This window comes from Panicum virgatum, chromosome 9K (genome assembly GCF_016808335.1).
Source record: "Panicum virgatum strain AP13 chromosome 9K, P.virgatum_v5, whole genome shotgun sequence".
NCBI lineage: Eukaryota > Viridiplantae > Streptophyta > Magnoliopsida > Poales > Poaceae > Panicum > Panicum virgatum.
This window is the reverse complement of record NC_053144.1, coordinates 56,533,271-56,650,687: the sequence shown is the minus strand read 5'-3', so window position 1 is coordinate 56,650,687 and position 117,417 is coordinate 56,533,271. Positions and strand designations below refer to the sequence as shown.

Genomic DNA, 117,417 nt, shown 5'->3' with positions numbered 1-117,417 from the left:
TGAGGCGTCGACCATGCATCATGCGTGCCACTCAAGCTTCTTGGGTGAGTCGCCGGCGGTTGACAACAATCTGGTCAGGGGAGGGGACGCTTTCCGCGCGCGCCGGTCTCTAGGTTTGAACAGTTCTTGACCAACCGTGGACTATCGACTAAGTATGTGCAGCTGCATGGTGCTGCCGGCGCGGGAAGCCATGTGCCAGCAAAACCAGCAGCGAACCGGGCGCGAAGCATCCGTGGCCATGAATTGCTATCGCGATGTGGAGTGGAGGGAGACCGGGAGATGGAATGGAATCTGTCGCGGCAGTTTGGCCGCTTCAGACTGAGGCCGATTCAGACTGAGGACAGGGAGATCGAAGATGTGTGGGCAGTGCAGCAGGCAGCAGCAGGCCCGGGGTCAGCCGGCCTCGTTGTCGTTGGGCTGGGCGCGTGGCTCGTGCTCGTGCGCGTACTGATTTGTGGCTCCGGGTGTCCTCTGCCTTCGTGGGCACCAAGCTACTTGTGGTAGCTTGTGGCCGTGTGCTAGTGATCTTTCGGGGAAATTCACTGGCACGCTGCTCGATCGCTGCTGCCTTTCTCATCAAGGCACACGTGCATCAGAGAAAAAAAAAGTGCGCAGCTCTATGTGTGAAAACTGAAGCTCTCTAGAAAAAACAAGGCCGGGAAAGAAAATACTTACGTTCCTTGTCTCGTGTGGCTATTGAATCAGGCGCGGCTCTCGAGCCCTGTAATGATCTTTGTCGTTCGGACAGATCATGAAATGTTTTTCTAACAGTTACTGGCTGTAGCAACCTGCCTTGAGCCCTTGACCGGCTGACTGACCAGGCTTCATGTAGTATCCCATCTCTTTCAGCTTCCCTCATTCGTTCACCACCGCCAACCAGCTCATCGGCAGTATTGTATATACTGTGCGCCATGGTGGTTGGCTGGGGTTATTTCCGCGCGTGGTGATATTTTTAATCACCGTTGTAAGTGTAACTGAAACGACTGTTTCATCTTTGAAGGTATCGGGTTGAACGGGCAGGGTTCAAAGGCGGTGCCCGACCCCAGGCCGTGCGCTCTGCTCCGGTCTCAGGTGATATTTATTTTTGTTTAGTATAAAGAACGTGGGTGGTTAACCAATGTAATGAAGAAAATAATTGAGTTGCTCGTCAAGAATAAAATCGTTTCATCGTAGCTCATCAGTTGGTAAGATTTCTCGTGGTGGAATATGCCCACTTGGGTTCGGGTCCTCAACTTGAAACTGGTGCACGTATTTACTGAATCTATTTATAAAAAAAATAACCGGCGCTACTCTTTTGGTGGCTCTCGATAGCGATCTTTGAGTGAGAAAGTCAAGCCGTCGCAACTCGTATTATTAGCAGTTGATTATTAAGGTGTCACGTCATCGTGGCCTAACAAACCCCCTCGGCCCACAGGTTGATGGATTAGGATCGGAATGGACAAAATTAAATACGCTCAGATTTTGGAAGGGTTGCATACTTGCATGCGTCACTATATCAGGAACAAGAGCAGGTTCCATTGTATCTATACAACGGATACGATTTGAACCGATCTGATCACTTGAAGCACGGAACCGCCGCGCCACGGCGGCGGTGAGTTTTCCTCTCATAAGTCCATGCAAAGATCTCAACAGCGCTGCGCGGTATATAGCTCGACGGGAGACGGTACAGGAAGTTCTGCACACGAGGGTTCACATCGTGCAAGTGGAACGGGACACGGGATCGGAGGCTACTGTGTCCTGATGACTCCTGATCGAGCTCGATCATATCCGTGCCGGGGCATTTGCTTTTCGTTGCGCGGGACAGGGACTGCGCCTTGACTAACAGTTGAAAGTGCCGCGCTATGATCAGACCGATCGCTACCGGCAGTTCGTCGCTAGCTAGCTCAAGTATCAGGCCGGCCCGGCCGGCTGTTCGTGTCAATTCGAAGTAACCATTTCCTCATCTGCTGTGACGTATAGATCAATCCCCCCCAAGTGGCCTTGGTGTCTCTGTCCCTAGCTGTCTCCAGCCACTTTATTACACCGGCCACGGCCCCGGCCCCGGCCCGTTCCAACCGTGGCTTCCTGCCTGTTACGAACGTCTGCTCCATATCATGCTGCGTGCCGTTGGCTCTGAATGATAGCCTTATCGGAATGATGAAAGACAGTGACGTCATCGGTTGCGCAACGGTGTTAATTACCTCAGCCTGCTCGCTGTGCCTGCCGGCCTGCACGTACGCCAGCGATCTACGTGCGGTAGCGGTAGCGGTAGCGGCACTGTGTTGTGTTACGCGTCCGATCCGTCCAAACGTGTCGCTGACACGAGACTTTTTATTGCCTCGACGTGGCGTATTTGTATCGTGGAGAGCTCTGTGCATGTTGGAAGTTGGAATTTCCGTCTTCACGTTCTCTGCAGAATCATGAACGTTTGAATTGGCATGCTGTCGCACCATGGATTCAAATTAAGCAGGAGAGACGGTCGTCTTGAGCGGGCAATTTTTGACCTCGCGTGTGCATGCATGCAACAGCTGGACAGCAGCACCAGAAACCACCTCGCAAGTACCTGCTTAAATAACAAGCTAAGTGATACAGTTTTTCGCAAAAGAAAGAAAAAACTATCAAGTGATAGTATGTGGCACTGGAGACGCAATCTTGGACCAGAAAATTATTTGTCAATTGCTCTTACCCTAAGCTAGCTATTTGGGTATGAATCATATTAATTAGGGTGGACCTTGACACCTGGTATATCAGCTTGTGCACACAGCTAACCATAATAAATCATCCTTGCTCTATACATCTTTTTTGTTCATTTTCTAGGAAATACCTTGTAATCAATTGCTCAATATTGACTTCAGTTAACTACTGCTCTATTTTTTTAATCTTATTAATTGTTCTTCTTCCTTCTTCGCATTGCAATGCCATGATGTGTGCAAGACATGTTTTTATTTAAATCTTCCAAACGGCCTGAGGTGGCGCCTCTTGAATCTTGATGATTGATCAGGTATATGCAGTTGTGGACCATCTATCGGAGTTTCGGAGCATGTCGTCATTCGGTGCATCTGCTCGATTGCCCAGCCGGCTGACATTTTCGATTCCAAATCGAACTCCTTTGTTAGTCGTCTTTTGTATACTGATACGAGTTCTTTGCCTTATTATTTATACTGATGCGTTGAATCTGAGATCATGTCGTTAATGTAGCTGGGAGGTGATCGATCGACGTGCCTTCGTGAAGTGAAGACATTATTAGCCTGCAGGTGTACCATATACATGTGTTAGACTGTCAGTGCACGTTATAAGGTAGCACATGGTGTTTGACCTAGTTAAGTTAGCATATATAATGGGGGGAGATAGGACCGAGTAAATCGATCGTACCATACTCCAAGTGAAACAGATGGCATGCATAGATTTATCTAGTACTACATGTCATCATTAATTATTTTAGGGGTTGTTTGGTTCCAGAGACTTTTTTTAAGTCCCTGGAACTTTTTAGTATTTAAAAGTATTAAATAAATATTAATTATAAAACTAATTGCAGAACCCTGGGGCTAAACTGCGAGACGAATCTAATGAGGTATCTTAATCTATGATTAGTGAATGGTTACTGTAGCATCACTGTAGCAGATTATGAATTAATTAGGCTCATTAGATTCGTCTCGTGAAAAAGCACTCAGCTGTCAAAAAACATTTATAAACAGATTTTATTTAATACTATAAAATAGTAAGATTCTTTTTGATGTGATAGGGACTTTTGAAAAAAGTCCTGCAGCCAAACAACACCTTAGTATATCATGCGACGGATGACCAAAGAGCATGGTAGTAAAACTGCCACATGTGCATCTGGAACATATATACATAGTCTCTGCCTAAAGATGGTGCACCACACCACGATTGAGAATTGAGCTGTTGAATATTTATGTACATCTTCAACAAACAAACAAACAAACAAGACCATGAATTAAGAGCTAGTGTGTGAACATACAGTGATGCTGGTCAGAGAGCTAGCTAGCGCATGTAATTTATGCTTAGTGCATGCACCTCGAACAGTATACGGTCGTCTCAGGCCCTCAGCATGACAGCAGCCGCCAAGTCAGCCAATGCAACCAGGACCAGCCCGCGCTCTCATATTGCCTCATCTCATTTCGTCAAGGTGCGCTTTAGATCGACAGGCACAGCCGCACAGCGCGAGAAATCCGTCCGCGCGCGGCACTTGGGATTAATTCCAGACTGATCGAGGAAAAAATCGCACCGCACGTGCGCGCGCGCGTTCAAATTTCAAACACCCGCCCCAATTATTGTTTCCATTATGTGAACATGCGCTGATGCGCGCACAGACACGCAGCGACACGCGTACGTCGTCGATCGCTAGCTAGCTTCGGGCGGGAGAGATCATCGACGTCGCCTTCCCTCCTCCAACGGGAACCTCTCCCCCGCCCGCGCGACGTGGATCGGTCGGGGAGTCGTGCGTGGACCGCAAGACCGGCGACTCTTGTTGGGCTCGTACGCGACATGGCTTGGCTTACCCAGCTTTCCTTCGTTCCCCGAATCCCCCAGCTCCCACCGCGCCTGGAAATTAAAAAAAAAAGGGCGCATCCACGCATGTCCACATCTCTCCTGCGCCAGCCCCTTTCTTCCAGGAACCTTCTCCCCTCTCTCTCCCATCCATCCAGGTCGTCGTCGATCTCACCAACTCTCACGATCCAAGCTAAGCGAGAGCACCAAGCAAGAAACCGTCGCGCCGGTGACCGTACCTCCACCGCACAGAAAACAAAAAACGATCAGATCAAACCCCCATGTGCCCCAATTCGCTCCCTCTCCCAAGGAAAAAAGGAAAACCGCTGCAGATTCCGGGAACCCGCTGCGCGGACCAATCCGATTATCCACACCCCCGGGGGAGCACTGATCTCCTCATCAGGAACAAAACCTATCACCTCCCCTAAACGATCTTTGCGGCGCCAAGCGGGTGCCGCAGCCTATATAAAGCGCGGGCAAGCCTCCCCCACCTCATCTCACTCCAGAGTCCAGACTTCCAGAGCCAGCCAGCCGCTTAATTTGATTTGCACAACCAGCGGCTTAATTTGATTAAGCGATCGATCTCGGTTGGAGTTCTTGGAGCGCGCGTCGTGGGCCCACGTACGTTCAACGGGTAGCTGCTCGGAGAGATCATCATACATCATGGACGGCAAGCTTGGCGTGCACCACCACAGCGGCATCTCCAAGCCGCCGGTGCACCACCACCACGGCGGCAAGAGGGGCGCCGGGAGGCGCGGCGGCGGCGGCGGCGGAGGGGGGAGTAAGCAGGGGATCAAGGTGGTGTACATCTCCAGCCCCGTGAAGCTCACCGCCAGCGCCGAGGAGTTCCGTGCCGTCGTGCAGGAGCTCACCGGCCGCGACTCCAACGTCGCCGACCGCGACCTCGCCGGCGCCTACTACGCGGGCGCGCCGTCGTCGTCGTCCTCCTCCTCCTCCTCGTCCTACGCATCGTTCGGGCGCGTGTCCCCGACGGGGGCCGGCGCGGCAGGCGGCGCCGCACGCGCTCTGTCGCCGACGATGGCCACGGGGGCGAGCGTCGGCGCGGGACGGGCGGCCGAGTACGGCGCCGCGATGGCCGCGCCGCCGCCGTTCCAGGGCATGTACGATCAAACTGCCGGGAGCTTGCTTTACGGCCTGGACTACTGGTAGGGACGAACGGGATTTAATTTATTACTCCCCCTTTGCGATCGATTCCCCAAGCAATCCCCATGCCATACCCTATGAACATATCTCGAGCACGCGCCCGTATATATAGCGTGTATTTCCATTAGCAGGCTTCAGCGTGCGTGCGTGCATGCTTCTTGTTCTTGGGTTGCATCGATTGATCGATCGATCATCTTGTACTGGGTATATATATGAGCACTATGTCAATAGCAGCTAGATGTATCTATACGTATTTTGCCTTTTCAAATTGGATTTTAATTTCTTTGCTCTCCAATATAATCTGGCCTCATGGACCAATGGGTTTAATTGCGTGCTGCCGAGTGCCATAGTACCATGCCGTCCATGCATGAGCCCATGGCATGCATCAGCATTTTATATATTTCTTATTTTCTCAGACCATTAAAATCATGATCTAGTAGTGCATCTGTGTCGTCGAAAGGGGTAGCTAGCTTGCTAGTACAGAAATTAGCAGCGACAGCGAAGCAATTTATCTTGTGGTACAGTAATCTAGCTATAACAAATGGAGTCGTCATCGACGACCGTGGTGAAACGTACGGAGTTCGATCAGACAGCCATGGCGGTGGCCTACTGTACTGGCGTGTCCGCGTGTGTGACGCGGAGGGGGCGAAGACGAAGGCATCCTGCATCCACTTGCACTCCACCCGGATGCTTAATTCTCGCTACGTGATACTAGAACAAGGCTAAAATTAGCCGATATTGGTCCGGTGGATGAGTTTTTTTTTAAAAAAACAAAAGGGTACACGTTGTACAAGATGTTGTTATTGCCGAGAAAATCGCAAATGTTAGGAGTCACACGTGTGACTGATAGTCAAAGTATCACATAAGGTCCAATAATTTTTCTTTATTCCGAAACAATTTTTTTATTGCTCGAACAATTTTTATTGTTTCAATAAAAAATTGTTCTAGAAAAAAATGTTTTAGCAAGTTTGCCGGTTTGTTGGGCCAATTTTATTTCCAAAACATAGAATCACGAAGAGGTGGGAGTGGCGTGACAGGTCTACTCGGCGCCTGACTCAAGGAGCAGCCAAATTAGGCCCGTGCTAACAAAAATCAGAGGAACGCGATGGATGATTATTTTGTTTTGTTCTTATTACTAGCAAAATGTACGTGCGACACGCACATATATCCAATATATATATATTATTGAACATCATATAGAGTTTTTATTCAGTTAGACAATGCTACATTCCATTGGCCAAAATTGAAAGGAACCTCAATTTCCATTAAAAACTCGTAACTTAGAAAATAATGTTCTCATTGTTTCGGTGCTCTCAAGTCACTAAAGCAGGAATCCATATCCATGTGCTTACAATCTATCTTACTGATGTTACTCCCGATTTTGAATTTCGATAGAAATCAAATGTGAAAGCGGAGACGATCCCTCACCTTGGTATGCGCTGCCTCCTCCTTCCCAAGTTGAAAACTCTACAGCATCAATGTGTGACAAAAAAGGTTTATTATGTTACAATATACCTGCTCGTTGAAATAACATGAACTTCAGAAAAAGAAAACATAATTCATCACTAACTTCTTCTCAACTTTGCTTCAGTTGATGAAAGACAGATTTGTTAATTACAAGCTGGAGTCTGATGTTTGCAATACCAGCTTGAGTTTATATTGCCTGAGATCAAGGCATATATCCCATAATAACTACCTACATTTGATAGCAAATATACTACAACCATCACTGAAAAGAAAGAAAAATCAGATTAGCTATATATTGATTGAGAAAGCAGTAATAACACTAAAATGGACCGGTTAATTATCTGTTGTAACTTCCTCTAAAATAATAATTTTCTCTTAATAACCACCCAATATCCCCAAGTAAAAGTCTAGATGCACCAGTGTGCACAGACACGAACCTGGATCATTGTAGCACGATACAGAGTCGCCCCCTCCAGTTCGGCAAGCTCCTCTTCGCTGAACCAAAGGGAGCTCCCGAAAGTGCTTGGAAGGATATCCAAATACCTACAGATGCAGTGACCCAGCTAGCACTTCAACCACGGCCCGTGCTAACAAAATAGGCCTAATAAGTCAGCTCTGGCCTCTGGGTGCAGAGAATGCGGCCCATGTTTCGTCGGACTTGCTCCGATAGAACCAGGCCCGGCTTGTACTACCACCAATCCAATTATTAGGTGCAGGCAAAATAGCCTGTAGACCAGTGGTTACAAGAGCTTCGGTACCATCTCAGGTCCTGAGTTCGATTCTCTATGGGAGCGAATATTTTGGAATTTAATGACGTTGTGCATTCAGTGGTAGGCGACGTTCCGGTCAACTGCGAGGCGCCTGTGGTGACGTTAATCTCGAGAATTTGCTGACTCAGTCTTCGAAAATGCCCATAAGAATGGGTTCGCGTACGTGTGTTCAAAAAAAAATTATGAGGCGCAGAAGCTGATCTAACTATGGTGGTTCGGGACTTTGGGTGCACCACCATGCATGGTCAGATCTTGTGCCTGCTGGGTGGGATGCTCTATTCCTGCTTCATTAGCAAACAAAAAGGGGCGCATAATTATAGTTGCATACGTCATGCATGCCCCAACTTTGATTGCAATGTTTCTCTTTCCGAGTTATATATATTACTGTGACCCCTCCACGATTATTTATCAAGTATACAATCAGAGGGATGGCACTCACCCACTATACTTATTCTGCCCGCCTTAAGCACTGATGGTGACTTAACTACTTGTTTAATCTTTTTCTGGCTGCTCCTGGATTCTGAAACACTTAGCTGGTGGCGCTTAACGGAGAAGTAATCATTGTTAGTTGATTTTTTTCTTAAAATGCTCAAAGACAACAGAAATGCTACATACGGAAAAGTACCAAACATAGAGCTAGGCCCTGTTTAGTTACAGCGCAAATTTTTTTTACGTTGGAATCTTACTAATTTGAAGTACTAAATGAAGTATATTTACAAAATTTTTTGCACAGATGGGTTGTAAATCGCGAGACGAATCTAATGATACTAATTAATCCATGATTAATCAATAATTAGCGGATGGTTACTGTAGTATCACTGTTGCAAATCATGGTTTAAGTAGGCTCATTAGATTCGTCTCGCGATTTACAACCCATCTATGCAAAAAGTTTTATAAATAGACTTTATTTAGTACTCCATATATGTATCGAAATATTCGATGTGACGGTTTTTTTACGTTTACGGGATTTATGGGGTGAGAACAGGGCCCTAATCCGATGGAATTCGGCAGCCATGTTTATTATAACAATACGTGGGCCCACGAGCACATGGCTGCGAATCTGCCATTGGTGCTAATAATTCGAAGACTTGGGGAAAATTAGGTGGGCAAGATGTGGGTTGCACGTCATACGTAGTGGCGTTTATATGCTAAGGCACAGCGCCCTGTACAGTTGTTGAGCTCGATCGAATGGCATCTATCGGGCATAGAACAGCATTACAGTAACTAGTAACTAGGTATAAATACAGAAACAACCTTTGCTGCATTGGCGCTGCTGCAAGTAAACTACATATGCCAGAAAAGAAATGGTGCAACGGATTCAAAAATTTGCCGTGGTGGATATATAATTACTAGTAGCAACGAAAGCGCTGGTGATTTTCTTGACCACTAGCAAACAAAAAAGTGTATAAGCCATTGCAAATGATTTAAGGCGTGCTGATGACTTCGGTTTTAGTTTTGTTTTATTGCCTTTTTATCTCCAAATTTTCTCACCTCGGTCACTTGACTATCTTTGCTACAGTTTTTTTTTTTTTTGTAATGGAGCTAAGAAGTGCAAGATGACGTTTTAGACAATAGAAACGACAGAAGGTAGAATTTCTTTTCGGAGGGTACAAAATTAATTATCACTCCAGTCCAACTTGATTCCTTCTCGAACACGAGGATTGTCAACATAACACGTCAGGTTGACAGCTAAACTAAAGCCAGCCCGAAGAGACTGACGATGAGACACAAGAGATTGCAACCACCGATGCCGGGTTTCGGGCCCCAAGACCCAGATTCCCCTACCCCCAACGTGCGAGCCGTGACCCGGCCCCAGTCCACGTCACCCGCAGATATCAGCAACACCCGCGCGCGCCTTGCTCCCCAACGCCAGATCCTCCTGCACCGCGAGCAACTGCATAGTATGGGACCCACGAGGCAGTGGTTGCTAGCCCACGCTGCCCACGAGCACCGGGTGTACGTGTGGCGCCACGCTTCCGGGCAAGGGCAGGGGCACGCGCTTAATTACCAGCAAAGTGAAGGCCGTATTAATAAGAGCCCCGCAACCCCCTGCTCTTCTCTTCTTCTTCCTCCCTTCCCAGGGTACCAGGGACCCCCGCCCTGGTGGCATCTCCGTAATTTCGCCGCCTCTTCGCCGCCGCGGGGGGCGGGAGGAGGAGGCATGGGCAACGCCAGCGGCCGCGAGGAGGACGTCGCGGCCGTGGACGGCGACGGCGCCGACGTGGAGGACGGCGGCGGGGACTCGTCGGTCCGCTCGTCGGAGCGCGGCTTCCCGCCGTACGGCAGCGGGGGAGCAAACCACGTGCGGCGCGCGTGCTCGGTGGGCGTCGTCGGTGGCGGAGGCGGCGCTGGATCGCCGCCCGGGAGCCCCGGCCGCTCGCTCTCTCCGCGGATGTTCGTGCCCCAGGTCAGATCACGAGATCCCGCACCGCTGTCTCGGTTTGCTTGCTTGTTAGTTCGATTCATAGTTTGCTTTCCGATGCTTGTCTCGCTCGGGATGTGGTGGGGGGCGTTGTGGAGGTGCCCCCCTGATTTGGTTCGTTCAGATAGGGTCCAATGCGAGGAGCGGGCACGATCTGGTGGTGACTGGCATGTCTGGAATTCTGGATGTCACTCAAATTGGCTTCTGATGGATACCAAGTTACCAACCATTATGTGGATGAACTTTTTGATCTCTGAACCTATTTAGCTGCTGTGCGCGTGCATTTTCGTCAAGTTATTAGCACGATTTGGGTATGTAGTTTCCCACCTCGTAGTTTAACTAGTAGTTTCCCCTCGCAATGCACCTAAACATTTTTTTCAGCACCTACCATGAAGGCCAACTTTGTTTGGTTGTTCGTTAGCAGTGGATTTTGTTAAAACTTTTCCTTGATGATACTTAGTTAGACTGTCAGCAGTCTGTTGCTGAACAAGGAGCTTCCAGTGGACGCAAGTTGTTGATTCATTGTAGACTGTAGTAACAGAGTGATTGTTTCTAGAGTTCGCACTAGATTGTCTAAGTATCTATTAGATGGTTTAATGGTGATGTTAGAATTTAGTGTTGAGACTGGTGTTCCATGGAGCTCTGTACAACTAGTTTATTCTGCGAGCCTTTTATTCATTATATATGTCCATCAGCAATTAATTATTGCTCATGCAACATGAAGTCAGCTCTCTTGGCACATATTGACATTGATATATACCTATGATCAATGATTTAAGTATACATTAAACCTAGTTTCAGATGAGTACAGTCAATGGAATTTTTGTTCTAGTCTGGTAATCTCCAAATTTATTTTGATAGTTTAGCACGATCATGTCTTGAATTGCCAAATTCAAGTTCATAACTCCTAACTGAAAACTCAATAATGATCTGTTCAAATAGGACCTAGCCTCCTACTGCTTTCATACTATTACTGCTAAAGTTGGATTGATATTACAGTCACTGTGCTTCTCTGTTATTGTTAGAGGTCATACATTTGTTATTTCCTAAGAGATTTATGAGATCCATGCCCTTTCCGAAGCAATATTTATGTTTCATTTCCTGGGAGTTTGCTCATATTTTAATGATATTTATGTGTCTACTGGTATGCTGATATCTACTATAATGCAGCGTCACATCAAATTCTGCTCATACTTTCCCAGTTGTTTTAGTTGAATAAGTTAGCCTGAAAACACAGAGCAAGATAATTTCAGTTACCAGTCTCTGCATTTGTTGCTCATTTACGATACTCCTCATTTACGATATTCTGCCCACTGACTTATGAGCACTCGTTGGCATGCTTCATAAGTAGGAATAACACAATGTGTTGATTCCTTTTCGTCTTGATTTTTTTGAATGGTGCTGTCTGAAGTCGGAACCACATGAAGCACTGGTGGTGTATGGTTAGATACACGGAAAATAAACCATGTGAGGTTTAACTAGTTAGGGCCTCAAAGATAACTATCAATCTTATCCTGGAATGCTCACGTTAATTGTTAAAATATGATTCAAACTTCTATGAAGAAAAGAAAATGGCATTAAGCATAGGGCTTGAGAACTGCACAGTATGGTGTTTCTCCTTTGCTTGCATAAGGTATTTCAATTGCAGATTTCAAAAGCATCCTCTTTTTTATTTTTCGTGGCACAAAACTGTGTAGATAGTTACAAGAAACAGGAAAGATCAATTACATGTGGAGGGGGTGCAACTTGTGGCATTATGCATATAGGGCTTCAGAGGAAAACTAAAACGCATCCATATGAATATACATGGCAATTTATTGCTAATTGCTCCCAAAACTGTTCCAATTAATAATGGTAAAGAGCTAGCAGCATTTGTTAGGAGGCTTCAGAATAGGTCAGCATTGTTTTTCCTTTCATAATGCATTCCAAGTAAGTCCGTCTAGGTCATACTCCCTTTTTAGTGTACAGTCTGAAGTCTGAACCACAAAGATCGCAGAGCTGACACAGGAGGGGGAAATAACTACATAGACTGTAAGCAGTGAGTATAAAGTTTGGTAAAGTTTAACCTTCCATCCCCGTGATTTGCTATGTGTCTATGTGACCCTGTTTGAGGCCAGTTACATTTTCTTAGCCTTGTGACCTGTTGGATATAGGGTATGTTTATTTGCTTATCAGAAGTGTGGTTAATCTTTTGTGGTGGCTGACTGGCTATTGCCACAACTGGGGCAAACAAAATGTCTAAAATACAAGTGCTATGTCACCACGAAATTGCGGTGAATTTCTACAGCAACCAAATTTGCATAACTTAAGTATTACGCTTGTAAAAAACTTAAAAAACACACAAATCTGGCTACAGGACAGTTAATTGATTTTGTGTTGTCTTAACTATTTTGAGGGAACTGATTATTCTTTATTGGTTTTTATTTATTGGCATGCACGTTCTCAATGATAAAAGGATAGAAGCTGGACGTTTGGATATTGCAGGATGAAAATCAAATTGTTTTTTATGATACTCCTTTCAAGTTACTAATAGAGGAAAAAGGCCATCAATACAGTGATAAAATATAATGGTAAAATGTGGAGGTTTTTTATGGCCTAGGATTTGGTTCAACAACTTTCTTGTCCACCATCTTTAGTATGTACCAACCTCCTTTGTCCCCATCCCAATAGGTCCATTTTATAGACTTGTCTTAACATATATTGTGTAACCAGTCTAAGTGGGCAAAGTAGGGGCATTATCAGTATATTGATTAGGCCTGGTACTCCTGTATGGCAGACCCCTGTGCCTCCACTGCAAAGAGCTACTGATGTAACCCCAGTATTCAACCAGATATTGATGAACGAAGAAGAAGAAGAATACGATGGTCCCCCTCCAAAGGAAATTCCTGCTTTAATTGTGTGGACCCTTGGAGGGAAGAATGTATATGTTGAAGGATCATGGGATAACTGGAAATCAAGGTACAGCAATCCCTTTAACTAGGACTGTAACTTCTGAGATTGTTGTTTGTATGCATTAATCAATTTAATCAGAATTGTAATTTTAGATTCTGGCAAACTTGACCTGAGATTGTTCATATATAAATGTTGCAGAAAAGCCATGCAAAAATCTGGGAAAGATCACTCTCTTCTGCTGGTACTCCCATCTGGAGTTTACCGATACAGATTTGTTGTAGATGGAGAAAGGAGATGTCTTCCTGACCTTCCCTGTGAAACTGATGCAATGGGCAACGCGGTTAACCTTCTTGATGTTAATGTGAGTATTCTTTCAACACGTTCTTGATGTTAACCTGAGCACTTTCAGGAAAAAAAAGGAGGTACTGGGTGAAATTTTCAACACCAAGCATGGCATTGCTGTCAACAATATGCTTTTTGTTTGCCTTATCTCACAGAAGAAAGAAGAATGTAATTTTGGTCTTAGTTTTAACTCAAGCTATGCATTCCAAATAAATGTTCTATCATAAAAAAATCTTGAAGACACTATTCTTTTAGTGCTTGAACTGTGATATTCTATACGGTTTTCTGAAAGGAGTTCCACTTGGAACTTCAGTGTACTAATTTTGATGTTTAGTAGGTTTTTATATTCACCTTAATTCGTAGTAGGTTAAAAGGTTGACTGAGTCGAGAACTTCGAACATCTATATATGTGCCTATTAATGCGGTATACGAGTTTCTCGTGGCATCTTCTATTTTGAATTGTCCCTTATTATTTCTTCATTAACACACTTATCGTGCATGCAGGATTTTGTTCCTGAAAGTGTCGAGAGCGTGACAGAATTTGAGCCGCCTCCATCTCCAGACTCCAGCTATAGTTTCCAGGCACCTGAGGACAAGGACTTTGCTAAGGAGCCTCCTGCTCTACCATCCCAGCTCCATCTTGGTGTTCTTAACTCACAGAACTCAGAAGAAAGTTGCGCACGGCCGCAGCACATAGTCCTCAACCACCTCTTCATCGAGAAGGGCTGGGGTGCCCACCCGCTGGTGGCGCTCGGTCTAACCCACAGGTTCGAGTCCAAATATGTAACTGTCGTCCTGTATAAGCCCATCGAACGATAGCAAAAGTAGCCCGCACATGAAGAGTGGAAGTTAATGCTTGACAACTCACTGCGAGAGCAGCGATGAACAACGCAGAGGGTACATGCTTGTAAAAGCGGTTGAGGTTGAGGAGTATTTTTTCCGTGCCTTTGACAGCTTGCAGAACCTCCGGTTGATGTTGTACATGCTGCACTATCATGATGTTGGCCTCCTGGTTTGTTTATCCTGTCACAGGGAGCCAAGGCACCATTAGTTCCTACTACATGTCCGCCTGTTGTCATTGTTCCCTCGCCCCCCAGGGATGAAATGTGAGTATAGGTGTCACTGAAAACCGTGGAAATCCACAGAAGTTAGGTGCCAGAGATAGATCATGTGATTCCTAGATTTTTGTGTTGTTTTTGACTGGTGAAAGACGATATCGTTGTGTAATAAGATCAGAGCAGTTTACAAATGGGATACGTTGTGTTTTGTCTGGACTAGTTCTTTTGGGCCCGGAGCCAAAAATTACAGTAATTTTGTACCGGACTGAGATTTGCCCAATCATTTGCTGCAGAAGTTGAACCTGAAACAGTCGACCACGGTAAAAACGCCCGAAAAGGGTAGCGCACGGGCGTGAAGCGTCAAATCTCTCCTCGCATCACCTCGGTGTGCATTGATGCCCGCGCTCATGCCTGCCTGCCTGGCTGCGCGAGTTGAGACAAGCAGTTGGGTGAGAAAAGGGGAGGAGTAGTGCTCGCCTGCCCGGGGCATCCACGTGAGGTGATGGTGTACGGCCGGCGCGCCAATTAGCTGGCTCCGGCGGCTCCGCTACACGGAGAGCAGAGCGGTACTCCAGTTTACTGGTGCGGATCATTTTTGCCTTTGCGGTTGCAGCGGCGCTGCGCGCGCGATAGCCTGGGCGCCTGACTGAGCCGGAGCCAGTCCGTGGCTGGCCGCACGCCCTTCAATGATGCCTGTCTCGCGCACGCCGGGGCGGGCAGGCGACGCCGCCGTCTCTCTCATCTCTCATGGGCCATGGCCACTCCCTGACTGCCTGCCCTCCTCGCCTCCATCTCTTTCGCAATGATTCGGTCCAGTGTGGCGCAATCAACAACACTCTGCTACTCGATCCGTCGGCCGGGCCCCTAGCTCCCTGCCACTCCACCATTCTCTCCCTGTGCGCGCGCGTGTGGCTTGTCGATCGGCCGCCGGGCCCTACGCCGACGCCAATGCCAACGGAACCGGTCGTCGTATCCGTGGCGCCGAAACGGCGAAACTCCGCGCGTCCTCCTCCTCCGTCGGAAAGCTTGCCGCGCCATCGCTTCAACGAATGGCTGCTGGAAACTGATCGGGACCGAAGAAAGAAATTTCCTGATCCGAGCGAGACCGAGAAGCGAACGGAGGGCAGCCCGGCCTCGACGTGCGCGAGACCCTCGGCGCGAGCACGGATCGTGGAAACCCGTAGAGCCAACCGGGTTTCTACGCCGCAATTATCGTTACGGTACTGTTCCCCTCGCTCGCTTTGCTGGTGGAATGGAACCGCGGTCCGTACGTGCTCCAAGTCGTAACGCATTTAGCTATGCCACGGTCACGGCCACCGCAGAGCTAGCAAACTTTGCTATTACTACTGCTTGACCAAGCGGATTGATAACATGACGAGGAAGGAAGGGAATGGAACGGGACGGGGCGGGGAATCATCAGGCCGCTGCCCCCGGCACGTCGTTTCGCTGACCCCGGCCGTCCCCGCCGAGAGCTAGCGGACAGCGCGGGCACGGCGCCCGCAGTCGCGCCCGTGCCGCGCCCTGCCGTGACAAGCGAGACGGCAGCGAGCGAGCAACGGGGAAACATGCATCTGCAGGCTGTCGCCACACGACCGTTCCGCTGACCGGGCCGTCCCCGCCGAGCGCTAGCGGACAGCGGCAACTTCCCCCGCGGGCGCCAAGCCGCCAACGTTCCCTCGCACGCCGCGCGCGCATCCGTCTCGTCGTCCCACCCACCGCCGCCGCGGCGCAAGACGATGCGGGTAGGTGGGCGGGCGAGCGCGGGGGGAGGAGCTACTACTAGCTTGTGCGCGGCGAAGGCCGAAGGGACACGCACAGTGCCCCTGCACCGCAGCCCCGGCCGGAGGACTAGACGACGGCACGGCGACCAGCGCCTGGCGTGGCTGGCTGCGGCTCTGGCCGCTGCTGCGTTCTCGCGTGCGTGGGCGCGTAGCGCGCGGGGAAGGTGCCGCCACGTGGGGTGTCTCCTGCGGCGCAGCGCCTAGGATCCGACCTCGGAGTGATGGATGGATGGATGCGAGCCCGGCCCTTTTCTTTTCGTTCTGCATGGCTCCTTTTGCTTTCGCCCGCTGGATGGACACTCTCCCCCCTCTTGGGCCCTCAGCCCTCTTTTAAATGTGGCGCTGCCGCGCTCTGCATGCCGGCCAGTAGTTGCTGGTGGTGGCTACTGGCTACTGACTGCTGCGCTTTGTTTCTCTCCGGCCATCACAGCACATGATCAAAGATAACTTATCACCATCTTTAGCAACAGCACCGCCGCAACGGCAGCGGCTCTGGATTAGGGATGATGCTCAGTACATTAATCCGGAAAAGGGGCTGAAGTAGCATGGAAGCTATGAATCTGTTTGTTCTTGTCATTCCCGAGATGTTACTACTATCTGGAAGCAGACGGGGGTGCATGGTCGCAGATCAGGTGTAGTAAACTTGAAGCGAAAGCAAACGGAAGAAAAGATCATGCAGATCGCGCGCAGGGCTGTGCGCGCGCGCGTGCCGTTCTGGTGCGCTGGAAACTCGATCAGGATACGATCCATCGGCTGATCGGCCGATCTTTACCACGTGCCTGTGCGCAGCGAGCACCTGCCCAGACCCAGATGCTTCCCAAACAACAGCATCACTGGGACCAGGCAAGCAATTAATCCGAGCTCGCCACAGACATGATTGCGACCATTATTCCTTAATCTCCACACTGGTCTCCCTGTACTTCAGTGCATGGCCGCTTTAATTAACAACACCTCAATCTCTTGCTTGGCCTAGCGCAGCAGGCAGCAGCCCGGCAGCTGGTACTGCTGGCTGGCCACCGCACGCGGCTAGCGGCCACCGCGGCGCGCGCAGCGGGGGCGTGCGGTTCGACTCGGATACTACCCTCCCCACCACCACAGCTTTTTGTCGCCGCTGTAAGCGAAGCTCGCACGAGCTCAATCCCTGAACTGCCCTCGCGGCTGTTGCCGGAGTGGCCGGGGGAAACAGGGGTGGCGCGGTCATTGCGCGCTCCACGCGCGGACTCGGCTCCAATTATATTGCCCACGGCACGCGCCCCACACGCCGTGTCCCGCTGCTGCCGCTTGACTGAACAAACGGCTCAGCGGACGCAGAGGGCTATGCAGCCGCAGGCCGAGCCCGCCCAGCGGCGGGCGTCGCCGTCCACCTGCTCCTCCACCGCGACGAGGCGGAGCATTGGGTGTATGGCCGGCCTCCTCCGCCTCATCTCGCCGTACCACCGCAGCCACCACCGGAAGCGCCTCACCGCCAAGAACAATGCAGCGCAGGCCTCGGCGCCAACGCAGCCGCCCTCGCCGACCAAGAAGAAGGTGACCCCGCCGTCGCCAGAGTCTTCTCCGGTGAAGCCGGCGCAGCAGCCGAGGCAACAGCCTCCGGCCGCCGTCCGGCGGCGGCGGTCCTGCGACGCGCTGCGGAGCCCGACGATCGCGCCGGAGCACCGGCGCTCCAGCTGCGACAGCCCCCGGCCGCCGCCGCCGGCCATCGTGGCGCGCCTCATGGGCCTGGAGGAGTCCGCGCCGCCATCGCCCGCCGCCGCCGCCGCGGCGGCACTGCGGCCCGTCGTCCCTGCCCGCCCGCCTCCTCCGCCCCCGCCGCCGGAGACGGCCGCGGAGAAGCGGCGGAAGCTGCTGGGCGCGCTGGAGAAGTGCGACGAGGACCTCAAGACGCTGCGGCGGATCATCGCGGCCGTCCGCGCCGCCGAGATGCGCGCGGCCGCCGCGTCCGACGTCGCCCCGGCGGCGGGGACGCCGCCTCCAGGCAAGGGCCCCGCCAAGTGGATGTTCAGCCGTGACGAGCAGTCGCCGTCCCCGTCCCCGTCGCCGCCGACGCCGCAGCAGCCCAAGCTGCCGGGCGTGGAGCAGCAGCACCCCAGCCCGGACTCGGTACTGGACGCCATCAGCTCCCCGAGATTCCCATGCAGGAAGCGACCGTCTCCGTGCACGAATCTCGATGCGGGTGGCAAGGCCGGTGGCGGTAACGGCGCCGTGGCCCCCGCCGTCGGATCGAAGATCGTGAAACCCTCCCGCACCCTTGTCTTCACCGGTACGTACGCCACACCTGTCACGATACACACTTGTGTCCTCCTCCTCATTCCTCAAAGAGCACACGTACAACAGCGACGTCTACGTGTGTCATGTCAAATTCTTGACCACCATTCCTTTTTCCCGTGTCAGGCGACTACTGCAAGACCAAATCAGGCGATGGGTTGTTGCAGCTGCGCGCCGTCCATTCCCCGGTGCCGCTTGTGGCGGGCATGCCGAGGTCGGCCGGCGCGGAGAGCTGGCGGCACCACCGGCGGCGGTGGGAGCTGGAGGCCGCGGCGGCGGGGCGGGTGATCAGCCGCGCGATGGCGGACAGCGCACGGGAGGCGATGTGGGGGCCGCAGGGCGGCGACGAGGGGCGGCGGGAGCGCGCCATGGTCGCGGCCGCGCTAGAGCGCGCCATCGTGCAGGACCTGGTGGCCGACCTCCTGAGCGAGCTGCTCGCGCAGCCCGGCCGCGGGCACGGCGCCGCCGGGTGCAGGAAGAGGCTGTGCTTCTAATGTTCGGTTGCCGGCCGGGACTCTCGCGTTGGGGGTTTGTCGCGTGCGTCGCCATGTGCTTCTTGAATTTGTTGGCAGGTCAAGGTCCTGGGGTGTGACGTTACGTTGTGGGGTGTGAGTTGCTCGTAGCGCGAGAGGAATTAACTGCCGCTCCCGCGCCATGGATGGCAACCGCGGAACCGCCTCAGCTCGCCTGGCTAGCTAGCTAGCTGAGCTACCCCCACCTGAGATCGGTGAATGCCGATCGTGGTAGTATTAAAAAGAGCGGATTCGCCGCGGCGTCAGTTGTTGGTGGAGTGATGAATGGAATTAAAGCGAGTGATGGCAAGCAGCTGCCCAAGTACACACACCTGCAGGCAGTAGGTTCACTGGGATCAGTAATAAGTTGAGCTCTGATCTGATCATCAGTTCATCACATCTGAAGACCGGCAATGCCGAGTAATTGACGCCGACACCACCACCTCTTATGGATGCAAGCGGGGCGGATCGCGGCTGCCCGCCCCGCGTCCGCAGGCGCCGCAAGCTCTGACGCGGGCACTTGCGGCAGCCCGCATAGTGCCGCAAAGTATTTGCGGGCTTTGCGGCGGCCCGCGCATGTAGCCGCGACAGCGAGAAGCCATCCGCGCAAGCTGACAGAGCGTTTCGTGCGTGTTTTCTGCTGATGTTTTTTCTCCAAAATCCAAATATGTGTAACAACTATATGCTCCAGATTTTGCAACACCACACAACAAAATCCAAATATGTAGGATTGGATGATGACATCGATGATAGTGTCTCAAATGACATCGATGATAGTGTCTCAAAAGATTAAAATGGATTATACATTACGTAAGGCTTCCATTTCATAACAAGAAGTCAAGACCATTGTTCAGACAACACAGTAATCTATTAGCCCTGCACTTGGGTCCATCACATTTTCTCCTCATTTTTTTTCTCTAAATGGCTTAGCAATCCTGCTGCTGCAGCTTCTTCGATTGCAGTCTAAGAAACTACTAAAATGTCAAAAGGAACATAAAATCGTAGCCAGGTTAAAACAGAGCAGGCGATTCACTGCCAATCTTATCACTAGAATGGCATCATCTTGGAGCAGCACGAACAATCATTGCAGGTAGAACCTGCAAACATCTACCTACATTCTCAAAAAAGAACACATCATTAGTGAATTGAAGGAAAAGGTGGTTGTGCTTAATAGTAGGATCAGGCAGATAGAAATGCAAGTAAAGGATCTAGGCCATCAAAATATGCGGGTAAAGATTTTCCTAGTTTCCACTTGCTCCGGCAGCAATCTTGCTTGCAGCCAAAACAATACTAGTATAGATTTACATTCCAAACCACATATTTAAACAATCCAAAATTATGGGAAAATCTGAAAGAAAATAGAAAAGAACATGGCGGGGATATTTTCCGTCCTAGTCATAGTGTGTATTTGTGTAGAACAATAAATGATAAATCATAAAAAAATAACTACAAAAACATAGCTAGTCTTTAGCTACTGCTAAATCAACAATCCTCCTAGCTTTGTAGGGCTCTTTGTTTCATCACTGCCGCCCGGCCTGCTTGGCTGCTTCCCAGCCATCAGCTAGTAACTACTAACTAGTAAGTAAAATAAACAACACATGATTGACAAATTAGAGATGGTTACGACAGGATGAATCTCTAAAAAGAAAACTGGTGATCACAAGATGAAGCTGGCTGAACAAAATACATGAAAGCAAGGTAAAGATAGTGGCAACTCACTCGTTTAAACAGACAGCTAGGTAAAGCAAGCTTGATGAAGCCTTACTCGAAGAGATAAAGCATTAAGGGCAATTCAGTTATGGATAACATGGCTATGACAAAATCAGAAATCTGGTACAAAGAAGTTTGTAATACCATACAAAATAAGAAGTTATTCTTAATAAAAGGGCAATAAAGGGAACTGGATCGTCCAGTCACTCTTTCATCTTGGACAAAAGGCAATGCAAGGTGCAAAAATCTCAAGAATACATGATAACTCGAGGCGATTTTTAATATCTCTAACACTTATATCTTCCCCGTGAGAAGTTTATGCCTTTGATGAGTAACATCGATTGTCCCTTCTGATATACCACACAATCGTATACATGAAGATAAGTTCAAGCAGTTCCTAACGTTTCAATGTCAGAATTCCGGCGACCATTGCACATGCAGATGTACACTATTATTCTGAGAGCTATTGGTCATTCTGAGAGCTGACCTGTTATTCTCGGAGAGGACCTTGTTTGTAGCTGCAGCTCTCGTTTGTGTCGCTGGGGCCTTCCTTCCAGTTGTCCGGCATGATAATCTTCCCGGGGTTCTTCTCCCCTACATCTCAAATACCAACAAATTCAGTAGGCGAAACATCTTCACCAAATTTCAGGAAGATCTTACACTTAGGCGCACACCGTCGCAGCTGCCCTTGCCGTTGATTCAATGCTGTTCTTGCGATTGGGGTTTGAAGACTCGACGGCGACGAGAGGGGGATGAGACAAGAAGCCTCCAGATCCGCTGGCAACAAGAGTGGTGGATCCGCTAGCGACCGGCGGCGGTGCAGCGAATGGCGACTGCGGCGGCGCGGAAGTGGATGGCGGCGGCGCATGCGAGGAGTCAAGCAGATGGGGACGACGCACAGCCTCCTCGCCCTTTCGTTTTGCGGGCTCCGCGGCGCCGTTGGTCCCTGCTAGCAGGCCGCATAGCACCGCTTCACCCATGCGGGCTGAATTGAGGCGATTTGCGGGCTCGCGGCGCGGGTTTGTCCAGCGGGTTTGTGGCGAAACCCGCCCCGCTTGCATCCCTACCACCTCTACGAGCAGTAGTCTCTCCCCAGGAAGTGTAGCAGCAGTACAGTCTAGATTTTGGGATCTTCGATCTGGTTGACTATATAAGCGAATTTCTCTGAACCATGTCTCGTTTTTGCTTGAATTTTGCTCGAATTTCGGTTACTTGGCGAATGGTGGTCTGGAATTTGGAGGAGGACAGAACGCGAGTGTGAGACGATGGGCAAATGTTGCAGCCGGGTAGGAACGAGGAATGCGTGGAAGTTAGTGCGCACGCAGCGCAGGGCTAGGACGTCAGGTCAGGCCAGGCCAGGCCAGCTGATTGAAAATCCTCTGTGCCTGCACCCTGTAGCGTAGTAGGCTACAGGCTACGCGGGCTAGCCTGCTGCTGCGCAGGCCTGGCTTTCGCAATAACTTTGCGCGCTGCCCTCCGATTCAGGGACCGCCACAAAAACAGATGCTCGCAGGCAGCCGCACGCGCGCGTACGTACGTGCCACTACTCCTCGGCTACTCCCTACTACGACCCAGAGCCAGAGGAATCATGGCCCCGTTTAGATCCCAAAAACTCCCACAAAAACCAAACTTTCCATCACATCGAAATATTAAATATAGCAAATGATCCATGTATAAAATACTAAATGTAGGTAAATAAAAAACTAATTGTATAGTTTTGATGTACGTTGCGAGACGAATCTTTTGAGGATAGGACAATATATATCACAAACAAACGAAAAGTGCTACAGTGTGTTACAGTGTTTTCCCAATGCTACAGTGTTCTTTTAAGGGGAACTAAACACAGCCCATATGTATCGGCCGTGGCCAGACCAGACACAGAGACATTGTCTCGTCATCCAACCGAGAGGCGAGAGCTGCCAAGTGACGCCACTGTGCGAGCGCGTGCTAATGTGCGCAACTGTTCGACTGCTCGTTCGGTTCTGTATGCATGCTCGCGGTCAAATGATTGTTGCAAGGCACGCACAGCATGCATGGTCACAGTCTTACAGAGAAACATGGTCGCGATCGATAGGACCAAGGAACAGATAATTGTTCACGCAAAGATCAGCGAGGTGCATGGCCCGGCCGGGGCCAAACAACCATGACTCCATCTCCATGTGTGCAACTGCAAGCAAGGGTCTTCTGTTTCTTGTTCTCTCTTTGATCGACAGGGCGCTTGCATGTGGCTCCGCGACGGCAACCGCTCGCCATGTCAGAAATGCAGTTTCTCGATAAGCTCTATTTCGTGCAAATAAACTACTCCTAAACTCGCGAGTAGGCTATTACAAATCATCCTTGCCAAAAACTGTGGTTTTTGTGTACTTTTGAGCTTGGATTAGCGAAACGCGGTTCAGTGGAAAGCTAGTACTCTAGAATTCTCTACTCCCAACTCTCAAAGTCAGAAATGAACCACTGCACCCATCCTGTTCTTATTGAATGGAGTGCCTGCAGCTCACACAAGAAGGCCAGTGGTCATGTAGAACTACTTTCGTCAGCAGCAGGCTAGCAGCCACTAGCCGGTCTCGACTTTCGATCGCCACGATCCAACGGTTGAATAAAAAGAAGAGGCCAGCCATATTGCCACTATGAGCTAACCAAAGGCCCATGACACCACAGACACGTACGGTCTCTTTTGCAGCACCTGCCGATCTCGGTTATTATCTTCCTTCTAGGGTAGGGTCCTGGTCTTAGATCCTGAAGAGACGTTTGTTGATTGAAAGAAGTCATAGAGAATCAAAGAAATGGAAAAGTAAAAGGGAGGAGACATGCCGCGTCCAGCCCGGTTCAGGACTCCTCCCGAGCTAGATCCGGGCCCAGACGGAACGCAGATGAAAGACGGACGGGCAGGAGCAGGGCCCACGTCCACTTTCACAAAGGAAAGCTAGCTTCATACTACTACTAGTTAATACTAGCCATTTTTCACTGCCACAATGCCACCACTGGCCATAGGCGCCCGGAGCACCTGGACCAGCAGGTTGCACCGTGACCAGATCCCAAGCTTCCTTCATGGTGCGCCCCGAGAAGCAAATCCAAATCATCGCATGCCTTTTGCAAAGCTTAAAGCAAGCAGGCAAGCTAGCTGATCATGATGATGGCACTGACCGGCGACCGCCATGGATGACTGCTGGCATTCTGTTCCCCAAATGATCAAAGCGGAAGCTTGAAGGCCCTCGGGACGAAAAAAAAACGTTACGAGATACTAAAGACTTTCTACTCCGTGGGCCTTAATTCTTCTAGCCTGCACACTAGTTGGGCTGTAGATCTTGGGCCGCAGACCCACGGCCTATCGAATCAATTGACGCCGCAGGCTCAGGCCCACCGGCCGGCGGCGCGTCCTTAATTAAATGGAACTAGTCAGGAGCTATGCGCGCACATCGTCAAACCTATATATTTTTCGAAAGATTTTTCCTTACTCATTCGTGCGTATCTTTATATCCGTCTGATTCGATGCCCAGCCATCTCCAACCTTCTACCATCCGTCGCCGCCGCCTCCGATTATTGCTGCCGGCCGGCCGCCGCTCTGCTTTGCATGCTGCTCCAGCGCCCCCGCATATGCGCTGCTGCTTTGCTCCTGCTCACGCATGCTGCTTTCTGCTCCCTCCGCCCCAACGCACGCGTGCTGCTCGCTGCTCTCTCCGCCCCTGATGCGCGCCGCCACAGCCTATTGCTCGGCGCTCCCGCTCCCCGAAGCCGCCTGCTGCTCCCACGGCCCCGCGAGTGTCGCCGCCTGCTGCTCCCCACGCCTCGCGGCGCACCACTGCTCCGCCCAATTCCGCGCGCCCCACCACCGTCGCCGGAGGAGAAGATAGAAGAACTTATTTTCAAAAAATGTTGAACCAGATTTTGGAGAATGTTGGATCCATTTTATTTAAATGTTGAAACAAGTTCTGTAAAATGTTGATGTTTTTTTTGAAATATGTTGAATCTACTATTTTCAAATGTTGAACTATTTTTTTAAGAATGTTGAATCTAATTTTTTAAAATATTGTATCTAGATCTCTAATTTAGGTCTAATGGGCTCTAAAGTTATATTGCTTAACTATCTTGCACAAGTTATATAAGTTATATAAGAGCTCCCGCGCGCACATCCCCTCGCCCTCGCGTCCCGCGGAACCGGCGGCCCGGGCTAAGCCCTCGCGCAATCACCCTCGCGCTTGCGTCCCTTCTTCCGGAAGACGGCTGGGCGATTCGGCTACGTGTTGGCGACGTCTTTCGCTGAATCCAATGCTGGGATGGCCGCGCAAAAGGTACATTCACCGCCTCCTCTCGTCGGCGGCAGAGGGGAGCACCGAAATCCCACTTCTATACTCTTCAAAAGCTGCGCTGATGGACTGGAATTTTGTTTGCTCTTGGTGGATTCAGAAGTTAATTGTGTTGATTTATGGAAAATCGGTGTAGATTTGGTTAGAAGTTAGACGTCTCCGAACACGATCGTTTGATTGATCGATATATTGTGTTCGAATATATTTTGCTTGTTCAGAAATTTGCTTACTGAATCTGGCATGATGTATATATAGGATTGTACATTTAAAGAAGTACTAGTTAGCAGCACCGATCCTTTTTCAGTTTCAGTGCTTTTGGCTTCCATGGTATTCCTTTATGCTGCTGACCTTGTTTCAGCGTGGAAAATTAAATGCACTGCCCTTGTTTTTGAATAGGATCTGCAACTGCTCATAAAGTATGCTGGAACCCCTGTTAAATGTGTTTCAAATTCTGATACATGTTTCCATTGCCTTGGGTTGGCTTGTTGGTGTCGATGCGTTTGTTGCTTCGGTTTCAATACAAATGATCTAGTGGAGAAAAGAGATAGGTCTAACCTTAAAAAAGTATAATTGTAAGTCAGGTCCTTTTATATTGCACTGGTAAAAGTTTTGAGGAAACATTCTCTGTGCCATGACAGACTTACACATGTAACATCTTGTTCATGAATACTGTTTAGTGCAACATAAGGTATAGTCTATTCATTACAAACCTTTTGCTGCATGTGAAGGAAATGAACACACCCATGCCATAAATGAGCTACGAAATAAGTTTTTTAGGCTACTTATTTTGGATAGCCTTAGCAGAGTTATCACATGGTGTCTTGCTTATTTTCCGGGTTAGCTTTATCAAAGTTGTGTTGGGCTTGTGGCTTATATAATGGCCAAGTGCCTTCAGCATTGACACAGAACCTGTTTCCACGATTATTTGATTAGTGGGTTTGTGATGTTTTGTGATGTAGATTTACTGGTATCGACCCGCCACATTCTCTCTCTCTCTCTCTCCTCTCTCTCTCAAAAATGCTTCATTGTTGGAAAGATGCAGATAATTAAGAGAGGTGGTGGCGATCTCATAACGTTGAAAGAGAGTAAGATGACAGGCAACAATGGTGGAGAGACAATTGAGTCACTGATTGCAGGTCTCCTTCTTTCACATATTTGGATATGTATATATTGTTTAAAGATCGTAGTTGAGCTTTTCAAAGTTGTGTGGTATCATGGTCTATTTTTTTTCTAACTAGGTTATGTGGGAGAGCTTAGCCAAGAAGTTGCATCAAATTTGTCTAAAAGTGTTGTCTCAATTGCGGTGTCCGATGGTGATTATATATATGCTGTTATACTAATTCTCCTTATATATACTTGCACATCACAAGCTATAAATGATTTAAATTATGATATTGTGTAGGAAACACCGTGTTATTTACATGCTCAGGCATAGCTATAGAACAAGAGGGCTATGTTACAAGGTTTCTGACTTCAGCAAATTTAGCTAGTGCTTTAAATGGTAAAACGAAGGACCATGATAACTTGAAGGTTGGTGCTGCTAATCATCCTTCACCAATTTTGTTCACTTAAGACAAATTATGATCATTGTGCACTGTTTTCTTGCTTCATCAACATAGGTTGAAGTGCGTCATGAAGGCAATGTTGTCATAGGTTTTTTGGGAAAATGCGATTTTGATCTTGGCATTGCTGTTGTCAACATCACAACCTTCCTTAATGTTCAAGTTGTACTTCTCAACCATCTGATGGTATTTCTGCCCTATAGTAAGGTAGTAGCTGTTGGGCGTGGCATATCTGGCAAATTAATGGCCACAAGTGGGATGCTGACCCCTGATGCAAGTGGATCTGAAGATAGTGAAGATCTTATGCTATCCACTTGTAAAATCTCTGAGGTAAACTTGCACTGTGATAGGAGCCCTCATTTTAATGTGTTTATTTTCCAATATGCAGTAGGTATATCTTGGAGGCAATAAAATTGATATTTTTCTATGTAACTCTTGCTGAACATCTTTTTTTTTTGTTCAAATGCACCCGTGTTACCTGTAACTCCTTTATTTTTCCCTGCTAGGCTTGGAAAGGTGGGCCACTTTTTGATCTTAAAGGAAGCTTTGTTGGCATGAACCTTTTCTCCTCAAAGGAAAGAACCTTGTTCCTGCCAACCAGTATAATCTTTGGACGTTTGGTGCATTTTCAGTTATCCCTGAGAAGGAGTAAATTTCTTGCACAGTTAAAGAACTTGAAGGCTGTCAGGTATATTTTATATATTTCCAACTTCTTATCTATGTTTGCCCTGTGCTGGTTCCCCCTTTGAGCATATTAGGTAAGATATTTTACATGCAAAACAACTTAAAGATGTTCATGGCTTTTGCAACAATCCGAATTTTTAGCTGTTGTTGCTTTTGTTGCTTTTTTTTGGCATTTGCAGTTGCTCTGTATTTTCCGATGTTTTACCCAGATTCCACCTTTAGCAAGATAGTTTGTTTCCTATTAGCCATGTGTCGCAAGCTCGCAGCAGCCCTAGTCATAATTTATTGCTTCATTGTTAATCTGAAAGAGAGGATATGACATTTTTGTCCAGACTAACAATTAATAGAGAGTTGCATGTGATCTGATGGAGAGAAGGATGTAATTTACAAGAATTATACTGCACAGATTATAAGGCATAAGCTGCTCATTTCTTTCAGTTGCATCAAGTTTTCTGAGGAAACACTCTTTGCATGGTGGCAGACACTAAACATGCAGCAAGTTGTTTGGCTCTTAAGCGCAGTTGGGCACATCCCAAGGAACGGGTTTGATTGCATGAACTTAATAGATTAGGTGAAATCAGATGAAACAATTAGCCAGTGCCACAGTAAATCAAGTGAAACAGTTAGCTGTTGCCACATACTACAGCTAAGAAATGAGCTTATTTGTCCATTAATTAAGCGCCTACCAAGATTATCAAAGTTAATGAATTGCTTATTCTTTTGGTTTCCTGTTCGCCATCATTTTTATTTTACTGGTGTAAGGTTTGCGATTCTGACTTCCTGATCAGGGCCCACATTGACCTTTTTTTTTAAAAAAAATTGCTTCAGTGTTGAAAAAGTGCTAACTAAGAGGGGTGGTGCTGATCTCTCAAGAACCTTGAAGAATGATGAAAGAACTGATGATCTCACAAGGTTGAAGCATAATATAACTGATGATCCTGCAAGTAGCTCGAACAAGAATAAAAGAACTGATGATCTCGCAAATAGCTGGAAGAAGAATAAAAGAACTTGCTATGGTGGAGATAAGAAATTGAATTCATTGGTTTCAGGTCTGCTGATTTTTCCCTTTTTTCCAGCTTTCTTTGAAAACTCAGTTTGAATACATCATGTTTCTTTAGCTAGTTGACTTGAATCCGGATTCAAGTGATCTTTACATTTTACTTTGTAATAAATATTATCTGCTTTACTCTATTTACAGCTATAGTTTCATATTCTGGTCCTAGTCAGGTAGCATGATTATACCTTGTTTGTGGGTATGCTCGTACATATCTCTTATCTGTCACCCTGGTTGTAAAAATATTCTAATCTATGTGAACATTACTTAATGTATATATATTAGCATATGACCATATTATTCACTTGACTTTGTTGCACTACTTCACATAGACGTTCTCAATGAGGATCCATTTTGGTATCTGAACTCCATGGGTTACCCCCCGAAGATAGATATACCAAGTGGTGAGTCAATGCTAGTGGATTTTCTGGTTTCTATATGTTGCATATTTTTGCGGTGTTTTGCCACTAACTGTTAACCATTTATCTTTGAGCAGACGACTTGGTTTTGGTCAATAATTTTGAAGATACTTTCGGTGACATGTATGGTGGTGGTGTCTGGAGTGAACTTAGTGAAACAGTTGCTTCCGACATATCTCGAAATGTTGTCTCACTTGCTTCATTCTATGGTAAATTTATATTGATGTGCCATTTTACTCTTTCATATCTGTGTTATTTTCATCATAACTAAGGAGTCTTATTTGGTTCATTCTATGGTAATTTTACATTGATGATGTGCTGTTTACTCTTTCATATTTATATTTTTTCCATCACTAATGACCAAAATTTTGGCATGCAGGGGAAAAACGGATTTTTGCATGCACCGGTTTTTTTTATTGAATCGAATGGTTGTGTGACTATTTTAACTTCAGCTAGCTTGGTCTCTGATTTTGTTGTTGACAAAAAGATTGCTGAAAACTTGAGGGTTTGGTGGTACTATCTACTCTTGTGATCCTTGTTCCTTTAACGAACTGCTCAAGACTTGCTATACCATTTGCAGATTGAAGTATTGCTTCCAAATAAAGAGCACAGAGTAGGGGCACTACAGCATTATAACTTGCACTACAATGTTGCTCTTGTCAATGCCAAGGATTTCTGTGCTCCTCACCCAGCAAATATTCAAAAGCAGAAACATAATCATTCTGGTACAGTAGCAGCCATAGGGCGTTGCTTTGAATCTGGCATATTAATGGCTGCAAGAGGGAAACGAGGAGGGAAGTTAGGCAGGCTTGATGGCAAATTGCTCCAGTACACCACATGTAAAATCACTAAGGTAAAGCTCCCTATCCCCCCCCCCTCTTTTAACAGTGTTTACTAATGCATCTGCTTGACAAATGAGCACTCCATGTCACCTGACTAGGCTGGGATTGGAGGACCCCTTGTTGATTTTGACGGGAAGTTTATTGGCAATTGGCATGGACTTCTGTGGCATGGACTTGTATAGCATTAACTCTTATGGCATGAAAGGATCTTGGTTCCCATTCCTACCGTCAGATGTGATCCTTGATGTCTTGGCATATTTTAAGACAAAACCGTATGTCATGATTTCCTTTTGTATTTAAGTGATTGTCATCTAACATTTTCATTCAAGTGTCAAGGATGGGTGCATTTGGCCGTAAGCTGCTATGAGTAGTTTTGAGTCTCATTGGAGCACATAATTTCTCTGTTGTGTTCGACAGGACTGTCGCTGAAGTTGGGTTTGATGGTTATGCATCTAGTGTGCCTGAGTGGGCTATCAATGGAGATGATAGCAGTGTTCATACCAAAAGGCCTCTAGCTGAATTGGTTAGAGGAACCCGGCGGTACTCCTCAGGTCCTGGGTTCGATTCCCCGTGGGAGCGAATTTCAGGCTGAGGTTAAAAAAATCCCCTCGTTGGCCCCGGTGCCAATGCACTGGTGTGGACGGCCCAGGTCGGCCCAGGTCGGCCTGAGGACCTTTACATGGCCCAGGCAGGGTTCCCCATGGGCTACGGCCCCCAGTGTCAGGGCGGGGCCAGGGTTCGGGGATTTTCTCGGTCGGGGAAGCCGAGGCTTCTTCTAGAAAGTCAATACCGGTGGGGCGGTCTTTCCCCACCCGGCCGAGTTTTTGATAGCAGTGTTCATCCAAACAGGTATTCTGATCTTCTAATGTACCGCAACAATGTTCCGCATAATCTTTTGGGTTGCATTACATTGTCTTCAAATTGTTGTACAACAGCTGGCCTGTGCCCAAGGCAAGGTATCTCCCTCGTGTAGTTGCTGCTACATTGTGTATGCCTAACCATGGAAATCCACCCAGATGCATCCGTTCTCCCCAGATGAAAATTGTCAATGGAATCCAGTGTTGGGCCATGTAGAAGACACCAGATGTTCTTTACTCTGTTGGAGCGCTATTGCCATTTCTTAACTGGTGAACGTACCTGTTGTACCTTGTTTCTTAGGTTATCACGTTGGCTAATCATTGATAGTCTTGTAATATATATTATTGTGCGTTATGCTCTCACGGTTTTCTAGTGTTTAGTTGTGTAATATCACTTGAGTTATAGTGTCGTTCTCCAAATTGAAGGCCATACTCCAAATTGAAGTGATATTTGCGAATTAGTTGAAGTTGAGAGCAATTATTTTATTGTGCTTCCGTGAATATGATTACATTGACTCTCCATGAGAGACATTGACGGAGCTGCATGTATAAATATGTAATAGGTCGATGTAAGCTTGCAGGTGGGACGGATTATGGGCAGCCACAAAACCACAAGGCTGACGCTAAACTATCTGGCGGTTTCATTCACATTTTCTCTTGCACTTTAAATAAAGCATTTTATTGCATAGAAATCCATGAAATCGATCATAGGCCCTGTTTGGATCCATGGGTTATTTTTTAGACCACCCCCAAATAATCCCAAATAGCCCAAGAGGATTCAAACGGGAGGGCTATTTTAGAGCTATTTGGAAATAACCCATCCCAAAAAAATATCTCCTCAAGTGGTGCTATTTGGGCTATTTTTCGGCGGGGCCCACCTTATCTCCTCCCCACCGCACGGGATCCTCCCGTGAGCCTCTCCGCGCGGACGCGCGCCGTCCCGCGACTGCCCCATCCGCGCCGCCCTGCGTTGTCGCCTCCCCCCATCCGCGCGCACCCTCCCAGTGTCGCGCCACCTGCCCCAGCTGAGCCGCCTGCCCCTGCATGCGCCGCCATCTAGGGATGAAAGCAGAAACGGGAAGATCCCGTACCGACCGACACCGTATCACTTTTCTGACCGATTCCACGGATCCCGTATTAATACGGGAAATTTCCGTCAAGAATCCCGTTTATGTTTTCTTCTCAGACCCAACAAGCAAAGCTCCTAAATATTTTAGTCCGGCCCATCAACTGAGGAGCGTGGAACACATTCGCTGTTTGTCCCCCGCCTTTAGGTCTCATTTTATAGTGCACCAGCAGACACCTTTCTATGTCAGTTTCGCAAAGTGGTACTAAAGCTCTTGCGTTGCTGGCTTGCTGCCGCCCTCCACGCAAGGGGCTAATTAAGGACGCGGCCCACGATGGCCCAAGCATTCACGAAGTGACGAAGGAGCACAGAGGACAGAACAGCAGGTTTCATCAATTTTATTTCTTTTCTTTTCCTTTTTTATCTTCTTATACAATTCATTCCTTTTATTTTTTTCATGTATAAGTTATACACGGTTGTAACTACTTTGTTGAGCTAAATGTTTGAAATGGTAACATGTGGTGGTGTTTCCGTTTTGAGTTTTCGATTCCCGATCGTAACCGGCTTATTCCCGATCGAATTATTCCGTTCCCGATATCCCGTAATATCGGTTTCGTATTCCCGTCCGGCGTTCCCGTTCCCATTTCCGTTCCCGACAAAAAAAATATGATTGCGGGAATGGTTAAAGGGTTTCCCCGACCGTTCCCGACTGTTTTCATCCCTATCGCCATCAGGCCTTGACTAGCGCCGCCGCCACCTCCCAGTCGCCGGTCACCCGCCTCACTCGCGCCGCCGCCACCTCTCAGTCGCGGATCCAGCCCCCAAACGTCGCCGTCGCCGCCTCCTGATCCACGCGGATCCCCTTCGATTTGTTCTCCATGGAGAGGGGCGGCTTCGATTGACGATTTCTTCTCCCAGGAAGACATGCACTCTGTTGTAATTTTTTTCCGATTCATTATGTAATTTGCTGTTAGTGTAAGCTGATAGGCACATTTCATTGAATCTTGGTGTGGGGGGATTGGAAAAATGTATTAAAACCAAAATAGCCAAGGGATCCAAACAGTGCAAGGTTATTTGAATAGAGGGCTATTTTGCATGGGCTAAAGAATAGTCCTGAAAATAACTCTGGGCTATACATGCCCATAGATACTTAGATTTTTCATACGAGATCACTTCCATTAAACAATGTTTTCAAAGGAAAGAACACTCGGACGCCGGATCCACGGTGAGCCGCTGCCAAGGATGGGGATGCCGGGGTCCTCGTGCCCTTGGCCGTCCCCGCCGCCGAGGACGAAGGCCATTTCAGTCGTCTCAATGCACAGAGATATTTGTCACCGGCTACAGCGGGATTGGCGGAGTTCATTCCAAATTCCAAAATTTTGAAAGTGCAAAGCGCTTGTTCAGAGGAAAAGGTAAGATGAACACGTCCTCTTGTGGGCAAATTGTCGAGCTCGAGCACTTGGTGCTCGCACGCATGGCAGTGAGGCGACAACGAGCGCCGCCGAGCGCTTGAGCCGTCGAAGTCGCGAAACAGAGGACGATCCGTGAAGCTAGGCAGTTTCTAGAGGCAGCAGGTGGTGGCGTGGTGCTAGGATCGTGATTTTGAGGGAGGACCGCGCTCGAGCAGGAGCCATGGAGACGAGGCTGGGCTCTTCCATGGGCGCCGACGGGGAGGGAGCGAATCCCCCGGAGCTCTTCTTAGGCCGACAATGAGAATCCGAGAGGGAGGGAGGGGCGGTCGACGGGGAGAACGGAGAAGAAGCCAGGGATATCAGAGACAGACAGGGGTGGGCAAAGCGCGCTTGACAGCCGGCGGGTAATAAGCGAACCCAACGGTGAGAAAATAAATTAGTTTTTGGCAAAAACATCCTAGAATTTGTGATTTCTTCTCCTACCACTTTTGACCCTAACAAGTGGATCCAACATTTATTAGTTGAGAGCTTCTCGGCGTATAATTAATTACCACAATCATTATATTCAACTCCTCTAAAATTGAAGGCACCATGATGCTTAAATTTCTGAGTTCAACAAGATGCCTTGCAACAATATTGATGCCTGTTATTGTTTCTTGCAACTAATGTCTAGAAACATAAGCTAACTAGCTAAAGGTCACAACTGCCAATGGCAGTTCACGGAACTTATCTAGTTCAACTAGTTCTTCGGAGCGTCATCCCCTTCTCAAATCTAAGAATAGATTGAAATTGAAACAAAAAATCATGATAAGAGCAAAGGAAGCTATTGCCACTGACATCTAAGCATTGTTTTCCAAAGTTGAGAGCTATGGTTTTTAGGGGGAAAAAGAGATAAACATGCACCAAAACACCGTGTCAGTCTTAACAAAAGGTGATACATTATTTACTAAACTAATTAGTCCTTTTTTCGGTAGATCAAAGGAACAGGGACCGGTGATGTGAGGAAAAGTAAGATCCTTCTCCTTACGACCACAGCCTACAGGGGTGTCACCTATCCAATTTAGCTGCATTTTTTTTGGATTTTTCAATACTGGACCAACAATTGATCTCGAACGAGACAGGTTCCAAATAAAAAAAATACTGCATGTGCTCAACGATAATCATACCTATCCAATTTAGCTACTTTTTTTTGGATTTTTCAATACTGGACCAACAATTGATCTCGAACGAGACAAGTTCCAAATAAAAAAAACTGCATTCGCCAAACGACAATCACTTGAGGGCCGAAAATACAGTGAGAGGTTGCAGTTAGAGAATCAATTAAGCAAATACTAGAAATGTAGAAATAGTTCATCAATTAAGCAAATATATAGATTTAGATGTAAACTTCTAGACAGGGGCGGCTCCCAGTTGGTAACTAGGGCGCACTAGAGTGGCCTGCTGGGGCAGCGATCGGGTAGACGGTGCTGACACCCGGGAACAGGGCGCACTAGAGCACTGACTTACTGGAGCGGCCTGCAACCTACAGAATGATCATACAAAACCAACCACCACCTTTAAGTCTCTCTTCCTCATGAAAGGAAGATGCAAAGGATGACAGTCTTAAATGGGGAGCTAAGTAATGCAAGACTGACATGGCACAAGGCGGCTCTTACCACAGCTGGAATATTAACCCACTTCTTCAATATCTTTTTCATAGTCTGACTGGATGGTGCACACTCCATCTAAGTTCTACTTTGAAATTGCACACCAATAGCCTATCTATTGTAGATAATCGAATCGCCTGAGCATCTAGCTTGTGAGCGACAGGAATGCACCACATTTGCCAACTAAGTATTCAAGGACTCTTCATCTAGGGGAGCACTTTCAAAGACAAATGAACATTATCAGTACAAATTGGCAGCAGACACAGTTTCAAAGACAAATGAACATTAACAATACATATTCACATCAAACAACCAAACATATTGACAAAGTAAATAAAGTTAGAAGGAAAGACTACCATCGTCCTATGATAGACAAACAGTACTATCAAAGCAAATCCCACTAAGCAACTTAGGATTGAAATATGTGGTCAAAAGGCCCTCTCTCCAACCATTATATCCACGGATCTCTCACAGAATCTTATTTCTAGATATTTGGAGGTTGACTAAGTATGGCAATGGCAACCTCTCTATCCTCATGATGTATATCAGCGCCGAACTCAATTGATGATCGCGTGATCTGCGTGTTGTTAGCTCAGTGGATAACATGTGAACACGATATCACAAGGGCACTTGACTATGTTGATTTGATTATAAATCTCATACCCCATCCGATCTCATCATCAAAGTCGTTTATCACAAACACCATTCTCATGCGATGACTATCATTTACTTCCTTCATTTGAACCAGTAGCTGGATAGCTTCTTGGGTCCCCCTACTTAGCGCTAGCCTGACAAGAGAATATACTAATATTTAAAACCACATTTAATACTTCATTATTATAGCAATTTAAAGGACTTTTTTCAGAAATCGGCGGCTCTAACCTTGACGTCGACTTCTGAGATGCGGTAGTAGTGTGATACCAAGACCTTCACCTAGACACCAACAGGGGAGACCAACTTTATATGGGGACTAACTCTTTATTCACCATAACTTAGTACAACACAAGACTCTTGCACTCTTTATGTAGCTACCATACTATGACACTACTACACTACATGGCAACCTTGCCATCTCCGACTTGAGACACTTGTGCCATGGTATGACAACAGGAAGGGGAGCACCCCTATTTATAAGTGCTTATGGGTGTTGCGGTGTTGAAATGTGGCAACTTCCACACTCTCCTTTACAAAATATTTATCTCTAGAATATTACTCGTCGTTATCTAACTATGCAAAATATTTTTCTGTAAAATGCCATCACCGACCAATTCATGTACATCTCAATATCTCATTACCATTTAGATTCTTTATTGCTTCCAAATCTATGGGTTGCTTACATTTGGATGCTTACTAACCCCATCTCCATATATAGCCATCTTCACTGTCGCCGCTCTGCGTTTCTGCTGCAAAACCTCCGTAGACATCAACCAGTACCTTGCCAGCCATGGCAAAGACAGCAACAGTCGGGTGCTAAACCTTGCTCTGCGCCCTCATCGTCATCGCCATGCTCCTCAAACTCAAAGAAGCCTCCTCCGATCCGGGCGCCGCGATGCCGGCCTGAACCTGCCTCCCGGGCCATGGCCACTGCCAGTCATCAGGAACATGCACTGCCTTCTGGGCGCCCTGCCGCACCACGCCATGCGTAGGCTGGCGCAGAGGTACGGCCCCATCATGCTCCATGTCCGCACGATGGTGGTCTCCTCCCCCGAGGCGGGAAGGGAGGTCTTGAAGACCCACGATGCCATCCTCGCCGACCGGCCGCTCTACATGGCCATGGACATCTTCTGTTGGACCTGAGCCCGGCGATGTACGCCGGCGTCGAGGTCGCAAGCTCGCCGGAGGACGAGGTCTCACAGCAAGAAACACACGTTATCACTTGGACACAATAGTTTGGTGCTGCTTGAACTGGCAGCGTTTTCTGTTGTTCTTTACTGAATATAAAGCAAAGATTACAAGGCAAAGCGCTCGGCCATTTGCCGCACGTCGCGTGATTTCGGCGCGTCCATCCCCACGCCCACGACGCCGATCACAGCTGAGAGCCCAGGTTCGTGGCGAGCTATTCTCGGCCACGACCTCTACGCGCACGGCGACCACAGAATACAGTGCTCGTGCGCATGCATAACAGAAAAGGAAACATGCAAGTCTATCTACAATGCAAGGCTTAACTAACAAATCTCCTCCTAAGCCTTGCGTATCTGCTTGAGATTGACGAGGCCGAGCCTGGCGCGCAGATCACAGAAATGTTCGCGTGCCAGAGCCTTCGTCATGATGCCCGCCAGTTGCTCAGTGGTGCCAATGGAGGCAACGCACACCCTTCCTTCTTCCATGCTCTCACGAATAAAATGAAATCTTGTATCTATATGTTTGCTGCGATCGTGGAAGACAGGGTTCTTACTGAGTTGAACAGCGGACTGATTGTCGATGTTGATCTTCACCGCGCCTTCCTCCTTGCCCTTCAGCTCAGCTAGGAGACGTGCCAGCCACACACCCTGGCAGGCAGCAGCAGTTCCAGCAATGTATTCTGCCTCACATGAGGACAGAGCGACGACCTTTTGCTTCTGTGACTGCCAGGTGATGACGTTCTTGCCGAGGAAGTAGATGACGCCAGTGGTGCTCTTGCGTGTGTCGATGTCCCCGGCAAGATCACTGTCGTTGAAACCGACGAGGTGCGCATCCTTCTCCTTCCTCGTGTAGAAGCAGCCGTAGTCCAGAGTGCCGGCGATGTACCGCAGCACCCTCTTCACAGCTGCCAGGTGCTCGGTGGTCGGCTTCTCCATGAAGCGGCTCACGTAGCCCACCGAGTAGGCCAGGTCTGGCCTGGTATTCACCAGGTAGCGCAGGGAGCCAACAATGCTCCTGTACGCTGTTGCGTCGACAGCGGGCGCACTGCTCTCCTTGCTCAGCTTGAGGCGTGGCTCCATGGGGATAAAACTGGGATTGCACCCAGTCAGCCCGGCGTTCTCTAGGATCTTCGCCGCGTATGCACTTTGTCCCAAAGTGATGCCGCTGTCGAGCTGGGTTACCTCCAGACCAAGATAGTAGTGGAGCAACCCCAGATCACTCATCTGGAACGTGGCCTTCATCTGCGACTTGAACTCGTCGATGTCGCCCGTGCAGCCACCGGTGATCACTAGATCGTCGACGTACACGCCCACGACGAGTCGTCGTGCGCCCTCGCCGCGCAGGTATACCGCATGCTCGGAGTTGCTATGCCGGAAGCCGAGGCTGAGCAGGGAGCCGTCCAGCTTCGCATACCACGCGCGCGGGGCTTGACGAAGCACGTACAACGCCTTGACGAGGTGCAGCACCTTGCCCTCTTGCTCCTTGAGGACGAAGCCCGGCGGCTGCTCGACGAAGATCTCTTCCTGCAGCTCGCCATTGAGGAAGGCCGATTTGACATCCATATGATGGACAACCCAGCCCTCGTTCGCGGCGTGCGCAAGGAGTAGCCGCACAGACTCCAGGCGCGCCACTGGAGCGAACACTTCGTCGAAGTCGACACCTTGGCGCTGCACATAGCCCTTCGCGACTAGCCGGGCTTTATACTTGGTGATGATCCCGGCTGCGTCCTTCTTCGCCTTGAAGACCCATTTGAGCCCAATGGCCTGTGTCCGCGGGGGAGGGTCGACGAGCTCCCAGGTGCCGTTCGCCTCGATCGCCGTCATCTCATCGAGCATGGTGTGACGCCAGCATTCATGCTTCTGTGCCTCGACGAACATGGACGGCTCTGTGTCGCTGGCCATCAGTAGCTGCTCCGACGTCTCGTGATGTGCTTGTCCCTTCGGCGTCGCCGGTCCAAGCACGTTGTCGATCTTGTGGAATCGGAGTGGTGCATCGTCATGGTCTGCATCCAGATCAGCTTCATCGATGTTGGGGGGCGTGGCGAACTCCAGCTCTTGCCCAGCAGCTTGTGCTGGGGTGCTTGGTGTCGGCGGCGCGACGTCGTGGTGCGGTGACCGTGGCGAGGGAGTCGATGCGGCCGACGTCGAGCTGGATGCATCGGCAGCCGCTGGCGTCGACGAGGTGGTCATAGTGACCACCTGAGGTAGTCCGGCGGTGGCCTCCTGGATGTGGAAGTCCTCAGCGGCATCGCCGAGCTCTCCTGTCCAGGACCACTGGGCGGCCTCATCGAAGACGACGTCGCGGCTGATGTGGATGCGCCGGGTCGATGGATCGAACAGATGGTACGCCTTGGAGCCCGCCTCGTAGCCGACGAAGATGGTGCGCCTACTCCTGTCATCGAGCTTCTTCAGGTTCGGAGTCGTCAGCTTCATGTGCGCGATGCAGCCAAACGTGCACAGGTGCTGGACTCCTGGCGTGCTCCCTGTCCAGAGCTCGTAGGGGGTCTTGCCTCCTATGCTCTTGGAAGAGGACCGGTTAAGGAGATAGATGGCCGTCGTGACTGCCTCACCCCAGAACTCGCCCGGGAGCTACTTCGCCTTCAGCATACACCGGGCAGTTCCCACCACAGATTGATTGCGCCGCTCGACGACGCCGTTTTGCTGCGGTGAGTAGGGCGCCGAGAGCTGACGGTGTACGCCGAGGTCGATGCAGAACTGCTCGAAGTCGCCTGCAAGGAACTCGCCTCCACGGTCAGTACGCAGTGCGCGCACTGGTTTGCCGGCCTTCCGTTCCGCCGCGGCCTGGATGCGCTTGATCGCCGCGGCCGCGCCATCCTTGCTGGGGAGCAACGCGATCCACATGTATCGCGAGTGATCATCGACCAGGAGCAGGAAGTACCGATTACTGCTCGGAGTCGGTGGCGTGATGGGGCCGCAGAGGTCACCGTGGAGTAACTGGAGCACGTCCATGGAACGTGCCAGGGCGCGCTGTGGGAACGGCGTGCACCAGTGCTTGCCCGCAAGGCAAGCGTCGCAGAGCTGCTCGGGCTGGTCGAGCAGGGGCATGCTGCGGACAAGCTCCTCTCGACCCATCTTCCTCAGCACGCCGAAGTTGACGTGCCCAAAACGGGCGTGCCAGAGCCACGCATCCTCCTTGGCGTGCGCGGCAAAGCACACCGGCCGCGCAATCTCGGCGTCGAGTATGTAGAGCCGGCTTGGGATCCGGTGGATTTTGGCGAGCAGGCGGCGCTCCTCGTCGCGGATCCGCATCACTCCCTCCTCCACGAGCACCTGGAACCCCACCTCATCGAGCTGGCCGACGCTTATAATGTTGGTGGTGAGCCGTGGGATGAAGTAGGTGTTGGCGAGGGTGCGATGTTCTCCATTCTTGCAGGCGAATAGAACGGTGCCGCGGCCCTCGATCTTGACGACTGAGCTGTCGCCGAAGCGTACCGTGCCGACGATGCCGATGTCGAGGTCGGAGAAGGTGCCGCGGGATCCCGTCATGTGGTTCGTCGCCCCGGTATCCAGGACCCAGCGCTTTGGGTCCCGATCCTCGGCGGCGTCGAAGGCGGCGAACACCTTCGCCTCCACGACCTCGAGCTGGCGCGGCAGAGCATCGTCGTCAATGATGTTGCAGTTGCGGATGTACGGCGACGCTTGGAGAGGAGACAGAGTTGACGATGCATCTTCCTCCACGACCCCGAAGGCGTACATCAGGGTGGGCTCGTCGTCTTGGGCCACATGGGCCTACTCCTCCACCTTGAGTTTGCCACGGCAATCTTTGGCCCAGTGGCCTTTCTTGCCGCAACGCTTGCAGGTGTCACCTGACCCGGCCCGACCTGAGCTCGAGCCGGCACTGTCAGAGTTGCTGCCGCCGCCGCGGCTGCGCGGCTTGCCGCGCCGCTTGCCCCGAGTGCCGGAGCTCGACCCTCCGCGCCCGGAGTCCTGCTTCTTGTACCTCTCCAGCCACTGCTCCTCCGTGAGCAGCAACTTGCCGCTGGCTGCTTGGGGCGGTGTTGGATCAACATCGTCCGCTGCCTTGAGCCGTACGATGATCTCTTCGATGAACAGTGCAGAGATGTCCAGGAGAGTTTCAATGGAGATGACAAGTTGTTTGTACCTTGGACGTACGACGCGCAGGTACTTCGCGACGACCTTGGCATCCGGCTCTGGATCGCCAAGGGTTGCCAAGCGTTGGACGATGCCGGTGAGTCGCAGCGCGAAGTCTTCAATCGCCTCGTCATCACGGAGCGAGATCGCCTCGTACTCGGTGCGGAGGTTCTGCGCTGTCGCCTTCCGCACCCGGTCGTCGCCGATGTGGAGCGTCTTGATGGCTTTCCAGGCGTCGTGCGCCGTCTCCTTCGTGGCGAGGGAGGAAACCAGTTCTGGGGGCACCGCGCTGCAGATGGCCTCCAACGCGGTGCGGTCGTCGTGGAAGTCGCCGTCACCGTGCTCAACGACATCCCACAGATGGCGGGCTTGGAGCTTCACTTTCATCAGCAGCGACCACTCGTTGTAGTTGGTCTTCGTCAACTGCGGCCAGTCGCGGGAGCCGCCGGTCTCGCGGATGACCCGCTCGACCTCGACGATGACTTCCCGTGGACGGCGCGAGCCTCGAGTGCGCGGACGTCGTGCGTCGCGTGTACGCGAGCGGTGCGGTGGAGAGCGACTCGGCGACGGCGTGCGCTGCGGAGTCTTCCCCTTTGGCGATCGCGGTGGCGTCTTGTTGCCGCCCGACGTGCCGATCTTGTTCGACGGCGGGGACGACATCGCGGCGCGCTAGGACCTGCCGCCCGGCTCTGATGCCACTTGTTGGACCTGAGCCCGGCGATGTACGCCGGTTTCGAGGTCGCAAGCTCGCCGGAGGACGAGGTCTCACAGCAAGAAACACACGCTATCACTTGGACACAATAGTTTGGTGCTGCTTGAACTGGCAGCGTTTTCTGTTGTTCTTTACTGAATATAAAGCAAAGATTACAAGGCAAAGCGCTCGGCCATTTGCCGCACGTCGCGTGATTTCGGCGCTCCATCCCCACGCCCATGACGCCGCTCACAGCTGAGAGCCCAGGTTCGTGGCGAGCTATTCTCGGCCACGACCTCTACACGCACGGCGACCACAGAATACGGTGCTCGTGCGCATGCATAACAGAAAAGGAAACATGCAAGTCTATCTACAACGCAAGGCTTAACTAACATCTTCATCTACGACGGCAAGGGCATCTGCTACTGAACGACATCATCATCAGGGCCGTCGTCGACGCCAGGTGCCCGCAGCTGGAGGCGTACCTCTAGGAGATGGAGAAGGCGCAGGCGCTCAGGCTCCTCGTCGAGTTCAATCTCATCAACCTGTTCCCGACGTCGCGGCTGGTGAGGGTGCTCGGCGGCCGGTCCCTGCAAGGGAGGATCCATTCCATCGTGGGCGACGTGATCCGAGACCACGGGACGGACAACAATAACATGGGCCATGTCTGAGCTTACGAGGAACCCATGAGCCATGGAGCAAGCACAGTCTGAGATTCGGGAACTTCTTGGCGGCAAAGCTAAGGTTAAAGAGGACACTGAAGGGAGACTCCACTACCTGCGGATGGTGATCAAGGAGACACTTGCACCCTTCTATGCCATTGATTCTCATGATCCGAACTGTGTAATCATGGGCTATGATATACCTGCGCAAACCACCATGTTTGTGAACGTATGGGCAATTGGTAGGGATGAGAAAAATTGGAGCAATGCAAAGGAGTTTAGGCCTGAGAGACTGAGAGGTTTGAGGATGGCACGGTTGATGATTTCAACGGCGCAGACTTTAGGTTCCTTCCCGGAGGCGCTGATCGGAGGATGTGACCTTGTCTGATGTTTGGGGTGGCTAGTATAGAGTTTGCACTTGCAAACCTCACTTTGATTGGAAGCTACCCAATGGAGTAGCCTCTTTCGAATTGGATATGACCGAGTCTTATGGTATAATAGCGCATTGAAGAGCTGATCTCTAGTTAGAAGCAACCCCATTTGTTCCCTTAGATTAAGTATACAAGGTTGATCCAATTGGTTTGACTATCACTTTGTATATTGTGGAAGTGTGGTTGGCTTGTCCCAGAAACTTTGAGTATGGTCATGTTTTACTATTGGAAAAAAAATCCGATTTACACCCTCGAACAATCGCAAAAGTTCAATTTTCAACCTTTGAGTATGGTCATGAATCTTCAAGTGTGTTTTTTGAATTGTTCATTTAAAAAGAATATGTTTATATGATGTGAATTATTGAAAAAAATCAGACCTTTTTTCTTTCTTCATCTTTTTTTTTTGCAATTGCAACTTTTGCTCATCAACATAAGTTCCTTAAATTATCAAGAGATCAATAATGAAACCTTTCTTAAATTAGTTCCGTGCGACCCAAAAACAGAGTTATCAATGAACTTTAAACTAATTAATTAACAAGTCAATTAACTTTTTAAAAGTCTAAATTACTCCCCTGAACTATAGCCAAAGTTTGGTTAACCCCCTAAACTATAACTTGGTTTAATTTACCCCCATAAACTATATAATTTATTCTATTTTACCCCATAACATAATTTATATTTTTATTTCTCCATATAGAAGTTGAAGTTTAATTTTAAATTTTGCAGGATAATAGTGGACATCACAATGCATAATTAAAAAATTGTTATAGACTTTTTATCGTTATTTTTCATATAATTTTGAACTTTAATGATTAATTTATTATTAAATATCCTAACCTATCAGAATAATGATAAAAATTATGATGTATTTTTCTAAGATATGTTATGATGTGTAATATCACCTTATAAAATTTCAGCTTAAGACTCCACCTATGCATGGAGAAAATAAATAAATTATATTAGGAGGCAATTTAAACCAAAGTGCATAGTTGGGGGTGGGGGTGTGTAAAATGAATCAGTTATCCAAACTTTGGCTATAGTTCAGAGGAGTAATTTAAACTTTTTTCATTAACTTTTTACAAAGCCCCGCTAAGAAAGAAACACCTGCTAATTTCATCTTAGTAATGATCCTTTTGACATGTTCCCCTTACTTTTTTTTTCATCTACATTTTCCAAGAACCTTTTTCGTTTCCGGTGCCACTTCTATCGTGGCGGAGGAAATTCAATCAAGGCCATCGCGATCATTGAACAAACACAGCATGATGTCGACTGATCTTGGGTGTCCCTTCGAAAGAGAATGCTTTATTTAGTTATTACGATAGGAATTTTTCTTAAGAGGTACAACTCGACCATCAACATTGCATATATACCAAAATGATATGATGCTCATCTGGGCTTTGACCTTGGAGTTGTATTGTTTATTCATTTATCTTCTCTTCTCGTTAGAAATAAAAAAGTTATCTTCATTTGACGGCGTTGATTGCGCCAAATAATTGCTCGGAAGCTGTCATTTTGTCACCCTAGTGTGCCATCTGTTGTGGCCTCAATGAGAGGGACATGCTCGTAGTTAATAATGCCACACCACTCCAGGTGGAAACAGCTCTTGAGAATTCTCGAAAAATGTCAAATATGTTGCATTAGCTAGCATTAGGTCTGGCAGACTGGCACTACACGAGGGATTGAATGTTTGCAGGTCGCATGTAACTCGTTCTTCTTATTAATATATGCTGCCAATGCTCCGAGTTTTTTTTCAAAGAACGTTCAACTTACAAGTAATCCTTGCAAGCAACCGCCAACAAGAACAAACAATGCTAGTCTAGTAGATGCTGTTGCCATCTGAAGTTTGTTTTGTCCTTTCAGAGCCATTTTCCAGCAGGCTACGACAAATAATTTTTTAGGGGGGGTAGGGTGTGTGTGTGGGGAGGGGGTTGCACTTGAATTCTTCACCATTGGCGAAATGATCTATTGTCTAGTGGTTACAAGAGCCTCAGCAGCACCTCAAATTCTGGATTTGACTCCTCGTGAACAGTGTTGTGCTTTCATACATGTGTTCATAGGGGTGAGTGTGCGTGCGTTGTGCGTGTTTGAGTTATACTGTGTAATCTAAAAAAATCTTCATCACTGTAAGCAGAATCAATCAGGCGAAGTGTCAGTACGAAGTTTTAGTATTAATCTGCATTTCGTATGCTCCACTGGCCTAGGAATATTAATTATCTCCTGCTTAATTTAAATCCTCGTGCTTTGACATGTCCTTCTTTTTTCGAAGACAAACTGACATGTCTACCTGCCTGTTCATATTGATATATATACCTGGAACCAAATCGACCAATCAACACGCATCCATTGTACTCTATATAAGGCACGCATTTGGATCAATGTTCACCTAAGAACCAGCATTCTGTCTGCACTTGTTTTTCATCGTCGTGCTCAGTCACCAAGGTGACGCTCTCATGGCAGGAATCACACTCTCGCCGCCCGCTGTGTTGTACACCTCGCTCTGCATCCTCGTCGTCACCGTGCTCCTCAAGCTGAGATCCTTGTTTAGCAGCCACGCCGCTGGCCTGAACCTGCCTCCCGGGCCATGGCCGCTGCCGGTCATCGGGAACATGCACTGCCGCACCACGCCATGCGCAGGCTGGCGCAGAGGTACGGCCCCGTCATGCTCCTCCGCCTGGGGCACGTCCCCACGGTGGTGGTCTCCTCCCCCGAGGCGGCGAGGGAGGTCTTGAAGACCCACGACGCCATCCTCGCCAACCGGCCGCTCTACGCGACCATGGGCATCTTCACCTACGGCGGCCGGGACATCGCCTTCGCGCCCTGCCGCAGCCGCCACTGGAAGGAGCTCCGGCGGCTCTGCGTCACGGAGCTGCTGGGCCCCAAGCCCGTGCTCTCCTTCCGCCCCATCCGGGAGGAAGAGGCGGCGAGCCTGGTCCGGGCCGTCGCGGCGGCGTCGCCGGCCGCCGTGAACGTCAGCGAGAGGGTCAAGGTCCTGACGAACGACATCCTGATGAGGTGCGCCGTCGGCGACAGGTGCCCGATGAGGGACGAGTACATCCCGGAGCTGGAAGCGGCGCTCGAGCTCATGGCCGGGTTCAACCTCATCGACCTCTTCCCGGCGTCGTGGCTCGCCCGGACGCTCGGCGCCGGCTCCCTGCGCGCCGCGAGGGAGGTGCACGACAGGCTCCACCGCATCACGCACGCCATCATCGAGTACCATGAGAGCAGGGGGGTGGGTGTCGCCGGCGCCGCCACTGATGACGGCGCCGGAAACAGCCGTCGGGAGGACATTCTTGACATGCTGCTCCGGTTCCAGAAAGATGGTGGCTTGGGGATCACCCTCACAACAGAAGTTCTCAGCGGGGTCTTGTTCGTAAGTAGTCGCTTGTCACTCACCTCTAATTTGGATCCATGATCAATTGATCATGGTCATGGCACATTTCTATTTCGTCAGGATGTCTTCTCTGCCGGCTCGGAGACCACGGCAACGACGATCATCTGGGCCATGTCAGAGCTCGTTAGGAGCACGCGCGCCATGGAGCGAGCACAATCTGAAGTCCGGCGAGTTCTCCAAGGCAAAACAAGGCTTGCCGAGGCGGACATCCAAGGGCGGCTCCCCTACCTGCAGATGGTGATCAAGGAGACGCTCAGGTTACACCCTCCCGCGCCACTAATTCTCCCAAGGTTTTGTGGCGAATCGGTTAAGGTCTTGGGCTTTGACATACCTGCGGGCACCACGGTGTTTGTCAATGTGTGGGCGCTTGGTAGAGACGGAACGCTATGGGCCGATGCAGATGAGTTCAAACCTGAAAGGTTCGAGGATGAAGAAACGGTCGATTTCAGTGGCGCAGATTTTAGGTTCCTTCCTGCCGGCGCCGGTCGAAGGATGTGCCCTGGTGTGATGTTTGGGTTGGCTAACATTGAGATAGGACTTGCAAGTCTCCTCTACCACTTCGATTGGAAGTTGCCCGGCGGAGCAAACCCCAGCGAGGTTGATATGGATGAATCATATGGGATCACGGCGCGGCGCAGAACTGATCTCTTGTTGGAAGCTACTCCATATGTTCCCCATGGATCAGAATCTTCTTAGTGTTCATGATTGAGTTGGTTCCCATTCTGTACATACATCTTGTGCATTTTGAATATGTGATTGGTTTTGGTTTGTCACACACACATGTATAGTTTTATCATATAGCGTGCTGGTTCACAAGAGACTCTTTTTAAACTGTAAAATACCTCCATTATTATATTCTAGTGATCGTTGTAAAAAGATGCCATCTCCCTCGATCTTAGTATATACTGTATGCTTGACATGATTTAGTTTGCTTGAATTTTATTATTAATGGAATTCTTCCTTCTGAATTGGAAATTTAGCCATCGACATCCTGACACCCAATTAAAAGAATAGCAATCCATGGTTTATTAAGAATTTGAAGCCACGTTGAAAACAAGACATGTTGCTGAAGAGAAATTATCAGGTGCACAAAAAAGGTTCATAAAAACATTCACAAACTCAATTTGTCACCAAGCTCATATTTAGAAAAATCAAAATAACTATCCTAGCCTACTTTATTAGTGTTTTACAGCCAAATTTAACTTGGTATACTCTAAGGTAGTGGATTGTTGGTAGAAAATCGCCGAGATCAGGAATATGATAGTGCAAGCAACATAGAGTTTAGACAGGTTCGGGCCGTATATTGCGTAATACTCTACATTATATATGGTGGTTTGTTTTGACTGACATTGTAGATGATTTTAAGGGGGTTCCTCCCCGCCCTTATTTATTTTGGGGGATAGTGTTACATGGAAAACTAGTATGATACGAGCCTAGAAAATCTCCCCGGACTCTATCCGAGTAGTTTTCTTCTGTATCGACTAGTCATACTCTCATACGAGTACTTTACATGATTTTAAGGTATGAGACATGCCTCATCCCTTATAGCGTACATATTTGTGCCATGTAAACTATCCTGTGGCCACAAATCTGGCATATCTCACATTATTTATTTTCTCCGGCTCAAGTCAGAGTTCACTTCAATTTGCCTTCAGTGAACCCAATCTAAATTTGATCATGTTTATAGCAAAACCATCAACATCCACAATATTAATCAGTTTTTATTAAATTAATAGTTAGACAGTGAATCTAAATTTGATCATGTTTATAGCAAAACCATCAACATCTACAATATTAATCAGTTTTATTAAATTAACAGTTAGACAGTGCACCCATTTGATACTATATACATGCGGTCGCAACTTTTTGTAAATTTGGTCGATGTTAAATTTTTTGATCTGGGAAAATTTTGATTTACAACCGAGGGAATAAGGGTCTGTTTAGTTCATTTTGCAAAAAAAATTTGCAAAGAAATATTGGTCATTTGAAGTACTAAATGAAGTTTATTTGCAAAAAAAATTTCATAGATGGGTTGTAAATCGCGAGACGAATCTAATGATGCTAATTAATTTATGTTTAATCAATAATTAGCGGATGATTACTGTAGCATCACTGTTGCAAACCATGAATTAAGTAGGCTCATTAGATTCGTCTCGCGATTTACAGCTCATCCATGCAAAAATTTTATAAATAGACTTCATTTAGTACTTCAAATTAGCAAAATTCCGTTGCAAAATAATGCGTTTACGGCGTTTTTGCGTTTACATGTAAATAATGCGTTCTTATCACGCCAATGAAAATATGCTGCCACGCATCACGATCCATAGCACGATCGATAGATAGATCCGGCCACAACATGCACGCACGCATGAACACGATGTTGACAACACCCTGGCCAGATCATCGCAAGTCCCAATCAGGGACACTGGCATCGTGTCAGTCCAGCCTGGGGTCCAGCCAGGGGGCAAGCAGGCGGCTGCAGGATTACACTAGGGGAGGGGAGGGCAGTTTGGGCAATTCGCGGCGCGGCGTTAACGGGGGAGGGCGTGGACGGCGGAACGGAGCCGACGGGGCGCGTGCGCGTATAAATCCCGGTAAAATTCCCCGGCGCGAGGCCTCAAATCGCTCCCTGCCTCCGGTCGCCCTCCCCACCCCCCTGCCTGCCTAATCTCTCCGGCCAGCCCGCCGCCGTTCGTCCGCTCGCGCGCGCCCGCCCGCCCGCCGCTCGGAGAGAGAAGACCGGAGACCATGGCGGACCAGCTCACCGACGACCAGATCGCCGAGTTCAAGGAGGCCTTCAGCCTCTTCGACAAGGACGGCGACGGTAAGCCAAGACACGCCCCCCACTTCTTCGACCAGCTCCTCCGTCGTTGTAGCTCCCATCGCCGGTGATCCGCCGTGCTTATAGGCTCGTAGTCGTAGCTGCTGAAGAAGACTTTTGTCTGGTGTCCGTGTTCCGTTAGAGAAACCCGTGGATTCCGCTTCCGTGTTCGTCGCCTGGGTGCAGAATGTTGAAAGGATTCCGTGTTGCGCATGTGCGCCTGGAATTTTACCGCGCCCTGAGCATCCGGTAGCGAGATTCTACCGAGCGGCGACGCGCGACCAAAACATGGTGTGATGCGGCGGCACGCCTGCGCTGCGCGGCCGCGTGTGGGTCGAGAGATCTCGTGCGATTCATGAAAATCAGGCTGCGAAAAGCGCTGCTGGGATCTGGATCGATGCGGTTGCTGGTGGCCTCGTCTCGGATCCAGATGTGGCGAAGCAGTTAGGCTTTAGATCCGGGACCTTGCTGTGGACCGAGTCAGGCTGGGTTCCTTTTATTTGTAGGCGGTAGGTAGCCTTCGTCCAGATCGGTCGGTTATGTTGGGGCATTGTTTGGTCATGATGACAGGTAGGGGGCACATGAGACTTGTATACCATTTTTTTTTTTTGAACAAAAAGACTTGTATACCATTTGAATGCACACTGCTTCACTTTTGACTGACATTATGTGTTTTGTATCTGAGGCCTGTGGGCTGGGAATTTTTCATAAGGCAGAATTAACCATGGAAGGATTTCCCCCCTCGGGTTAGTGGTGTGGTTGGGGGGCTCATAGTTTCAAGGATCTGAAAGCAGTGGAGAGAAATGTTCAGATTTTGTATAGAGCTGATAGTGGCATTGGGCCTGCTTAGATTTTGATTCTGTCCTGTGTTGCTTAATGTTTTGAGTTCATGGTTATAATTCTTGTTTTACTGAGACATGATTATGGTATCACCATGTTTTTGGCGTGATAATTGGTAGTACCCAGCTTATAGGTACGAAGTATGCTTGAAGAACCCCATTTTGTTAGGATTTGTGTTTTAATATCAAGAAAATCTTGTTTACTTTAGTCAAAGGCCAATTTGCCGCTTTGCCGGCCCTAGGGAGGTAACCATAAATTATATCTCAGGGGGTATCAAATTCAGTACTTGCTTTGGAACTACCTCCCAAGGTTGGATCTGGACAAATGGTTTGCTGAATGCTGACCGTCGACCTTCTAGACCATTTGCTACATCTATGCAGTGTCGTCCTTTTTCTGAATGATATGTTTATTTCTTCTGGCATGCTTGCTTAATGTCTGCTTTAATTGTGTTGTTGATTTTAGCAAACAAGATAGTGAGGCTGTTTAATAATTGACTTATCCTGCTATGTAAGTGCTATATAAATTGATCTGAAACTGTTCTCTGCTGTGCATTGGACAGGTTGCATCACAACCAAGGAGCTGGGAACTGTCATGCGCTCCTTGGGTCAGAACCCAACCGAAGCTGAGCTCCAGGACATGATCAACGAGGTTGACGCTGATGGCAACGGCACCATCGACTTCCCCGAGTTCCTCAACCTCATGGCCCGCAAAATGAAGGACACCGACTCCGAGGAGGAGCTCAAGGAGGCGTTCAGGGTGTTCGACAAGGACCAGAACGGCTTCATCTCCGCCGCGGAGCTCCGCCACGTGATGACCAACCTCGGCGAGAAGCTGACCGACGAGGAGGTGGACGAAATGATCCGCGAGGCGGATGTCGACGGTGACGGCCAGATCAACTACGAGGAGTTCGTCAAGGTGATGATGGCCAAGTGAGGCCGTGTTTGATGGTATACTACCCCCCGCCTGAAGGAGGAAACCGTGCATTGCGTATTAGTAAGCCATGCGGCTCATGTTTCCTTCATCTTCCCCTGAAGAAAATCGTACTAGCTGTAGCTGCTGAACATTTGAGTCCCTCTGCTGCCACCCCTGCCTCTGCCTGCCCCAGTGTGTCGTCGAACGAACCTCTTGCTTCCTGTGTGAATCTGTACGGCTTTGCTTGTTCTGGACCCTGATTGCGGTTGAATCCAGTTTGTAGTTCTATTTGTTCATCGGTGGAATCTGCGCGTCTCCTTCGGTGCCAGGGAACAGGCAGTTGCTTTCCATGTATCTCGAGTCGTGGTCGTGTTGTCAGGATGGTGCCTTGTGTTGTCCAGACACCACGCCGGCCACACCCGTCATCCTGGCTGTGTTGATTGCTCGCTTTGGTCGATCGACGAGCCCGGCTGCCGGAGGTCGCCGCGTTTTGCTTGAACTGCTTTTAGCCCAAAGCCAGCCGGCAGCACATGATGGGTTGGGCTCGCAAGGGAGGGAGAGCTCAAGGATTATTGATAGATTGAAACAAGCGGCGGTTGGGGCGGCCGTCGTTGACTGCGATTTCCCTCCGCCGGGCCACTTTATGCTTCAGAGCGACGTACAGTAATAGGTAAACTAACTACTCTCGAAAATTCGCCATTGTTACAGCAGATTTTCAGACTTCAGTTTTACTTTTACCTCAGCTGCAATTCCTCCATCATAAATTTTAAGGGCTGCTAGCACTGAGGATCATACACACCGCACAAAAACCAGGACACAGGCTAACTGTGTTCACCTCATTCATCTAGAAGTAATGTTTATTCTGAAGTAACACACCATAGAACAAACTGAAGGGGGCTAAGTTTGAAGCCTTGAACTAACAATTGGTACTCCCTTACACCATCTGATGTACCTCATCAATACCTCATTACTACAGCACTACGACAGCCAGCCTTGACTGTGCTTCCCATCCCATCCAACTTCCAGACCATAAAATGAACTAACGCGCCAGTAAGCCCATCCGCAACGGCCTTGAAGACGGTTGTTTCATCGGAGCTTACTCGCCATCAACCAATGGACCAAAGAACTTGGCTTGCAAAAACCGACTCTGCAATGGACACCGGTCATCCGAAAGAGAAGCTATGTACAAGGAAAGGCCAGCGCCGGGCCTGTGGAAGTTTTAGGAGGCCGCTTCATGCCGCCGCGCTGTTGCCCTCGACCTCCCCGTCGCACTTCCACACAACATCCTTCAGTTGGGTCGACAGACTTCTGTAGAACTGTTGTACAGCACGGTTAATTTGGGTACTAACTCAACGCCCCAGCTTAACAGCTTTAAGAGAACCACAGAGAGAATTGCTCGAGACTAGTACCTTTTGGAACTCCAGAGTATCCCCCTTTGCTTTCTTGAGCTCAACCACGTGAAGAGACGGGGCTATTTGAAAAACCTGAAGTTTGCCATCCAAAAATAAGGTCTGAATTAAATTTTCAAAAAAGTCTGAATTTGTGATTTGTCTTCCATTTTCAAACTGTTTTGTAAACGTGGTCTTTTCACTTACCTCAGTTGCAACATTTAGATTGCCTTTTCTACCTGCTTTTGGGTTCTCCATCCTCATCTGAAAACAAGAAACACAAAAACCTTTCAGGACTTATGTATGGAAAAGATGGCAGTAAGAGTTGAAAGCAGTGAGAAGTATTTATCTATATCTGTAATCAACAGGAATACCTTGTATTTTTTCTTCTGAATGTCAAATCCAAGTGGTTTTGCAGCCTCTTCTATCTTTGTGATTATTTCCTTAGGAGGACATTGTGAGGTGAATCTTGTCTCTCTTTTATACTCCTGTCAATTGTTTTACAGTAGGATCATTATAAATTTGAAGTTTCCAAAAGATAGTTGAATTAACAAGAATGTAATAAAATATTGAAACATAACATTGACCATGTAACAAGACAGCAGAATCATATCTGACCTTCTTTGCCTCAAACAAATTCTCCAGATTCAGTGCCTGGTTTAGTGAAATCAGTTCAAATGCATTCATTGTGGTCGGCTGATCTTCAGTTTCCTCTTTCACATGCCGGTCCTGGTAAACAAATAAATTATGCACAGTCACTCAATTAATTCCTTCCACAAAAGGCTTAATATTTATTGGTCCATTTGACTCACTTCTGAGTCTCCAAAAGCAGCATCGACGTCATCCAAACTAGTTTGATATTTCTCGTCAAAAACAGGAGGCTTGTATCCCTTTTTGAACCAAGGATCTTCCAGTATCTGAGCAATGGTGATCCGCTGGTGAGCATCAAAAAGCAACAAAAATAAACGTAAGTTGAGATTCAAGGAATATTATCAACAATTGAAATAATGATTACAAGACTCAGTTAACAAAATGGTTCAATGATCTGCAGGAGTGGGGGGGGGGATAACATTCCAAGCGTTTTGGTTAGCTGATTATGACCCGTTTCAACAACTATGCACCTATGCTCAAAAGTAATATGATACTTACAGTTGTAGGATTGGGATCAAGAATTCTGGTAATCAGGTTCTTAGCTCCTGGCGAAAACCAAGAGGGACATGTAAACTGAGCTTCAGAGATCTGTGATCGCAAAAGGGAGTATTAAAACATAGTAAAAAAACAACAGCATCTTGGTTCTGTTTTTATTGTCTATTTTCCATCCATTTTACCTTTTTGTATAAGGCAATGATGTTTTCATCCTCGAAAGGTAAATAACCAGCAAGAAGAACAAAGAGGATTACTCCACAAGACCAAATATCAGCAGTTGCGCCATCATAGCCTCCATCCTCAATCACCTACAAAGACACAATAGAAATACTGTTTAGACAAACTTGTTTAATACTGTGTAATCAAAACATGAATTTTGTATGATAAGCAAAAAAAATTACCTCAGGAGCAACATAGTTGGGAGTTCCACATGTAGTATGAAGCAGACCATCAGCCTATAAAGCAAAAAATTAACAACAATATTAGAGTGTAAGAAATGAGATACAGCAAAAAGGGGAACACGATGAAACAATTATTGAGAATTTATCATAACTAATATATTCGAATGGTACCTTCAATTGCTCAGTTAAAGCACTTAAACCGAAGTCAGATACTTTGAGATTTCCAGCAGCATCAAGCAGCAAATTCTCTAACTGCAAATACAGGTTAAGCATATATCTCATTTTTCTTGACTTCGGTGCCCATAATTTATTATTGAAGAATATGCGAAGGAAAATAAGGTTCACCTTCAAGTCTCTGTGGTACACTCCCCTACTGTGGCAATAATCAACTGCATTGATTAGTTGCTGAAAATATTTCCGTGCTTCGTCCTCCTTCAACCTTCCATTAGTGGCCTGATCATGAAGTTGTTGTGTAACAGCAAATTGAATTAATCAAAAACATGATTGTGTAACTCGTGTCATTAGTCTCATGTGAGACAAAGGCATTTCAAATGAATGATATAGTGTCACTTACAATGATTTCAAAAAGCTCTCCACCAGTAACATATTCCAGAACAATGAAAATTCTTGCTTTACTTCCCATCACCTGAGGTAGAAGGCATAATTGCAGCCAAATAGTGTCATATTATAGGCATGAAAATTGAAAAAACATATTTCCAGCATAAACACAAACATATTCCGAGAAAGATGCAGTGATACATCATGAAGTGTTGATACTTTTTGGGATCTTACCTCAAACAGTCGAACAACATTAGGATGCTTGACTAACTTCATAGTACAAATTTCACGCTTAATCTGCATTAAATTCAGGATAGTATCAGCACAAAGATGCATAGTACATACTAGTGAGAATCTGCTTAAAAAATGCATACACGAAGAATCATTCCCGAGGACCATATTAAACAATACTTTATGTTTTCACTTGAATTGTTCTGGCTTTTAAGTTATTTGTTCGGGAACTGTATGTTATAAGTAAAATGAATAGTGAAGTTAATTAAAGAAAAACTGAGGACATGGAGATCCAATAGGGGGCTCAAGAAATCAGGAAAACATATACTGAAGTGTACAAACTGAAGACATTGTATTCAATTTGCACAAAGTTTGCAACTGGAAACAGCACAAGGCACCAGGAGAACATACTGAGTTGGTAGTATGACTTCAACTGGAAGACCACCATGTGGATATATCTCGATGGCATGCAAACATGTAGATATAGAATCATTTCTTAACTGGAGTTTCATCTTCCTATGCTCCCATGCTGACACGGCAACGTCCAAGGAAGAAAATTCATTATCCGGGTTGTTCCTTTTGATACAGAGATTTTAGAGTTATCTTTTGATACAAAAATATAAGTGATGACAGTGAATTTGACAAAGGAAACCACATGTTGCATCTTTGACTGTCAGGAACGTTGCTAAGACTGACTGTTTGGCAGACTGAACGTCTTACCATCTAGGAAAGTCATATACGGCTTATATAGGGAGCATAAGACTTTTAATCTCGGTATTTATAATTAATTGAAGTTTGATCCATGAATCATGATATGGACAGACAAAAGATATGACAAGAAACTAGTGCTTGGTCTTAGAAAGGAATTGCCTGATACTGACCTGCTCAACCAATCTGTGCCTCTGAACCTTCTCCTTGTCAAGAATTTTGATAGCAACAGGATCCCCATTTTCAGTGTTCTTCGCGAACCGGACCTTTGCGAAGGTTCCTTCCCCAATAGTGCGTCCGAGCTCATACTTCCCAACACGGCGCTTCACCTTTGGTGACAGTGCAGCTCTCTTAGCCCTATACATCTTACAACAAACGTAGGTTCCTTTGAACCTTCGAGCTGTTATTCAAACACCTGCAATGTTCAGTAAACCAATCCTAGAATTAGTACCTTCAAAAATTAGCTATTCTAATACACAAGTGACAAGCTCTGGTGAGAAAAAGGTGGCAAAAACACGAGCTGAAGAGGGAAACGAGAAGCTATGTGGACGCACTTCTAAGTTCAGTCCAGAGTTCTGTCTTGACTGAATTTTATGGCAAAATTTGGAGAAAAGTGAGACAACAGAACACGCTCTGGTGCTATATCATCTTCCTCGAAGGAAGCACTAAGCTTTACTCAAAAGTACGCCCTGGATACTCACTTATTTATTTCACATGAGCATAGAGGGCTAGTGCTCAACAGACAACTCTGAAGGACATGACCAGAGGGTGAAAAAAATATCGAAAAGATTAAACGGCAGGTGGGGCATTGATCCAAATGAACTCAGGAAGTTGGAACGCAAACATCGGGGTGGCCTTTAAATAAACAACAAAATAAAAACTGACGGGAAATGAATGGCATGCAAAATTTACAAAGCGTAACGGTTCTCGAGTTGTCTACATATGTTTTTTTTTCAAGAGGAAGCTCCCAAAAAGGAGAAGGGAAAGTGCGCAGCCTTCTGTAAATCCTAAATTTTGTCACTGAAACATTACCCACCTCCTGCTCCAAACGATAAAAAATGACCAGACAGCTCCAAACCAGAGAATGATTTGATCCGGCCATCCGGGTTTGACCAATATAAAAAGAGGGTAAGACAAGCGCCTGCAACCAGTAGGTGCAATGCGGCACAAAGAAGCCTACGAATGGCTCAGACTTTTGCAGTAAAGCATTGATACTCTGAAAAGCATGGAGGCAACAGAAGTGGCATCATTTGTGCAGGCGCACGCCGCTTGCTGATTGGCACGGATCATTCAGAGCAAAACCCGAAAATTCATACCAAAAGGCACTTTACAGGCGTGTGAGTATTGCTGAAACAAATCAAGAGAAAGAGGAAAAGATGTTGGCGCAGAGCGAAAGGTCACGGACGGATGAGCCGGAAACGCAAACGCCAAGGCCGGCAAAGGGAAATGCACGTATTTCAGGTGAGAGGACAACCGAAAATGCCACAGCAAGCGGCCTTGCAATTTACAGGAAGCATCATCATGCCGAAGCCTAATCTTTGGCCCCCGAAACCTCCCGTCTCAGAATCACAGCTCAAAAGACAACCGAAATGCAAAATTCTTGCAGCGCAAAGCCACACAAGAAACAGATTCGGGGCTGAGGCACCGCAGCTCACCTTCCAGTTCCAGCGCCGAGCGCGGGACGACCAGCGGCTCGAAAGAACTCGAGGAGAAGAGCGAAGCGAAGGCGAGTTCTAGGCTGAGAGTTGGGAGAAGGATGTTACGCCGGGGGAGAAACGAGAGGGGTGTGGTATGGTGCTATAAAGCGTTGCCCCCTGTGGCCCTGTGGCAACGGAACGGTTCCTCCGTACTGCAGAGCGGCTCGGTGCCGCTGACCGGCTGGCCCCACTGCACTGGGGGCCACGGGTCAGTGGGATGAGTCCCCTGCAGTGCAGAGGAGGAGGCTCGTCCGTGACAACCGGCCATGAGTAGGGGGGGTCTCCGGGGGCTCGGCACCAAAAGTTTGTTTGATTGCAGTCGCCACTTCACTGGCCCTTTTCAGGCATCCCAAGGGTTGCAACTTGCCAGGTTGCGTCGCATCTTGTGTCTTTTGGGTCACTGCTATTCCTTTTTTTTCTGATGGAAAAATGGAGGAAAAAGAATCTTACAGCCGAATCTGTGCTGAGATTTGCACCCCCGGCGGTAATCGACTAATCGTCACTTTGACAGCAAGTACAGGGTCTATGTTCCTCGACCTCATTTGTTATCTCAGTTGAAGTCGTCACTTACAATGTTAATGATCCACCTGTTTAGTGTGGAGACTGTACTATATTCCAGCTGGCCGTACTGTTCACCTGTGGGCTGGTGCCTTGCGCACGTCTACTCATAAAAAAGAATAGCAAAACGAGCTCTTGTCGCGGGAACCGATTTTAATTTTATTTATTTTCTGAGAGCAGGCCAGCAAAAAAGGACCGAATGACAGAACCAAACAGCAGCATATTGCCAACAAATCCGCTGGCCACTCGCCGCTCTTTTCTTTTCTTTTCTTTCTTTTTTTGATAAGTACGGCATTGGTATTGGTTGTTTGGGCTGTTGGCGGAGCACAGAGGAAGCAAAGCTGCAGTCACACAACCACCAAAAATGTTGAGAAATTGTGACGTTCCTTTTTCCTGCAAATGCTCAAGAGGGCCACCGGCGTACCTGCGCGCCTACGCCCTGCTCCGTGCTCGGTCGGTTTTGGGCGCGCAGGGGCAACAGGGGGGACGAGCAGAAAACTGATGAGCGGCACATGATGACGCTGGAGGCCAATTGATTGGATATTTCGATCGGGTTGGAGGAGGAGGAGGCTTGTTTTGGTAAAGATTGCGCTACCAGCAGGCCAAATGCTATTGCTAACTAACATCCAGTGTCTTAGTTTCCTTACAAGGGAAAAAAGATTCTTCGGTGCAGGAGTTTGCACATGGAGACCGGAGGAATTCCAAGAAGAAGCAAGTAGATCTTTTCATGGTCTATTATCTGTGGAGGAGATAGATAATTCTAGGGCATAAACGAAAAACCACAGAGAATAATCTGCCTGCCTGGAGTAGAGATGTAAGCTGCTGCAGCAAATCAAAAGATCCTTGTGCACAGTAAAGAAAAAAAGGAAAACAGAAACCGGCAGGACGGATAACCACAGAACCCGGTGGAACCCTACACGCGCAATGCGTACGTACACCGATCGCATCAGCGCCGTTCATCGCGTGAGATGCCTCGGCATCGCCATCCGAGGATACCGCTTCGGACCGCGGCCACGTGGGGGGTTTGGGTGCCCGCGGCGCTTTTGTTCCGTCCCGGTCCCGGCTGCAAAAGATGGCCCGCTACCGCGGCGCCGGTTCGGTACGTGACCAGCCGGCCATTGCCCATTGGTGAGCTGAGGACAGCAATGACCATCCGTGCAAGCAAGAATTCCAGGGTTTCTTTCTTTAAGCTGCTGATCTGAGGAATGGCTCAACCACGCGACCGATAAAAAAATCGGACCGCGATATTCCGTTACGGGCGCAAATGGCGCCTTAATTTTAATTAATTCCCGTCGCTGTCGTGTCCACGACGTTCTGCGCCCTGTTAGAATGCATCTGTTCGGCAGGCTGGAGCAGGAGGTTGGAGCTGAAGTGGTGTGAGAGAAAAATATTGCCTAACTGACGGCTAGAGACTGGTGCTGGAGCGGTGTGAGAGGGAAATACTTTAGGACTGGAGGCTAGTACACCAGCCGAACAGGCTGATAAGCCGCTCTCTCACCGATGCGCTCTCCAGCGCTCCTCATGAACGTCCACTGACATATAGGCCTAGAAGCTTCACGTGGGCCCTATGGCCGAACAGCCAGCGACACAACTGCCGTCGCGTGTACACAAGCGTCAGGTGCCCGATCCTTCCCACCTCCATCTCCAGCCCAGCCCAGCCCAGCCCAGCCTAGCTGGACAGCCAACCGAACGGCGCCCTGGAAGCTGGACAAGTGTAAGAGTTGTTAGCGCATCTGACCTCGCAACTTTGCTTGTGCTACTGGTAGTTTAGTACCGGTTGAATAACCCTAAGCATGCCTATCATTATACATGCATACAAAAACCTTGCTGACGGAGTTGATGGTCTCGATGGCAATGTATGGAGAAGCCATACAGGATTATTTCTCGAAGCGCCGCGAGCCACGAGTCCGGCCGAGTCGGCTGGAGCCACGTCAGACAGTCCCGTCCGGGGGGATGAGCGCTAGGAAGCTTCCTCGCAGCTGCGCGCGGGAGGGCCGGCGAAAGCGACACCGGGGCCGCCTGCTTCTCCTTCCGTTTGCCAAATCCGACGAGAGAATTTGGACCGGATGTTTCGTAGGCGAATGGTCGCTGTTGTTGCAGCTGGTGTTTCACTCATTTACTGTAATACTATTTCTTACGTTTCGGGGATGAATGGTTTGGCTTGCGTCTTTCATGTTTACCGTGGAGAAATATCAGGCAGTGCTTGCTTCCTTAGCCGCCTCGCCGGCCAGCATCGCTCGGTCTACCACAGATGAGATCCTGGCGATCGCATCGGATTTGAAAAGCGAGTGGTAGATGCTCGCGGTGATGTAAAATGTGTGCGGTCGCAGAGGCTGCAAATAACTCTTTTATTTTTATTTTCTTTTCTGAAAAAAAGTAGATGCTCACGTTGAGACGTTTACAGGCGAGCGATCTGGTCCTTGGCGCGTCCTCGCAGCAGTCCTGATGCAACTTGTCGTCAAGATTTTTTTTTTTTCCGTAGCAGCTCGGCGCCGGCGCGGGTAAATGGAAGCGTGGTGGCCTCTCGGAGTCAGCCTACCCGTTGTAGGCGGACAAGCCATTCACGCCGTGCAGGACATTGCCAAACACGGCGCAGGCAGGCAGGCGCGCCGGGGCCGGCCCCGCTGCCGGGCCACGCACATTGCCAAACACCCCTGCAATGGCACGTCAGCTCGCCGGCCACGTCCTGGGCAAGCGGCGGCGGTCGCGGTAACACTAGTACAGGCGCGCGCGGAGATCAGGAGAAGCGGCCGGCGCCAGTTGTTTTCCGTCGCGCCAGCCAGCCCGTATTTGCGGTAACCAACAGCGGCTGTGCCTGGCCGAACCCCGGGCCCAGCCAGACAGCCGGCCCGGGCCGCTGTCCTGTAGCCGCACCACCACCACCACCAACCAGGACGTCGCGGGGGCCGCGGCGCGGCGCACGCACGTCGCGCTCGGCGGGATCCGGGGGCGGGGATGCAATGCGACATGCGAGCCGGGGGGGCGACGAAGCTTCCCGGCAGCTTCGTCGGGGGCCAGACACGGGAGTGGGGGCCGGCTCAACAGGAAAGCGGGCAGGCAGCGGGGCCCACGGGGCCGTGGGGGGAAAGGGAATACGACACGCGGCGCCACCCGACGATGCCTATCCGGCTGGGGCTCGTATCGCCCACGCACTCTCACATCGTCCGAGCCGTGCCATCCCTATCTACAGCTAGCTCCTCGGGCTCCCGGCGGGCGTGGCTTGGCTGCTGTAGCATGTAGCCTGTATTGCCGAGGTTTCCGTGCTCCCGCAGGGCTACAAGCGGACGCGCCGCTGTGCCGGCGCCCGGTGCGTGTGCCGGTACGGGCTGAGGTCAGAAAGGTCGGCCGGGTGGCGGCGTGCCGACTGCGGAGCACAGAGTGCAGAGCTAAGCTTTCCGGTCCGGGTCATACGTCCGGCGCGCTATCATGATAGGCTCTGCCGCCGTGCCGGGCTGCGCGACCGGTACAAAGTCAGAGTAGAATTCGCGTTTGAGTTTGAGTTTTGGGCGCCTCGATCGCACGGGACACGGGAGCCTTTTCGCGACCACGATGATACTACTACTACTAGTACATAATATAGCTAGTAGTACGACCACTACATTGTACTGTGCGACGCAGACGTGGCCGACTGCCCTCCGCGCGCGTCCTTTTTCCACGTACGTACGCTGTAGCACGTGCGGTAAGACCACAAGAGCGCTAGAGCCTAGAGAGAGGCACCTCCGTAGATCAGCCACGCCGTACGATTCATCTCCACCAGGCCGTTGCAAGAACGTCATACTACTGCATGTTGCAAGAACAAAAAGGTGCTGGACTTTTCCTTGGTTTTTTTTCCTGCCAATTGATGACATGATGAGCAGTCTTCCTTTTACCCCCCACATCTTGTTGGTGGTAAGATGTCCCAGGCTGGCAGGCTCTCACACTAAACAACTACTACCTCGGACTCTCGAGTAAAAATCAACGTATTACATATTTTAGTCTCTTTTGTAGAAGAAATAAAAGAGTAAATAAAGACTACCTCGTGGCCCTCGTGTTCCCTGCTCCACGGGGTTAGATGCACGTAAAAAAGTGATGGGCGATGATGCCAGGTTGTGGAATGAGGGAATCAGACATTAGTGGTGCGCAGCTGACATTCTTCATGCATGCACGTCTGCTCTGGATCAGAATGCATAAAGAACCCGAGGATCCGAGCTTGACATGGCCACCAGCATGTACGGGGATCCCTGTACAAAATGAGTTTAGTTCCGAAATTTTTTTCTACAGTATCCGTCACATCGAATTTTTGGATCCGTCACATCGAATTTTTGGACACATGCATGGAGTACTGAATGTAGTTGAGAAAAATAATTAATAACGCAGTCTAATTGATTAGCACGAGACAAATTTTTTAAATCTAATTAATTTATAATTAGACATTAATTATCAAATAACAACAAAAGTGCTACAATGTCAAAACCCAAAAAATTTCGGAAACTAAACAGGGCTAATAAAGGCTCCAGTCAATTCGATCGGGCCGGCTCCACGGAGAATCAAATTCTCTTCGGTCGATGCCTGATGGTACGTGGCGCCGAACATTCTTGGGCTTGAGCCACATCCACACGCTCTACCCCCTTTATCGTTTTCACTTTCTCGAAAGGTCCTACTCTCGTGATCTTGACCGTGCTCGTTTCTTCTTCATTTTCTTTAGGCAATCATCTGCTGTTGTTTTTTTTAATGCTAGCTTCTGAGTTCAGAGATCGCTCCACGATCCCTAGTCTCCATACCCTACCTCTTCTCCTTCCACGATCCCTAGTCTCCATATCCTACCTCTTCTCCTTGCATATTCTATATATGCATACAGTGCACTTCTGCTACTACTAGATTTATATTTTACTATCTGATGAACACTATATCTTGAAAAAAAAAATCCTGCCGCCGCACCTGCTTGCAGAATGTCTGACGACGTAACTTTTTTTAGATAATGATCTTATTAGGACTACAAAATGGCAACTGTGTAATCATGTTTCACGGGGACCAAGTTTTTGTTTGGGGGCATCGCGTTGCGTGAGAACTCTGCTCAAGCATGCGGCCTCCAAATTATGAACCACGCGGCGGCACACGGCCACAACTCAATCACCGCCCCGAGGGATATCGATGACGTAAGAGATGATATATCTACGAGTTAGAATAATCCATTCCGATTCGGATGAGGCTCCTGCAGTAACTGATAGATTAGGGCAACTGGAGCTACGAAACAATTGAATGGTTGCCCTAAAAACAATTGAATGGTCGTGTATTCGTGTTACGATATATGTTTAACGACCTTTTTTTAGAGAGGGTGCAGGGAGTGCTCGCATGGTAGTAATCGAGTTGATAGAAATCTCTCACCGGGAAGGAAAAGGATGGTCCCTCAAAAATGGAGAAAAAGGACCAGGGGGCCAGCATTACTCGTGGTAGACAGAACGGTCGGCGTGGGCTTCTCCCGTCCTCCGGCCTTTCATGGGCCCACATGCCCTGCAGAAAGAGAGGCATGTCACATGGACCTGGTAGACCCGCGCGACAGGACGCTGAGCTTGCTGGATAGATAATCAAATCATTCTCTAGCTACCCGCAGCAATTTGTGATGCCATCGCCATTGATTCCCCTCTGCCCGAGCTTTTATCAGGGCCATCCCGGACGTACAAGGGCCCAGCGCGTTAAAATTAAACTTCGGAAACCATCCCCGTAGGCCCAAAGGCTAACTCCTGACATTCTGACGTTGCTTAAATTAGACATTCCATACTTTGCTTGCAAATTACTTTCCATCTTAAATTCTACTACAATTTCATGAAGTTTGCACGAGCTTGGTTGTATGGGCCGCACCTTTTAGCTGCATCGACTCATGAGTTTGGGCCTCCTTGCCCAGGCTCATGAGGTATGCAGAATTCGGCCTTCGCACTCCCAGCCATCCAGGTCCAGGCCAGCGTATCTGCGTAGTACGGGCGTAACATGGCATCTCCAATTATCATGATAATGAGACCGAATATACTTTCACCAATCTGGTGCAATAATAATGTAGGCTACCATCAACTCAGAAGTTTTACCTCCCATACACTGGTCCCAATATCTTGGCTGGAACAGATATTTACAAGCTGCTGGACAATCCAAGCAAGCTAGATACAAGAGATGCGGACCAAGGAGACTTCTCAGAAGCTAACAACGATAGATGGGTATTTCTTAGATTAGCTTCGAAACATTCATCTCTTCTTGTTAAGAAGATGAAATGGAGCTCTAACTCCACAAAAGAATAGTCTATTTCTTCTTGTGCTTGTTTTCATCTGCCTACTGCTCCTTGATCTTCTTGGGTTTAGTTAAGAAGGTCACTACCCACACTCCTAACAGGGTTGCTTGGAGAGGCGCCAGCCAATATACCAGTAGGTGGTCAAATGTTGTATGATCTCCTCGAGCATATGCCCAAGCAAAAGCCTGCAAACGCATACCAGAACAAGCAATCAGGAAACTGAATATGGATTACTAATCTTTCACAGACTACATGAACTAAAGCAATTATGAATGTCAGGTGTAATAGGAGCAAACATCTAACACGGAGCCAATTGGCATAATCTACAGTGACTGCCATATAGCCTTTTCATAGCACAAACCTTTCCTATATATGTCCTTTGTAACAGAAAAAAAAGCAAGACAATCTTATAAGGTCTGCCATCATATAAACTGCTACACTGCAGTGCCTAAGTTTGATACCAGCTTGAATCATCCACTTGGCAAGTACAGGACAGCATAATTGCTGTCTGGCGCACAACTCAATCAATCACACATGACATGCTGCAATGACACATGTGTATAAGTATAACAGTGCGCAGACTAGGATGATGAATGCAGTCACAACAAAATTGATGCCTGTACTTTTGGATAGTTTCAGTTTGGTTCCTAGGGAAGCAAATCGCCTGAATTTGACATGAAATCCAAAAGGTTCATTTGTAAGTTAGATATGAGTAATGCCCGTGCTGAAAGACTTACAGATGCAGGGTTCATTATCCCTCCAGTTATGTCCGAGCTAAGGATATGAATTGTGTTCTTCCAGATGCTTGTGATCCATGTCTTCATAAAGAAACTTTTCATCTCCTTCTTCTTAAGAGTCACTGACACCATAACAACCATGAAAGTTGCTAATCCTTCAGCTAATGCTCCATGATGAGCACCAACACTTAAGCGGGCCCCCTTACCCACATTAGGGAAAGTAAACTGAATCAGCTTCACTCCCAGAACCGCCCCAATCACCTGATAACCATAACGAGAACGACAAATGTTTAATAAAAAAATACACCGATCAACAGATCAATCAATTTGTCCATAACTGTTAACCGAAACAGAATGTAATGACAATATACAGTAGCTGTATATCGTGGCAAAGTGACAAGCATTACAAGTTATAGCATCAGGCATCTTGCCTGTTGTATGAATGTTGTCAATTGGCATATGCTTATAAGGTAATAAAACCACACTTGGAGGATTAGATATCAGGCAGGCATATAGCATAATCAGTAATTTTGGTCCCCACAGATGTGATCAATCAAATTACCATAGGCCGTTCTGTGTTTCACAAATGGATAAGATTGAAGACCAAATCCAGAAGGAAGATTGAATTACGAGTTGACGACAGACATCGCGTCCGGGAACATTAATTACCTGGGCAGGGATTCGCGCGAAGGCGGTGAACAGGTATACGGCCGGTCCGCCGTGGGAGGCGACGGCGGCGGCAAGGATGGTGAGCGGGTTGTAGGAGGCGCCGCCCGTGGCGGCCTCGAGCCAGGCGAAGATGAACATGTACACGATGGAGAGCGAGGCCTTCACCGCCTCGGCCTGAGGCCGGCCCCCGAAGCCGAGCGGGCCGTACACGAGCAGCTTCACCAGCGCGCCCGCGCACACCCACGCGGCCGCCAGCGCCAGGTCCCCCACCACCAGCCACGGCCGGATGCGGGCGCGCGACGGCGGCGGCGGGGCCGGAGACATGGCGGCGGCCGGTGTTGGCGGTCCTGGTCGGGGGCACCGGAGGATAGAAAGGGGTCGTGCGCGGCTGGGGAGGGAATCTTCTGGCCGGGATTAGTTAGTTAATAAAGGGGCGATCGAGTTTAATTTGGGTGGAGGCATAATGCGTTTTAGCCCTTCGTTGGAAGTGGAATTTTAAATTAGTTGGCAAACCAAGATTCTTAATCCACGTGATTAAGGGATAGCGGCAGCTTGGTGACAAGGAAACCACTGCGACCTCTTTTGTCGTCACGTGCACTGAGCACACAGGCGCATAGCGCTGCGTTGTCTTTGAAGAAGTGTGTGAGAGAGAGAAGAAGTTTGTCCTCTCTTAGGCCTTGTTTGGCTCCAGGATTTTTTTCAGAAGTCCCTATCACATCAAAAGAAATCTTACTATTTTATAGTATTAAATAAAATTTGTTTATAAATGTTTTTTGACAGCTGAGTGCTTTTTCGCGAGACGAATCTAATGAGCCTAATTAATTCATAATTTGCTACAGTGATGCTACAGTAACCATTCGCTAATCATAGATTAAGATACCTCATTAGATTCGTCTCGCAGTTTAGCCCCAGGGTTCTGCAGTTAATTTTATAATTAATATTTATTTAATACTTCTAAATACTAAAAAGTCCCTAGGACTTTTTTGAAGTCCCTGTTTCTAAACACCCCCTTAGTCTTTCGAAATCTTCTTTCAGCAACTTCTGCGGAACTCGTAGTGAATCAGGACAGAAAAAAATTAGAGAAGTTTGGACCTAAAACATCTGTAGCGTACGCCTTGCTTCAGAGCAATGCTACAATACATATTACTAAGGAAAGGAGGGGAGATGAGGTCAGGTCCAGAAAACATGAAAAGATGCCAGAATGAAAAACTGCAAAGAAAAAAAAAAGAATTCCGTTGCCGGGACTCAAACCCAGGTCTCTCAGGTGAGAGCCAAGTATCCTAACCAGCTAGACTACAACGGATGTGTGGTGAAGCAAGTTCTGAACTTTATAAAACCATTGATTAATCAGCCTCACAATTCATCATCCTGTTGAAGAAACCATGTTTGTTGACTTCTTTAGGTACAAATAATCTATGCACACAGATATTGTATTTTTCTATTGGAGCCTTGGAGGACCCGTATCGTGGCAACATCACACACTGCAATCACAAGCTTGAATGCAAGGTCGACCCTGAGACTGAATGCAACTTTTGGATCGAGCCCAGGAGGAGATCAAATGAGGTGAGGGAGTAGGAATCCAGAACAACACCCATCTGCTCGCCTGCGTTAGTTATAGGACTTGCCGCCGGCACCACCTATAGCACAGAAGTTCAGACATCATGACGCTACATCAAGTCCGAGGTATAACTACTATCATGTTGCTAAGTTTGAAATCATTGAATCAAGTTGATGCATCAAACCTTGTCTGGCTGCTGGAAGGAGTTCTCATCCCGCAGCCAACCAGATGTAAGAACCGTCTTGATGGATCCAAATTTCTGAATATCAGTTTCCAGCCCAGTTACAGATATATTAAGGTTAACAGCTTTGCTCCCAAAATTTACAACCTGCGAAAGATTTTCTTTTGCCAAGTTAATTTCCATTTCATTCACAAAGCTAAGTTTCTCAAAGAGAGAAAGAAACCACCTTTATTTTCAGGTATGTATTCCCATCTTGTGAATTATTCCAAGTGATAGCAGATGTGACCAGTTGATCATAGTTTGAAAGTTGAATAGTGGATGGATGAAGTGCCGCGCCGCTTGAATCTTTGAAGAAGTGTAGCATCCAGTAATTTGGACATCCATAGTGCTGCCATGAGTTAAAGACTATGGCATCTGGGTTCCACCTATTGCAGAGCGGAATCTTTTATTAAGTATAGATGAATAATCAAGTAACAACTCATGCAAAAGTAATTATCCACAATTACCTTCGATCATTGTCATTTACAAAGAGTGGAGCACAACTTGCCATCTCAACCACATCACTGCAAAGAAACCATTCCAAAGCAGATGAATCCATAACGTACTCTAAATCACCCAGGAGCCAAACCAGAAATAGGATTTAACAAAACCTGTTTCTTTCTAATCCAATGAGAAATGCAGCTTCCGCTAAAGCAGCTATCAGTGTTCCTCGACCGGCATCATTTCCAGTCACAGCATATTCACTAACGATTGCCTACGAATTACATAGGGCATTACAAGCCAGTTGTAAGGATGACAGTCGAGGTATCATTTGCAAAGCAAGTACCTTGGGTCCACTGCGGGCTGTGTTATCAAACATTCTAGATCTGGAAAACATATCACCTGATGAGGTATAGACCTGCAGCATAGAAGATGTCTCACTACTGGGAAAAATATTGTCAAATCAAGGCCAAGCAAAGCAGCAGACATTACGTGAACATCATACAAATCAGCTGGGTTGACTGGTGAAACAGCAGATCTATCACAGCTTGATATGATTGTGATGTCTGGGTAGGATGCTTTTATTGCAGAATAGAACTTCATGTAGTTATCTACAAATTGGGAGAAGTATTAGATTTATTGCGTAACAATAAAATGAAACTGAACAAATTCTATGTTGGTTCTAGAAAGAATGTTACTATGAAGCAAGACAGGAAGAAAATGGAATTGTGTGAAAACCTTTATAATAGTATTTAGAACATTCTTGATTCCCTATTGAAACATAATAAAGCTGAAAGGGTTCTGGATGTCCCATTGCAGCACGAACCGAACCCCATGCAGTCTGGGGGTCTCCCCTGGCAAATTCAATTCCATTAACAACATCCTGCAATATGGCAAGCATGGAGAAATTTGGACAACACAATGTGGATTAACTATTTGGTGATATTAGAAAATATTATTAGAATGGAGCCATAAATTCTAGGAAATGTTCGACATTTCTGGTTAGCATAACCAGGAAATCACAGAAATCCTAATTAAGAACTTATGCACTATATAGACATTAAAGCCTCGTGTCAATGCCAACATTTGACTCTATTTTTTCTCATTTCCAGCATACTTAGACAGGAAAAAAACATTTCCTTAGTGGTGCTTGTGTTGTAAATTGTAAGTACATTATGGTATTCCGGAGTTGTTAATATAAATGAAAATAAAAATTAAGTGGGTGCAAGTTTAACCAGTCGCCCAACAGTCCATTTTAAGTATTCAAGAACAAACCTTTACAAAGGCAGCTATTGTTGCTGTTGGGACTTCTTCATTGAGGCTGGCCCCTGCCACATTGAAAGCAAGTCCAACAAACCAGTCAAGGGTAAGTTATCTCTCCAAATATGTAATGGTTTTTTATGCCTTCTTCTATACTTTATTGATAAGTTGATATAACAATTACCATCATTAACCACCCAAACTGGGCAAGCACCAAGGTCTTCTGCTAGCTACATCAGTGAAATAGGACTCTCAGCATCAAGATATGCATGCCCGTAATTATGTGAACTTCCCGTTCAGACAAGTAGCAATGTGTTACTCACTTGGAGGAACTCAAAAAATCCAAGTCCATCATCAGTCCAGTAGGCCCAAGCATCGTTAAAATGCCCAGGTCTTTCTTCCCATGGTCCAACAGTTTCACTCCAGCGGAATGCATTTACAAGATAATTCCCCATTACATAGTTGCCACCTAAAAGCCACATGATGTACTGTTAGTTATCAGCAACCTCACTGTCTAACTATGAGCCCAAATCGGAGATCATGATTTATTTTTGTAGCTCTTGGTTTATCCGTATAACAGAAACACAAACATAAGAGATCATGAAGGTACAAATTGATGCATCTTGTATTCAGTAAAAGATCGATATTACATGCAGTAACAGAAATTTTCTAGGGAAGTTTCTTCTTTTTATTCTCTTGAAATTTTCTTGCACAATAACAGAAATGTTGTTCCTGGTGAGGATGGAATACATAGTTCTTTGTCAAACCACAGTAAGAAACCAATTTAGTAAATAATAAACTGATAATCATAGTTGCAGGGCACATCTTTTCAACATATAATTTTTTTAGAATCCAAGGCATATCTTTTCAACATTCACCATCCAATTCTTGCGCATGTAGAAGTGCGGCAAAGAGTATGCCTCGCATGCTGCAACGATGATTTTGTATGTTGCTTTGAGCCAGCAAGGTATGATATTTTACATTACATGGAATACACAACTGTCCATTGCAGAAAAGTCAAGCGTATGTGCAAGGTATATGCATCTAATTCTCAACCTGACCGCTAGTCATGTACTCGTATAATCAGCAAGTATTTTGCCCAGTATTTCACAATATTTAACAGTTTTTTTCTGGTCTTATGGTCAAATAAATCCAGGCTCTTTCCTCACATCCTGGGTTGTACTGAGGCATACTACGATCGCCTCTACATATGAAGATTCTCAGAAGGAAGATAAAATTCTAAGTGACAAACCTGGAAATTTTAGAAATCGAGGCTTCAGATTTGCCAGCATAGAGGCAAGATCTTTACGAAAACCATGCCCCTGAGAAATAAAATTGATAAATAAGGGTCACTGTTAAATCAAGAAACAGAAACTCCTTGACACCTTAGTTGATTATACGAATCATATGTTTTCCTTTGATCCTTTCTTCTGTTTAGACCATTTCCTATTGTAAATTAGGATTAAGTCCAATCATACGATAGTCTTGCTTACAGAAACTTATAATTTAGCACCACGACACAATGCCATCTTGATTGTGATGGCTGCAACTTTTAGAAACATTAGAGTGCAAACTATTATAACTGCATGGTTGCACCATGGCTATGCATGGACGACATAGTTCGATAAAGATCACTTAACATTCTCTGGCAATAGAAATTAAAGTTACCGAAAATCATGGTTCAGGTTATGATGTATTGGATTTGTGACTAGATAATCTGCACATAAAACAGTAGTAATTGCAAAATGGCATGTAGTATGACTTTGCGTTTCTCACATCCTACTATTTTGCAAAAGAAATGTATGGAGAAAATATGCATCAAGTTCCTATGGAACCTCAAAAGGATAAAAGGGAACTGGAAATGATATTACCATGAATGTATCTGATGGCATAAGTGATACTTGATCGAACCAAATTATGCCACTTTTGGTGGTCGTAAGCTGAAGTCTTGAATTAGTATTTCTACCAATTGATTCCAAATCGAATTCAACCTTCGTCCACTCAACAAAATCTTCTTTGTCACCCCTACAAATGAAGTATTATTGCATATGCTATTTTTTCACCAAAAAGGGCACAAATAGCAGCAAACGAAGTATTATTGATGCATTGAACCATGACATATTGCTTACGTGATGGTATGAGAAGCTAGAATTTGAAGACCATCTGAACTTGTTAACGAAACTGTCAACTCCACTGATTCTGACGACTTAATGTACATGGTAGCTCTATAAACCTTTCTTCTCTCAATGTTCTGCAACAATTGTAGCAAAAATATTTCTTATTTTAACAATGGAGATAAGCATCTCTTATTGATTTATCATGTCCGAAAGGGAGAAGAAATGTGTATGTATTATACACGCATTGATTCAGATATAGTATTGAGTAGTGAATACAGAGGTTATTAGTCCCTCGCTGAAAAATGAAGAGGATATTAACAAGTAATCTGAAAAAAACACCTAACTTAAAAGTCCTAAAAAAGCTACACAAAAGGCAGATGGAAAGTGTTACGGAAATTTCCAGAATAAAAAAGGAGAAAAGTATGAATTATGTCAGATGCATAAAGGTCGTACCATGCCCCAGTAACCAGGATTGTAGATCCCAACACCTCCTGATGGGCAGGCATTAGTTCCAGTAGTTTCACAATGCACTTCCATTCGAAGTGCAATTGGGTTACCAGCAAAACAGGATGACCGATCTGTTGCCACAATAATATTGGATTCATCCCCAATGATCAACCATGGGTCAATGTTTGAAGGAGTATTAGGACCACCAGCTTCAAAACCTGTAACATAAAGAAAACTTGTAAGGAGCCGGAAAATTATAAGACTTAATCTTAAGCCCATTCTTGACATCCTATTCTTTATGATCTACAAACAAACATTTGCCTAGAAAAAAAAGAAGTAATTGTTAGTTGCTATAGTGGACAACTGGATGATATTGGACAGAATGAGGTCTGAGCAACTAGTAGCTCTGCTTTTAATTATTATCTATACAGACAAAAATCATCAATGTCTGAGCAACCAGTATGGCTATAGAAATTAGCAAACAAAGGCCATCGTCACCATCATGAGGTTATTTTGCTGACAACGATAAATGGTTACAGATACATAAGTATAATTCTGATGATAAAACATTTAAATTGCTTGTCAAGAGAAAAATAAAAATAGGATCAACTGATAGTGCCAGTTAACCTTAGACATTGAATCCCATTACCTCTGTTGCTCACAAGCTCTGCCCACAATCCACCAGCTCCAGCGTGGTTGATCTCCTACCAGTACAACCATGATTCCAAGAATTACAGAGATTCATCACCTTCCAAGTAAAATGACCAGACAGCATCTAGCACTACTCTACCAGGTTGATTTTTATGATATGAAAAGTTGAAAGGAATTGAAAAGATCAAGAAAACAGTTATTTTGACTAGTATAACCGCAGGTTAAGTTTCACATCAATTAGTACAATACTACAGTTTATAGCAAAAGTAAACACCAGATGAGCTCCTGAATAGTCATGCATGAGCCAGTATGATATGCCAGCTGAAGTTGATTGTGTATGGCTATTAGCGCTAATATAGACCGTCAACCAATTTAGACTAGTGCACAGGAGTTCATTGATTTGCCCTATTAAATCCCACATTATGAAGGCATTGCCATCTCTGCAGAGGGTGGGGTATTGGTAGGGTAAATGTTACTACATGTCAATCTAGTAACACATGAAACCAATGTACTGACAACAACCAGACAGTAAACTCACCTCAAAGAAGATGCCAAACATATTTCCAGGGATCACCTGAGCATTCTGGGGTGAAGCATCCACACTCAACTGAGCAGTTTGAGCCCCAACTGATCCAACATAAAGTATCTGACACAAGGCGCAGACAAGAACCAGAACATGGAACAGCCAGCAAACCGAACCAGCTCTTAGGACGCCCATTGCGTCGCTACAGCCGAGAGCAGAGCACTAACTCAATGTAATCTCTCTATATGCCCAACTATACATGCAGCAACCCTAGAAACGTTTTAACAAACTGCAAGGATAGAAAACAGCAATTGGCTCAGATAAATGGTGCGTGAGTAGAAGTGAAGTCCAAATAAAATGATGAGAGGAGAGGATAGCAACATCATCTGTATGTAATCCTGTCTGAAGTCTGAAGATTACTTCTCAGAGTTGCACTCCTGTCGCGGGCAAGCAACACAGAAGTGTCGTTTTCTCCTTATCCATCCAGGAAAGCAATACCACGTATGGTACGCTGTCTGGATTTCATGGTAACCAGTTTTCTCCGTACGATGCCTCTTTAAGTGCCACCGGCTAAACTTGTCTGAATCTTCTGTATAAATAAATTTATTGGTAGAACCCCCGGCTGAGAGCCCCCTCCCACCCAAGCTTGAACTCGGGTGCCCCCATGCATGTTGCTGTCTCCTAATCCATCTATGAAAGGAATACCACGCATAGCCCATTGTCTGCATTTCACGTTAACCAGCTTTCTCTTGCCTAAAGATAATCAAAATTTTGTTTCCTTAAATGTGTATCTACCCATGTTAATTCTGTACCAGTAACACCGCACCCTCAATCTCCGGATTGGGAACTGCTCGCATGCCGAATTTAGCCGGATTAGAAATGGCAAAGTACTACCGCGATTGTTTGAACCCCCAGCATGGAACGGAACAGAATCGCACAGCGCATCCCGTTTCAGATAGCTTGCCAGAAAGGGGCGGACCACTGAACCCCTAGCAATTTCGGAAAGCAATAAACCAGCTGCTCTACTTCACGCGGAAACGATGTTCGCAGGCTCGCAGCAAGGACGGAGGGGTCGCCAGGGCGGGGGGAAGGAAGGAATATCCAGCAGAACAAAACGAGTAGGGTAGGGTTTCTATACCGAGCGAAGCCGTCAGCTTCTGCGGAGAGGGCTCGACGATCGCGTGAGACCCTTCGACGCCAACGAAACGGGCGTCGATTGATCGGTGGCCTCGCTTGTCTCACTTCAGCCGGCGGCCAGCAGGCAGCAGGGGGGTGGGGAGAGAAACGAAGAGGATGATGATGAATTAGTCAGAGCCGGCTGGAGGGGCCGACGTGGCAGTGATTTAGACAGGCGACCTGTTTTCTGAATTCTGATGACAGTTGTGGGGGACTAGAGAGCCTGTAGAATTAGAGGGTAGTACTCCGTCAACAAACATCCCACCAAATCGGCGGAGAGAGTTTGAAAACGAGGCCGCCTACTGGCCACTGTGGTGATTTAGGCCCATCTAGCAATCATTCGTTGGGAGTAAGTACTATACATGATCAATTGACCATAGGGTAAGGATTGGTCTTCAATATTTAAACCAAAAGTCACGAAAACTTGAAAATTTCCGGGATAAAACCACTTTTTCGTTGGGCTCTTCATAATCCAACCTGGTAATAAAAAAACTTGAAAATATTCCCGTTGAAGAAGGAACACTCAACACCTAGTAGTTTTGAGCATTCTCCGGCAAGAAGAAACAGCCGAATAAATTAGCATTCCTTTGAAAATTGCTTTGCGACAGGGTTGGAATGTCTTTGAACCATGGACTTAAACTTTGACGAATATTACATCGACAGTTTGATGTATGCCTGCGCGCTAGAGTTTTTTTTCTTTTCTTTTTGATGCACCTGCGCGCTAGAGTTGCACATCTGTGATTGCAATCACCTCGACTCACTACTGACATGTTCGCACGGCTTGTGTGTAGCAAAACTTGCATTGCAGATTTTGCAGGCACTGAGGCATCATCGATTTGTCATTCATCTGGGGACCCGTCGTCTTCCTCGTCGGCGTCCAAGGGCCTGAAAAACTTGCCGTCCAGCAGGAACGTGCCGACGGCGAGGCGCACGGCCCAGACGTCCTTGGGCTTCCGCGCCATGATCCTGCCCAACCGACGAGGTCACACGATCGTCAGTGCCAAGACATTCTAGTTTATTAACGCAGCTCGTTTTGTTTTGTTGGTCAAGCAGCAGCTAGAAGAGTACATCAGCTATCGCGTACGTACCTTCCGACGTCGCCGGGCTTGACCTGGCCGCCGTTGTGCCGGAGCGACGGCACCGACGCGGCGGTCTTCAGCATCACGGGCGCCTCCAGGATGACGATCGGCGAGCCCACCCTGAGCTTCGACGTCTTGTCGCCTGCTGGTGCGACGCCGCCGCTCGGCGCGCACCGGACGGCGACGCCGCCAGGACGTCGTCGCACGGGAGAAGCTGGGACTTGCTGCGGCGGCGAGACGAAGGTCGAAGGGACGGCAGCGGTTGCCGCCGCGAGCGAAGCCTGCAGCATCCTGCCGACTGATGAAGCAGATGCAGAGGCAGCCATCTGATTTTGTGCAGGTAAATCTGGGGTCAGTGCTGCTTCGCCTGCTCCGTCGTTTGTTACTGCATCATCCTCTTGCTGATTTTGTGGGCGTGGTGGTGGGATGGGAATGCTAATTCGCCAGTTGGGTTCAAGGGGAATGTCTCGAGGCCCGAGGGAGCTGTGTAATTGTTGGCCTGATTCTGGATGGGGCCGTGCTCGCGGGCGGCAGGGGAGGATGTGCTCGTCAGCTCGTGGCCGACGGGGGGAGTGGATGGCTGCTGTGTGCCCTGCTGTTCCCTTATCCATCCCTTGACCTCCTTGTGCCGCCTAATCTGAAACTTGTCCAAATCTGACCGGCCACTGGGGGGGGGGGGGGGGGGGGGGGGGGGCCGTCCCAACCGTCTCGCAATTTCTGTATCGCCGTTTCAAAGCACACCTTGCGTCTCGTAATTTCCTATCGTGAAATCCGAGCACGTCGCGGCTGACATCCTTAACTGGCAATTGTTGATCGATCGATAACCCCTCTACTGAAAGGGAGGCACAGTGCCCTGAGTTGCCTTTCTTGAAGTTCAGAGCCAGCAATCTCAAGGCGGTTGCGCTGAGGCCTGAAAATTCCGAGTTCAACAATCAACCCCGTTCCATCTCAGGCTCAGGGTTCAGATTGCAGGCGGGGCGGGTTCTAAAACGAACCCGCTAACCCGCCACGCAAAAACAAAGCTCGTGGCCAATGCGGCCCAGCTGCAACACTTTTGTGGCCTAATATTTAGCAGCCTGCGAAGGCCGTGGACAAGAAAAGAGAACCGCAAGACCCGTAAATGGATCGCAAAACCTAGGGGCGGCCGCCGTCACCACAGCGCCGCATTCCCCTCCGTCGCTCGGCGGCCGCCGCCACCGCAGCCGCCGGCTCGCCGCAATCCCCTCCGCCGCTTCCGTCGTCCGGCCAGGGCTCAACGCGCTGCCTACCTCCTTATCGCCAGGCGGGGTGACGGGCTACTCCTCGCGGCCTATCTCTCTGCCAACGCGCCCGAAGACGAGGCCGGTGAGGCCACTGGCGGAGGCGTACGGACGGGCGCTCAGCCTCCCCGTCGCCGCCATGCGCGAGGCCGGCGAGGCCACTAGCGGGGAGGAGGGAGAAGGCCACCATCAGGAAGCCCAACGACTTCCAGCAGCACGGGGAGACTCGCTGAGCACCCGAAGGTCAGCTAGGAGCTCAGATCAATTTGGATCGATCTGCTTTCTTCCATCTGAATTCCATCTATAAGTTCCATCATCCGAATTTTGAGCATCATGGTGGTGCTGTTCCATCGTTAGGAGGTTCGCCGACTCGCTGGGCCGCCCGATGGAGGCGGCAGACGGAGCCGACCTGTTCGGCTGGCATTCCTCCATGGTGGTGCTGGAGGACGGGAAGGATGGGGAGGAGGGCTCTGACTGGGACCCCTTCGACGAATTGGATCTTGCAATTCACCCAACTCAGCAATGGGGATCACAAACAGGAGAGTGAGTTCACCCAACTCAGATTCCAGTTCAACCAACTTGACCTCACCAAGAAGTGTAAGCAGTTCCTTAAGCAATGTTTATCTGTAGTTATTGTAGTTATTGAATGCTTGACTAGTTCTGTATAAACCAGTGTGGTAGTGCATTCTAGCCTAGGGGAGAATAATCTTAGGCAGGATGTTGTTGCCTAGAGGAACTAGTATTACCTGATAATTGTTTCTTCATCTTTTTGCATGGTGTACTTCCATAAGCTTTTACATTTGGTTTTTGCTTCCTGGACTACCTAGGCAGTTTCAGAACAACAAGAGATTCTAGTGAGCTAATAAGAAAGCAAAGACTCTTGACTTGGTGCTTGACTTGGGCTACGAAATATAGGCATCGGATCTGCATTTACACAGCTGTAGATCACACGTAGGATTGTTTTTTTCAAAAAGAAAATGAATCAGTAGCATTGTATTTACTTTCTCCTTTCAGTTATTTGTCATATTGATATTCATGCTCTGATGTATATCAAAACATGCATGTAATCTATATGCTATTTTCAAAATCTCCATTGCCTTGCATCTTTTTAATCATTCTTTGCAATTTTCTACTGTTTTGCCATTGTAGTATGTTACTGTGTTGCACTCTTCAATTCTGAATATCTATGGTTAGTGAACATGTGTTTCCTGTAGCTATTATGTGAACATTGTGACCTTATATTTGCTCCTCTAGCTACATGTAAACCATAACTTTATTATGCATTCCTTATATTTGTTCTAATATATATACCACTGTACCAGCCAGGCTGTGCCAAGAGAGCAGCAAAGAAGACTACAGGATCCTTCAACTGTAGCATCAAGGAGCGTGGCAAGAATACAATCATTGTTGAGACGGAAGTCCCCAGTAAGGAAGCAAATTGTGATGTCCCCATTACTGAAGAGGCGTCTAATGTCACCGAGGACGGGCCATTATAGAGCAGAGCACTTGAGGTCCCCTTCAACAATCAGGGATGAATCAATACCACTTGATGATGCAGAAATATCGACTTCTCGTGTTCTTGGACAAGGTTAGATTTGACTTCACCATCTCTACCAGCTGCATTATTTCAAGTTAATATGTTAAATTCACCATCCTGATTAGTACTTGCGTTTTTTTGTCTAGATGCACCTAGATCAACTAGAAAGCGCAAACTTAGATCTGGTGTTTGGAAAGAGTTTGAGCCAATTTATCAAGTAAACTTAATTGTGCAAGCTAAATGCATTCACTGCTTGGATATATTAGCTGCTAATCGAGAGAATGGTAGAAGCGCTTGTCGTAGGCACTTGGCAGTGTGCAAGGAGCGACTTAAAATGAATCAAATAGTTGAGAATTTGAGTACAGATGCTTTGTCCCCCGATGCACGCGCGTTGAAAAACTGGAAGTTTGACCTCACCTACTGCCAGGTTCCTTTCAACATGGCTGTAAACAACTATACAATTTTTATTCTGTTGGTGCCCCAACCAGAAAAGATGTGTAGTTTGGTTGGCACCAACATCATATGCTTGCACTATATAGACCATATTTAGCAGCACAAGGGTAGTTGGTATTGGGAGGTATTCTGGAAAGTATATATGCTTGGTAAAAAAAATTCAGATAGCAAGCAGTGCGCTGAGGTGCTGCTGTTCGGTAGGATGGTTATAGCCTATAGAGCATTTTTGTTGTTTCCAATTGACCTTGATTAATTTTCTAAGATATCATCTATTTTATTGTGATGCAGGGCAATAAATGGGCATGCAAAGAGGACTTGGAGATCTTTCAGCATCAAGCAGCGTGGACAGCATCAAGATGATGTAATGCATGTTGAGTTGTGGTGCATACCACAGTTTATCAGTTAGTAGCTTTATTAATAAGCTGGGTCATTCAACCTTGGCAACCTAGTTAACTCTGTGCTGGTTGTTAGCTAGAGAAGAGAGAAGTTTTTGTGGATTTAGTCAAACACCCTTGATACTTGTTGCGGAGTGTGGTTCGTGGATTGCATTCTGTGCGCCATTTCGAGTTTTTTTTCTATTTGAGCGTAGTTTGTTTGACTAATGCTGGTTAATTCTGAGAGAGACTGGTCTGTTCTGCTCTTGTGTGGTGTAATGGATCACTTGTGGAATGAATGTATGGGTTTTGATATGGATCGTTCGTCGTCCTTACTTTTAATCTTTAAATATGAAGTCGTTTGCCTTATCTGTCTCGGCTCATGATGTCTTCTTTGTCTTGTCTGTCAATTCAAGTCTTGCTTTCTCATATTCATTTTTTGAATGCTACTTGTATGCGATGGTGGCAACGTACCTTGCGGGCCTTGCGGGTTGTCGCGTACATGCACACTAAACCCATTGGATGGAAGCAAGCAGCTTAATTGTTTTGCGGACAGCCACAAACCCGCTTAATTACTTTGCGGCAAGCGTAGTGGGCAAGTGGACAGCCACAACCCGCCCCACCTGCAAGCCGACTCAGGGTGCTTCGATGATCAAATGGACAACTGTTACCTTGGCGTCTTTATGCAATTATGCTGCGATTACATATTCAGATGGTTCAGATCAAGCGTAACACAGCCTAAGGGGATTCAGTTCCAAAGGACGAGGGGCACCGTCATTTCTGTAGTGTCGGCACTTGCAATGTGAAAGGGGGCATGTGGTTTTGCGGAAGTCGTAAGTGTAAAGAAATGGGCACAATCACTATCCCAAAGAGGAACAAATTAAAAGGCAGCTTTTGGTTCTTTTTTATCAGCATTTTCCCTCCTTTTTTCAACACCTATAGAAAGTCCCTTTACCACAAAGCACATGATACAAGACCAGGTCACGCGCCAAAGGATGTGAGTGGAGCGCGAATTTTTATCGCTCGTTGAACTCGTCAAATCCCTTCAAATCATCGAAAATAATCACACCCACAAAAAAAAAAGGCTTCTGCCGTGGCGTTCACTCTTTCGTCATGGCTGTGTTGCGAAGCTGCACATTTGAACCAAGATGAATGGAAGTGAAAAGTTTTGTGTGTGTGTGTGTTCGAAACATAGTTGGTAGCATAGACTGTTTTGTAGTAGGAATAGGATGTCGAGGTAATTTGAATTTTCCACGATAAAGAATTAGCAGTACCAGGGATAGAACTTTTTTACGAACGCCACCATTTTTATACACGAAGCAGGAAGCTCACACTGACAGGAGGCATGTACATGCAACTGCAAAGCTAACTGCAATCGATAGAGAGAGCTTGATCGCCTGGTTCTCTGATTAACACTACACCCCTAGTGGCATAGAAGACCACTCACGGTCACCCCGATTGTGCTGCTTCTGCGACCATCAAGAAGAAGGGATCGTCGACTGATCATCCACGCTGCAGCTGCAGCTGCAAGCTCGGCTCGAACGGACTACAGTGATGACACGACGTTTTCAATGGCCAGCCAGAGCTCAGACCACCCCGTTCTTCTTCCCGTACATGACGTTCCACGAGTCCAGCGTCGGGAACAGCGGCTGCTGCTCCGCCGGGGCGGGCGGGGCCGCCGTCGTGTACGCGGCGGCGGCGGCGGCGTGCGCCGCGGGGCCCGCCTGAAGGAACTGCTCGATGCCGAGCTGCGGCAGGAGGAGGCCCAGGCCGAGGCCGGCGCCGGCGCCGTCCTCCTGCTGCTGCAGCAGCAGGTCGGACTCGTCGGCGCCCGTGACGCGCTGCACCATGACGCGGAACGTGGCGGCGTCGGTGCTGATGTACGTGGTGGGCGCGCGCTTCGACGGCCGAGGGCGCCGCCGCTTCCCCGCGTGCCCGCCCGCCGGCCCCAGCCGGCATCGCGCAGGCGACGTCGGCGCCGCGCTGCCAGGCGGCGGATGGCCCCCGAAGGCGTGCATCAGCGCCGCCGCGGCGGGCAGTGCCGCCGTCGTGGAGGCGGCGGCTGCGGACGGCTCGGGCGCGTCGGAGAGGGAGAAGCGGAGCGCGCGGGCGATGGCGGCGTCGGCGAAGGAGCGGGACATCAGCGCGCCCTGCGGCGCCACGCCCACGCAGGAGAGGGCGTCCATGGCGTCCGTCTCCGACGCGGCACCAGCGCAGCGCAGCGTGTCGAGCTCAGGCGCGCCCGGGTTCGCGAGCTGCAAGCGGCGGCGGGGGGCGCCTGCGACTTTGGGTTTGGGAGTGGGAACGGGCGGACTGGAGTGTGTGATCGGGCGGCGCGCTGGGGCGGGGCTATAAAGGGGGCGGCTGAGGGCGGCGACGCAGGCACGCCGCGTGAGCCGGGGGGCGGCCTGGCAGGGCAGGGCAGGCGGCGACCGCGAGACGCCCATGGGATGATGCCGATGGGATGGCGTCGGGATCGGGCCCATGGACGTGGACCGATCACGGATGGGGAGCTCGCAGGCGTCGGCTCGTGGGCGGCAGGGGACGTGGACGCGCGTGATGGCGGCATGGTCGCATGGGTTTGGGCTGCGTGCTCCCGTCCGATGAATGGACTCGGACCCAACTGTTGTCTGGTCTCGCGGTCGCCGGTCGGGTAGGTGCCGACCTGCCGGTGCGTACGTCCTCGCGACGAGAGCCCCGGTTTTTGTCAAAACGTCTAGAGAGTAGAGAGTGGCCGTGGGTCCCATCGCGACGGTGCGTCCGTATGCTCGCCCATCTCCGTTTTGTACTACGGCAACCGGCTTTTCTACTAGTACAGCAAAGAAACCGGGACAGTGAGTCACTAATCCGAAGACAATTGACCGCGGCCAGTACGGTGTCCCTGCTGTCGGTCACAAGAAAACAAATGCAAGTGCACGCGAACGACGGAGCTCGTTCAAAGTTCAAACGCGATCTAGAAGCGATCTTTCCTGTGCGTCCTTTTGGAAATCTTGTCGAGCGTTTCTGGTCGCCTTTTCGAGATGCCCCCCGTCACCTCTCCCTCCCCAACCCCAAGTGCGCCTTCTTTTTTCTGCCTCTGAACATGATGCCAGTAGTAATCGCCTCACGAATTCACCGTGAGCGTATGCTTGGACAAAGCGCGAAGGAACCGTAACCTGCACACTGAAAGTGACAAAAGAACCTTCTTGGATGTCAGGTCAGATTCCCGCGTCAAGTTTTTCTAAGCTCCCTCTTTTATCACCACTTTTTTCATTGGTAGTAAAGAGAGGAATGGCCATTGTGTTGCCTTTTCAGGCGTAATATGCATCCTCGACGAAGTAAAGCATGTATCCGCTAGAAATCTAGATTTCGGAAAATGCAAAGCATCACCCAAAGGCCAAAGCTTTTGCTGCTACAAGTTGAGACTGGGTCTGTGCTGCCGTGGAATAGTAGCGTGTGTGCGCTGTCAGTCGGCACGCACAATGCGCCGCCAAGTGGGTATTTGCTTCAGCTGCTCTGAAACTCAACTCTGAAGAGCGTTCTGCTGCATGCCTGTGTGTTGTGCGTGCAGCGTGCAGCGTGCAGCGTGCAGCGTCGCTGTGCTGTGCTGTTTTCAGTGTGTGAAATGGACAAATGGTTCCCAATTCCACCCACAGAATTTGCAACCTTGCAGCAACGAACTGGATGCAAAGAGCGTCGTCTCTGAAGATTCCTGCCTATGTTGACGTTTGAAGAGCCCACTGCATGCCGAACCCAACTGCTCCATGATAGGGCAACTCACTAGGCCATACTGCCGTGCTTCAAGTGTTGCGACTTGCGAACAGCTTGGCAGCTTCCTGGATTCCTTTGGCACCAGGCAATAGGCATGCCAATGATACACTACTAGTAGTGGCATCACAATTCATAACTCAAATTCCCAAAAGGCTCATTACCTCCAACAGTCCAGCTAGCCAGACAGCCATTTTATTCTACTGCAGGACGTGGAGGAGTAGTTTGGGTGGCACAGCACTTGATCGCTCCCACGGGCTGCTTGCTGTATCGAATGGATAGCGCCAGCGATATCACTGAAATGTTGCAAGCTATGACAGCAAGAGAAGTCCGAATGCAAAGAGCGTTCGTCTAGGTTAGCTCAAAAAACAGAGCAAATACCGGAGCAATGTGTTTATGTCCACGCGAATGAAGTTATGTGAATGGGGTTTTAAAGCTAAAGGAAGTTATGTGGATGGGCTTTAACCATTCTTAGTAACGAATTAGAAACAAGACCTTATTATCTCTTTGCCCTTTAAAGCTAAAAGGAAGTTATGTGAATGAGTTTTGGATTTTTTTTTTCTCTATTTCAGTTTTAAACCATTTTACATAACATTTTTCCTAGATGAGGACATGATGATATCAGTATGTGGTAATCAACCACTGCCACAGCATTTCTGTTTGCTTGGATTTGCAGGCACGTCAAGGCAGCACGTTAGAATACTCCTCATGTGATACTCCCCGCTTTGACTTGCTGCGTCTCCGTCTCGTCCACTTGGTCCTTTCTGTTGAATTATGACTAGGAGCTTGGGGATAGTCTAATCCAAAGCCCAATAGCCACAAACTGATTAGTATTTAATAGTGCACAAAATATACTATATGTGCTAATAAAGTCACCAAACATGATGATGAGAAGTAGTAGTATGATTTTAAGAGTCTTTGATCCTTTGTGAACGATAAGTAAAGGGTAGGTTTGGATGATATCTCATTGTCTTTGATTTTTATGGGCTGCTATCATCCTAACCTCATTCCCTAGCTTGCTAGTGCCTAGGTCAATGGCTGATAGCACCTAACATTAGACAGGAAGCTGTTTGCCTGTTTCATTCTTCCAGATAGTATAGAAACCATCCAACGACGAACAGGTTGACACGGTTCTGTGCCTACTACTACATTTATTAAAATAAATACTTGATGTTTTTCAACTTTTTAATCCCTTGGTGCTGCGTACTGCTTCATGCATATCTACCCTTTGATCTTCTAACGTACACAAAGTCTTCTGAATCTTCTAATCTATCATATTGCTGCTTTCATGCCGCCAAGCACGCAAACCATCATTCGCCCAACCGCATGTGACGTGTGCTAACAATCAGCAGTTAGCTAAAGCCCGAAGGCTATTCAAGTGTTACTAGTACACGGTACAAGCACAGTACAGTATACAGTGTATGCTGGCCGCAGGCCTGAAACCTAGCTATAGTGGCATTATGTATGATTTGTCCAGTTTATTGTTGATAGGTCAACCAATTAGGCAGGCCGTGCCCAACCATGGCCAACCTGCACCCCTATTCTACTTGCGACTCTGAAGTCCCTGACGTACGTGCTTGTACACGTTGGCAATGATGTCATGTTGAGGAGGTACAAAATGAAGATTGGTAACACCATAACGCAAGGAGACACCAAGTACAATCACATAGAGTAGGTACTTCTGTTGAAGTGTTGATCTATCTTCAATTCTTCATGGCGATTAGAGAAAATGGGACACCCTTTTTTTTTCTTCTTTTTGTACACGGCAAGGCGAAAGGGCGCGGTTCATTTCAGAGGGCTGAAATGGCGCACCCTGGGTCCCCGCGCTTTTTTCATTTTTATATTAAAAAAACTAAATTTCAAAAATATATGTCGAATAGGGGAATTTTTAAAAATAGGTGCCTGTCACCCCCTAATGGGCGACAGGATGCCTGTCGCCCATCCAGTTGGCGACAAGACCTAAATGTAAAAAAAACTACATTTAGGTCTTGACGCCTAGGGCGCATTAAATAGTGAACTTGTAAAATCGATATAAAATCGTAGAAAAATTAGAAAAATACAAACTAAACTGTTCTGGATTCTATGAAACAATATATACAACTTTTGTTACATAAAGTTTTTCATTTGATCAATGTATCTTGCTCTATTTTAAATACAAGTTTAATGCACTTTTATTTATATCTCAAGATCCATCCTTTGGATGCATGTCATCTTTGGCCAGAGTGTTGCATATGGTGAGAATAGGCTTGTACAAAATTGGTAGGCCCAGAAAGCATTTCTAGAATAGGTTTTTAAATTAGATCTTGCAATATGTCTAGTTTAAATGGGTTATTTATCCATGCTGCTATACTGAGTATTAGAAGACATAAATTTTATAGTATAATTATTTTATTTCCTAAGAGCTATAAAAAAAGGTTGGTAAATTTTAGATAATCACAACTAGACCAAATGAATTATTTCAAATTTTTCTAGGTACAAGAACCATTTTTCTTGATTTAGATACATTGATCAAATGAAAAACTTTATGTAACAAAAGTTGTGGATCCAGAACAGTTAAGTTTGTATTTTTTCAATTTTTCTACGATTTTATATCGATTTTATAATTTCACTGTTTAATGCGCCCTGGGCGCCAAGACCTAAATGTAATTTTTTTTTACATTTAGGTCCTGTCGCCAACTGGATGGGCGACAGGCTCCCTGTCGTCCATATCTATTTTTGAAAATTTCCCTATTCGACATATATTTTTGAAATTTTATTTTTTCTTAAATATAAAAATGAAAAAAAGCCTGGGTCCCCACTGTGATGTCAATCCTGAAATTATTGGGTTGGGCTGGAAAGCCAAGGCAGTCATTCTTCTTGGGCCATATCGGGGTAAAGTTTCACCACATGGATTACTGCACTAAAAAAAGCCCATATTGCCTATTGGATCGTCACCGTTCCCCTTATTCATTTCACGTCGAGAAATAGCATTGCATACCCTCTTTTAGTCTTTTTATAGTATCTGCGAGCAAAGATTATAGGATTTATCGGCGTTGTGCTTTCAGCAGTGGGCGATTTTTTCGTCGATAGCGAGATGCTTGTGGTGACTTCGTCAATCTCAAAAATTTGCCGGCTCAGTTTTCGAAGATACTCATAGGGATGAGTGTGATTGTGTATTGTCTAATCTCAAAAAAAAAATCTGGTGACGTGCAACGTGGACACTACACACTACTGCCTACTGTTTTTCTAAAATAAAAAATCATACACGGTCCAGAAAACAATTCAGGGGCCGTTTAGTTCCTTCCTCAAAATTTTTTGGATGTCACGTCAGCACTTTGACCAGATGTCGGGAGGGCTTTTCGGACACTAATTAAAAAACTAATTTCAGAACTCACTTGGAAACCACGAGATGAATCTTTTGAGGCCTTTGACCGCATCATTAGCACATGTGGGTTACTGTAGCACTTATGGCTAATCATGCACTAATTAGACTCAAAAGATTCGTCTCTTCGTGTACATCCAAACTATGTAATTAGTTTTGTTATTTAATTACATTTAGTGCTTCATACATGTGTTCAAAGGGGAGATGAAAATTTTTGGTAACTAAACGGGCTCTCAGTATACAAACTACTGGCACACTTGGTTCGAAGCCTCAACCGACTCTCCCGGCGACCGGAACACGAAGGCAATGCTGCACGATGCCACGATCCGGCTGCGCGCCATGTCCGGACTCCGGAAGCTGTAGCAACCACTACTTCTGGTACGAGGCATGTGGTGCGACCGGTTGGGCCAGGCATAAATCCAGCCGTCTGTGTCCTCCCCATCGCCGAGGCAGACGACTGGAGGACGGACCATGCCCATCGTCCTCGCATGACGCATGGCCACCAGCCCACCAGGCCATGGCAGTGGCCCGGCCGCGGCATCGCTGCGGTGCCCGGCAGGCAGCCAGAGCCAGGGCATGTGCAATAAAAGGTCATCCACACGCTGACATGTACCGCCACCACGCTCAGGCACAGTACCTCCTTGCCTAACCTAACCCGCCGGCGGCCCTACTACGGCGGCGACCGGTGTGACTCGGCGGTGAGCATGCACGGGGGGTCGTTGAGTTGACCCATCGCGCGCCTTTTTACCTGCCCGCCGGCCGGCCTTTTCGCATGCGTTGCGTTCGTGCAGCGCCCGGGGGGGGGGGGGGGGAACAACAAGGCGAAAAAAGGCCCGGTCTATGAATGCCGTGGATGTGGAGCTACGAACGGGCTGCGCTGCCGTGTGTCAGCGCCGGGCGCGGTTCCAGCTTCTGTGCATGAATGTCCATTTACTACGGGAATAAATTCTGGTATTCTGTCATCGGGGAGAGGGGTTCTAATGGCACTCCACGTGACGATCAACGGTTGAACACGGTCGAACCCCAACACGACCATCGTATGAATTCCGATCGCGGACAGATTCCGTAGCCGGCTGCGCGCCCCAGTACGGCAGTGTGCAATGAGTGTCGTCTGGCTTGGGCTGGGCGAGCAGAGAGGCCATCAGGCCTCCCTCAAATCCTCCTCCCACGGCCCACCTAGAAGCAAGCGCGAGGCGAGCTGGGATTAGTTGTCACCTGGCCCTGCGCCCTGGCTGGGTCCATCATTGAGCGTGTGCAAAAGCCGATCGACCCCCAGCAGATCTCCTTGCGCGAGGAGTCGCGGAGAGCCGGGCCGTGCGTGCAGGCGCGCACCAAGGAAATGAAAAAAAAGGGCGGTGGGCGCCTCCAGCACGGCGGTCCCTCGGCCGGCAGATGATGCCCCGCGAGTGGCGCCGCTCCCTCGTCCCCCTCTGCTGCATCGGGAGGGAATGGCGCATTCCAGTGCCGCGGCCGCGCGGGCGACGACCTCGAGGCCTCAACCCGGCTGCCGGCTGCCCTGCCTACCTGCCCGCGCGGTAGTTTCTGCCGTGCCCGTGCCGCCGTGCGTGGCTCCTGGACCGGGGCGCCGCCGGAGTGAAGTGAGCCGAGAGCCCGAGACCGGCGACCGCCAAGTGCCAACACCATGCTCTGGTTTAAAGAAGGCGTGGTAGGTGATGCGTATTGATTGCGATGGAGATTACTTAATGATGGGAAGCCCGCCGCGTGCAACGGCCGCGCACTCGAGTTGCATGCAGTCCCCCGTGCGGTACCGGTGCGATCGATGCCAAGAACTACTAGTGCTAGTTCTGCGTGCGTGATGCCCAGTGATTTGTCCTTGATTGCGCCCATCACCCTGTGCTTATCGCCGTACTAATCATTCGTGCGCTCGGTGCAGCGGCTGTCCCCGTCGCGTACGCCCCACTTGCTCGCGCATCATTACGGCCACCCGGCACCAGGCGCCACTGATCCCGGCGCTACCAGGCAGCTGTTTGTTCGTTTGCACCAGGGTGCAGGAGAGGGATGGGGCCAGGGGGGCATGTTACCACAAGTAACGCGGATCAGGAACGACGGCCACACGCTTCCTAAAACCCACGAGAGGGAACGCTCTTATTCCTAACTAGTCTATCAACCATGCTCCCGCACGGGCTAGTTAGAGATATTTAATAATTATCTATCTCACACCTTGTTTAACCAATTAATTATTCTATTCCAGTACTGTAAAGATATATATTTATCATCATGTAATTATAATAAATGTGATAGGTTTATTTACTAACAATTTTTTTTTTCAATTTGCATCACACATCCATATATGTTTGATATGTATTTAATTGAACATTTTGTTTGAGCTATGTGAACAACATAAAAATTAGTATTCATATCTTTTCTCTTATACATGAATGTATGGTGAGACACACATTATGATTAGTATTTTTATATAAATAATAACATAAATAATATATTAATAATGATAGAAATAGTAATATAGAATTTTATATTGCTGCGCTTTAAGATTTTATTATAATAATATAATTTTGATTTAGATCATGGATAATATATATAAAAATTTAGGGGATTATTATTTTATAATGGCATAAGTGGATAATTTACATGAAGATTAGGGGGTTACTTTAAATTATTTTTTATAATGGCAGAGGTGGGTATACATATTTAGGGGGTTACTTTAGTTTATTTTCGTAATGGCATAGGTGGGTAATTTATTAAAAAAAGATTACAGATCCAATGGCTATTATGATTAGAGTTACCGAATTGATGGCCAGATGTTTCTGATTTTTGTGAGAATTTGTGGGATTTCTCTATTTTTTTAAATATCCACCTAGAATCCTAGGTGGCTTCATCTGTAGGTTTCAAAAGGAGCCCCCAATTAGTAATAGTAAGATAGGTGGATAATTTATTAAAAAAAGATTACAGATCCAATGACTATTATGATTAGAGTTACCGAATTGATGGCTAGATGTTTCTGATTTTTGTGAGAATTTGTGGGATTTCTTTATTTTTTTAGACTGTCCAACTAGGATCCTAAGTGGCTTTATCTGGAGGCTTCAAAAGGAGCCTCCAATTAGTAATAGTAAGATACATGCCGCCACAGGCAACAGGGGCCACGTCGTGACGGCCACCCACCAGGCAACCCTGCGCCCCCCCCCCCCCCCCCCCCCCCCCCCCCGGGCCTCGGACGCCGGCGGCGACTGTCGCAGCGCGTCGGCGTGGGCACGGCCGCAAGTGAACAAAGGCGTGGATCAGGCGCCACTGCGGTGGCTGCCGCAAGGGAACAAACGCGCGCTACCGCTCCCGGAGAAGCAAACAAGGAGAGGCTTCCGGCGGCATCGTTGGCTTGTAGCCTCCGAAAGCTCTCCTGTCCTGCCCATGATTAACCAAACCGGTGGGAACCGGTCCGGTTTGACCGGTCGGCCCGGCCCGGTTTCGGTTTGGGTCGGTATCAAACCGACCCAAATTCAAAATTCAAATTTGAATTCAAAAAATAAAAAATACCCAAAAATTTCCTAAAAATACTTCAAGGTGCGACGAATCTAATGGTGTTAAATTTTCTCAAAAAATCGTTCTTTTAGTATAGTTTGCGGGGATTTGAAGTTAAACACAAAAAAAGTGCATACAAAAGTATACAAATACAATGTAAAAGTAGTAAAAAAAGAGTTGGAGGGTTCATTTAGGCTAAAACATGTTATACAAACATTCATTTAGTATACTTTGCGGGTATTTGAATTTAAATCAAAAAAGAAAAAAAATTGAATTTGGCGGGTTACCAGTCAAACCGACCGATTACCAGTCAAACCGGCCAGTAAACCGGTCAAACCGGCCGGTATACTGGTACGAACCGTTTGCACAGCGGATTTTAAATTCAAATTTGACTTCGACCGTTTTGGACCGGTTTCCGGCCAAACCGGTCCGGTATATCGGTACCGGACTCCGCCGGTTCGATCAGACTGGTTGTTAAAGTAAACCCTGGTCCTGCCCGCGCTCTTGCTCCTGTCGTGGCTCCCGGTGACCTAGGAAAAGAGAACGACCGCCGGAATTGTGCAACAAGGAAGGTCGCGTGCATACTCTCACTTCCTTCATCAGGGAGACAAGGAAAAGCTTTTGTTCTGTCCTGTGTGGCCACTGACCTGACGATTGATCATGTTTCTCTAAACAAAGGAGGGGAGATCTAACCACACTACAGAATAATAGTAATACTGATCCAGCTGCTCGCTTTGTCCGACCCATCCAGTTGTACACATATAATTTATTTTTTGAAAGGTGTAGACATTAGTAACTAGTTCACCAGAGTTTGGTTGATTTGCTACAGAAGTGAGCAAAGCCAAGTCAGCGGTCAGCCAGAGCGGCAGGGGCATGAATTAGCACAGTGGAGACTGGAGAGCACTGGCTATTTTACTAGCCGGGGGCACCGCATGGCGCGGAGGACGGGCGCATGACCGAGGAGACCGCGGCGGCTCTGCAGTGCAGCGCTGCACACCTGCACCTGCGCACCGGCAGCCGTCGTGCCATCGTCGCCCCTGCCTCCTGCTGGCCACAGTCCCACTCCACTACCGGGCCACAGTCAGCTGCGCATCCCGAGCCGGACAGCCGGCCGGGCCAGCGCATGCTCGGTGGCAGTGTCGCCGGCTCGCCGCAGCTGACTCCCGGGCCTGCAAACTGCAAAAAGTGGGGGAGAAAAAGGGGGGATTAGCACCCGGCGCCGTTGCGCTCGCGGTCTCGCCTCAAATCATGGCGACATGAGTGCTACCTTTCACGGCTTCACACGCTCAACAGTCCGGGAATCTCAAATCATAGGACCCATCACGGACTACTAAAAAAAAAGGGCCCATCACGATAAAAAGTGGCACGCTGCTGCAAGTCAGTCGCGCTAATTTTTTTTTGAAAGGAGGAAGTTGTATTAAACCATAAGTCCATAAGAGAACAGTACAACCCCATCCTTACAGTAAAGATCCTTAAACAACTGGAAATTACATCCGCCACACTAGGTTCCAGGGTACAACCCCATCTTACAGTAAAGATCCTTAAACAACTGGAAATTACATCCGCCACACTAGGTTCCAGGGTCTTCACGCCATCTTTCTTGATCCCGGCCGCCTGTCGGAACCAAGCTTATAGTCGTCATCTGCACTAACGACGAAGTCCACAAGGTGGAGACCGCAGAGGAGGACTTACTGCTAGGCGACGAAGCCGAGTAAATGGCCTCCCAAGCACATCGGCCATCTCTGCAGCAAGTGAAGACCGGCAAGAACTCCGCCGCCGCCGGCGAAACCGGCAGCCGGAAACCAAATCCCACAGACGGGGAAGACTGGAAGCTCCCGCCCCTTCGCAGAGATGAAGCAAGCCACAAGCCACACCGGATTCGTCGTCCCCCCTTCAGACGAACAAAATCGAAAGAAGGAAGCAAGACCAATCCGTCGGCAACAAACGCAAACAAGAGGTCCGCCCAGACACTATCCCGGCAGCGACGACCGCCATGACCGCCAAGGACGGAACTCACGCCAGGAAGAACAGCCACAACCAAGACGCTCAAGATGAGCAAAAGGCTCACACACCACTCACCGACGAAGAAGCAGCCGGGGAAGAAGTGGAGCAAGACACGCCAAACGCTTTTTTGGATGAAGAACTCGTCACCGACGAGCAGCACACCAATGAAGGAATCTGGCACAGCAAAATTCCCAGAAGACATGAGGAACAAGGAGCTACCCTATCTAGATCTACCCTAGACTAGGAGCATATACAGCCAAGCAACCGGATCCCTCGGTTCCCCTCCCTCTCCGGTGTCGAAGCAGCCGCCGGAGAGGAGGGGGAACCAGAAGGAGCGGCGCCGGCACGGGATTCGCCTCTGATTCGCCTCTCTGACTGTAGCAGGAGAAAGGGGAACCCGAGACAAAGAGTCTGCCCGGCTCCGGATTCTTGTACTTGCGAACCTCTGTGCAAAGGAGGAGGATATATTCAGAGTACTACTTTTGTTGGAAGGAAGAGGGGAAAGATGGATTGATGGAGTATGACCCTGTTTAGTTCCCAAATTTTTTTAAGATTTTCCGTCACATCGCATTTTTGGACACATGCATGGAGCATTAAATGTAGTTTAAAAAAATAATCAATTGCATAGTTTAGCTGTAAATGATGAGATGAATCTTTTGAGCCTAATTAGTACAAGATTGGACACTAATTACCAAATAAAAATGAAAGTGTTACAGTAGCCAAACCCAAAAATTTTCACCAACTAAACACACCCTATGTTATCAGTGACTACACTACTATTATCTCGGATAAGGGTACGCTCGTGTACAAAAGGTACCTTTGTGGAGTAAAGCCACGAGGCCTCGTTTCTCATTTCGGATCTCTGATGGCGCCGTTTGGTTCACGCTACGCTACGGGAGAATCTTCTATGCATGAAGTAGTAAATGAAGTTAATTTGTAAAAATTTTTTAGAGATGTGTGTAACTTTTCGCGACGAATCTAATGACGGCAATTAATAGATAATTGGTTACAATGATACTACAGTAACTATTCTCTAATTGCGCAGTCAAAGACTTCATTAGATTATTTAGGGTTCTTAGCGCGGGGTTCTAAAGTTAGTTTTGTCAACTGACTTTGTTTGACATTATAATTAACAATCAAAGTATTACTATTCACTTGCACAGCGCAAACCAAACGGGCGCGATGATCTCCCAAAGGGAGTTCGCAGCCGGCAGCCCCCATTCTTTTTTGGGAAAATTCGATTCATGCCACCACAACTCCGTGAAATTGGGTGTCATGTTGAAAATCATGCCACTCAATGGCATGATTTTCAATATGAGATCCAATTTCAAGAAATTGGAGTGGTATGGATGCAAACTGACCCTTCTTTTTTTCCCCTGCACGGCCGCGCTTTTGGGTTGACAGTGCCAGTGAAACGCCTCCATCGAATCAGGTGTACTGGTGTAGTAAAAGGAATGCGGTCACCGGAGCCTTTCCAGCTGCTGCTCCTCCGTCCCTCTGCACCACTTCCACCTCACCCCCCTCTTCCTCTTCCTCTTCCTCCCCCCTCCCACTCTGCCTCTCTGTGTATTCCACCCGGTCAGTGCGAGCAGTGTGGTCTCGCGGCAGAGGCGCTAGTCCCGCAGTCCCGCTACTCCATCCACACTCTTCAGTCTCTCGCCCACCCTCTCCACGCACGCCACGCCATTGCTGCTGCTTCTCGTCGTACGCCCAAATGGAGCAGCAGCCCGCATTCCGCTCTCACCTCCGTGGAGCGCATTCGCTCCACCACTGACGCAGGGGAAGCTCCTGTCCAGCGCGTCGCCGCCGAGCGCGGCCTCGCCGTCGCCGGCCCCTCATTCACTCTCCCTGCCGGATCCTCCACCCGCCGGCCGCCGCTCCTCTGTCGGCGTAGCTGGGGTGGAGATCCGTCAAGGCCCATCCCGTGTTGCTGGTTAGTAATCCTTGGATGAAGCAACTATACTAGCGCGGCGCCATTTCCTTTCTTGGATAACAAAATTCCAGCTTGCACTGTACACATTTGCAGCGGTGCCCGTTTCTTGATGTCTCAGTCCTTGACTCCGTTCTTCCTTGTTGCTCCATTCTCGTGCCGGCATCCTCGCCTGCATCCGTAACCCCTTTTCTCGGTTCCAAGGGGCTTAAACCCTACCCTACCTGCTGCTTCATCTCAAGCTCAGTGTTCCGGAAATTTGATCTCATCTGCATGAACACTGGTGCAATTGCCTGGTTGCAAAGAAGAAGGGTCTTGCAATGAGGCTCATTGTCCTGTGCCTCTCGATCTGGGCCGTGTGTTCGGCTGCCGTGGCGGTGGCTGCTGGTTCAGACACGGAGGCACTGCTGGAATTCAGCAGAGGCATCCGGCAAGACCCGTCCCGCCGTCAGGCCACCACCTGGAACCCCACGGCCGCGCTGGACGCTGACGGCTGCCCCGTCGATTGGCACGGCGTGCAGTGCAGCGGCGGCCAGATTCTTTCGATTGCGCTTGACGGCATTGGGCTCGTTGGGATTGCTAGCTTGTCGGCACTTGCGAGGATGCCGATGCTCCGGAACTTGTCCCTGTCGAACAACAAGCTGGAAGGGTTCTTGCCGCGTGAGCTGGGGTCGATGGCGTCGTTGCAGCTGTTGGATCTGTCGAACAACAGGTTCTCAGGCCCGATTCCCTCTGAATTGACTGAGCTGGCTGGTTTGGGGTATCTCAATCTCTCTTCCAATGCTTTTCATGGTGCGTTGCCAATGGGTTTCCGGAACTTGAGAAAATTGAAGTATTTGGACCTTCGTGGCAATGGCTTCACTGGTAAATTGGACGACATTTTTGTGCAGCTGCAGAGCCCAGTCCATGTTGATTTGAGCTGCAACCAGTTCTCAGGATCCTTGACATCGATCTCTGATAACTCATCTATGGCTAGCACGCTTCAGTACTTGAATATTAGCCACAATGTACTGTCAGGGACATTATTTGACAGTGATCCGATGCCTTTGTTAGACAGCCTCGAGGTGTTTGATGCAAGTTTCAATATGCTGAGCGGCAATATCCCGCAGTTTAACTTCATCATCTCCCTCAAGGTGCTGCGTCTGCAGAATAATAATTTTTCTGGCTCCATCCCAGAAGCACTCTTTCGGGAGACCTCTATGGTGCTGACTGAACTTGATCTTAGCTGTAATCAACTTACAGGTCAGATAATTTTCCTACAATGCTTCTCTTAATATTGCATTCATCTCATTGTTAGGAATGCATCTATTGTTAGGAATGCATCTTTCTCCACAACATATTCCTAATGCTTGAGCCAACATATTATAATGAGACACATGGAAAAAGTGTGCTTTCTTAAAACAATGGGGTTCATTTCATTGCCCAGTCGTCATCTTGTTTTTTTTCCTATTCAATGTGGGTGGCCTTTTTTGCGAGTTGACCATGCATACGATTTTAAAGCCTACAGATTGTGTGGATCTGCTGAAACACCTAATACATATGAAGAAAATTGCTCATTTCCTTCTTTCGACGTCTGAAACAAAATTTCTAAGTCTTACTGGATATTGTTATATTAATCACCATTATATTCCAAAAATACATTTATTATCACTGATTGCTCAATTTTGTGGCTGTCAATGTGCGCAGCTAAAGTGATGTTACGCTAGTTGTCTCAACTTTTTTTATTATTCCTCTTTGGATCAACAACAGTGAGCAAAGGGAATAATATTAACTGATCAAGTTTGGTCATTTCCAAGATATGTTGTACAAAATCAATAAGGAAAATGGCGACATGAAATTTAAGTTCTTAACAATGTTTTATCTGTGGTAGTTTGTTGATTACATTTTCGGGAACTATCTTTTGAAGTTTCAAGGAGAGATTCAATGTTCGTAAGATTCGTAAACCTTTTCATTTTAAACAAGAATTGAAGCAAATCCCTAAAATATTCTCGTAATACACTTGGGCACCGCCATGCATGCTATGTTTTAAACCATTTTATTTCTATATAATGTATAGCATTTTAGCAATCATGATACTGATTGCCTCTAGTTTCTCTATCCCATTTTCTCTTGCACAGGTCCAATTAAACGTGTAACATCGACTAATTTGAAGTACCTGAACTTGTCATGCAATAGTCTTGAAGGAACTTTACCAATCACATTTGGAAGCTGCTCAGTCGTTGATCTGAGTGAAAACATGCTATCTGGGAACTTATCGGTCGCCCGAACATGGGGAAATTATCTCCAGACGATTGATCTGAGCTCAAATAGATTAATAGGAAACTGGCCAAATGAGACAACCCAATTTTTGAGGCTGACGTCACTGAGGATTTCAAACAACTTGCTAGCAGGAGAGCTGCCATTTGTCCTTGGAACCTATCCAGAGTTGATTTCCATTGACCTCAGTCTCAATCAGCTACATGGACCTTTGCCTGGAAATATGTTTACAGCGGTTAAGCTAACCTTTTTAAATCTTTCAGGCAACAGCTTTGAAGGGAATCTCCCCCTCCCGAATCGTGATGGCAAGAACTCAACTTCTATAGATCTGTCCATTCTCCCCGTGCAAACTTCAAACCTATCGTTTGTTGACCTTTCAAACAATTCTTTGAACGGCTCACTGCCATCGGGCATTGGTGATTTAAGTGCATTGACATTGCTGAACCTTCGTCAAAACAACTTTACTGGCCAAATCCCAAGAGCAATCACCAAGCTTAAAAATTTGCTATACATTGACTTATCAAGCAACCATTTCGATGGTAGCATACCTGATGGCCTCCCTGATGAACTTGTCCAGTTTAATGTCTCCTACAATAACCTGTCTGGCTCTGTTCCGAGCAATTTGCTTAAATTCCCAGATTCATCTTTCCATCCAGGGAATGAATTACTTGTTCTTCCTCACTCTGAATCAGCAAATGGCTCTGACAAATCAGATGAGGGAAGACACGGCATGAAGCGGGGAATTCTATATGCATTGATTATATGTGTTGTCGTATTTGTTACTGGGATTATTGTGCTTTTGCTTGTTCATTGGAAAATCAATAGCTGGAAGAGTAGCGAGAAGGGTACTGGCCAAGGTAAACAGCCGGTATCTCAAGGTCAGAGTGCTCAGAGGAGTGCAGAAACTTCAACAACTGAAATGCATGATGTATCATTAGGATCATTGCCTACTGCAGAGTCTGGAGCTGTTTCATTGCCTGGTAAGGAAAGACAGCATGAATCCCAAGATGTGCCAGTTGATGCTGCTTATTTCAATGAGCCAATTGCTAGTAGTTCGGCCCATAAAGACATCACATCATCGATTCCTTCTTTGTCATCATCACCTCCTGATGCGCGAACCCAACATCATCACTCTACGCTTAGAGTGCACTCTCCTGATAAACTGGTTGGGGATTTACATCTCTTTGATAATTCAGTTGTTTTCACAGCAGAGGAGCTCTCTCGTGCCCCTGCTGAGATAATTGGCAGGAGCTGCCATGGGACATCCTACAAGGCTACACTTGACAATGGGTACATGCTGACAGTGAAGTGGCTGAAGGAAGGCTTTGCTAAGAGTAAGAAAGAATTTTCCCGGGAAATAAAAAAGCTTGGTAGTGTCAAACATCCCAATCTTGTTCCCCTGCGAGGCTACTACTGGGGCCCTAAAGAGCACAAGAGGATCATCATATCGGATTATGTAGATGCCACATCTTTATCTACCTACTTGTCTGGTAAGGGATGGTTTCTTCAGTCTTCACTCCTTGCTCTCATCAAATTCTTCCAGTGTCCGATCCAATCATTTACTGATGAATATTTTGATTTCTCCAGAATTTGAAGAGCGGAATCTCCCACCTCTATCAGTAGGCCAGCGGCTGAACATTGCGACCGACATTGCTCACTGTCTAGATTACCTGCACAATGAGCGTGTTATCCCACACGGCAACATTAAGTCGTCAAACGTCCTGATTCAGAACTCCACTCTATCTGCTCTTGTAACTGACTACAGCCTTCACAGGCTGATGACTCCAACTGGCATGGCTGAGCAGGTCCTAAATGCTGGTGCCCTAGGATATTCCCCTCCTGAGTTTTCAAGCACCAGCAAGCCATGCCCGTCTCTTAAGAGCGATGTGTATGCTATTGGTGTCATTCTGCTCGAGCTGCTGACAGGGAAGATTGCTGGTGAGATCATCTGTGTGAACGACGGCGTGGTCGATCTGACAGACTGGGTGAGGATGTTAGCACTGGAGGAGCGTGTCTCGGAGTGCTACGACCGGCACATTGCGGAAGCTGGGAGCTCAGATGGGGCCCCAAAGGCGCTTGATGACATGCTGCGTATCGCGATCCGGTGTATCCGGTCTGCATCTGAGAGGCCAGAGATCCGAACGGTGTTCGAGGACCTTTCGTCCTTGTTGTGATCGGAATTCTTGGTAGTGTACATCTCGTACTTACATCAGCTTGTGGAAACTCAGAGAGGGTATACTAACGATTGCTAGGATTTTGTGGTGGTGTGTGTAGTCTCCTTGATCATTCGTTGGTTGGGCTGCTCTTCCTGGGAATAGTTTATTCATCTTTAGTTAGTCCACAATTTTTAGCAGTAGATGATTGTGAGAATAAGTTTGTGCATTGTGATTTCAGACATCAGAAAGGAAAATAAACAAAGATGTAATGATTTGTTGTTCGATTTACTGCTTCAGCACTTGTATCAGATTTTTTCATTTTTTTTTGAAAGGTGCACTTGTATCAGATTAGGCAGCAGTTTTGTGTGACAATATAATGTAGATTCTGACAACCACGAGTCTTTAGCTGGAGGAACAAGGGCGGATTATCCTCATGTTGCTTCATGCTTCCATGTATTTGATTCCGGCAGAGATGCGCGGCAGATTCTTGCTTCTCAAATAAGCAATGCATCAAGAGGAACTTTGTTGCAAGAACATATGCTTTGTCAACAACTAGAGGGACGTATATAAATGCGTTGCCAGTTCTTTTCTTGTGAATGCGCAGTTCTGCATGTCAAAGCTGCACAATATGTCTTTCTAAAAGTATGATACCTAGGTCATTAGGATCACTAATATAATTCGTTTGGAGGTGCGAACGGTTCTATAATACTTGTTTATGTCTTTCTAAAAGTATGATACCTAAAATAGATTAAGTCCATACATAACGAACGGATAGGAGCGCTTGGAGACTAGCTATCAATGTGCCTGAACCTTGAACTTATTTCTTTCGGGTTTCATCTCTAGCCTACCCCAACTTGCGTGGGAAAAAAAGGCTATGTTGTTGTTGTTGTTGTTGTGGTAGCTCTGTGACCTTTGCTTATCCTTTTCGTTATGTATGGACTTCCATTTTATTTACAGAATGGTTCTTTTTCGGGTTTCATCTCTAGCCTACCCTAACTTGCTTGGGAAAAAAAGCTATGTTGTTGTTGTTGTATGGAAGTATTTTTTTATTATCAGTCTACTAAAAGAGGTTTGTTACAGTGGTTGGAATGATACTTTATTTTGGTAAGATAGCAGGAGGTACCGAGTTATCTTTTCTATTTTGATATGAATCTCACCTATTTTGTTACCGGTTGATATTTTTTCCCTATAACTCTTATTTCTTAGCCGTCGATTTCAACTTGATGGATGATTCTTATTTGTTTAGCCATTGTAAAATTCCGCCTACTAAAACCATTCGTACATTGTTATCTTATCTAATTCTTTAAACTTTGCATTAGACACGTCCTTCGAAACGGTACTAGAGCAGATTTACCATCGTCTTTAAATTATAACAATATTTTTCCCTCCAAATCAACAAATAAACCAGCTTATCTTTTCTTATAACAGACAAGATGTAATGTATGTTTGTATTATTATAGTAGTAGTAGAAAAAAATACAAGCAAATAGTCCAACCTAGAATCCTACCACACCGATAAAAATATTATATTATCTGTAACAGCAAATAATAATACGCGCCACCCTCTATATGGCCATCACAATCTCCATAACACCACACTAGGCATTGCTTACTGTAACAACTAACAACAAGCTTAGCAGCCGCCATTCTCTTCCTCTTACTCCCTCTGTTCTGAAATACAAAGTATTTTGGTTTATCCTAAATCAAAATAATTTAAGTTTAATCAAATTTATAGAAAAGAACATTAACATCTAACACATCAAATATCAAAAATATAAAATATAAAATATATTGTATAATAGATCTAATTATTCTCATTTAACATTCAAAGTATTATAATTTTTTTTAAAAAGTTGATAAAATTTAGAAATTTAATTTAGGACAAACCAAAATATCTAATTTTTTGAAGGGAGTACACCGCTATCTGTGTTGGTGTTTTTGCTCCCACTACAAAAACTCCACCACACTATTCCGCTCAATGTAACGCAAAACCGTATCATAAATGCCCTGGAACCAAATTACTACTATGCTTGGTCGATTGCCAGCATGCCGAGCAAAATCATTTGCACGTCATCGATTACCATCTTGCTAGCCAACTTATCACCAGGACACCTTGCTTCTAGATTGCTGTCTCGAATAGGGTTATGAAGCAGAAGGTGAGATAGAAAGAGAAGCTTGCCAGTTCATATGATAAAATTATTGCTATGACAATCTATGGAACACAACCCCAATGGAAACAATAATAGAAGGTGATAAAGATCTATGGAGACCTTAAAGATGTAGCCTCAAAGAAGATAAGACTATCAATAATTTTATTGCACCTATATTTTATACTCTTTATATTATTCCAGCGATACACATGAACTGAACAATTAAACATAATAATACAACATGCATAGGAAAAATGAATCATTTTTATTTTGATCATATTAAATATATTTTTCAAAGCAGGTACAAATGCTAAACAATTGATCTATATTGTTTATATATCTAATTCAAACGGTTGCTAAGCACGCAAAGTTATACTAAAGCGTGTTCTTATAATAAAAGTACATATAAGAATGTAGTGTGACCATTACGCAATTCGTTTTATCCCTAGAACACGCCATGCTCACGGCAAGAGCAACCCCCCAAAAACCTCTCAAACCCCCTCTGCCATCGGCCATCCTTTCCTACTCCAAATCTCCAATCCCCGCACCCACCGCTGACCGCTCCCCTCCACCATCCCACTCTTCCGCTGGTTCCAGAACCTTCTCGATGCTTCTCTCCCGCAGGTTCTCCTGCGCGCTCGCCCGCGCCCCCTCCCTCGTCCGGGGCCGGCCCCTCCAGCCGCTCGCCGCCCCTGCCGCGCCTCCGGCGTCCCGCCCACCGCCCCGCCGCCTTATGTCCTCCTCCTCCGCTGGGTGGCAGCACGCGTCCCGGCCCCCTCCGCCGCCGCCTCCTCACCCCGGCGCCGAGAAGGTCCCGGATAACACCCTTACGCTGTGCTTTTCTGCTCCTATCTCCATCGCCTAGCGCGTTCTGAGGTGTTCGTCTGCTGCGCCACTGCAGGATCAGCTGTTCCGGGGTCTGGAGGCGGCGCTGGGCACCACGTTCAGCTCCGAGCCGCTGGCGCCACCGCCGCAGCCGATGATCCTCGTCATCAGCGGGCCCAGCGGCGTCGGCAAGGACGCTGTCATTAAGGTGCTACCCTGCAACCGTTCCCTGCCTTTGTTGCAGTGTTGATTCATGTTTGGTTTTTCGTGCTTTGGCTTTACAATGCCGGGTTGGTTTGCTCTCCAGAGGCTCCAAGAGCAGAGGGAAGAGATGCATTTCGTTGTGACCGCGACAAGCAGAGCGAAGCGGCCAGGTGAAGTTGACGGGAAAGACTATTACTTCATCACTAAGGAGGAGTTCCTAACGATGATTGAGAGGGATGAATTGCTTGAGTACGCTCTTGTTTATGGGGAGTACAAAGGGATCCCCAAGCAACAGGTATGATGTCCTGGTTATTTCTCTGCACAAGAATTGTTGTTTTGTCTTCAAAGTTTCTGTACATGGCTACGTTAGATAAGTTAAGGCTTTTAGGAGTTAGGACAAGGCATACCTAATTATATTATGATTGCCATTGTACACCGACAACGGTTTGCCTAAGCACTTATGCTGTTATGTTTATGCAATGAGTAACTGGATATCCATCATTGCTGAAAATCATGCTGCACCTCTAGAACAAGAGGTAAGGGTATCAGTGGTGAAGCTAAAATTTATGTGGAAGTCGTTGTGGACTCAAGTCACGAAAATAAATAAATAAATAAAACATAGAACCTTTACTGCACAATACAAAAGTTTGATATATACAAATTCAGGAAGATTGAATTGCCTGTTCGACTTGAGAAACTACCCTATGGCTATTCCCCTTTTGTTTTCCCAAAACACAGATGCAACAGAGTTGCACTGTTGGCCTAATACCTAATAGAAATGGAACTCATAGGACACAAAAATTTAGTTGCAAATATTTGCCGCCTTTAACTTCCAAAATTGTATTATAAATCTGTGTAGAATGCTGTGGCTAACAAATCTTTAAGTCACTTTTCAACTTGTTAAATTATCTAATCTGTGTCTTGATGGTTTATAACTGTATATGTATACAGAGTTAGTCACAGGAAATCTGTGAGCTATGTAGGTTCAGCTCCTTGTCTTACCCCAGCTCTGCCCCTTGAAAGCAAATAACAGGGCTTCACTCCACTTTATTTGCCAAGCAGGGTAGCTCATGCTCATACTGTAGTTCACAAGACTGCAATAGTATATATGTTTGCAAATGATAGTTATCATATTTGCTACACATATTTGCTTCAAAAAAAATATTTGCTACACATATCAAGTAAATTTGAGCTATGGGAACGCTATGCTTTGGAATTTTTGGAAAAGCATTACAAGATCATGGTTTGGGCATTCCACCTTCCTTGTAACCTTAACAGCTTAGGGTTTTGAATAATTATCTTTGTAAACTGGTTGCTTGAACCTCTTCTGTGATGCTTGATAGGAGGTTCAAACTCCCATTATCGAACAAATCGTTGATTTAGTTAATTTCTGCAAATTCTGTCTTTCACGTTTCACTGTCTCCAGCATGCCATCAATCTACAGTATGTGTTTATTTTCAATGGCAGTTATGGTTGATCGAAAGAATTTGTAAGCATCTGTTGACATTCATTCATTGTACCTAAGAAAATCGTTTCTGAGCAGATTGGACTGAATAAATCTATCCACATAGTAGAACCGAAGCAGTTGTGTCTTGGTGTTTCTGAATGAATGTATACACAAACTTGAAACTTCTAATACATTTACATTTTGGCATCCAGATTCGCGACTACATGGCTAAAGGCTGTGACATTGTCTTGAGAGTGGACATTCAAGGAGCAGCAACTTTGAGAGAAATACTCGGTGAATCTGCCGTCTTCATATTTTTAGTTGCAGAGAGTGAAGAGGCACTAGTTAAAAGGCTAATCCACCGTAAAACAGAAACATCAGATATGCTTCTTGTCAGAATTGCAACAGCCAGGGAGGAGGTGAGACGCATGCACAATTTTGACTACGTGGTTGTAAATGCTGAAGGGAAGCTTGAGGAGGCTGTTAAACAAGTTGAGTCTATTATTGATGCTGAGAAGGCTAAAATTCACAAGCGGCCTGTCAATATCTAAGCTGATGCTCATGTGACCTATGCCTAATATATTCATCTGTTTGAAGGGAAGTTATCTGTACGACCTAATCTGTCCAAGTTTGCTGAAGTGTGAAGGAAATTCATTACAACAATTTGACTAAGTTCAGGTTTCAGTAGTCAGAAAGTTCAATGGATTGCTGAGTCACAGAAATATAACATGTTTACCTTCAGCAGTCTCCATTGAGATACTCTGCGGGCTGTATATTCAATTTTACCTTTTCGTTATTTGTCTCTCTATTGTTTGTTTACTTTGGTTCCTATAGTTCTAACGGAGGGCATCTTAAGGGCTGTAACAAACTAGTTTCAGTCTTTCAGATGAAATCTTAAATGATGTTTTCTGTTTCTTTTTCATACTGACTAGTGTTTGCTGGGCTGCTTGGGCATGCACATGAATTGGGTGCCAATTATAGCACAATTGCCACTTTGGCTTCAAAATAAAATTTACTTTGTTCTTTCCAATGTTAGAACAGATGTTGCTTGGATTATTCCTCTTGCACAATGCAACCCCTGAAACCCATAATTCTCAAGGATTTCTGCGTGCATGCATGTTGAATACTGTAAAACCATTTCTGAGCTATTCAAGTATTTGGTAGTCCTCCACCTTTAAATATAGAGTTAATTGGATCAATTCACCTATTTCGAACGATGTCATTACAATTCACATCTTCTCTGAGCCATGCCATTTTATACATATTTGATTTCCAGGCCCATCTGCAGGTATCCATACTACCGTATAGACCAAAATGCCCCTGCTATGATTCTCTTACCCCACTCACATACTGCCGGCCCCACATGTCATCCACTCCCTCCCTCCGTCCTTTTTGGACTCCCCTCCTTTCCTCTGCTCGTCGTCATGCGAGGCCCGCGCCGGCGCCGCCGTGCCGCGCCACGCCCCTGCTCCGCCGCGGCGGCGCAGGCTCAGTCGGACGCCGGCGCGCTGCACGCGTTTCGCGCGGCGCTGCGCGGCCCTGCCATGGCGACGCGGCTCGGGGGGGCCGGGTGAGGAAGTGCGTCGGCAGCCGCGTGGTGGTGTAGCAGCGGGAGAACCTCCGCCTGCAGAGCGCCACGCCGGACCTGGGCCTCCTCCTTCATTCCATTCCCAAGCTAAGCTAGCAGACAAGACCGTGGATCCATGGGCATCTTCACGGTGACCAAGCTGTCCGAGGGTCCCGTGCGGCCGTCCGCCGCCACGCCGTCGGGGACGCTCCCCATGGCCTGGGTCGACCGGTACCCGATGCACCGCGGCCTCGTCGAGTCCGCGCACATCTACCGCAACGTCGCCGACATGCCGGCGCCGGCAGCGGAGCGAGAGGCTGGTGGCACTGGCACCGAGGCCGACGCTGCCGGCGCCTGGACAAGGAGGCGATTCGCGCCAGCTCCTGCCCCCTCCCTTCGCGGCCACCGCCGCTGCGTACTTTTTCTTGCGGAGTCCCGCGCGCTCAGCCCCGACGGGGAGGAGGGGGACTGGGATCAGGGGAGGAGGCGCGGCACGGCGGCGGCGGCGCGGGCCTCGCAGGCGCTGCGTGCGCGGAGAAGGGGCGGAGGCGGGGCACGGCGGCGCCGGCGCTGCGCGGAGCGCGGCCCGGTGGCGGCGCGAAGCAGGGGCGGAGGCGCGGCACGGCGTCGCGCGTGCAGAGCAGGGGCGGCGACGCGTTCGGAGGAAGGGGATGACATGCGGCGCCGGCAGTGTGTGTGAGTGGAGTGAGAGAATCACAGCAGATTAGCAGTAGGGACATTTTGCTCTATACGGCAATACGGGCTCCTGCAGGTGGGTTTGAGTATAAAATGGCATGGCTTAGAGAAGATATAAATTGTAATGGCATCATTCGGAATAGGTGAATTATAATAGCAGATCAAAGAACTTAGAAAATTGTAATGACATGGATCCAATTAACCCTTAAATATATGATATTATTTTAACTAATTATTTTATCGTAAACGTCACATTTTTAAATGGAAGGAATTACCTGATTGTTCATATCATGGTCTCAGATTTGCAACATTCACTCTATTCGGCTGGCTTTGGCTAGTGACTGATGGCCTGATGCTGATTTGTTGTGAGAGAAAAGTACTGCTGGCTAACTGGTACTGGTTTGGTGTGAGAGAAAAATACTGTTAGCTGGTTGCAGCAGAACGGAGTGATTAGTTTAAATATTGTTACAGCATATGTAGCTTCAGAGCTCATGGCCTTTTGATTTCCTTTTTGCAACCATTCTTGAGGCTAAACTCAAACCTGTCAACCACAAGAGGCAGGTCTGCTCTTTGCGGAGCATCAATTATGGGGGAGTGTTGAAGACCCTAAACCGGCAAAACCAGCCCAAACCGGATGAGGGGTAAAAGTTGGTATTCGTAATTAGGGTATTGAACACCCCTGGCACCACCAATTTGTTTCAGAGTTTTACCATAACGTTATTTTTTTGTGTGAAAGATTTATCATAAGCGAAATAGTACATAGCCTCATGGTTACTGGAGCTTTGGTAGCACCTTAGCTTCTGAGTAAGCGACCGCCTGTCACAACTTTTTCCTGATATAACAGGCCCAACAAACTCGTGGAAGGAGGCCCGTATGGTACGGCGACAGCGGGCCAACCAACATGTGCGCAGGCCCGGGCGGTGCCGGTTGCCGCGTGCCACTTTTTCGCCGCCTGCCGCGTGAGGGAGCTCGGCTTTTGCGCTTCCGCTCGCCGTCGCTGGCTGCCGTCCCGGACCAACGCAACCAAACCTTCCTTTTCCTTCCCTTCCCTTCCACCCGAAGTCGCCGAGTCAACAACGTCCGGCACCGGCGGCGCCTACCCCTCCCTCCTCCCCATCCTCCAAATTCCAAAACCCAGCTAGGCCCGCGCTCGCAGCGAACCCTAATGGTGCCGCAGGGGGTCGCGGAGGCCCTGCAGGCCTACACGGGCCTCACGCCGGGGGCCGCCGCCACCATCCTCGCCCTCATGCTCGCGACCTACCTCCTCGTCTCCTCCCTCTTCGTCGCCCCCGCCGCCCCCTCCCCCGCGGCGCCTCCCAAGCAACCCGAGCAGCAGCGGGAGGAAGAGAGGAAGGAGAAGGAGAAGGAGAAGGAGAAGGATCGGGAAGAGGAGGAGGAGGCGCCGATGCCCTTCGTGTTTCCGGACCCCGTCGAGGTCGGCGAGATCACGCTCGAGCAGCTCAGGTCGTACGACGGCAAGGACCCCGCCAAGCAGATCCTCATCGCCATCCGCGGCCAGGTCTACGACGTCTCGCGCGGGAGGTGAGGATCGCACTCGATTCCGCTTCCCTCTGATTTCGTCAAGATGCGGGCGACTGATATGCTGCCCATCCAACTGATTTTGCTACTTTGTAAACCAAACCGAGCTGAAACCATTAACAGGAAACAAATACTACATAGTTGGGCACGACCAAATCATTGAGTGGCAATAGCTGATTTTATGTTGGAGTGGCAATAACTGGTTTTTAGCCATTGCGTGCAGTAAGTAGGTTTGAATTTGCCATACTGGGAACTGTGGATTGTTCATTTCACTCAGAAACCTGCAGGGGCACTAAGACCTGGATTTTTCCATTATGCAATGACACGTTCAGGGGCACTACACAGTTTAAATTTGCCAAATGTTTAATGTTTTGCTATGGACTGGCCTATAAAGTCTATAACATATGCTGGATTCCTTTATCATCGTGCTCGTAGTGTATAAATATTTATAGCATTCATCTAATGTAAATTAGAGTTTATTAACTAGCTATAATGAGAGTGATGACAGATCCTTGTCTGACATCATGTAAAGAAACCAAAACAATCAAAATGAAACCTAAGTGTTAAGCTTACATTATCTAGTAGAGCTAACGGGCTGCAGGCTTGCAGCCTAGTGGTTGTAGTGCATTACTACCACCCCAGTGGCCTCAGTTTGACTCCCCGTGGCCTGTGGGAGTCCTTGGCGGCACAGGGAGCCTTTTGGGTCTTTTCCAGGTGCTGCAGCTAGAAAATTTTTCTACTGCTAATACCTTGTGTGGAGGTCTTCCCCTAGGCTGAGTTTTACATTATCTAGTTGGACTACTTTTTTGGAGCTCTGAAGCTAAACTCCTTATTTAAATAAATCTACTGATACTTCCAATTGAAACTGATTTCTCGAAACACTGTCATACTTAATATGTACTGAATTCCCAATTCCCTATCCATTTCTATGGTCTCTTTGTGTTCCTAATTAATCTGTTTCTTTTTTTTTTGTTTACATTCTGATTGCAGTGCCAATATTTTTATTGATGTTTGCTTTATGCACCTTTGTTCTGTAGCTAGTCATTTGTTTGCTAAAGTGATCATAATAAATCATATCCATGTCTCCTTGCTTAGTAATATAAAGATTGAGTTGAAACACTGCCATGTTCTGCATGTGTTGTATTTCCTAAATCTGTATTCATTTCAACGACCTCTTGCTCCACCTAATTAGCTTTACTGTTTCGTTTTCCTTTATCTTCTGGTTTATAGCAAGTTGCAAACTTGCAGGGCCACTATTAATGTTTCTGATTGCTTTGTGCACCTTGTTTGTTTAGCTAGCATTTGGATGTTGTATAAGTGATCATAGTTTATCTACCATGTCTCCATCCCTCCTTTGTTAGCTCCACACTTGTCTGGGAAATAGTATATAGTTGTGAAGTCATACTCTTCTGTAGTTTAGTCAGGATTGTTTATCCTGTTGTCTGCAATCAGTAGTGTCTATTGCTACTGTCGGCTAGTCTTAATACTTTGCTTTGTTTAACTGTTGTTCATCCTCCTAGTCTGCTGTTTCAACAGGCAACAAGCATATTCTTATTTGTTGAGACTGTCTATTTTCTTGAACACTCACTGTAGTTTTCTATTTGGATGTTCTTCTGCTCCATATACTGCCAAAGAATTAGGTATATAGGTCTGTTTGGATTCTGATTTTTAGACGTGAACTTGGTACTTGTGCAATGTATTGTATGTCTGTGACTAGTGGCTGACGACCACATATGGTTATGCAATGTAAAATATGCATCATAGTTCCACTTCCAGATGACATTTGAAACAAGATCTGTTTATCTATAACATTATTCATAAACAGAACGTTTGCCTTGTATGAGATTCTGCTATGTGGGTATGCCCTTGAGCAGTAGGCCTCTGTTGCAAATAAGATGTTGCTCGTGTCATTATGGACGTATAATTTGGTTTATTGCCCGCTCATGATTGTGTTCCCTGATATTTTTCTCTCAGGCTCTTTTATGGCCCTCAGGGGCCATACTCCTTGTTTGCCGGGAGGGATGCAACCCGGGCCCTGGCATTGATGTCATTTGACCCTAATGACCTCACCGGGGATTTGGACGGCCTAAGCTCCGATGAGCTGGAGGTGTTGCAAGACTGGGAGGAAAAATTCAAGGAGAGGTACCCGAGGGTGGGTCACCTTGCCTGTCAAGACACAGCAGGCAGTGGCCGCAACGCCGCTCAGCCTGACCATGAGGAAGGGGACGCCTAACTCCATCGCCGGTTTGCTTCGTCCCCTTGTTTTCTTCTCACTGCATCCCAAGGGGTAGATCTGATGTGCTCACTATAGTAGGTGGCGCTGCCCGCGTCATCGTGTGTTGTCTGTACGTGTGACTAATGTACCTGCCCTGCCCGCTTTTGTTTTGATGTCTAGTGGATTAGGGGGAGGTTTTGAGTGGCAGAATAACTCTGGAGGCTCTGAGGGAACAGCCCATGTGTATATCGGTGCGTGATTTGTGTCATGATTCCTGGCTTTGTTGCTCGTGTAACAACGAGCCTGCTGTCAGCTAAAGCGCCATGATTCGCCAACCCACAGCATAGACCGATTACTTTTTCTGCCCTGTCGGAGAACAGCATCCGAATCATGTCCGTTCTTTCGATCAGATTCCTCGCTTTCCACACATTATGCGTCGTCTACGGTTGATTGCTTGAGCTGGTCCTTTTATTCTGTTAGCAGCGAGTTCCTTCCTTCCTTTTGATCGTCTTGCAATCTTGAGCCTTGCCAACGCATGGGGGATGACCGCCACGACGCGGGGGCTCGCCCGGCCGGCTCCCGCCGTGGCTGATAATGATTGTCTCCTCTCGGCTGCTCTCCGTGGCGGGGCGGAGCAAGAGGCAGGTCCGGGGCAGGGGAGCGCTCGTCCGCTCACATGGCGTGTCCCGGGGAGCCGAGCACGGCTGCACGGGGGACCCCTCGCTGCCTTCCCTTGGCACGTACGTGCCCCACGGCTCCCGAAGGGGGGGGGGGGGGGGGGGGGGGGGGGGCACCACGCAGCAGCGCAATCCATCTATCCGTGCCCGAGTCGCGTCATGTGGCGGTCCGATCTGGAGCAGGAGCACCACCCCCTCGGCCCTCCCCTCGCCATCACAATCCACGATGGCGTGGGCGGGCGCCACCACCTCGCTCAACCACCCGTCCCCGCCGTCCCCCTGTTTCTGTTCCGCAAAACAGAGGACTCTCTGGACTGCGAGGAGGACCAGCCTATCCGTGCCCGACCCGGGAATTTACGCCGGCAAGCTCGTGCCTTTTCTTGGTGCAATGGTGGCCGACCTACCTCTACCGGCCGCGATCTCTCCCCCGGTGAATCGTCTCCAAAACCTAACCCTCCTGCTCCAAGCTCCAGCAGCTTCGGAACGATCTCGTCTGGTAGATCGATCGGAGCGCGTCGAGTATTCAGTATCGGGGGGCCCGACCAGGCTTCTCAGCTCTCATTTCCCAAAAAAAAAAGGCTTCTCAGCTCTCACTGTTGCTGCAAAATATCGTGGCAGGCGCCGGAAGAGGCTCACATCAATGCCTCTGCCCTACATGGCGTCCCGTCCGGGGTATCAGGACCGGACGGCGGCATGGTTCCGACACCGACGTCGTAGATGAGTGCGTCGCAGCGTTTCCCTTCCTCCGGATTTCTCCCAGACAACGTAGAAAATTCCTGTCGTTTTACACGAGCCTTCTGGTCCAAGCCTCCCCGTTAATGCCGCGGTGCACCGCCGTACGGCGATTCACAGGGAAGAGGGAGAGCTGTAGTTTTACCTGTCAGATTGGGGTTCCCTGTCTACTACTACTACTGTACCTCCGTCAGCCCTGCTGAATTCTACTGTTCCTATTCTTTTATTGATAAAGGTGTCTTTCAATGGCTGTCAACTGCTAAAAGAAAGAGCGAAGGCTATCAGGTACTGCTAGTATAGCATTCCATAGCTCATCATTTAGGGGAGATCCTCATTGTCATTTCTCATCAATATTGGATTGATCAATTCAATGCTCGCTTTGGTGTGTGTCATCTTGCACGGACGGGCTGATTGCACGAGTGGTGGCTTTCGACATAATGCCTCAAAGCGCCCTCCGGAGAGCCCTCGAAACGCCACCCCCCATACCCGAATCCCCATCTCCATCCAAGGGAAGGAGCATGCCCGCTCCCACAGAGCGGCGGCTGCCCACTGCCAGCGGCGGGCGAAAGCAACGCCGGCTCCCAAACCCCGAATTGAAAACACGTTCCACGTTCTCGAGAAATCGGGGAAAACACATTCTTAAAAGCACAAGAACAATGCTCCAGCTCCAGCTCCATCTCCATCAATGAGTGATCTATCGTGTGACTACGCTACAGGAGAGGAGAGGACCTGATTGGCGTCCATGAGGATGGCCTCGGCAGGCGCCTTTTCGCTGGGTCTCTAGCTCTAGGTGCGAGAGCCCATCATCTCGCCCCCTTCCCAGCCGGTAGACCGGCACCGCGCCTCGTTGGCAAACATGGCATCATCGGAGTCCAGAGATCATCAGACCCATGCACGCAATTTTTTTTAAGAAGAAGAGAAAAAAATCGTCGGATAGGCTGGTGTTGGCACAAGTACGGACAGTTCATGCTTGGCTAATACTGTAATCATGGAGCGCCCTGTAGACACATCATGAATTTATGATACAGAGCAAATAGCTTTGTATAATGCTAGACTGCATGATGGTTCTGGTTCAGTTCTCTCCCAATCATAAACGAGACAGAGAGAGAAGAGGGTCAGTAGCAGCGGGGGGGGGGGGGGGGGGCGTGCATATGGTGTACAACTACCCTTTGAACACATATATGAAGCACTAAATATAATTAAATAATAAAACTAAATACACAATTTGGTTGTACACGACGAGACGAATTTTTTGAACCTAATTAGTGCATGATTAGCCATAAGTGCTACAGTAACCCATATGTGCTAATGATGCGGTCAAAGGCCTCAAAAGATTCGTCTCGCGGTTTCCAAGTGAGTTCTGAAATTAGTTTTTTAATTAGTGTTCGAAAAACCCTCCCGGCATCTGGTCAAATCCTAGATTTGACATCCAAAATTTTTTGCTTCCGGAACTAAACGGCCCCTCACGCGCCGAGCTACCGCATTATTCGGCGGTTGGGACTTGGGGTTGGTTCCTCCTTGCGCGCGAAGCTGGCCCGGCCCGGCCGGCCACGGGAGAGCGCTCGTGCGCGGTTGCACACGCACAGTGGGGATGCCGAGATAGTATTATTTTTCACGGGCGGGTATGGTACGTTTTTTTTCTAGCCTCTACTGCTTGTTACTGAAATCGTGCTCTGTTTAGGTGCACCGCCTAGTTCAGGACAATGGCACCGTTTCTAGCCATGTTTAATTTCTAAAAAAATTTCTATAGTACTCGTCACATCGAATTTTTGGACACATACATGAAACATTAAATACAATTGAAAAAATAAATAATTATACAGTCTAACTGATTAGCACGAAAAAAAAATCTTTTAAATCTAATTAATTTATGATTGAATATTATTTGTCAAATAACAACGAAACGTGCTACAGTATCAAAACTTAAACTTTTTCGCGAACTAAACACAACCGAGTGAAATGTCCTGCGACCCGGATCTCCTCAGTCTGCCCACGGCCGTGCACGGCACCGAGCTCGAGGACGACGAGGGCCGCCGGGCGATCCCTCCGGTGAGGCCAGCCAAACCCCACGGAGACGGGCTGACAGACGGTTACGATCCTTACTTCTGAAAAATGTTTTTCTTTAAAAAAACTTCTGAAAAATGAGTGCTGACAGACGGGCAATTATCAGGAAAGGACTGGCCGTTCTTAAGACGCTTTAATTTGCTGCCCGGGGGGAATTAAAGGGGCCTTTTCTTCCCCGTTGGGAATAGAAAATGCAGGGGCGCCCATCATCCTGTTCAGTGCAGCACCAACAGCTCGATTGGTTTTTGGTTAGAGTGGTCATGATTAGCGCGAGCGCCACTTTATCCCGGGGAAAGGCTGCACATTCGATCTCATAGATCTTGCTGTCGCCCTCTCCCTCCATCTTTTTTTTGCAACAAAAATCTCGGGCCTCGTTTTAGAATCTGAATGTTAGTTCTTGCATTGCATTATCTTGTGCAATTTTCGTTCAAAATCTGTAGATTTTGAAAAATTTTGAGTCAAAAAGTCTTATTTCGATGGACAGAATAGGTGTGCTTCACAGTGAAGGAAGCAAAATTGCATCATTGGTGAATGGGCAATATGAAGGAATGACGTGCTGGAGTACAGGGTAGTTCTGACTACCACCGAGAGTACCGTTGCCCAGATTCTGCAGGAAGGAGATCGAGTGAGACGAGGAGGAGGATTAACTGATTAAACTAATATCCTAGGACCAGGAGGGTCAGAGAGATACAACTCCATGGGCAACGGTAGAAAAGAAAAACCGAAAAGAATCCACTCACCGTCTCTCTCTCTCAGTCTCTCTCCTCTCTAACGGTATGATTAGGGGCACCCCGACACGCAGCCATGGACGGGCTTAACAAACGGTCGCTCTCCTCCCCCGCCTTTATAAGCGCCTCCGCAGCGCCTTCAGCCCTTCACTCGCCACCACCATCCCCTTCCTATCTCACCTACTCTCCCCTCCCCGCCTCCTCCCTGCTCCGGCAGCAGCAGCGGCGGCAAGAATCCCGAGGCAGGCAGGCAGCATGCAGTCCAAGCACCGGGTCTTCGCGGAGGACCTGCTCCTCGCCGCGGAGGGGGAGGACCACTTCGACCGGGTGCCGGACTCGCTGGTCCTCATCATCTTCAACAAGCTCGCCGACGCGCGCTCGCTGGGCCGCTGCTCCGCGGTGTCGCGCCGCTTCAACGCGCTCGTGCCGCTCGTCGACGACGCCTGCCTCCGCATCGACCGCGTCATCCCCGCCGACGGCGCGGACGGCGCCGGCGCCGACGCGCTCGGCCTGGCCGGGGCGCCGCGCCCGCGCGCCGTGCTCTCGCACCTCCTCAAGGCCATGCTGCAGGCCGTGCTCAAGCCCTTCGCGCACTGCGACGCCAAGTCCGGCGCCGGCGCGCACGGCGGCAAGCACGCGCAGCTGCAGCACCACTCGCCCGCCCAGGTGCTCAAGAACTTCAGCAGCATCCGGAACCTCCGCATGGAGCTCCCCGTCTCCGACGTCGGCACCGACGACGGTGTCGTCCTCAAGTGGAAGGCCGTGTTCGGCAGCACGCTCCAGAGCTGCGTCATCCTCGGCGGCACCAAGGTGGAACGGGCCGCCGCCGGCACCCACCACGCCTCCTTGACCGCCGCCGCCGCCGCCGACTCCGATGCCACGGGCGACGACAGCGGCAGCATCCCGGAGTCCTTCTACACCAACGGCGGCCTCAAGCTGCGCGTGGTCTGGACCATCAGCTCCCTCATCGCCGCGGCCACCAGGCACTACCTCCTCCGCGAGATCGTCAAGGAGCACCCCACCCTGGAGCAGGTCGCGCTCACGGACGCGCACGGCCAGGGCACCCTCACCATGGGGCGCGACCAGCTCAAGGAGTTCAGGGACAAGCCGCTCGCCGCGGCCGCCGCCGCCAACCGCACGCAGGTGCCCGCCTGCAACATGAAGCTCCGCTACGCGCCGCTGCTGGAGCTCTCCGACGGCACGAGGATCCACGGCGCCACGCTCGTGGTCATCAAGCCCGTCGGCGAGGCCGGCGGCGTCGGCGGCGGCAGGAAGGAGCTCGACGACTTCGTCGCCGACACCTTCGACGGGCCCTTCAGGGAGGCCGTGGGAGTCCTCAGCAAGCGCCGCACCTACCTGCTTGAGATGAACGGCTTCTAGTCTAGCTAGGCTCCACCTGTGCACCGCGCGTCTGCAAGACTTGCAACGGCCAGAGCACCACCTCCATGGCAATGGGCAATGGCAACTAGGTTGCTCTCCTCGCTTCAGCTCGGCCCGGCTCAGAGATCGGCGGCATACTGAGGTGTTCCACCTTGTAACAATCAACGCTGATGCCGCCTCGATCACTCATGTCTCGTTACTGCCTTGGCATCGTTGTGACACAATCAATAATCGAATGGAGTGGGCAGCACCTGCAGCCAGCTCCATAACATTTTGGTGCTATGATGAATGGATGAATCAATGGATGGAATGATAGCCCTGGTTAGACTATGTTCGGGTGGCTGCCGGCTGGTGCTGATTTGTTGTTAGATAAAATTACTGCTGGTTGGCTGGTGGCTGGTAGCTGGTGGCTGGTAGCTGGTGCTGGTTAGGTGTGAGAGAAAAATACTGTTGGTTGATACTGGAGTAGGCCAGTAGAACAAAGTACCCGTCACATCGAATTTTTGGACACATATATGGAGCATTAAATGTGGTTTAAAAAATAAATAATTACGCAGTCTAACTAATTAGCACAAGATGATTTTTTTAAGCCTAATTAGTCCATGATTGAATATTAGTTGTTAAGTAATAACGAAATGTGCTACAGTACCAAAACCCAAACTTTTTCGCGAACTAAACAGGTGTTGTCCACAATGCTGTCAAAGTTCTGAGATGAAATCACGATTTCAATCAAATGAATGGGATGGAGCAATCCCAATTTTAATCAAGTGTTGTCGAGAATACTCTGAAATTCTTGAATGGAGTTGCTTGCAGTTTATGGTGACTGGAAATGGTTATATGCTCTGGGTTGAAAGAAAAACGAATTTGTCTTTCTCGAATTGAAATGAGAATTGCATTCACACAGACTGGGCAATGAACCATCTGTGCTCTAGGATATGCATCACTCTCTGTATGGCCTGTGCTCTGAATCCCCCAAAATTCCTAAAGCAAAACACCCTCATCCAAATAGTGGATAAACTGACAGGTCCTTTCTTGTCCTGGGATGCTTTTTGTGGCTTGCTTCATCTGTGAATGGGTGAGCTAAGCGCTGAGTCACCATGAAGTCTTGCGCCCTTTGCTACATTTTGGGGACTATGAACTGGCCATTTTTGCTCCCTTTACCACGTCTGCATTGCTGGATTGAGTTTATCTGAATAAAAGTCACCGAATTTCAACAATGCGTGATTTTGTTCCTATCCAGTAGTAGTTGTCTAGACTCTAGACTGGTAGCCACATGGATGATATTTGTCACCAGGTACAGCACAGCCTTTGTCTTGTGGGACGCTTCTTCCTTGCACGCTCCTCCTGGGAACATTACCGGGCATAACACCAACTTGCAATTACTTAGCATTAGGAATTAGGATAGGATTTCTTAATCCACACTTCGATACAGCAAGCGCAAGCACGACACCATTTCGGATCGGCTTTCTTAATCCACACAGCACATTCCGTGCTGCATCAACACGCCAGGAGGGCTAAAATTTATTCCAGGCCGCATACTGTGCAATCCATTATTGATCCTCAGGAAGACGAAGACGATGTCAAGACGGTGGGGAGGGGGGAGAAGGCAGTTGAGATGCCCTTATCTGGACTGTCTCCCTAACGTAATGCTGGAAACATGTGAAATTCTCGCCTCACTTCCTGTCAATTCGCTGCCCTACCAAAGCGGATAAAGAAACATGCCCTGCTGAGTTTGCATGGATCATTCTGAGGCAGACGGCAACGGCATGTGTGCGCGGCAATTAGAGAGGGGACTAGCCGCACAAACACATGCCTCCAGCTATTTGATTCCGCAGATTATGAGCCTGTGTGCTCCTCGCCCTCGCGGCTCGTCCACCGTCGCCAACTGCTGCAGCTAGCCTGCAGGTGATCGATTGGGAGGAAGAAGACTCCGTCCGATTTCGCGTTAGGTGAAGGATGAACTGTTCTGACAGCGGAAAAATGTTTTCTGCAGCCGCCATTTCGATTTCTTGGTGCAATGCGATGGGGGCAGGGCAGCTGCGAATACGATCCTGGATTGAATATTCGAGTGTGTTCAGTAGGGGCTGGTGGTGGAGGACTGCGACAAGGGCGATCTTAAATTTATTGTGGCAGGAGAAAAGGTAAGAGAGAGTACGCTCTTCTTCTTCTTCTTTTTTAAAAAAATCGGTTTAGTATGAATATATTTTTCGTATTGCAATTGATTAGTGCACTAATGGCTGTGCTGTTCCTTGGCCGGTAGGGATTAGTGCTGCTCGGGTACGGTGCGGGGCATACGAAAAGGAGATGGATGGGCCCTTGGACGGTGGTTGGGTTAACGGCCAAGCCCCCCTTCGCTGCATTGCGCTGCGTCCTCTTGATGTGATCGTTGATGGCGTCCGTCTCATGGTTAGTGACAAGGCTGCCGCCGCTTCGAATCGGCTGGGATACCAGCATCGGGATCAGACGGCGCACCACCACAAATGGGCAAAAGTGCTGGAACCAATCGAGATTTGGTTTATATCAGGCTCAGAACTTTATGTCTCCTTAAGTTATGGTTAAGCATCTTGTTCAGACCGAAATGCCTGCTTGGGATGCGGTAACTCGGTCGAAAATGTCCAGCTCTCGCAAGAATTGGGAGAGCCACCCACGTCTTGACGGAGCTTATTCCCCCTTGCTCTCGTTTCTTTTTTTTAACTTCACCGTCGCAACGGCAACGAAACGTGATCTCTGTTGACGAAGAATGAACACATATATTTTATATCTACTCGATGATCAACTAGGTGTTGCGGCTGAATCTCCTCTGGCAAATAAACTGGCATTCTGGATCCGAGGCGGCCGAGCCGAGCACCCAACGGTCGTGCCTCGTCTTGGACGTTCATGTGACGACGATCCGAGCGTTATCCGGACATGTTCATCGTGTCTCATCACCTCAAGAGTCCACGCTATTCTCTCTTTTTTTCTGTACATGAAAAAAATACAGTACGACTGCTTGCATTGGGAAGCAGGACGAGGGAATATTAGTCCATATATGGCTATTAAACTAATCATCATACTAGCCCGTCATATGGCCGTAAAGTACTGTGCTTACTCCCTAATCAATGCGCTAAACTAATGCGGCCGTATCTTGACAGTGCAACAATACCGTCGCGTCCAGTCCATCTCTGCGGGTGATGCGGTGTCAGTCAGTGCCCTCTTCTTACCGTTGGCGTCACCGTCAGGCGCGGCTGCTCCTACCGTTGTGCTGTGCCCTTGTGCTGTCCAGCGATCAGGGGGTTGCTTGGCTTCCTTGGGTTGAATGGAAAGGGCTGAGCCTACCTTGGCGATGAATCAAGAGGTCCGGTTCTTGTTTTCTTTCGCTGCAAGAGTCGCTGTGCGTGCCTTTTCGAGAGCAGAGAAAAGGTTTCGCTGAAGAGTGAAGACATGAGCAACGCAGAGCAGAGAAAGGGGGCAAATGGGTCAACAGGACGAACACAGGATACTACTCAGCGATGCATTGGCATGGGGCTGCAGGCAGATTGCTTGTGGTCACAAGAAGTGTGTCGCCGCTGAAAAGGTTAGAAGATGCAGGGGGAAACGTCAAGTGGTTTCGTCTCCGTTTCCCAATGTTCCGTTGCGATTCTCTTCCTCTCGTCAGATTTTGATTCCTCTCTCTCTGAAAGTTCCATCAGCAAGAAAAGGTGAGATCTCTGCTCTTGGAGAGGAGAAACGAATGCCTAGAAAATATACTTGATTCATACGCATTTCTCGCCCATGAGAACATTATAATTCTCTAGAAAGATTATCCGGTGATCCATCAAATCCAAACTATAGTTTCCCTAGTCCAAGATTAGTCACTCTGTTCTGCTGGCAACCAGCAACAGTGCTTTTCTCTCACACTAAATCAGCATCAGCCACTAGCTAGCCAGTAGTACTTTTCTCTCACAATAAATCAGCACCAACCATCAGACACAGCCAACCGAACAGTATACTTCGTACTTCCTAGTCTAAGAGGAATGTATAAATGTCTGTTACCCTGTCGTGATACCAACTCGTCCTACCATTTAAAGGAAGGAGGAACATTGGCACGGACAGGGAATATCGAATGAACCATCTTGTCCACTAACGGGGACAAGACCAGGGCCCACAACAGCAATTCCCGGGCCTTGTTGCCCTTCTTTAATTTCTCAAGCTTTTACAAATGGGGCATTACCCATTTCTAAACGTCCCTGTTGCACAGCCATGGATGCTATCTAAACACCAGGTGTTGCTGTCATGGAAAAGAGGCCTCTCTTCTTTAGAACTGGCCTTAGCCCTGTGGGGACAAAAGGAGGAGCCAATTTGCAGAGGGGGAATTCAGAAATGGTGGCATTCCACATCCATCAGCCCTTGTGTGACGCGAAATG

At 48.0% G+C, this 117,417-nt stretch overlaps 14 protein-coding genes, 1 non-coding gene and 3 pseudogenes across 24 annotated transcripts; 11 read left to right on the top strand and 7 right to left on the bottom strand.

Moving 5' to 3' along the window:
• The first annotated feature begins 4,693 nt into the window (after window positions 1–4,693).
• On the top strand, window positions 4,694–5,966 carry LOC120652563 (putative lysozyme-like protein). 2 transcript variants are annotated; one of them, XM_039930422.1, is made up of 2 exons: window positions 4,694–5,118; window positions 5,153–5,966. In XM_039930422.1, coding segments are annotated over exons 1-2 (507 nt in total). In that variant the 5' UTR covers window positions 4,694–5,117; the 3' UTR covers window positions 5,659–5,966. The 2 variants fall into 2 exon arrangements, with proteins under 2 accessions (XP_039786356.1, XP_039786355.1); XM_039930421.1 differs by having other exon boundaries at window positions 4,695–5,115; window positions 5,150–5,966.
• Window positions 5,967–9,927: 3,961 nt separating this feature from the next.
• LOC120652562 (SNF1-related protein kinase regulatory subunit beta-1-like) lies at window positions 9,928–14,815 on the top strand. The gene is made up of 4 exons (XM_039930420.1): window positions 9,928–10,296; window positions 13,088–13,269; window positions 13,402–13,564; window positions 14,050–14,815. The coding sequence occupies exons 1-4, from the start codon at window positions 10,051–10,053 to the stop codon at window positions 14,362–14,364; spliced, it is 906 nt and encodes a 301-aa protein (XP_039786354.1). The 5' UTR covers window positions 9,928–10,050; the 3' UTR covers window positions 14,365–14,815.
• A 2,844-nt stretch (window positions 14,816–17,659) lies between these two features.
• On the top strand, window positions 17,660–19,597 carry LOC120652561 (serine/arginine repetitive matrix protein 1-like). The gene is made up of 2 exons (XM_039930419.1): window positions 17,660–18,644; window positions 18,776–19,597. The coding sequence occupies exons 1-2, from the start codon at window positions 17,702–17,704 to the stop codon at window positions 19,141–19,143; spliced, it is 1,311 nt and encodes a 436-aa protein (XP_039786353.1). The 5' UTR covers window positions 17,660–17,701; the 3' UTR covers window positions 19,144–19,597.
• Window positions 19,598–19,935: 338 nt separating this feature from the next.
• Window positions 19,936–21,851, bottom strand: LOC120648160. Its single transcript, XM_039924903.1, has 3 exons — window positions 21,544–21,851; window positions 21,359–21,465; window positions 19,936–20,272 (listed from the first exon to the last, which is right to left on the bottom strand). Exons 1-3 carry the CDS (start codon window positions 21,849–21,851, stop codon window positions 20,220–20,222), a joined length of 468 nt encoding a protein of 155 aa, XP_039780837.1. The 3' UTR covers window positions 19,936–20,219.
• Window positions 21,852–24,987: 3,136 nt separating this feature from the next.
• Window positions 24,988–31,071, top strand: LOC120652560 (annotated as a pseudogene).
• Window positions 31,072–41,856: 10,785 nt separating this feature from the next.
• Window positions 41,857–42,581, top strand: LOC120648159 (annotated as a pseudogene).
• A 2,263-nt stretch (window positions 42,582–44,844) lies between these two features.
• LOC120648818 lies at window positions 44,845–46,729 on the top strand (annotated as a pseudogene).
• Window positions 46,730–48,362: 1,633 nt separating this feature from the next.
• LOC120652559 (calmodulin-1) lies at window positions 48,363–50,717 on the top strand. Its single transcript, XM_039930418.1, has 2 exons — window positions 48,363–48,670; window positions 50,067–50,717. The coding sequence occupies exons 1-2, from the start codon at window positions 48,595–48,597 to the stop codon at window positions 50,438–50,440; spliced, it is 450 nt and encodes a 149-aa protein (XP_039786352.1). The 5' UTR covers window positions 48,363–48,594; the 3' UTR covers window positions 50,441–50,717.
• Window positions 50,718–51,224: 507 nt separating this feature from the next.
• Window positions 51,225–56,680, bottom strand: LOC120652558 (CBL-interacting protein kinase 31). 6 transcript variants are annotated; one of them, XM_039930416.1, is made up of 16 exons: window positions 56,507–56,628; window positions 55,025–55,266; window positions 54,555–54,719; window positions 54,147–54,209; window positions 53,929–54,000; window positions 53,700–53,807; window positions 53,526–53,606; window positions 53,355–53,408; window positions 53,136–53,261; window positions 52,957–53,046; window positions 52,620–52,742; window positions 52,426–52,536; window positions 52,182–52,295; window positions 52,015–52,071; window positions 51,829–51,903; window positions 51,225–51,735 (listed from the first exon to the last, which is right to left on the bottom strand). In XM_039930416.1, exons 4-16 carry the CDS (start codon window positions 54,186–54,188, stop codon window positions 51,652–51,654), a joined length of 1,137 nt encoding a protein of 378 aa, XP_039786350.1. In that variant the 5' UTR covers window positions 54,189–54,209; window positions 54,555–54,719; window positions 55,025–55,266; window positions 56,507–56,628; the 3' UTR covers window positions 51,225–51,651. The 6 variants fall into 6 exon arrangements, with proteins under 6 accessions (XP_039786350.1, XP_039786351.1, XP_039786347.1 ...); XM_039930417.1 differs by having other exon boundaries at window positions 54,555–54,672; XM_039930413.1 differs by lacking the exon at window positions 54,555–54,719 and having other exon boundaries at window positions 56,507–56,680.
• Window positions 56,681–63,107: 6,427 nt separating this feature from the next.
• On the bottom strand, window positions 63,108–65,179 carry LOC120652556 (aquaporin SIP2-1). The gene is made up of 3 exons (XM_039930410.1): window positions 64,769–65,179; window positions 64,100–64,360; window positions 63,108–63,547 (listed from the first exon to the last, which is right to left on the bottom strand). Exons 1-3 carry the CDS (start codon window positions 65,090–65,092, stop codon window positions 63,404–63,406), a joined length of 729 nt encoding a protein of 242 aa, XP_039786344.1. The 5' UTR covers window positions 65,093–65,179; the 3' UTR covers window positions 63,108–63,403.
• An 819-nt stretch (window positions 65,180–65,998) lies between these two features.
• Window positions 65,999–66,071, bottom strand: TRNAE-CUC. Its single transcript has one exon. It is a non-coding gene; the product is annotated as a tRNA-Glu (tRNA).
• A 2-nt stretch (window positions 66,072–66,073) lies between these two features.
• On the bottom strand, window positions 66,074–73,301 carry LOC120652555 (alpha-L-arabinofuranosidase 1-like). Of its 2 annotated transcripts, none has more exons than XM_039930409.1 (18): window positions 72,367–73,301; window positions 72,001–72,274; window positions 71,461–71,515; window positions 70,818–71,029; window positions 70,377–70,498; window positions 70,119–70,272; window positions 69,500–69,569; window positions 68,571–68,716; window positions 68,432–68,477; window positions 68,263–68,315; window positions 67,726–67,870; window positions 67,480–67,598; window positions 67,334–67,405; window positions 67,158–67,261; window positions 67,014–67,070; window positions 66,734–66,932; window positions 66,511–66,654; window positions 66,074–66,405 (listed from the first exon to the last, which is right to left on the bottom strand). In XM_039930409.1, exons 2-18 carry the CDS (start codon window positions 72,178–72,180, stop codon window positions 66,256–66,258), a joined length of 2,028 nt encoding a protein of 675 aa, XP_039786343.1. In that variant the 5' UTR covers window positions 72,181–72,274; window positions 72,367–73,301; the 3' UTR covers window positions 66,074–66,255. The 2 variants fall into 2 exon arrangements, with proteins under 2 accessions (XP_039786343.1, XP_039786342.1); XM_039930408.1 differs by having other exon boundaries at window positions 73,124–73,300.
• Window positions 73,302–73,698: 397 nt separating this feature from the next.
• On the bottom strand, window positions 73,699–74,852 carry LOC120652557. The gene is made up of 2 exons (XM_039930411.1): window positions 74,250–74,852; window positions 73,699–74,127 (listed from the first exon to the last, which is right to left on the bottom strand). The coding sequence occupies exons 1-2, from the start codon at window positions 74,849–74,851 to the stop codon at window positions 74,001–74,003; spliced, it is 729 nt and encodes a 242-aa protein (XP_039786345.1). The 5' UTR covers window position 74,852; the 3' UTR covers window positions 73,699–74,000.
• A 4,275-nt stretch (window positions 74,853–79,127) lies between these two features.
• LOC120652554 lies at window positions 79,128–80,196 on the bottom strand. The gene has a single exon (XM_039930407.1). The coding sequence runs from the start codon at window positions 80,047–80,049 to the stop codon at window positions 79,450–79,452; it is 600 nt and encodes a 199-aa protein (XP_039786341.1). The 5' UTR covers window positions 80,050–80,196; the 3' UTR covers window positions 79,128–79,449.
• Window positions 80,197–92,000: 11,804 nt separating this feature from the next.
• Window positions 92,001–97,117, top strand: LOC120652552 (probable inactive receptor kinase At5g10020). Of its 3 annotated transcripts, none has more exons than XM_039930406.1 (4): window positions 92,001–93,642; window positions 94,518–96,146; window positions 96,244–96,864; window positions 96,939–97,117. In XM_039930406.1, exons 1-3 carry the CDS (start codon window positions 92,721–92,723, stop codon window positions 96,828–96,830), a joined length of 3,138 nt encoding a protein of 1,045 aa, XP_039786340.1. In that variant the 5' UTR covers window positions 92,001–92,720; the 3' UTR covers window positions 96,831–96,864; window positions 96,939–97,117. The 3 variants fall into 3 exon arrangements, with proteins under 3 accessions (XP_039786340.1, XP_039786338.1, XP_039786339.1); XM_039930405.1 differs by having other exon boundaries at window positions 92,037–92,403; window positions 92,497–93,642; window positions 96,244–97,117; XM_039930404.1 differs by having other exon boundaries at window positions 96,244–97,117.
• Window positions 97,118–99,441: 2,324 nt separating this feature from the next.
• Window positions 99,442–102,359, top strand: LOC120652551 (guanylate kinase 2, chloroplastic/mitochondrial-like). The gene is made up of 4 exons (XM_039930403.1): window positions 99,442–99,772; window positions 99,863–99,994; window positions 100,094–100,285; window positions 101,650–102,359. Exons 1-4 carry the CDS (start codon window positions 99,569–99,571, stop codon window positions 101,986–101,988), a joined length of 867 nt encoding a protein of 288 aa, XP_039786337.1. The 5' UTR covers window positions 99,442–99,568; the 3' UTR covers window positions 101,989–102,359.
• Window positions 102,360–104,670: 2,311 nt separating this feature from the next.
• LOC120652550 (membrane steroid-binding protein 2-like) lies at window positions 104,671–107,789 on the top strand. Its single transcript, XM_039930402.1, has 2 exons — window positions 104,671–105,242; window positions 107,214–107,789. Exons 1-2 carry the CDS (start codon window positions 104,866–104,868, stop codon window positions 107,470–107,472), a joined length of 636 nt encoding a protein of 211 aa, XP_039786336.1. The 5' UTR covers window positions 104,671–104,865; the 3' UTR covers window positions 107,473–107,789.
• A 4,000-nt stretch (window positions 107,790–111,789) lies between these two features.
• LOC120652549 (F-box protein At4g18380-like) lies at window positions 111,790–113,365 on the top strand. The gene has a single exon (XM_039930401.1). The coding sequence runs from the start codon at window positions 111,911–111,913 to the stop codon at window positions 113,033–113,035; it is 1,125 nt and encodes a 374-aa protein (XP_039786335.1). The 5' UTR covers window positions 111,790–111,910; the 3' UTR covers window positions 113,036–113,365.
• The last annotated feature ends 4,052 nt before the right edge of the window (window positions 113,366–117,417 follow it).

Coding starts and splice junctions, on each gene's coding strand:
- LOC120652555 (XM_039930409.1), bottom strand. CDS start 72,180: ATGGGCGTCCTAAGAGCTGGTTCGGTTTGCTGGCTGTTCCATGTTCTG. Junction 68,316..68,431: donor AGTTTGGGTGGTTAATGATG/GTAATTGTTATA, acceptor TCAATGTGGCAG/GGGCCAGCCTCAATGAAGAA. Junction 67,599..67,725: donor TTCTAAATACTATTATAAAG/GTTTTCACACAA, acceptor CCCAATTTGTAG/ATAACTACATGAAGTTCTAT.
- LOC120648160 (XM_039924903.1), bottom strand. CDS start 21,851: ATGGGTGAAGCGGTGCTATGCGGCCTGCTAGCAGGGACCAACGGCGCC. Junction 21,466..21,543: donor GCAAGGGCAGCTGCGACGGT/GTGCGCCTAAGT, acceptor TTTGAGATGTAG/GGGAGAAGAACCCCGGGAAG. Junction 20,273..21,358: donor GTCCTCTCCGAGAATAACAG/GTCAGCTCTCAG, acceptor TTGAGAATGTAG/GTAGATGTTTGCAGGTTCTA.
- LOC120652558 (XM_039930412.1), bottom strand. CDS start 55,216: ATGTATAGGGCTAAGAGAGCTGCACTGTCACCAAAGGTGAAGCGCCGT. Junction 53,808..53,928: donor GAGAGCTTTTTGAAATCATT/GTAAGTGACACT, acceptor CTTCATGATCAG/GCCACTAATGGAAGGTTGAA. Junction 52,072..52,181: donor TTCAGAAGAAAAAATACAAG/GTATTCCTGTTG, acceptor TCTTGTTTTCAG/ATGAGGATGGAGAACCCAAA.
- LOC120652549 (XM_039930401.1), top strand. CDS start 111,911: ATGCAGTCCAAGCACCGGGTCTTCGCGGAGGACCTGCTCCTCGCCGCG.
- LOC120652559 (XM_039930418.1), top strand. CDS start 48,595: ATGGCGGACCAGCTCACCGACGACCAGATCGCCGAGTTCAAGGAGGCC. Junction 48,671..50,066: donor CTTCGACAAGGACGGCGACG/GTAAGCCAAGAC, acceptor TGCATTGGACAG/GTTGCATCACAACCAAGGAG.
- LOC120652554 (XM_039930407.1), bottom strand. CDS start 80,049: ATGGACGCCCTCTCCTGCGTGGGCGTGGCGCCGCAGGGCGCGCTGATG.
- LOC120652551 (XM_039930403.1), top strand. CDS start 99,569: ATGCTTCTCTCCCGCAGGTTCTCCTGCGCGCTCGCCCGCGCCCCCTCC. Junction 99,773..99,862: donor CTCACCCCGGCGCCGAGAAG/GTCCCGGATAAC, acceptor GCGCCACTGCAG/GATCAGCTGTTCCGGGGTCT. Junction 99,995..100,093: donor GCAAGGACGCTGTCATTAAG/GTGCTACCCTGC, acceptor TTTGCTCTCCAG/AGGCTCCAAGAGCAGAGGGA.
- LOC120652550 (XM_039930402.1), top strand. CDS start 104,866: ATGGTGCCGCAGGGGGTCGCGGAGGCCCTGCAGGCCTACACGGGCCTC. Junction 105,243..107,213: donor TACGACGTCTCGCGCGGGAG/GTGAGGATCGCA, acceptor TTTTTCTCTCAG/GCTCTTTTATGGCCCTCAGG.
- LOC120652552 (XM_039930406.1), top strand. CDS start 92,721: ATGAGGCTCATTGTCCTGTGCCTCTCGATCTGGGCCGTGTGTTCGGCT. Junction 93,643..94,517: donor TAGCTGTAATCAACTTACAG/GTCAGATAATTT, acceptor TCTCTTGCACAG/GTCCAATTAAACGTGTAACA. Junction 96,147..96,243: donor TTTATCTACCTACTTGTCTG/GTAAGGGATGGT, acceptor TGATTTCTCCAG/AATTTGAAGAGCGGAATCTC.
- LOC120652556 (XM_039930410.1), bottom strand. CDS start 65,092: ATGTCTCCGGCCCCGCCGCCGCCGTCGCGCGCCCGCATCCGGCCGTGG. Junction 64,361..64,768: donor TCGCGCGAATCCCTGCCCAG/GTAATTAATGTT, acceptor TATGGTTATCAG/GTGATTGGGGCGGTTCTGGG. Junction 63,548..64,099: donor GGATAATGAACCCTGCATCT/GTAAGTCTTTCA, acceptor ATGCGTTTGCAG/GCTTTTGCTTGGGCATATGC.
- LOC120652562 (XM_039930420.1), top strand. CDS start 10,051: ATGGGCAACGCCAGCGGCCGCGAGGAGGACGTCGCGGCCGTGGACGGC. Junction 13,270..13,401: donor TGGGATAACTGGAAATCAAG/GTACAGCAATCC, acceptor TAAATGTTGCAG/AAAAGCCATGCAAAAATCTG. Junction 13,565..14,049: donor TTAACCTTCTTGATGTTAAT/GTGAGTATTCTT, acceptor TCGTGCATGCAG/GATTTTGTTCCTGAAAGTGT.
- LOC120652561 (XM_039930419.1), top strand. CDS start 17,702: ATGCAGCCGCAGGCCGAGCCCGCCCAGCGGCGGGCGTCGCCGTCCACC. Junction 18,645..18,775: donor CCGCACCCTTGTCTTCACCG/GTACGTACGCCA, acceptor TTCCCGTGTCAG/GCGACTACTGCAAGACCAAA.
- LOC120652557 (XM_039930411.1), bottom strand. CDS start 74,851: ATGGATAAGGGAACAGCAGGGCACACAGCAGCCATCCACTCCCCCCGT. Junction 74,128..74,249: donor AAGCCCGGCGACGTCGGAAG/GTACGTACGCGA, acceptor TCGGTTGGGCAG/GATCATGGCGCGGAAGCCCA.